The 135,664-nt window shown below is 31.0% G+C and overlaps 7 protein-coding genes, 1 long non-coding RNA gene and 1 pseudogene across 12 annotated transcripts; 4 read left to right on the top strand and 5 right to left on the bottom strand.

Annotated features, from left to right (window-relative positions):
- The first annotated feature begins 5,686 nt into the window (after positions 1-5,686).
- Positions 5,687-8,545, top strand: LOC113004016. Its single transcript, XM_039456864.1, has 5 exons — positions 5,687-6,199; positions 6,294-6,417; positions 6,982-7,480; positions 7,578-7,691; positions 7,767-8,545. The coding sequence occupies exons 3-5, from the start codon at positions 7,347-7,349 to the stop codon at positions 7,870-7,872; spliced, it is 354 nt and encodes a 117-aa protein (XP_039312798.1). The 5' UTR covers positions 5,687-6,199; positions 6,294-6,417; positions 6,982-7,346; the 3' UTR covers positions 7,873-8,545.
- Positions 8,546-9,139: 594 nt separating this feature from the next.
- LOC113005022 lies at positions 9,140-10,672 on the bottom strand (annotated as a pseudogene).
- Positions 10,673-41,707: 31,035 nt separating this feature from the next.
- LOC120359369 lies at positions 41,708-51,542 on the top strand. The gene is made up of 3 exons (XR_005576139.1): positions 41,708-42,392; positions 50,496-50,707; positions 50,958-51,542. It is a non-coding gene; the product is annotated as an uncharacterized LOC120359369 (long non-coding RNA).
- A 459-nt stretch (positions 51,543-52,001) lies between these two features.
- LOC105197033 (centromere-associated protein E) lies at positions 52,002-72,513 on the bottom strand. The gene is made up of 9 exons (XM_039456555.1): positions 72,429-72,513; positions 66,979-67,162; positions 57,091-57,310; positions 56,706-57,005; positions 56,425-56,621; positions 55,587-55,742; positions 55,113-55,401; positions 54,914-55,042; positions 52,002-52,391 (listed from the first exon to the last, which is right to left on the bottom strand). The coding sequence occupies exons 1-9, from the start codon at positions 72,442-72,444 to the stop codon at positions 52,095-52,097; spliced, it is 1,788 nt and encodes a 595-aa protein (XP_039312489.1). The 5' UTR covers positions 72,445-72,513; the 3' UTR covers positions 52,002-52,094.
- Positions 72,514-81,269: 8,756 nt separating this feature from the next.
- Positions 81,270-83,026, bottom strand: LOC105197029. The gene is made up of 4 exons (XM_026139880.2): positions 82,869-83,026; positions 82,581-82,772; positions 82,243-82,457; positions 81,270-82,164 (listed from the first exon to the last, which is right to left on the bottom strand). Exons 1-4 carry the CDS (start codon positions 82,922-82,924, stop codon positions 81,803-81,805), a joined length of 825 nt encoding a protein of 274 aa, XP_025995665.1. The 5' UTR covers positions 82,925-83,026; the 3' UTR covers positions 81,270-81,802.
- A 2,843-nt stretch (positions 83,027-85,869) lies between these two features.
- Positions 85,870-102,452, top strand: LOC105197028 (1-acyl-sn-glycerol-3-phosphate acyltransferase gamma). Of its 2 annotated transcripts, none has more exons than XM_011163222.3 (7): positions 85,870-86,113; positions 87,552-87,798; positions 90,115-90,287; positions 91,485-91,646; positions 100,668-101,006; positions 101,609-101,828; positions 102,119-102,291. In XM_011163222.3, exons 2-7 carry the CDS (start codon positions 87,618-87,620, stop codon positions 102,205-102,207), a joined length of 1,164 nt encoding a protein of 387 aa, XP_011161524.1. In that variant the 5' UTR covers positions 85,870-86,113; positions 87,552-87,617; the 3' UTR covers positions 102,208-102,291. The 2 variants fall into 2 exon arrangements, with proteins under 2 accessions (XP_011161524.1, XP_039312471.1); XM_039456537.1 differs by lacking the exon at positions 85,870-86,113 and adding an exon at positions 87,311-87,335 and having other exon boundaries at positions 102,119-102,452.
- A 4,887-nt stretch (positions 102,453-107,339) lies between these two features.
- Positions 107,340-111,410, bottom strand: LOC105197032. The gene is made up of 3 exons (XM_011163226.3): positions 111,280-111,410; positions 108,180-108,388; positions 107,340-107,686 (listed from the first exon to the last, which is right to left on the bottom strand). Exons 1-3 carry the CDS (start codon positions 111,298-111,300, stop codon positions 107,521-107,523), a joined length of 396 nt encoding a protein of 131 aa, XP_011161528.1. The 5' UTR covers positions 111,301-111,410; the 3' UTR covers positions 107,340-107,520.
- A 191-nt stretch (positions 111,411-111,601) lies between these two features.
- On the top strand, positions 111,602-120,576 carry LOC105197027 (odorant-binding protein 59a). 2 transcript variants are annotated; one of them, XM_011163220.3, is made up of 6 exons: positions 111,602-111,723; positions 117,465-117,706; positions 119,101-119,302; positions 119,761-119,796; positions 119,874-120,068; positions 120,371-120,576. In XM_011163220.3, the coding sequence occupies exons 1-6, from the start codon at positions 111,661-111,663 to the stop codon at positions 120,392-120,394; spliced, it is 762 nt and encodes a 253-aa protein (XP_011161522.2). In that variant the 5' UTR covers positions 111,602-111,660; the 3' UTR covers positions 120,395-120,576. The 2 variants fall into 2 exon arrangements, with proteins under 2 accessions (XP_011161522.2, XP_039312484.1); XM_039456550.1 differs by lacking the exon at positions 120,371-120,576 and having other exon boundaries at positions 119,874-120,229.
- On the bottom strand, positions 120,333-129,075 carry LOC105197026 (IST1 homolog). 3 transcript variants are annotated; one of them, XM_026139874.2, is made up of 7 exons: positions 128,922-129,075; positions 128,801-128,850; positions 128,197-128,520; positions 123,692-124,133; positions 123,404-123,547; positions 121,104-121,160; positions 120,333-120,956 (listed from the first exon to the last, which is right to left on the bottom strand). In XM_026139874.2, the coding sequence occupies exons 3-7, from the start codon at positions 128,463-128,465 to the stop codon at positions 120,777-120,779; spliced, it is 1,092 nt and encodes a 363-aa protein (XP_025995659.1). In that variant the 5' UTR covers positions 128,466-128,520; positions 128,801-128,850; positions 128,922-129,075; the 3' UTR covers positions 120,333-120,776. The 3 variants fall into 3 exon arrangements, with proteins under 3 accessions (XP_025995659.1, XP_011161521.1, XP_011161520.1); XM_011163219.3 differs by having other exon boundaries at positions 120,492-120,956; positions 123,689-124,133; positions 128,197-128,534; positions 128,922-129,074; XM_011163218.3 differs by having other exon boundaries at positions 120,492-120,956; positions 123,689-124,133; positions 128,922-129,074.
- Between the last annotated feature and the right edge of the window lie 6,589 nt (positions 129,076-135,664).

The raw sequence follows: 135,664 nt of genomic DNA, 5'->3' as shown, positions 1-135,664 counted from the left end.
GTTCAGCTCCTCCTTCGATGCCGTCTTTATCTCGTCAAGCGTAGCGTAACGTCGTCCTTTCATGGGCCTCTTCAGTTTAGGGAACAAGAAAAAGTCACAGGGGGCCAGATCTGGGGAATACGGTGGCTGCGGCATCATTAGTGTGTTGTTTTTGGCCAAAAAGTCGCGCACAAGCAACGATGTGTGAGCAGGGGCGTTATCGTGGTGCAAAAGCCAATTTTTGTTCTTCCACAAATCCGGGCGTTTCTGGCGGATTGCTTCGCGCAAATTGCGCATAACTTGCAGGTAATATTCCTTATTGACCGTTCTACCCTGTGGCAAGAACTCATGATGCACCACGCCCCTGCAATCGAAGAAAACTGTCAGCAAAACTTTCACATTCGACCGAACTTGGCGCGCTTTTTTCGGTCTTGGTTCGTGCGTCAGCTTCCATTGAGATGATTGAGCTTTGGTTTCCACGTCATAACCATAAACCCACGATTCGTCACCAGTTATGACCCTCTGGAGCAAATTTGGGTCGTCGCGGACAGAGTCCAACATCTCATTAGCAATGTTCATGCGATGCTGTTTTTGGTCGCAATTGAGCAATTTTGGTACGAATTTCGCGGCGACCCGTCTCATGCCCAAATCATTGATAAAAATCGAATGGCACGACCCAATCGATATGTTTAGGTCCTCAGCAACTTCTCTAACGGTGATTCGACGATTGGCCAATACCATTTTCTCCACTTCATTAATTTTTTCGTCTGTTGTTGAAGTACTCGGGCGTCCGGCACGCTCTTCGTCGTTCACATCTTCTCGGCCTTCTGAGAACATTTTGTACCACCGATAAACGTTGCTTCGGTCCAAGGTAGCTTCTCCGTATGCCACAGTCAACATTCGGAATGCATCCGCGCACTTAATTTCGTTTTTCACACAAAATTTGATACAGGTTCTTTGATCCATTTTTTTGAATAGGTAAAAATCGAAGACGATCCAAAACACGTGCAAGCAAAGCAGCTGTCAACAATTAAGTGAACATTCAAAATGGCCGAGCTTGTCGGCATAAGTGAGAGACATGAGTACCAACATAACGCCACAAAAAGATCGAAATTCGAATATACGTAACCTGCGAAAATTCAAAATTCGCGATACTTTTTGAACACACCTCGTATTTAAGTAATACATGTGTTACCAATACATGTATTACTTAAATAAGAAGGGCACGTATTATGCATTTGTTCGGAATCAATTCCGATCGGAATTATTCCGTTTTCCCTAGAAAACACAATAGAAATTTAGTGAGAAACGGAATAATTCCGATCGGAATCAATTCCGAACAAATGCGTAATACGTGCCCAGGGGGTCTATCATGTAACATTTTCCCTAGGGCGGAAACGTGAAAAGTGAAAAGTTTCACGTGAATTGCACGATCATGGATTGCGTTCAGTATATTCAACAGTTTAGTGAGCGCTTGCTGTTATTAGTGTATTCTTCTAAATCTAAAAGTCTGATTGGATGATCTAGAAGAATATCTCAACATGTTGAGTCTGCTGAACGCAGCCATGTACAGTCGTGAGCTAAAAAGTTGCAACACATTTTCTTCGATGGTTAGATGGTTTGATGCTTAATTGGTTGGATCCACAGGTAAGAACCAATGATGTTCGCCGTTCGATGAGCAAGTCTATATTCCAAAAACAATCAAAGAAAATGTGTTGCAACCTTTTAGCTCACGACTATACGATTCCACGGAATCATGTAACTCACTCATGAGCGGAAATATGAACTTTTTCACGTGAACTTTTTCGCCATCAGGGGGTCAATCATGTAATTTCACGTGGAACTTTTCACGTTTCACTTTTCACTTTTCACGTTTCACTTTTCACTTTTCATTTTTCATTTTTCACTCATAGAGAGTTCACGTGAATCTTTTCACACATAGCGATTATCCGTTTGTTTTCTGTTCCTGAACTCTCTAAATAAGTGTACACTTAAAATGAAATAGATAGATGTTTCAAAGTTAGCGAAAGCAAGAAGGAACGTTCCAGTGCAGTCTAGTGCAGGAATAGAAAACAAGCCTTATGTATGAATAATGCGCGGAAGTTTAGTTTACGATCCGAAATTCACCATTAAAGTCTCTGTCAATGCAACTATCAAGCGATCGTGAAAAAAGTTTCTACCTGCTTTTACAGTATAACTTTTACTGTAAAAATTTTATTATATAAAAAAAATTGTAAAAAAATATTCATAAATAAATAGCAATACTTCTTAGTTGTATTGCATAAACTTAATTTACAAATATAATATATATTATATTTATTTTTAATGATCCATATATTGTAACAACTATTTTATTATGTAGTAATCTAATACTCAAAATTACATTGTAATTTAATTCAAACATTGTTTTTCAAAATTAATTTTAATTAGCTTTTTATGTGTGCAAATTTAAAAGTAAATTAATTTCATTAGTCATTAAATTTAACTTTGTTTAATTAAAAAATATTGAATAATTTAGAATACGACCTTGATCAAAACTGAATTCTCCGCTCACACATGTATTTTCCAAATTTATAAGTTATAAACACTTACATGATTGATTAATATTCTATTTCACAAGACGCACCTTTCTTATATCATTGTGTATCAAAACGCGTTTAAAGTATATTTTTATCTAAATTTGCATTTGATGAAACCTCATTCTATATAATTATCAAAATATCAATTTGTCAAATATAAATATCAAACCTAATTACATCACAAAAGCATTATTTTTATTTATGTATGTATTACTTTATTCTATCAACGCAATGCAATACCAAAAAGGTTAACCTCTTCAATAATACCTCTTCAAACAGTTACCACACTGTTACCACACTTTCATTCTTATTTCAAAATACATACAATTTATTAATTCCCTAAATTTTCACCTTTTCGCCATCACGGCTGATGGCGAAAAAGTTCACGTGAAAAAGTTCATATTTCCGCTCATGAGTGAATTACACCCAAGGACTTTGATTCTGTCCATGGGGAAATTTTTCAAACTGAAAAGTCGTTATCTTTCTACATACTTACAGTTTATGATTACCGTAACAGCCAATAAGCTCTAGTTGTTTCATTAATCATGAACTGCGAGTATGTAGAAAATGGTGACTTCTTAGTTTGGAAAACTAAGTGTGGTAACTGTTTGAAGTTTGAAGAGGTATTATTGAAGAGGTTAACCTTTTTGGTATTGCATTGCGTTGATAGAATAAAGTAATACATACATAAATAAAAATAATGCTTTTGTGATGTAATTAGGTTTGATATTTATATTTGACAAATTGATATTTTGATAATTATATAGAATGAGGTTTCATCAAATGCAAATTTAGATAAAAATATACTTTAAACGCGTTTTGATACACAATGATATAAGAAAGGTGCGTCTTGTAAAATAGAATATTAATCAATCATGTAAGTGTTTATAACTTATAAATTTGGAAAATACATGTGTGAGCGGAGAATTCAGTTTTGATCAAGGTCCGTATTCTAAATTATTCAATATTTTTTAATTAAACAAAGTTAAATTTAATGACTAATGAAATTAATTTACTTTAAAATTTGCACACATAAAAAACTAATTAAAATTAATTTCAAAAAACAATGTTTGAATTAAATTACAATGTAATTTTGAGTATTAGATTACTACATAATAAAATAGTTGTTACAATATATGGATCATTAAAAATAAATGTAATATATATTATATTTGTAAATTAAGTTTATGCAATATAACTAAGAAATATTGCTATTTATTTATGAATATTTTTTTTACAATTTTTTTTATATAATAAAATTTTTACAGTAAAAGTTATACTGTAAAAGCAGGTAGAAACCTTTTTCACGATCGCTTGATAGTTGCAATGACAGAGCCTCTAATGGTGAATTTCGGAACGCAAACTAAACTTCCGCGAATTATTCATACATAATCGCTGTGCGTGAAAAGATTCACGTGAACTCTCTATGAGTGAAAAATGAAGAATGAAAAGTGAAAAGTGAAATGTGAAAAGTTCCACGTGAAATTACATGATTGACCCCCAGAACAAAATTGAAAAATAGATAATAGATTTGTTCGTGTTGCATGCACTTTTTGTACTTTTACACTAAGTGTACACCCAAGGACTTTGATTCTGTCCATGGGGAAATTTTCCAAACTGAGAAGTCAGCACTTTCTACATACTTGCAGTTCATGATTAATGAAACGATTAGAGGTTATTGGTCGTTACGTTAATCATGAACTGTAAGTATGTAGAAAGATAGCGACTTCTCAGTTTGGAAAATTTCCCCATGGACAGAATCAAAAGGCCTGTTCGTGTTGCTGCCCTTTTTGAATTAATTTCTTTGTCGTCTCTCTCTTTCTTACGATCGAATATATATTTATCTCATCTCGAGTGCAAAAATTTTTGGGGATTTCAAGCAACTCGAACAAACCTACCGTTTGTTTTCTGTTTCTGAACTCTCTAAATAAGTGTACATTTAAAATGAAGTAGATAGATGTTTCAAAGTTAGCGAAAGCAAGAAGGAACGTTCCAGTGCAATCTAGTGCAGGAATAGAAAACAAGCCTCTAATGTCCTTGGGTGTACACCCAAGGACTTTGATTCTGTCCATGGGGAAATTTTCCAAACTGAGAAGTCACCACTTTCTACATACTCATAGTTCATGATTAATGAAACGACTAGAGCTTATTGGTCATTACGTTAATCATAAACTGTAAGTATGTAGAAAGATAGTGACTTCTCAGTAGAGAAAATTTCCCCATGGACATAATCAAAGTCCTTGGGTGTACACATGGTGGAAGTAACATGGTGTGTGCAGTTTGCAAGCATCTCTCTCTAATTTTTTGCCCTCTCGCTTGTTTTCTGACCGTTCAGACCCCAGGTGTACCAATCTTATTTAACTCCACAAAGTTGTTACAACTGAATGTAGTTGTCTTCGTTGCACGCATATCATGTTGTGTTCTCTCGGTCTTTTTTTATCGCATACGTGAATATCGTATGAGAGCCTCGAACAGAAGGAAGAGTGTGATTTGCATGTAATATTTTTTAATATTTTACAATAATTGAAGAAGTTTGTTCATATATTAACATAAATTAAACTGGAAAGGCTTCAAATAAAATTACATAAAATTTAATGAAATGACTCTTTAAAGGTCTCTTTCAATATATAAAAAAAAAACAAATACAAAAATTTAATTTTAAAGAATTCTCAGTTAATTATCTCCCAAATTAGTTCGATCCGCCATAAGGCCGCGAACTGCACTATATATAGTGCTTTTCCTAGATTTCCTTCAGCTCCGCTTGAAAAGTCGCGATTTTTTTACTCAATCCGCATAAAATGCCGCGAGTAATGTATAAAATTCTTAAAATCGTTCCGCTTGAAAAGCCGCGATCGTTTTACTAGATCCGCACAAAATGCCGCGAGTAAATGTAAAATTGATATTTTACAAACTTTGATTAATTTTTGTGGAAGTTTGACTAGTATAGGTTGCTTATCTATCACGAAAGTCGATGCAGTCTTGTTGAGATAATAACACTCTAAAGGAAGCAGGATCAGTTTTTCTTTAAAAATTTTCGCAAATCATTGACTAAGTCACCAAAAGTTGGTCTATGTTTATTTTTTTTGCAAAAATTATGTTTTTGTTGCGGAAATAATTTTTTCATTTTTTTATTTTTTCTCCTTTCATCATTTTTTAAGTATTGCTTCTTATTTATTTTACGATGCACCGACGCACCATCTTCACTAAATTTCACATAAAATCTCTCAAATTACGTACTTCTCTCGAAATCACGCGTACTACAAACGATACAAACTGCAATTCTTTCAGAGAAAAGGACACAACGAACATATAGCAGAGTGCGACAAAGATGCAATCATAACAGTTGTAGTAACCTGATATTATCAAACATTTAATTTTTCGAAGTTGGTACACCTGGGGTCTGAGCGGTATCCGAAGCGAAAAAGGGGCGTGGTTTGCGGATTTTGCACACACCATGTAATACTTCCACCATGGGTGTACACTAACTTGTTTCTATTGCCGGACATGATGTCATAACCACTGTTCGTTTTACCAGTGCAGTTACAATTCTGGCAATAATTTTTGTACTTGGTCTTAAACAAGAGTAAAACGTGCAAAGATGGCTGAAGACTATAGTAAGGAGGGAAAATATAAATAAAAAAGTAATACATAACCTAATAACCTAATAACCTGTTTCATACGTAAATAAAATTATATGTAATCTTTTATACATAATTTTTTATAACTTGTTTTCAGAATTAATTTGTAGGGACAAATCAAAATACAATGAGTACATCAGTATTACGTTGCTTTTTACAGCTGGATTTTTTAGGAAACATTAAAATAGATTCAAATGGATGTGTGAATTGCATAATTGAAGGTATTACAAGTATTTTTTAAATTGTTTATATAACTTCATTATACAGCCATTGACAAAATTATTAGGCACCCTATTTATTTAACAATGTCTTCAATTTATAAAAAAATACATAACACTATCTTTATAAATGTTATCATTTATTTCTTAAGTAATCACATAAACTAATATTTGCTTGGTCCACCATTATTTTTTATGACTTATTTTTTTAGCTTACGCACATACAGTTATAAGAAATTTAAAAAAAGCAAGGGTGCCTAATAATTTTGTCAATGGTTGTATATATAATAGTAATAATAACAGGATGTTTAATTCAATTTTCTGTTTTTATATCTTTAAAAATTAACAAAAAATTAACACATTATTTTGAATGGTCTAATTAAATAAAACATCTTGAAAATAGCTTTAAATTGTCTTATTTTAGACGCGTTTATAAAGATGTTAGCTCATTTTTTTATTATCTTTGTTGTTCAATAAAAAAAGATTAGAATGACAAAAAAGCGTGTTGACATTTTTATAAGCGAGTTTTTAAAATGGACCTATTTTTTTCTAACATTTTTTGTCTAGATGGAAGACAGTTAAAATTTCTAAAGAAGGAAATAAATTTTTCTTCTGATACTATAAATTTTATTTTTGATGGAAATCAAATTTGCATAGACCTTCCTAAAACAAGAAAAGAAACATATAACAATGAACAACAAAATCAAAATAATGAATATGTTCAAAATCATCAAAATGATGAAGATGATGAAATTAACCAAAATGATGAAATTGATCAAAATGATTTAAATGGAACTGCTACAACTTCATCATTCTTTTGGAATGATGCATCAACAAAATTGTTGTTAAACATTTACAAGGACATGAAAGATCTTGTATCTACAAGGAAAATAAAAACTTATAAAATATTATGAAAACATATTGCACAAAAAATGAATCTTAATGATTACCTTGTTACTTCGTTACAAGTGGAAAATAAAATAAAATCGTTAGAACGTTCCTACCAAAATATGATAAGCAATAATAAAATAACAGGCAGAGCACGAAAAACTTGTAAATATGAAGCGTAAGTACTTATAGCTAAAAGAACATAATATTTTATACATTATAAGAAAGTAAATGTATAATGTTACAAATATTACTAATATTCTCTTTAATTACAGGGAGTTAACAGATTTATTAGGAGAAAAACACTGTATTCAGCCACTTGCTATATCAGGAAGAAATGGTTTAATACTTAAAGATCAATTGCATTCCAATAAGGAAAATAATACCGCGTAAGTACAATATAGCTTATACAAACTATGAAAAAATATAGGTACAATACATGATATTGTCATTTTTTTATATAGAATGAACAACGCAACTGATAATGAAGTCTTTGAAAATAATCCCGGTGTATCAAATAATCTTGAGTCTGCTGAAAATGTACAAACTGTACGAACAGAAGAATTATAAACACATCAAACTAGAATACGACAAAGTACTAGCAGTTCATATATAAATAAATGTCAAGCAGTTTTAGATACATACATTTCTGAAAGGAGTAATGAAAAACAACGTAATGAAAATATACAAGTAATGACAATATACAGATAACGTAATGACAATATACAGATTCTACAAGAATTTAAAAATATTGCAAAAACTCAAGAAGATTTTGTTAACTCCGCAAAAATACAATGGGCCATATCAAATGCTAAAAAAGATGAAAATATTAAAGTTCTTAAAGAAATTGCAAAAAATATTGAACAAATTGTTACATTTCCGTTCAGAACAACTGTTTAATTTTTATTAGTAGTATATGTACAATAATGTTTATCCATTAACGTATCCATAAGACTTTGAAAGAAGTTAAAATGCTATTCCCATATTTCTATATTTTTTTTATTTTTTGTATATTTTATTAAGTACATTATTTGTCACATTTGATACAGTTTAATATAAAGTCTGAGTTAATGGCTGCGTTTAGCAGAAAAAGCTGCTTTGTAACTGTTGAAAATTCTTTAATCTGATTGATTTGCGTACTTAGATCCGGCAGAAACCAAGGGCAAAAACTAATAGTATTAAATAATTTTATAACAGTTGCAAAGCTGCTTTTTCTGCTAAAAGCAGTCAATATGTATATTATTTAAGGAATATGTTTAATTATGTTGAATTTTAATAACAAACTTTAATCTCTAAAAAATGTTTATAACATTTTAAAGAATTTTTAGTAAATATAAAATTTTTTATTTTTAATACTACCAAAAATATTTTAGTATTGCTTTGTTTAAAAAGTTCATGTTTGATACTAAAATAAAATATTTAGTTTTTGTTATGAAAAATAATATATATAACACAAGTGATAATGTTCCTATAAAGTTCCTATTAAAATTAAGTTAAAATATAACTTTTAGTTAAAATACAATTAAATTTTTTTAAAGAGATTTGTTCTTTTTTATAAGAAAAATTACATATGTATGCGAAATGTAAATTTAAATTTGTAGGTGCCGTGGCTAGTACGCACTTCCGAATCGATAAATCAACACAAGATAAAAATTCATATATTAATAGGAAACATACTTTTTAATTCATATGCAAGGTGTAGTGAATTACAAACTAAGAAATTTTTAGATGTGTTTATTGTATAATACACTAGTACTTGTGTACTTTTCAGCGCTTTGATTAATTATATGTTATAAAACCTCAATTTTATAATATAAAGTAAATAAATATGCAAAGAACAAAGTATTTTTATTTCAAAGTTTTACATGCTAGTATACAAGTAAATATACAGGGTGATTCAGAAACTACCGTGTATACATGGTAGACAAAAGCGCCGCAACTCATCGTCCGACACGGGTAAGCGCCCGCGTCGGACGATGAGTTGCGGCGCTTTTGTCTACCATGTGTACATGGCCCGTGATTTACTAACTTTATTCTCTTATTATTCAAAAAGTAAGCGTCGGACAAAATTTTCGTACAGGAAAAATCGTCTCAGAATTTATTCAAGAATACGTCTTTACAGGGACACATGGGTCGTTTTGAATCACCCTGTATATGTATAATATTAAATATAAAGATATGCAAAAATAAAATATAATATAATTATAATAACTTTTCTATTTGTCATGCAAATTAACCGTAAATAATTATACGTCTTGAGCAATTAATTGACGACACAACTCATCTCGTGAAATGCGGCCATGTTCATTCCCAGGTATGATCTCATCATTAATTATTATTTCTAATAATTTCGGCTTCTGGATCTGGATAATTATCTTCAAGAGGTTCAAAGAATTCTAGATCGCCTGCGCTTGCTAAATTATGTAAGACACAACAAGCGTGTATTATTTGCACCATACGCACAATATTTCTAAGTTTGAAATGATATAATTGTCTGAATCTTTGTTTTAAAATGCCGAAGGCATTTTCAATTACTACACGGCATGAACTTAATCGACTATTAAAATTTCTCTGCGCTCGGGTTAAATGTTCGTTGGTCTCTGTATGGAACCATTAAATATTCCAAACAAGGATAAGCACTGTCTCCAACTACTCGTATATAAGAGCCTCCTAAAATATTTTAAAATATTTTATTTACGTAAATATTTGGAACAATTTTTTTTATATAAGTACTTAAAATAAGTGAAATAATTACATATTTGATAGTGTATTACTAACTTAAACAAATATCCTGAAGACATTCGTATAAATGAGATTCCCGAAAGACTCTTGCATCGTGCACAGATCTGGGATATCCAATAAACACGTCTAAAAATTTCAGTTTGTGATTCACTACACCTTGCATATGAATTGAAAAGTACTGTTTCCTATTAATATATGAATCTTTATCTTGTGTTGGTTATCGATTCTGATGTGCGTACCATCCACAGCACCTATAAATTTAAATTTAAATTTGGCATATATATACGTAACGTTTGCAGAAAAAAATTACATAAAATAAAAATAGATCATACCAATAATTCCAGGAAATTGTTTTTTTCCAAGAAAATATGCCTTTGTTTCTTCTTTTTCTTGTAGTGTAGGAAATCTTATAATATGTGGAGCAAATTGCATTAAAAAGTTTGTTACCCTTGTTAAAAGTGTACAATGTACTAATTGTAATATTAAACCGATCAGCTACATCTCTATATCCTGCACTATCGTGGCCAAGAAACCACAAGTAACATAAAATGTGTTTTTCTGGTGAAATTGGTGCATATCCTGCATGTTCTACAATACTGGATAGATTTAAATAAATGTAACTACCAAATTTAACATATTAATAAGAACTAATTTAAATTACAATCTGTATTAAATAATCAATAGTGAACATTGCAATGTATAATAAATTTCTAACTTTGTAAATTATTAACAATTACTTTTCCTTCTATTTAAATAGTACATCATGTACAACTATAAAGTATGTATTATGTATACATACCTTGTAAAGACGTAAAAATTGGAGATATCGTCAACCGAGCGATAAGACCGTAAGCAACTTCTCGTGAAAGACGAAAATGCATTATAAAATCTTTTTCAATATAGTTTCGAACAACAATTTCTATATAATTATTAACTTTAATATGTTGATTTCATTGTATAACTATTAATCTTAATTGTAACATTTGTAGTATTTCGTCATCTAATGTATAAACAAAAAGACAAAAATTATAATTTAATCAAAATCAATTCAATAAATATGTATAATATATTAATATATATTGAAAAGATACATTCCAAAACATTTCCGAGGGGAAAATTTTACTCGAAAATATATAATGTATATAATATATTTACGTTAAAAATCAATAATGTTTCTGTCATCGAGATACATATCTAGAAATTTTTAAAGATATTTAAGAACCAAGTTTAAATTTTAAAAAATTTAAGAAGTTGAAAATTGTCAATTTTTAAATAAAATTATTAACAATAAATGACTATAACTTCATATTTTTTTGTTACATCTTTCCAACATTATTTACCTCAAATTTTTTCAGATTTTTTAAAAATAGTCGTCAATGTTAAAATATTAAAAATATAATTTTTTTATTATTTTAATATTGACACTTATTTTTTAAAAACTTGAAAAATTTTGAGGTAAATAATGCTGAAAAAATGTAACAAAAAAAATATGAAGTTAGTCACTTAGTAATTTTATTTGAAAATTAACACTTTTAAACTTCTTGAATTTTTTAAAATTCAAACTTTTATCTTACAAATTTTTAGATTTGTATTTTAATGACTGAAATATATATCATTAATTCTTTTTTAATTTTTTATGAACCAAAGTATAAAAAAAATATATAATTGAATAATTGTGTATTTATTTGTCAATATCACAATAGCAAAGGACAGCGGGTTTTAAAACTTGATGAAAATTGTTCTTTTATTGAGGGTTAAAGATTAATGTATGATAAAAATCTGGGATGGGGGCACATATTTCATATATAAATCCGGCTATACCCTTTATAGTATAATACATACATACATACATACATACATACATACATACATACATATGTATATATAATTTTATAAATTTCTACAAACCGTCATGAGGACTTCCGTTTCCGGTAGCGAGAGTGACTGACGTGTGTGTGTGGAGAGTGCGAGTGATAAACAGGTATTAGGGGATAGGATGAGACGTGGTGGAGTGCGAGGAGGTAAAGGGAAAGGGAAGGGGCTGGTGGTAGATGGTGAATAAGGGTAAAGGGCCGGGGGAAGAGAATAGGGAGACAGGAGGGATAGTAGGGTTGGGACGGGATTTGGAGGTTAGACGGGAGAGCAGGTTTAGAGTGTAGAGAGAAAGCAGAAAAGAGGGAGGGTAGCGACATCGGGCGGTAGAAGTGAGAAGCAGAGCAGGAGAGAGTAAGTGCAGTAGCGGGAAATTTTGAATTAGAGTAACGTTTGAGTAACCGATTTAATATCTTAATATATGATTTTATATTTTTGCATTTACTACAGCGGTATAATAATTATAAAAATAAGCTAAAATATTATAAAACTTGTTTAAATTGTTTTTTTTTTAGAGTAAAAGTGATCATCTTAAATATAAAAAAGTCATATTTTCTAGTAAATATTTTCTACAAAAAATATATATATATATATAGATTACTTAAAAGAAATTTTTGTTTTTCTTTTACAACCCGACTGCAAGTAAATAAACTCGTGAATAGGAAGTAGGCAGGTTAGAGAAAAGACGAGATGGAGAGAGAAAGGGAAGTAGAGGAGGGGACAGGGGAAGAGAAGAGGAGGGTGGGGAGACCGAGCAAAGCAGAGGGGATGAGGGATAGAGCATATAGTCTATCGCTGATAGAGGCGTTTAAGAGAGGAAAGAAAAGGAAGGAGATAGATGCATTACAGGCAGATATCTTTGAGAAAAGTAGAAAGGTAGTGAGATTGCCGGAAAAACAGCTAGAAAAGCAGTCGGAAAAACAGCTGAGAAAGGCTAGAAGAAGGGTGGGTTGAGTGAGATATTAAGGGAAGTAAAGGAGGGTTTTAAGGAAATTAAAGCGGAATTAAGAGAGGTAAAGGAGGGGAAAGCAGAGATGAGGGAATGGATGGAAGAAATGAGGAAAAGATTAGACAGTTTAGAGAAAAGAGTGGAAGAGATAGAGAAAGGTAGGGGGAGGGAGGAGAAAGAGGAAGGGGATGAGGAAAGAAAGGAAAAGGAAGGGGTAAAGCAAATGGAGAGAGGGAGAAAGAGAGAGATGAAGGAATTAGAAGAAAGGATGAAGAGAATAGAGTTAGAGGGGGAAAAGAGGAGAAGGGAAGAAAGGAAGAGAAATATAATAGTAAAAGGAGTGAAAGCAAAGGAGAAAGGAATAGAGGGGTTAAGAAAAGAGATAGAAGAGATAGTGGGGGCAACGGGGGCGACAGCGAGAGTGGAAGGGATAAGGAGTATAGGGAAAAAAGATAAGGAAGGAAGGGAAATGGTATGGGTAAGATTAGCGAGTGTAAGGGAGAAAATTGTAGTGATGAAAGGAAAAGCAAAGCTGAGGAAAAGAAGGGAGTGGATGATCTAACAGAAAAGGAGAGAAGGATAGAGTGGTGGATAAGGAAGGAAGCGGAAAGAATAGGGAGGGAAGGTAGAAAAGTAAGAGTAGGTTATATGAAAATATGGATTGAGGAGAAATTATGGGTATGGGATGAGATTAAGAGTTGAGGGAATGGCACGGAAAAGAAGTAAGAGAATGGAAGGGGGGGATGGAGAAGGGTAGAGGAGTGGAAAAAGAGAAAGAGGATTTTTAGTAGAGAGGTGGACGGAGAGAGAGGGAGAGGGAGAAATAGAAGGAAATATAGAAAATGAGAAGCATAGGAAAAAGAGGAGGAATAAGAAAAAAGAGGATGGCAAAAAGTATAAAATAGGCTTTTGGAATGTGGCAGGCATGGAAAATAAAGAGAAGGATTTCAGGGAGAGACTAAAAGAATGGGATGTGATGTTCCTGAGTGAGACTTGGTTACAGAAGAAGGGATGGGAAAGAGTTCGAAAATGGCTGCCAAAAGGATACGTGTGGGAAGTGCAAGAGGCGGCAAGGAAGAGTAAGAAAGGGAGGGCAATGGGAGGAATGATTGTGGGGATAAGGGAAGGGATAGGGACAGAAAAGGATGATAAGGAAAGAAAAGAGGAGGGATTACAAGCAGTAAAAGTAAATTTAGGGGGAGAGTGGTGGAGACTAATAGGAGTATATGTAAATAGAGATTTGGAGGGAAAAATGGGAAGGCTGAGAGAGTGGATGGAAGACAGAGAGGAAGGGATGAGGGTGTTAATAGGAGGGGATTTCAATGCTAGGACGGAGAGAGAGGGGGGAAGAATAGGTGAGGATGAAGAGGCAGGGGCAGAACAGGGAAAGAGGAGCTCGAAGGATGAAAAGATGAATAGAGAGGGAAAAAAGCTATGTGGTTATATAGGAGAATTGGGATGGTCAATATTGAATGGAAGCGTAAAGGGGGATGAGGAGGGAGAATGGACGTATACAGGAGGGAAGCGAGGGACCGTAATAGATTATGTGATCGGGAATGAGGAGACAAGAAGGAAGGTGGAAAAGATGAAGGTGGAGGATTGGGTAGACTCCGATCATCAGCCGATAACGGTATGGGTGGAGGGAGAAGGCCGGAGGGAAGAGAGGACCGGGAAAAGAAAAAGGAGAGGAAGAAGGGGGGTTTGGACGGAGAAGGGAAAAAAAAAATTTGAGGAATACCTTGAGAAGAGGGATAGTGATGGTGAGGGGGTAGGGGAGGTTTGGAGGAAAATAAAGAGAAAAGTAGAAGTGGCATTAGAGAGAGTAGAGAAGGAAGAGAAGGAACGGAGAGGATGGTGGAATGAGGAATGTAGGGATAGAAAAAGAGAGGCTATGGAGGAATTAAAATGGTGGAGGAAGAGAGGGGGAGAAGGGAAAAAATATAAAGAAATGAGAAAGAGGTACAGGGAACATTGTGAGGAGAAGAAGAAAAAGGAGAGGGAAAGATGGGAGAGGGATATAGAAGGAATAAGATCCGAAAAGGACGTGTGGAAGGTAGTGAATAAAGGAAGGAGGAAGAGAAAGAGAGTCAGGGAAGGGATTGAAATGGGGGAGTGGGAAAAACACTTTAGAGGGGTGCTGGGGGGAGTAGAGTGGAGGATAAGAGGGGAGGTAATGGGGAGAGGGGTAGAGGAGGAAGAAGAGATTAGTAGAGAGGAAATTGGTAGGGCGATAAGGAGATTGAGGGACGGAAAAACGGCAGGAGGGGATTGGATTACGAATGAAGTATGGAAATATGGGGGAAAAGAAATAAGGGAATGGCTGTGGGAGATATGTAATAGAGTGTGGAAGGGAGAGGGATGGCCGGAAGATTGGAGAGAAGGGATAGTGGTACCGATAGTGAAAAAGGGGGAGGGGGAAAAGGTAGAAGACTATAGGGGGGTTACGCTTACGCAAACGGCGTATAAAGTGTACGCGGCGGTTTTGGCGGAGAGATTGAGGGCAGAAGTAGAAAATAAAGGGATATTACCACCGAGTCAAACGGGGTTTAGGAGAGGGGTAGGAACGATAGATCACATATACGTATTAAATTATTTAATAAATAAGAAAATAGCGGAAGCAAAAGGCAAAATAGTAGTTATGTTCGTGGATATGAAAGCAGCGTTTGACTCGGTGGATAGGGAGATACTGGTACAGACAATGAGGAGGAAAAGAGTGAGAGAGAGTCTGGTGGTGAGGTGTGAGGAAGTTTTGGAGGAAACAATAAGTAGAGTAAGGGTGGGGGAAAGAGAGGGGGGAAACTTTTGGACAAATAGAGGAGTGAGACAGGGATGTCCGTTGAGCCCATGCATGTTCACACTACTACTAGCGGATTTGGATGAGGAATTGGAGAAGGGGGGATGGGGGGGAGTAAAGGTGAAAGGAAGAAAAATTTATTCCCTGGCGTACGCGGATGATGTGGCGGTGGTGGCAGAGGATGAAGCAGGGATGAAAGGGTTAATAAAAACATTAGAAGAATATGTAGAACAGAAAAGATTAGAAGTAAATGTGGAGAAGACAAAAGTGTTGAGGTGTAGAAGAGGGGGTGGGAGACAGAAAAAGATAATATGGAAATGGAAAGGAAATGAAATAGAGGAAGTGAAAAGGTATAAATATTTGGGCTACATGATGATGGCAAATGGGGAAAGAACATATAGAGGAGAGAGTCAAAAAAGGAGCGGTGGTGATGAGAAAAGTATGGGGAATAGGGAAAAGGAAATTTGGAAAGAACTGGGCTAGAAGGATGTGGTTATTTGATTAGGTTGGTATGGACGGTGGTTAGCTATGGGGCAGAAATTTGGGGGTGGAAAGAAAGGGAAAAGGTAGAGAGGATACAGGACAGGTACTTGAAATGGGTAATAGGGGTGGGAAGGTACACACCGGGATACATGGTAAGGGAGGAGATGCAGAGGGAAAAATTAAGGGGAAAGGCAGGAATGAGGGCATGGAGTTATGAAAAGAAACTGGGAGAAGGAGGAGGGGGGAAGTTGGCAAGGTTGTGTTGGGAGGAGATAAGAGGTAGAGCGAAGGAGGGAAAGGTGATGGGAAAATGGGAGGAAGAAAGAAGAAGTTTCTATGAAGAAAAGAGCTGGAACATCAAGGAGATAGAAAAGTTGAGAAAAGAGGGAGGATTAAAGGGGGAAGAGGTGGTGGCAAGAGAGAGGAGGCGGCAGGAAGAGGAAAGGTGGGAAAAAATTAGGAGCTCGAAGTTCAACAGATGGTACAGCAGAGTGAAGGGAAAGGGAGTGCCGGAGTACTTGAAGAGGGATTGGAAAGAGGAAAGATGGAAAAGGATTGCGAGGTTTAGGTTAGGAGATGGTATGAGAGGAGGTAGATACTGGGAAGAGAAAGAGAAAAGAAAGTGTAGGATATGTGGATGGGGAGAGGAAACGTGGGAGCATATATGGGAGGAATGCACGGATTCGGTGACGGAGAAGGGATGGCAGGAGATGTTAAGAGAGGTTTTAGGTGAGAGGGGGGAGGGAGAAATTTGGATGAGAAAATTGGAGGAGATGCGGGAGGGAGGAGGGTGGCTGGGTATGAATGAGAGTGTAGAAAGAAGAGAGGAAAGGGTGGAAGAAAGCGGCGGAAACGGAGGTCCAAAGAATGAGTGTGGAGGTGTGGATGGATGAGTGATTTTTCTCTCTCTCTTTCGTGCATTGTAAAAGAAGCAATGAATAAAAAGGTTGAAACTATGTAAGCGGAGTGGAAGTCCGCAATGTACTCCGCAAGGAATAAAGTACCTACTACTACTACATACCGTCATGATCGTATAATATAAATGGAGGTATTGGAGCTAATGGCAAAATAATTTCATCATCGAGTATATCCATTATTATTATATTTATTTCTGTTATGTGTAATTAGTGCACACTTTAACGTTCGAGTTGTTTCGTACAAATAACTAAATAAATCAGTACACTTTTCATATTACTAGTAAACGCACTAGAATTTAAGTGCAAAAAGTGTATGCAACACGAACAAACCTAATGATATCAGGGTAAATTAAGAAACAGTTTTATATCAAAATTATTATTTTTAATAGTTATTATGTAATAACATTCATATCCAACCTTCTTGCGATATGTTAATACAAAATTTTAAGGTTATAGTTGTACATTAATAGATATGTCCATGTTGCTTGAATTTCTTGCATATAAAATGCTTTCTTTTTCTTAAATGCCTAACATATATTTATTTTGTTTTAAATATATAAATTTTTGAAAATTACAAGGAACAGGAATATTTGCCCCCAAAGGTTAGATTCGCACATAGATAATTCACACATATTAGTGCAGAGTATCAGTTCCACACATGGTGGAAGGATAACATGGTGTGTGCAGTTCGCGCGTGTTTCTCTCTAAAAATTTGCCCTCTTCGTCTATCGATGGGTTGTAGTTAATAAGACAGCCAACTGTGAAAAGCAAAATTATTTAGCCTCAGCCTGTTGGTATGCTAAGTCATCTATCCTTGTTTCATGCACTTATTCAAGTATCTGCTTCTCTTTCTATCGGGAACAGTTATGCACGTGAAGTGTTGCACTAATTTTTGACCGAAGATTCGGTTCATTCGGTTAGTTTCCTCCATTTCCTTTTCATCGTAAGAACACGTGTGAAAGAAATAGGAAACAGCGTAAGAGTGTGCAAAAAAATGACAAGCCTTTAATATGTTGTAATACAGATAAAAATGTAGGACACGTATTTTTATATGTATAACAACGGGCCCATATAATTGTCAAGAGGATAAAACACACTCTTGAAATAAATTGATTTTTTAATTTCTGAAGTAATACCGTCGAAATGGTAAAAAATATAAAAAAAAGTTTGAAATAAAAGTTTTATATATTTCTATGTATTTTATAACACTTTGTTTAGATTTTTTTTAATGTTATTTTTCTCGAAATTCTCCTTCTCTTCTAAATTTCTGAAAAATTTAAAATTTACTTTATATCAAAACTTATAGCATATTTAACAACAAATTCAAACATGTATGGTGAAGTTATAGTTCGAAGACACATTTTTCAGAAATAAACTAAAAATATCTATATTGCTATACACGCGCCCCATCCATATCTGCTTTATGGCGTCTATTGTTAATATATATATTTTTTTTTAATAACTACAAGACTTTTCGTATTATTATATTTTTATATGTTTTTTAGGTTTAATTTTATTGTTTCTTTATTTTTTATTTATTTATTTATTTACTTATTTAATTTTTACCTATTTACTTTTTATTGCTAAAAATCTATACAATAATGAGGACGCTCAGAATTTAACTGAACAAAAATAACTGTATTTGCTTGTCTTATTATTAAGTCTTTCCAATTTAATATTTAATTTTGATATAACAACAAACTTGTTCAATTGTAAAATATTAAAAAATATTACTTACATGCAAATCACACCTTCCTTCTGACGTATGTAAATCGATAAATGGCAATCATGGTGGAAGGGATAGCATGGTGTGTGCAGTTCGGTTAAACCACGCCCACTTTTGCTCTGCAAGGGTTACAGTTGATAAGACAGCCAACTGTGAAAAGTAAAATTATTTAGTGTCAGCCTGTTGGTATGCTGGATCTACCTTCTTTGTTTCACCTTATTTGGCGACTATGAATTCTTATGACTTAAGATGATCTTGATTGAAAAAGATAGTCTTGGCCAAGACGATCTTAAGCGCTGCCTTGAGCTTGGACTATGAATACGGCCCATAGGAAAGTGGGGGGGTACTAGCAGTCCATATTTATATAGTCAAAGATCAGAACCGTGAGCGCTGTTCTTATTATATGGTACACCCAAGGACTTTGATTCTGTCTATGGGGAAATTTTTCAAGTCGCTATCTTTCTACATATTTACAGTTCATGATTAACGTAACGACCAATAAGCTCTAGTCGTTTCATTAATCATAAACTGCGAGTATGTAGAAAGTGGTGACTTCTCAGTTTGGAAAATTTCTCCATGGACAGAATCAAAGTCCTTGGGTGTACCATATAATAAGAACCTTATATATGTTGTGTGATGTATAGCACTGAACTCAATACATACAGGAAAGAGCCGTCCTATAGAAATCGTGTGTAAAAGGCAGAGAGAGAGGTTTCCATTATGTTGGCTGTTTCTTTTCTTCTTAAGCTCTTGAAACCCGCCATTTTTGATGGTACAATCATATCTAAAAGTTAGTCAAACCTTCTAGAGTGCCTCTGAATCGTTCTCTGAACTCATCAGTCAGCATACTTTTGACGATGCTTGTACCGCTAAAAAAAGGGGCCTATGACAGAAAGAGACAACTAACATAACGTAACCCTCTCTCTCTGACCGCTTTTTTCCGGCCACGGCTCTTTCCTGTATGTATTCAGTTCAGTGATGTACACCCAAGGACTTTGATTCTGTCCATAGGGAAATTTTCCAAACTGAGAAGTCGTTATCTTTCTACATACTTACAGTTCATGATTAACGAAACGACCAATAAGCTCTAGTCGTTTCATTAATCATAAACTGCGAGTATGTAGAAAGTGGTGACTTCTCAGTTTGGAAAATTTCCCCATGGACAGAATCAAAGTCCTTGGGTGTACACTCAAGTACACCCAAGGACTTTGATTCTGTCCATGGGGAAATTTTCCAAACTGAGAAGTCACCATTTTCTACATACTCGCAGTTCATGATTAATGAAACAACTAGAGCTTATTGGCTGTTACGGCAATCATAAACTGTAAGTATGTAGAAAGATAGCGACTTTTCAGTTTGAAAAATTTTCCCATGGACAGAATCAAAGTCCTTGGGTGTACTTTAGGCTTGTTTTCTATTCCTGCACTAGACTGCACTGGAACGTTCCTTCTTGCTTTCGCTAACTTTGAAACATCTATCTATTTCATTTTAAGTGTACACTTATTTAGAGAGTTCAGGAACAGAAAACAAACGGTTTGATTCTGTCCATGGGGAAATTTTCCAAATTGAAAAGTCACCATCCCTCTACATACTCGCAGTTCATGATTATCGTAACGACCAATAAGCTCTAGTTGTTACATTAATCATGAACTGCAAGTATGTAGAAAGATAGCGACTTCTTAGTTTGGAAAATTTCCCCATGGACAGAATCAAATTCCATGGGTGTGCGCGTATCAAGTACTCGGTGTAAACTAAGCCATAGCGTAGCGTTTAGAGTGCCGTCACATGGGGCGTAACTTGCGTAGCGTAATTTACTTATTCTAGTAACTTCTAAAATACGTTACGCCATTTTAAAAGCCTTCTTTCATGTGAAGCGTATTTCGCGGAGTTTTAAGAATATCTAATGCAACCAATTGCTGATTAGGGTTCTCTTGTACTCTCTAACAGAAATGCTATACAAATTTACGATTGGTTTTGAACACGACTGTACACAGCGTTTCTTACGCAGGAAATTGGATTCGACGTAACGATAATAAGCGTAAAGTAACTAAGCGGAAGCTGATGTTCCAGTAAAACGATTTCATTAGTCGGCGCAAGTTACGCTTACGCAAGTTAAGGTTGGTTTATGCAGGCCATAACCGCTAACATATGCCGGAATCTATAAGAAATTGACCAATCATTATTAGTTTATAGAAGAATAATCGACTATGATTAGTCAATTTCTTACAGATTACGGCATAAGTTAGTGGTTATGTCCTGCATAAACCAACCTTAAGACGTCTTGTATGACATATGTAACGTACAGTCATGTTTAGAGAACCTCTAAGGGTCAGTTTCACAACTACCGATTAACTTAACCGATCGATTAAGTGTCAACCGTGATTGGTTATTTCTGGCCAATACTACTTAACGACAAATATAATTGGTCAATTCCGATAGAATAATCAGCCGATTAAATTAACCGATGGTTGTGAAACTGGCCCTAAGAGGGAGAATCGCCAACTGGGGTCACGAGACCGACTCTGTGATTGGCTGGCGGAAATGTGTAAATTTTGCATTGCGACGTCAATGCAGTGGCTGGCACGCATCGACGCATCACGCGGAACCATCAATATCTATGGGTGTTTACGATAACTAATCGGATCTCGGATTGGATTGAACAATGGTACTCAACGTAGGTATAGAAAATTTCCCTAGGCTAATCGGATTGACGATTGCTGTCTCAAATGTAATCCGATTGATGACGAAAGCGTGGAGACCGAGAAGCATGCTTGAAAAGTAAGTCTCTTTATTTTTTTAAATAATAACACAAAAAATCAAAGATAAAATTAAAAAGAATGATTTGAATTTAGATTTATTGTAATTTTTTTGGTCTAAACACTGGATTTTGTTTAAATTTCTGTTTGTAAAAATTAATTAATCTATTCTAAAGTTTGTAGTTATATCGGAAACAAATCAAAATTAATAAAACAATTATTTATTATTAGGTACCTATTAAAGCATATAATATTTCAAGCATATCATATAGAAATCCTGTTTATTATAAACTTAGTAAAAATAACTTTGAAATTATTCAACTACATTATACATTAATCAATATTAATTTATATGTTAAAAATCAATAATGTTTCTAAAAATGTTCTTTTTATTCTTTTTCAGATCGTAAATAAACTTCAACTCCAAGAATAAATAAAAATTATTGGAAAATGGATTGACATGAAAAGGGCATTATTGAACAATATCAATTTGTGCTAACTTAAAATTTGTAAAATCTGCTATTCTTTGTTAGGTGTTCATTAGAGAGTAATAATATAAGAACGGAATATACGCAATGTAATGTAGTTGAATGATTTCAAAGTTATTTTTGCTAAGTTTATAATAAACAAGAATTTTATATGATATGCTTAAAATATTATATGCTTTAATTTGTACCTAACAATTAATAATTGTTTTATTAATTTTGATTTGTTTCCGATATAACCACAAACTTTAGAATAGATTAATTAATATTTATAAATAGAAATTTAAACGAAATTTAGTGTTTAGACAAAAAATATTACAATAAATCTAAATTCAAAACATTCTTTTTAACTTTATCTTTGATTTTTTGTGTGATTATTTAAAAAAATAAAGAAACTTTTCAAGCATGCTTCTGCGTTTCCACGCTTTCGTCATCAATCGGATTATATTTGAGACAGAGATCGTCAATCCGATTAGCCTAGGGAAATTTTCTATACTTACGTTGAGTACCATTGTTCAATCCAATCCGAGATCCGATTAGTTATCGTAAACACCCTATAGGAATCACCGATGATTCCTCGCGATGAAGTCTGTCAACGCATTGACGTCGCAATGCAAAATTTGCACAGTTCCGCCAGCCAATCACAGAATCGGTCACGTGACCTCCATTGGCGATACTCTCTCCTAGAGGTTCTCTAGTCGTGTCCATTGGGTGTATTCCAAAAGTTCTATTGAAAATAATCTTTTCAATCATAAAGTTGGTAGCACTATAACTAACTATGTTGTGTTCCGTAATGTAAAGCCTGCCGCAGACGATACGTTTTTTCTTACGAGATTGCTTACGTGCTCCCGTACTGGAAATGGGTAGCTTACGGGCTACGCATTTCCAGTACGGGAAATGCGTAGCCCGTAAGCTGGCTCGCGTACTGGATTTTCGTAATAGATCATGTCCTATTTTTCTTACGTGATTCTGTACTGGTTTATTGTGAAAGCCAATCAGGATGCAGTCTTATAGGTTATACTGGGTTATACCAGGTTATACTGTCGAAGTGTTGTCAAAGTTCAAACGTGAATTCACTTCGCAAACATAACATCGTGCAGAAATGAAAAGACTTCAAAATAGTCCAAAGAAAGTATTTTATGTTTAATAGAGGCCTACTAATAAGAACCATGTTTATATGCAATAAACACACCAAATTACCAAAATAAACACAGTAAAAGTGAGGCATTAAAGAATGTATTGACTGTCGACTCTATAAACGTCGGCGATATTTATTTCGTTGTCGCAATTTTTCAATAATTAAAAATAATGCAATTTTATGACAATGTACACCCAAGGACTTTGATTCTGTCCATGGGGAAATTTTCCAAACTGAGAAGTCGCTATCTTTCTACATACTTACACTTCATGATTAACGTGACAACCAATAAGCTTTAGTTGTTTCATTAATCATGAACTGCAAGTATGTAGAAAGTAGTGACTTCTTAGTTTGGAAAATTTCCCCATGGACAAAATCAAAGTCCTTGGGTGTACAACTGTTGCAATAATTTCATCCATCTCATCTATCTCATCCATATTTAAGCGTGCCGCTTCTATGAAACAAATTTCAGTTGCTTAGCCCGTACGAAAACTCGCACCGTGTGAAGCCACGGCCAGTAGCACTGCCAGTCGGCGAGTCCCGATAGCGCACATCCCGATAGCACACAAACCACTCACAATGGCAGATGCCTAGAGATTTTCCGTAGGTTGGGTTAGATAAGTCAAGATGATTGGTTGATAGGCTATCGGGATGTGCGCTATCGGAACCCTCCCACTGCCAGTACCATTGCCCGTACGGTAGCAAGTAAGAAAATCCAATTAGAAATCCAGTAAGAAAAAACGTATCGTCTGCGGCAGGCTCAAGTTAAATTTGTGATTATCGTTGGCTTGCAAAAATTAGCAAAGAGATCTATTTAATTTCTCGTATTTTAATTATTTATAAAATAATTGTTATCATGTATTATTGATTAAAATATTATTTACTGACAATAATTTTGATTTTAAAATAGGAATTGAAGAGCACAAGAACTTCCAAAGACTGAAAATTAACTGCAAAGTTTGTAGGATAAATTTTTTGGGAGGGTTCCAGATGCGCAAAGACCCAATTGGACACCACCAATTATAGCGGCCGATGCCTAGAGTATTTCCGTTGGTTGGGTTAGATTAGATTACGTGATTGGTGGTGTCCGATTGGGTCCGTGCGCATCTGGGACCCTCCCAATTTTTTTATATTGCCAATATTGATATTTTTTTTTTTTATAATCTTATACTTATTTGATTTTGTATGAAATAAGTATAAAATTATATTAAGATAATATTTAATAAAAGTCTAACATTTATAAGCATGCCAGCTATAAAAGCTACTGTAGGTTCTCCCGGCGGGTCCCGATAGCGCATATCCCGATAGCACACAAACCACTCACAATTGCAGATGCCTAGAGATTTTCCGTAGGTTGGGTTAGATAAGTCAAGTTGATTGGTTGGTGGGCTATCGGGATGTGCGCTATCGGAACCCTCCCGGTTCTCCAACTACTTAATCAGAATAAATTTTATCATGCACTATTAATGCACACAAATGATTATAATCTAATTTACTTACAATTAATAATTTAAAAATAATTAGAACTTGCGATTTTTAGCTTCACAGAATTTTTGGAAATCCATCTTTTGCTTAATTCCTATTTTGAAATAAAAATAATTGTTAGTAATTATTATTTTAATAATACATGATTAGAATTATTTTAATAAATAATACGTCATTAAAATTATTTGATAAATAATTAAATTACAAGAAATTAAACTAACTTCTCCAATGGTCTCTGCAAGCTAACAAAATCACAAACTCAACTTTTATTACGGAACACAGCGTACACCCAAGGACTTTGATTCTGTCCATGGGGAAATTTTTCAAACTGAAAAGTCGCTATCTTTCTACATACTTACAGTTTATGATTAACGTGACAACCAATAAGCTCTAGTTGTTTCATTAATCATGAACTGCGAGTATGTAGAAAGTGGTGACTTCTCAGTTTGGAAAATTTCCCCATGGACAGAATCAAAGTCCTTGGGTGTACTTAGTTACAGTGTTACCAACTTTATTATTAAAAAGGATATTTTCGATAGAACTTTCGGAATACACCCCCGATAGCGCATATCCCGATAGCCCACCAACCAATCATCTTGACTTATCTAACCCAACCTACGGAAAATCTCTAGGCATCTGCCATTGTGAGTGGTTTGTGTGCTATCGGGATGTGCGCTATCGAGACCCGCCGATTATATTTTACAAATTAATGAAGACTAAATATTGAAAAAATATTAAACAAGCATTATGAAAATGTTTACTGAAATTATTTTGTCTAATGTAAAATTAAAATTAAAATTAAAAACAAATAAATATTTAGGGTAAGGTTGCCAATATTGCACCGGCTCCTAAATTGCACCACCTTGCGTATAAATTCAACTACAGTACTTATACACTCTTTGCAGGATTATTTGGTAACTACATAACATTATCCTTATCCTCTATTGAACTCAACACGTTAAGAACAATAGAAATTTTGTAATTAATATTTTTAGAAAAATGGTAACTTCGTTGCCATTTTTCAACACATTTTGTAGCTTGATTGCAAAAAAGGTAAAATAAATAATCAAAATTTTGATAATTTGTAATGATCACAATATTATTAAAATTAAATTAGCAAAGTTCAAATAACTTTGTACTCTTATTTGTAAATTAAATAAATAAAGTTTTACAAAATGCTTTAGTCTCTTAAATCGCACCATGTCTTAATTTCCTAAATTGCACCATTGCTTTGATCGTGGCTATATACGAGGTGTGATCAAAAGGTAAGGTGACTTTTCATTTTTATAAAAAAATATTCATTTATTCATCCAGAATTATGTTATCCCCTTCAAATAATCCCCCTCTGATATAATGCATTTGTGCCAGCGCTTTTTCCAGTCGTCAAAACATTTCTGAAATGCACTTTTGGGTATTGCCTTGAGCTCCTCCAGCGATGCAGCCTTAATCTCCCCAATCGTCGCAAATCTTCGTCCTTTCATAGGCCTTTTCAATTTTGGGAAGAGGAAAAAGTCGCAGGGGGCCAAGTCTGGTGAATACGGTGGCTGAGGCATGATGATAGTATTGTTTTTGGCCAAAAAAGTACTCACTAATAACGACGTGTGCGCAGGTGCATTATCATGGTGCAGAATCCATGAATTTTCTTTCCACACTTCCGGACACTTTCCACACTTCCGTTTTTTTCTTATTGATTCACGCAAACGCCGCATAACCTCAAGGTAATACTCCTTGTTTACTGTACAACCTTGTGGTAGGAATTCTTGATGCACAACGCCATGGTAATTAAAGAAAACTGTGAGCAAAACCTTCACATTCGAACGAACTTGGCGTACCTTTTTCGGTCTTGGCTCTCCTGGGCTCTTCCACTGGAATGATTGGGCTTTGGTTTCGACATCATAACCATATACCCATGTTTCGTCACCAGTTATAGCCCTTTTGAGCAGATCAGGATCATCATTGACGTCGTTCAACATGTCTCACCGTACGCCACTGTCAACATTTCAAGAGTTTTTGAACACTTAACATTAATTTTTTACACAAAAATTAATACAAACTCTCTGCTCCATTATTTTCAACAGCAAAAAATCGTCGAGCACGCAAACACGAGTCTAACCTTTATGCCTTTCACATAAAAACAACACATGCTATATAGTCAAAACTGTGAACATATGATCGTAACGAGTGTACCAACACAAAAAAAAATTTTGAAATTAGAGTGTACAGAGCACGCGAAATTCAAAAAGTCACCTTACTTTTTGATCACACCTCGTATATAATATCAAATATAATAATCATACAAACATATATTGTAACAATATTGCTATAATGTAACAATGTTATTACAATATTATTAAAAAATTATCGAAATGATGACATTGACTAAAATTATATTTAGTTTACGGTATTTATCTCCAACATTAATAAAATTATGCTTATCTAACGCATTTTTGCTCAAGAAGAAAGAATCTAGTAGAAAAAGTGTCGTTTTACACTAGGAAAAGTCCACTGTAGAATTCTCAAAAAATCAGTTATCTTTTTGGCTTAAGGCGTTATTACACCTTGTAGGCCTCAAAATCATACCTTACTTTGGGAGGTGATTATTAAAAAACTATACATGTTACAAAAAAACTGTTTATATCTATTTGTTACTTGCATTTTTATGTATAAAATAGAAAAAAAAATTGTTCTATACAACAAAATGGCGGCGCTGCAGCACGTTTTTTGGAGGTCTGCGTGTGATGAAGGCATCCGCGGTGGATAGCAGAACAGATCTAAAGTATGCTGTAGCTAAAAATTAAAAAGTTATTTGTAATCTGCATTAAATTTACTAGAGAAATACCAATCCGAATTAATAAATATTGAAAAATGTGGAAATGGTGCACGCGTAAAAAAAGAGGTTCAGTTTTCACATAAAAATTCGTCATAAAAATATGAATTACAAAAAAAGTATATAAGTTATCGCAAAAACCAATGGTATTTCTTTAGATAATTCAATTGACAATAACTCGTTAAAATTTCAAAGCATTCAGATGAAATTTGTGGTAGTTATGGTGTCCACCGTTTTTGAAAACACCATTCTGAGAAAAACGCGATTAAAGTTTCAAGTACGGTTTTTTTGTTTATAAAATAATAATTTTGGGGGTTTACTTTTAGTCAGTAATTCCGGGGCCATACAGTAAGCCTTCTACATCCAATGCATCTTCTTCGGCTTGATGTCGGAGCGATTTTGCCTTCGAAATGACCTCTTTTGCAGCGTCCGACATCCTGCGCTCTGCAACGTTGACTCGGTTATTATCCGCTGACTCCGCAAAATTGTAGGATCTCGTTCCAATCGTTAAGTTCATGACTTCCATCATTTTTAGTAAGCTTTTGAAGCCATCATTGAAAGTACAGACGGCAATGTACAAATATCCAAAACCATCTTGCAGCTGGAACGAGATTTTGGGCCAAGAACCAAACGATGGCATTCAAGCTTTCGTTATTATTCTGTGTGTAACCGCCTAAGCAACGAATTAATAGATCATCCCTGCTCAAGTCTTCGTAAATAGGTTTTATTGCATTGAATACATCTTGAGGGATAGGTTCTTTATGTCGGTAATCCGAGACGGTACCGGTGGCTTTGGCTTGTTGCCACGAGCACCACGATTTCTCTCCGACTGGACAATGCTCGTGCTGGGGTTTTTCATCGGTCGATATTTTATGTAAAACTGTTGCCCAAATTGCATTCCTCATTTTTTCAACGGAATCATGATTTTTTCTTATAGCGAGACCATAATATATTGTCAGTTCGTCTATTAATTTGCCAGTGAGTTTTCCTTTTCCACCAAGACCTTTGGTATTTTTTTTTAAAGCGCGCAGCCGTGTGCCCATTCGTTTCTGCACGTGGCCAATGCATTCTTTCTTTTGAACAACGATGTCATTGTATGGTTCAGAATCGACAATACCTTTGAAGGTCTTGCTATCTCCATCGCCGACATAGAAAGCATATTTCTGATTGTGTATATTTTCAGAACGTGCAAACATTTCAATGATCGCGTCCACCTCCATTTTATCAACGGAACCCACGTGATTTATCTGACAATTTGTGTGCGATTTACTCCATTCTTCGTACTCTGCAGTGCCCTTCTTGTTTTCCCAGAACTCACAACATTTACAATATGCCGATTTCACAATAATATCAAGTACTTTACCGGTGTAATGACCAACCAAAGAAGCTATCCCAAACAAAGAAGAAAATCCGCGTTTTCTCCAAGATCCATCGCCGGACGCAATGATACCGTTGGTAATTGAATTTTCAATCGTCAATAGTTTTTCTGCAACACCTGCATTTTTTATTGATTGTTCGCAGACAGCAGTCGTGGCAATGTTAATACCTTCAATTATTTTGTAATAACATTTTAGAAATACTGGTTGCGGTAACTCCATGAAGGCACAGAATTTTTGAATGCCGTTGTAGCCAATCCCAAGTAATCTCATAACAAATACAAGGCGACGATTTATATCGTAGGCCTTGTTATTAATTTGTGGACTCGAACAGATATCAGTTGGTGTACATTTCTTGCAACACACGGAAACTTTACATCCTAAGCCACGACAACTTTTTTCGTAAAATTGTACGTCTGATCCACATTTTTTTGCAAACAACAAGAATTGATATCGTTGAGAAAACGGTCATAAAGTCTATTATACGATACGAAAATGATTGATTTATTGTAATATCATCATAATCGTCCTGAGACATCTTCATTTTCTTTGCAGACGAACTATAACTTTCTGTTTCGCCCTCCAACTTAGACTGATTTGGCGGTTGTCTGTCCCTATCCTCGATCTTCCTGGGCTGCGTTCAGATTCCCCACCCGAGTGCACCCAGGCACCTAAAGAGCGTTCAGATTCCTTTAGAGTGTCCCTATCGGACATTAGGTGGGTCGTTCACTTTATCACTCTGTCTATCCCGAGAGAGTGGAAAAACCACATGGGTCCTTGAGCCGGGTGAAACGGGTGGGTGACCTAAAGGTGCGTTCCAAAATGTATCGCTATAAAAATTTCTATATATTTGTGATAAAGCTCGTATATTTAAAACAAATTTAAAATAAAAAAATAAATTTAATTTAAAATATTATAGTAAATAAAAATTAAAATGTATAAATATAATAAAGAAAAACGTTAATAACCAAGTAAAGTTTAAACGTTTTGTTTATTATTCTGTTTATGTAATTACAGATTAATAAATATTAATCTTTTATTCTATTAATGTAAGGTTTCTTGGTCTACAGTCTCACAAAACCGTTATATAAATATTTATATTTGAGATTAGTATGTTAAAGATTTTTAGTATTATTAAATATTTTCTGATACTAATAAAATATACTGTTCGTTTTCTGTTCCTGAACTCCTGAATTAGTGTGCACTTAAAGTGAAATAGATATATATTTGAAAGTTATTAAAAACAAGAAGGAACGTTCCAGTGCAGTCTAGTGCAGGAATAGAAAACAAGCCTATACATATAATAGATGATATGCGCAATATATATCTTCATCTAATTTGTTAAAATAAAAATTTATTTTCATTGTTTAAATTGATTCTTCCTATTCTACGAACATTTAATTTTCATCTACTTTAGTTATATTGATAAAAATATTCATAGTAAAATATTTATGTATTATCTTTATCGTTTATCTTAAATTATTATGTAATTTATTCTGAATCTGAGATATTTATGTTACTATTTCTCAGCGTTATTTGCTAAACACACACGATGTTTGAGAGTGCGTTCAGATTCCATAAACCACTAGGGAGCTTTTCATTAGCTCCGCCCATTTACCCAGTCACCCAGAGATCACTCACCGGGTGGAGAATCTGAACGCAGCCCTGGACGAGATGTCGATGCTCTACTCCCTCTTTAGTGGAATACACTTTTTTGTTATTCATGTCCGGAAAATTACTAAACACCACTCAAGAACACAATCTCTTTCCGTTCTATTTCAAGCACATGCAACACGTTGATTTTCTTAAACAGAATAAGATTTTCAAACATAACATATAATTAAATTCTGTGACAACGTCATCTACAGTATATATACATAACTATAATGCCAAAAAATGACCTGGATCATTCAGGTAAACGGAGCAGTGTACCGACGGCCCGGAGACTCCGATCACATGCTGAGCGACGCTATACACCGCTTGACATAATCGACTGTATCTTTGTGAATATTTGGAATATCACATTCGAATAAAAAATTTTATATTCTTAAGACTACAAACTATCGATTAATGCAAAAAAATTTTTTTCGATTTTTTGAAAATTACAAGATGCAATAACCCTTTAAATGATGCTGAGGTGTTAGAAATAAGGTACACTCATGGAATTTGATTCTGTCCATGGGGAAATTTTCCAAACTAAGAAGTCGCTATTTTTCTACATATTTACAGTTTATGATTAACGTAACGACCAATAAAATCTAGCCGTTACATTAATCATAGACTGCGAGTATGTAGAAAGTGGTGACTTCTCAATTTAGAAAATTTTCCTATGGACATAATCAAATTCCATGGGTGTACAAAAGATCTAAAAGCAAAGAAATATCAATGTCATTTTTGGAAGTTTAAAGCATTATTGTACTTTTCGATAAGATTTGAAGCGTTTGCGAAGGGATCCTTCTGAGAATAATAAGAGGATATATTAGTTACCTACAGTAAATTTTTTTTTTAAATCGGCCAAGAGGGATCAGGAAAAGAGAACATCAATAAAGAAGACCAATTATATAGTGCAGGCATCGCAGATTAAAAATAAACGAAAACATTAACCTGTGGTGTGATTTAGGAGACCAGTTGCTTAAATCGCACTATTTGAAGGCTTCTTAAAAATCGTCATTTAAAAATTTATGACAATACATAAAATTCTGAAAAAAATAAATATGAAAGAAGAAATTTTGTACTTCATTATGACGTAAAAAAATTAAAGATATACTTCATAATTCCTTAGTTATAAGCCTGTATGTCAAAAGTGGTGCGATTTCGACAACTTTACCTTACATAATATTAAATAAACGTTAAAAAAATGTTTTAAAATCATTTTTTCAAATAAATAATTATTAACAAATAAACATTTATAAAACGTTAAATGAACATTTAAAGAATGTTAACTGAAATTATTTTTTGAAATGAATAATTCATGAAAATTAAAAAATATTAAGGAGTAAAACCACTGTAGAATTCTCAAAAAGTCAGTTTTCTTTTTTTGCTTAAATGATGCTTTGAGGTGTTAGGAGTGAGGTACAAAAAGTCTAAAGGCAAAGAAATATCCCTAAATGTCATTTTTGGAAGTTTAAAGCATCGTACTTTTCGATAAAATTTGAAGCGTTTGCGAAGGGATCCTTCTGAGAATAATAAGAGGATTAGTTACCTACAGTGAATTTTTTTTTAAATCGGCCAAGAGGGATCAGAGAAAGAGAACATCAATAAAAAAGGCCAATTATATTGTGCAGGCATCGCAGATTAAAGATAAACGAAAAATTTCTATCTCTGTTACATAACCCAAATAGCACAAAATATTTATAAAACATTTACTAAATATTTATAATATTTATTTTAACATTTTATAAACATTTATCATAAACATTTAATAAATGTTTTTGTGGCCGTAGATTGAACTGATCATAAATATTTATTATAAACGTTTCAAAAATATTTATGATAAATATTATGGTAAATGTTTTGAACACGTTCATTAATTATTATGATAAATATTATGATAAATATTTTGAAAATGTTTATTAATTATTATGATAAATAATATGGTAAATATTTTGAAAATGTTTATTAATTATTATGATAAAGATTTGTAAAATTTTACTTTTTTTATTAAATTTATATAAAATTTTTTAGTATTAAAAATTGCATCAGCAAATATTTTTTAAATATTTATTGTTGTGTATTTTAAATATTTAAAAAAACATTGTCTACTGATTGGGAACAGTAGAATCCAACTAAAAATTATAAATTAATTTTAATTTTATTTATTATTTTATAATTACAATATTAATATACATAGACAATTCTTATCATACTCGGTTAGACATTAGCGGGGAAAGGTATTCAAAGGTTCCTTCCACATGTTCTGAGACTTAATTCGTGCGTAGATATCAATAAAAACGCCGGCAGACAAAGTTCAGGCGCCACAACTCTCTTAAATTTAATTTTTTGAGGAATATATATACCCGGCATATACCGCCTATTTAATGTATTAAACCTCCTCAAGGATTACTAATGGATTATACTCAATTTACTTAAGGGTCTCAAGGACTTTCAGATCTATTCTATAGATAATAGACACACCTCGGCATAGCTCGCTCAACGTGGCTCAACAGGAACAGGAAGTAGCTGCTCAGTCGCCGGTCGGCCACAGATCGTTCACGTGACGCTTTTGGTATGTTCTTTTCAGTTTCACTTCAAATGCAGTTGAAAAGAACAGACCAGAAACTTACGATAGTGGCCTAGCTTACATCGAGCACTTGATACGCGTACTATAACTCGTAACTTTCTATTAAATTCTTTCTATTAAATCTTACTTTCGACGATGCGTGTATACATGATAAATATATTTAATAATCTTGATTCATATTGTACCAGTTTAGTATACTATTTTTTCAATTCATTGCCGAAATTAAGATGATTTAATAGAATATTACTATAATAGTACGCGTGTATCAAGTGTTTGGTGTAAACTAGGACAGTAAAGAGGAACCGATAGTACATATTATATATACATCAAAACAGTATAAAAAAGAATAAGAAAAGCTACGCAACGATACCACTAATTATTTTATTTGTATTTATCATAAATATTTACATAAATATTTTTGTAAATATTTATTCTTCATTCATCATAAATATTTTGGAAAATATTTAATAAATATTTTAACAATATTTTAGATAAAGATTTTTATAATCTTTTCCGTCATATATATATAAAATATTTATAAAATATTTTTATAATATTTATAAAAAATATTTATGATAAACGTTTATTAATATTTATCATATATACTGTGTGCTATCTGGGAAAACTTTAAACGCGCTTTTCACGAAATCACTTTTCTTAAGCTTGCCTCACTTATCATTTCCATAAATCTTGACCAATTTACCTGAAATTTTAACTGAAATTTTAGCTTCTAAAATACATATGTCAGCAAACTACGTACGGATTTTACGTTTTGTTGTAAACCTTTTCTTTAATAAACAATTTTAAACCAAAATTTTCGCCAAAAAGTAAATACTTTTTAAAACTTGTGTCATTTTTACAAAAAAAATTATTTCTTAATTTCTGTACGTAGTTCACTAGCTAATGACACAAAAAATTTTAAAAAAATTAGTTTTTTGTTCTAGAACAAAAATTGAAGCAGATTTTGGTGCGGTATTAACCCTTAAACACACCAATCCTGTAAAATATGGAAACACATTTTCAGGTCTGGGAGACTTTTCATTTTTAAGAAGCTATAACTTTGATTACAATCGAAATTTTTCTACAATTTTTTTTTAATGGAAGTTCAGAATCTCGGGAATGTGACTGTACAATCGACAATGCCGAAAAATAATTTATTGTAAAGTTATAAAGGAAAAAGCATAAAGCACAAATGAGAAAGTGGTCTAAAATTCACTTTCTTCAAATAGTATGTCAATCATATCTTTGCAACAAAAAACTTTTAAAGACTTTACAATACGGTGTTTTAAAGCTAAAGATTCATACTTTCAAAAAAAATTATATTATTGTCATTTCTATTAAAAAATGTACTTATCTAATAAGACAAATATGAGGTATTTTTGATTAAATCGTGTCTAAAATTGAAAATTGATGTGTTTCATGATATATTTCGGAAAAACTCCCTTTTCTACAGCATTATTGACCCTAACAAAACTTTGCTGCCGTGCCGTTTGAATTCTAGTTGACCAAAAAAGTTGATCAACCATATGAATCGAAAGAGGAGCTTTCAAACATTTTTTACATCTTGGTCCGAACCTCCTATCTCATTCCGTCTTTACACAGGAAGCGTTCAAAACTTCATATGTGATCTCTCAGACATACTTACGTGTTTAAGGATTAAAGCACCTTCCAAAACGAGTAGTTATAGTTGCCAAGCTTTGTCACCGCCATTTTGTAATAAAAAAATGCAAAAACAATTAATTTACTACAAAGTATGTAAAATAAGGTACTTAACACGGATTTTGCGTAACCCTTTTTATTTTCCCATAAAAAATGATCAAAAATGGGCTTTTCTTGAAGACTGTACAGTGGTACCCCTTAAATAAACGTTTAGAAAATGGTTTTTAGAAATCATTATTATTAATGAATATTCAATGAAAAAAAATAATAAATGTTAAATAAATATTTTTTCTGAATTTTTTCCTGAATTGTGGAAATAAATTTTAATGAAAAACAAACGTTTAAAAAACATGTAAAAAAATATTTCATGCTGCTTGCGGTTGTTATCCTACCTTTTCTTTGATTCTTTCCTTGAAATTTTCTTTTTTTCTGGCGATTTGCACAAGAAGGATTAAATTTTGTGTCCTTTCGGTTTATTTTTACATTCGTATGAGCTGAAATTTAATTCGAACAATTAACAGAAAACACGATCAATTTTTTTTGGACATCACACACACACACACACACGCGCACGCACGCACGCATGCACGCACACGCATACACACAGACACACACGCACGCACGCACACACACACATCCTCATATTGGTGCAAAGTTCTTCCTGTGACGCTCTTGATAGCGAGTAGAAGCATTGCTGGGCTGATACTTTAAAGTAAAGTGTACTTATTATAATGAAAACTAATAAAATAAAATAAAATAAAATAGAAATATCATGTAAAAATTTTGATTGCTTCAAATAAAATGTTATAACTTCCGTAATTTTTTAAATGTTTTGATAAAAATTTAAGGTTCTTACAAGTATGTACTTTCATAACATGCAATAAAAAGAAAATTTTTTTTACCCTCCATGTGTCTTGCCTTCTTAATTTAAATCCAATATTATTTTTGTGAAAATCTAAAGCAAAATTTACATTACCACAGAAATTAACAAAAATCGACAAACCTTAAGGTCGTTATTTTACTCCCCTCTCCACTACTCAGCGCAGTATCGCGACTTCGCTATTTATTGATTAAATCATTAAAGGTATCACCACTTGGATTTTATTTAAAAAATAAAGATACTACCACTTGCATTTTATTTGTTAAAGTAGTATAGCAGTTATTTTAAAGAGCAACATATTCTTTTTATAATTGACGCAACTTAAAGATTTCATATACTTTTTGGGAAAAATTCATTTAGGTTGGATTAAATTTAAAATATTTATTTTTATGTAAATATCATTTGGGTTAGGAATGGGAAGCTTTTTCAATAAGAATACAGAAATAGAACTACTTATGTTTTGTATAGAAATTAAAGAGAGTACCACATGGATTAGAATAGGAAATTTTTTTCAATAAAGACACAAAGATATTAGTACCAGTTGGGTTTTGTAAAAAAAAAAAAAAAAAAAATATTTAAGGGATACACCCACTTGACGCCTTTTTTACCTTTTTTTAAAAAAGAAATTGAAATTTTATGAGGATATACATAAAAATCAGTAAAAACTTTTATTTTATCACTTTCAATTTAAGCTATATTTTATGTGTTAAAAGAATATCTGTGATTATTTCTCAAGTTTTTATGACAAATACAAATATTTTAAAACAGTATTTTTAGTAATAACATTAAAAACGCCAAGGTATTAAATATAATTTTTTTTTAAATATACATATTGTAATTTGATAGTCTTTATTTTCAAACTCTGCTTTGGATTGTGGATTATCTATACTTATAATACAGACTATATAGTATCATTAATATACAAGCTATTGCCGAAAGTATTAGACATGTATAGTTTATTTATCTAAAATTTTTTTTCTGTATTATATAATTTATTGAAGTTGTGTCATTTTTACGAGCATGCGTGCGTGCGCGTGTTGTGTATGTTTACGCGTATATATTCTAGTGTTTAAATATTTTGTTGTCCTACTTGTACTAAAAGAACATAATTTTTATCATTTTCTGCAAAATATTTATCAATGTAATATTGCAATAGTTGAAAAATCATTTGAATCCGGAAGATACTGTTATTCATTATTTGGAGTTAACATTCAAAGCACGTCAACAGTTATTAAAGGAAAAATGTAAAATTCACGATTATTATCAATCCTTTCCATGTTTAAAAATTGGTCTAAGTATTATATTGGTGAGTTGATAAAAAAAAATCAATTTATCAATGATGATTGTTATGTCCAAGCGTGGGACGGATGCGTTTTATTTTTGTTTATCTTTTTATTTTATTAAAGATATTAAATTTTAATTAGATATTAAATGGACTGCTGTCACCAGTCCGGAGTTTAAGTCCAAGACGAAATTTTTTATTTTGTTATTAATTTATTTTGAATATTTAATTATGTGGTACTGTCACCAGTTTGTTATTTTGGATTAGGAAGCGTGACTAGGAGCAATAGCGTGGGATGGGATGAATGAATGAGTGGGATTGAATGAATGAGTGTATATAGTTATATGTATGAAAATAACTTATTGAATTTATTTGAAAGAGAATGTATGAACGAGATTATTTATAGCAAAAGTATTAAATTGTATAAGTGAATATAATTGTATGGTTATAATGATAATGATATGAGAGAATGAATATAAAACAAAAATAATTAATAAAGATGAATATAAAGTAAATGATCGTGTGTAATTGTTTGTATAAATGTTCATATCTATATAACATGATGCAAATTTAAATAAATGGTTGAATGATTTTAGAAATGTTTGAATTTAGAAATGTTTTGAATGATACGCGCGCGTGCATGTGTGTTTTGATAAACATTTTTGATAAACATTTATGATTTGTCAAGTCTAAAACTATTAACACGTTTATTAAATATTTTATGATAATTGTTTGTAAAATATTTAAAAAATGTTATAAATACTTAGTTAATATTTTATAAATGTTTTGTGCTATCTTGGGTAAAAACAGACGATACTAGAAAAATAACTTGCGATCTCTTGTTTCGTGTGTTTTCAAACAAAAAAAAGGCATAACTAGAGATAGTGGTGATTCACCGATTGCGCGCTCGATCCTAACAGTCGTACATGCAACTGTTGATGACATAAGTTGAAAACAGTCTGTGGTTAAAATAGAGGCTATGGGAGCTGTGGAATCGTATCTATTTAGATGCCTTTGGAAAAAAAGAACGGCCATTGAATCACAGGCAATCATATTTAGTGATGCTGGGATAAAAATATCAGCTATGGCTGAGCCAGCACATGAAATTTCAGCGCAATTAATCTTGTGTTGGCCAGTTCCATTTGTACGTTGCTACTGTTAGGATCGAGCGCGCAATCTGTCACGCGATTAAATCGGAGTGAAATTTATGTGAGTAAATCAGTATTATTTTTTAGTCTTTTCTTGGTTTGTAATCACACGAGACAAGAGATCGCAAATTATTTTTCTAATATCGTCTGTTCTTACCCAAGATAGCACAAAATATTTATAAAATATTAACTAATTATAAGTATTTATAATATATTTTTAATATTTTACAAACAATTATCATAAAATATTTAATAAACGTTTTAATAGTTTTAGATTTGACAAATCATAAATGTTTATCAAAAACGTTTCAAAAATATTTATAACAAATATTGTAATATTTTTAAAATATTTATTAATCATTATAATTGAGATTTATAAAATTTTACTTTTTCTTATTAAATTTATATACAATTTTTTGATGTTAAAAATTATATCAGCAAACAATATTTATTGTTGTGTATTTTAAATACTTAAAAAAACATTGTCTGCTGAGTGGGAATAGGAGAATAAAACTGAAAATTATGAATTAATTTTAACTTAATTTATTAATTAATATACGGGTACATATATCTTTATAAGAGACATCAAAATCAAACTAATCAGTTTGGTTCGATCGGGAATTAAGAAATGCAAGATAATTATTTATATAACATTTTTAACATTTAACTATTAAATCGGAAAACAAATTCCGTTTTTTATACTTACTGTTTTGTTCTCTTTTCAATTTAATTGTGGAATTACTCAGCCAAACGATTATACTCGATTTTATGTTATTTCCTGTGTGGCTGATGACATATGCATTTGCCCAACGTCTGTAAAAAGTAAATAAATACGTGTGTATTTACGTGAATCTGTACAAGTCAAAGACAGACGTGTTTTTATATTTACGTTCCTGAAAAAACGTTTACATATTTACAATGACTTACAATATGTACAGATGTTGAACATTAAATTTATAAATTTCAATATTCTGTTGTCCTTCGTAACTGCATTTTGTGTTGCGATACAATTACTGATTGTTGTATTTAATATGTTAAATACGTGAGATCGTACATCAAGACTTTTTTTTTACCCAAAGATTTAAAGCTCAAATTTTTAATTTAAGAGAAATATATAGTTTTAAATAAAATTCCTTACAATTAGAGTATTAAGTTTCAACCAACTTATTTGAGCAACAATTATTTAATTTTCCTTTTTACTGGACAAATTGTATTTTAAAATAATGACATAAAAAAATTTTGTATTTTTCAAACAAGCATTAAACATCTCTAAATCACCCATAGTTTTTATAATAAATGTTTTGCATAATTTTTCTTTCGTTCAATTACCTAACTGACGGTGACTTGAGAAAACTGTTTCTCTAAATTTGTACTTTTAATCATTATAATTTTGTTTTGTTTTATGATTTTATTTTGTATTGTTAAAACAAGTTTCAATATAAGTAAAAAAAAAGAACATTAAATGTATAACATTTTGTTTTACATATAAATACGTAAGTGTATAAGTGCAATATGTTTAGTATTATTTAGTTCTAACTTTGTTTTCTTTTAACAAACAAATATTCAAAAACAAGGTTAATTGATTATTAAACTTCAATTTAAAATTAGCGTAAGAAATTAAAATTTACTTTTACAAATTTTAAATCAAACATATTTAGGTCACAAAAACATGAAAAAATATTTTCTATATTATAAACAATAAATATGTAATAGAAGATACACACTTGCAAAATTATTTGCATTAAATAGCCTTTTTTGTTACGCATCAGTTTGTGAATTATGACTATTTTTAGTCGTTTTACCAACATCTTTACAAAAGTAATATTTATGCATAATAGTTTTTCGACAGTTTTGCAATTACAATTAACTTTGTGTACACACACACACACACACACACACACACACACAACAAACACACACACACACACCCGCGCGCGCGCGCGCGCGTACTATTCAAAAAATTTCTAACCATTTATTCAAATTTGCATCATGTTATATAGATATGAACATTTATACAACATTTATACAAACAATTACACACGATCATTTACTTTATATTCATCTTCATTAATTATTTTTGTTTTATATTCATTCTCTCATATCATTATCATTATAACCATACAATTATATTCACTTATACAATTTAATATCTTTGCTATAAATAATCTCGTTCATACATTCTCTTTCAAATAAATTCAATAAGTTATTTTCATACATATAACTATATGAACTCATTCATTCAATCCCACTCATTCATTCATCCCATCCCACGCTACCGCTCCTAGTCACGCTTCATAATCCAAAATAACAAACTGGTGACAGTACCACATAATTAAATATTCAAAATAAATTAATAACAAAATAAAAAATTTCGTCTTGGACTTACACTCCGGACTGATGACAGCAGTCCATTTAATATTTAATTAAAATTTAATATCTATAATAAAATAAAAGGATAAACAAAAATAAAACGCATCCGTCCCACGCTTGGACGTATCAATCATCGTTGATAAATTGATTTTTTTTTATCAACTCACCAATATAATACTTAGACCAATTTTTAAACATGGAAAGGATTGATAATAATCGTGAATTTTACATTTTTTCTTTAATAACTGTTGACGTGCTTTTAATGTTAACTCCCAATGATGAATAACAGTATCTTCCGGATTCAAATGATTTTTCAACCATTGCAATTTTACATTGATAAATATTTTGCAGAAAATGATAAAAATTATGTTCTTTTAGTACAAGTAGGACAACAAAATATTTAAACACTAGAATATATACGCGTAAACATACACAACACGCGCACGCACGCATGCTCGTAAAAATGACACAACTTCAATAAATTATATAATACAGAAAAAAAATTTTAGATAAATAAACTATACATGTCTAATACTTTCGGCAATAGCTTGTATATTAATGATACTATATAGTCTGTATTATAAGTATAGATAATCCACAATCCAAAGCAGAGTTTGAAAATAAAGACTATCAAATTAAAATATGTATATTTAAAAATAATTATATTTAATACCTTGGCGTTTTTAATGTTATTACTAAAAATACTGTTTTAAAATATTTGTATTTGTCATAAAAACTTGAGAAATAATCACAGATATTCTTTTAACACATAAAATATAGCTTAAATTGAAAGTGATAAAATAAAAGTTTTTACTGATTTTTATGTATATTCTCGTAAAATTTCAATTTCTTTTTTAAAAAAAGGTAAAAAAGGCGTCAAGTGGGTGTATCCCTTAAATATTTATTTTTTTTTTTTTTTTTACAAAAACCAAGTGGTACTAATATCTTTGTGCCCTTATTGAAAAAAATTTCCTATTCTAATCCATGTGGTACTCTCTTTAATTTCTATACAAAACATAAGTAGTTCTATTTCTGTATTCTTATTGAAAAATCTTCCCATTCCTAACCCAAATGATATTTATATAAAAATAAATATTTTAAATTTAATCCAACCTAAATGAATTTTTCCCAAAAAGTATATGAAATCTTTAAGTTGCGTCAATTATAAAGAAAATATGTTGCTCTTTAAAATAACTGCTATACTACTTTAACAAATAAAATGCAAGTGATAGTATCTTTATTTTTTAAATAAAATCCAAGTGGTGATACCTTTAATGATTTAATCAATAAATAGCGAAGTCGCGATACTGCGCTGAGTAGTGGAGAGGGGAGTAAAATAACGACCTTAAGGTTTGTCGATTTTTGTTAATTTCTGTGGTAATGTAAATTTTGCTTTGGATTTTCACAAAAATAATATTGGATTTAAATTAAGAAGGCAAGACACATGGAGGGTAAAAAAAATTTTCTTTTTATTGCATGTTATGAAAGTACATACTTGTAAGAACCTTAAATTTTTATCAAAACATTTAAAAAATTACGGAAGTTATAACATTTTATTTGAAGCAATCAAAATTTTTACATGATATTTCTATTTTATTTTATTTTATTTTATTAGTTTTCATTATAATAAGTACACTTTACTTTAAAGTATCAGCCCAGCAATGCTTCTACTCGCTATCAAGAGCGTCACAGGAAGAACTTTGCACCAATATGAGGATGTGTGTGTGTGCGTGCGTGCGTGTGTGTCTGTGTGTATGCGTGTGCGTGCATGCGTGCGTGCGTGCGCGTGTGTGTGTGTGTGTGTGATGTCCAAAAAAAATTGATCGTGTTTTCTGTTAATTGTTCGAATTAAATTTCAGCTCATACGAATGTAAAAATAAACCGAAAGGACACAAAATTTAATCCTTCTTGTGCAAATCGCCAGAAAAAAAGAAAATTTCAAGGAAAGAATCAAAGAAAAGGTAGGATAACAACCGCAAGCAGCATGAAATATTTTTTTACATGTTTTTTAAACGTTTGTTTTTCATTAAAATTTATTTCCACAATTCAGGAAAAAATTCAGAAAAAATATTTATTTAACATTTATTATTTTTTTTCATTGAATATTCATTAATAATAATGATTTCTAAAAACCATTTTCTAAACGTTTATTTAAGGGGTACCACTGTACAGTCTTCAAGAAAAGCCCATTTTTGATCATTTTTTATGGGAAAATAAAAAGGGTTACGCAAAATCCGTGTTAAGTACCTTATTTTACATACTTTGTAGTAAATTAATTGTTTTTGCATTTTTTTATTACAAAATGGCGGTGACAAAGCTTGGCAACTATAACTACTCGTTTTGGAAGGTGCTTTAATCCTTAAACACGTAAGTATGTCTGAGAGATCACATATGAAGTTTTGAACGCTTCCTGTGTAAAGACGGAATGAGATAGGAGGTTCGGACCAAGATGTAAAAAATGTTTGAAAGCTCCTCTTTCGATTCATATGGTTGATCAACTTTTTTGGTCAACTAGAATTCAAACGGCACGGCAGCAAAGTTTTGTTAGGGTCAATAATGCTGTAGAAAAGGGAGTTTTTCCGAAATATATCATGAAACACATCAATTTTCAATTTTAGACACGATTTAATCAAAAATACCTCATATTTGTCTTATTAGATAAGTACATTTTTTAATAGAAATGACAATAATATAATTTTTTTTGAAAGTATGAATCTTTAGCTTTAAAACACCGTATTGTAAAGTCTTTAAAAGTTTTTTGTTGCAAAGATATGATTGACATACTATTTGAAGAAAGTGAATTTTAGACCACTTTCTCATTTGTGCTTTATGCTTTTTCCTTTATAACTTTACAATAAATTATTTTTCGGCATTGTCGATTGTACAGTCACATTCCCGAGATTCTGAACTTCCATTAAAAAAAAATTGTAGAAAAATTTCGATTGTAATCAAAGTTATAGCTTCTTAAAAATGAAAAGTCTCCCAGACCTGAAAATGTGTTTCCATATTTTACAGGATTGGTGTGTTTAAGGGTTAATACCGCACCAAAATCTGCTTCAATTTTTGTTCTAGAACAAAAAACTAATTTTTTTAAAATTTTTTGTGTCATTAGCTAGTGAACTACGTACAGAAATTAAGAAATAATTTTTTTTGTAAAAATGACACAAGTTTTAAAAAGTATTTACTTTTTGGCGAAAATTTTGGTTTAAAATTGTTTATTAAAGAAAAGGTTTACAACAAAACGTAAAATCCGTACGTAGTTTGCTGACATATGTATTTTAGAAGCTAAAATTTCAGTTAAAATTTCAGGTAAATTGGTCAAGATTTATGGAAATGATAAGTGAGGCAAGCTTAAGAAAAGTGATTTCGTGAAAAGCGCGTTTAAAGTTTTCCCAGATAGCACACAGTATATATGATAAATATTAATAAACGTTTATCATAAATATTTTTTATAAATATTATAAAAATATTTTATAAATATTTTATATATATATGACGGAAAAGATTATAAAAATCTTTATCTAAAATATTGTTAAAATATTTATTAAATATTTTCCAAAATATTTATGATGAATGAAGAATAAATATTTACAAAAATATTTATGTAAATATTTATGATAAATACAAATAAAATAATTAGTGGTATCGTTGCGTAGCTTTTCTTATTCTTTTTTATACTGTTTTGATGTATATATAATATGTACTATCGGTTCCTCTTTACTGTCCTAGTTTACACCAAACACTTGATACACGCGTACTATTATAGTAATATTCTATTAAATCATCTTAATTTCGGCAATGAATTGAAAAAATAGTATACTAAACTGGTACAATATGAATCAAGATTATTAAATATATTTATCATGTATACACGCATCGTCGAAAGTAAGATTTAATAGAAAGAATTTAATAGAAAGTTACGAGTTATAGTACGCGTATCAAGTGCTCGATGTAAGCTAGGCCACTATCGTAAGTTTCTGGTCTGTTCTTTTCAACTGCATTTGAAGTGAAACTGAAAAGAACATACCAAAAGCGTCACGTGAACGATCTGTGGCCGACCGGCGACTGAGCAGCTACTTCCTGTTCCTGTTGAGCCACGTTGAGCGAGCTATGCCGAGGTGTGTCTATTATCTATAGAATAGATCTGAAAGTCCTTGAGACCCTTAAGTAAATTGAGTATAATCCATTAGTAATCCTTGAGGAGGTTTAATACATTAAATAGGCGGTATATGCCGGGTATATATATTCCTCAAAAAATTAAATTTAAGAGAGTTGTGGCGCCTGAACTTTGTCTGCCGGCGTTTTTATTGATATCTACGCACGAATTAAGTCTCAGAACATGTGGAAGGAACCTTTGAATACCTTTCCCCGCTAATGTCTAACCGAGTATGATAAGAATTGTCTATGTATATTAATATTGTAATTATAAAATAATAAATAAAATTAAAATTAATTTATAATTTTTAGTTGGATTCTACTGTTCCCAATCAGTAGACAATGTTTTTTTAAATATTTAAAATACACAACAATAAATATTTAAAAAATATTTGCTGATGCAATTTTTAATACTAAAAAATTTTATATAAATTTAATAAAAAAAGTAAAATTTTACAAATCTTTATCATAATAATTAATAAACATTTTCAAAATATTTACCATATTATTTATCATAATAATTAATAAACATTTTCAAAATATTTATCATAATATTTATCATAATAATTAATGAACGTGTTCAAAACATTTACCATAATATTTATCATAAATATTTTTGAAACGTTTATAATAAATATTTATGATCAGTTCAATCTACGGCCACAAAAACATTTATTAAATGTTTATGATAAATGTTTATAAAATGTTAAAATAAATATTATAAATATTTAGTAAATGTTTTATAAATATTTTGTGCTATTTGGGTTATGTAACAGAGATAGAAATTTTTCGTTTATCTTTAATCTGCGATGCCTGCACAATATAATTGGCCTTTTTTATTGATGTTCTCTTTCTCTGATCCCTCTTGGCCGATTTAAAAAAAAATTCACTGTAGGTAACTAATCCTCTTATTATTCTCAGAAGGATCCCTTCGCAAACGCTTCAAATTTTATCGAAAAGTACGATGCTTTAAACTTCCAAAAATGACATTTAGGGATATTTCTTTGCCTTTAGACTTTTTGTACCTCACTCCTAACACCTCAAAGCATCATTTAAGCAAAAAAAGAAAACTGACTTTTTGAGAATTCTACAGTGGTTTTACTCCTTAATATTTTTTAATTTTCATGAATTATTCATTTCAAAAAATAATTTCAGTTAACATTCTTTAAATGTTCATTTAACGTTTTATAAATGTTTATTTGTTAATAATTATTTATTTGAAAAAATGATTTTAAAACATTTTTTTAACGTTTATTTAATATTATGTAAGGTAAAGTTGTCGAAATCGCACCACTTTTGACATACAGGCTTATAACTAAGGAATTATGAAGTATATCTTTAATTTTTTACGTCATAATGAAGTACAAAATTTCTTCTTTTATATATATTTTTTTCAGAATTTTATGTATTGTCATAAATTTTTAAATGACGATTTTTAAGAAGCCTTCAAATAGTGCGATTTAAGCAACTGGTCTCCTAAATCACACCACAGGTTAATGTTTTCGTTTATTTTTAATCTGCGATGCCTGCACTATATAATTGGCCTTCTTTATTGATGTTCTCTTTTCCTGATCCCTCTTGGCCGATTTAAAAAAAAAATTTACTGTAGGTAACTAATATATCCTCTTATTATTCTCAGAAGGATCCCTTCGCAAACGCTTCAAACCTTATCGAAAAGTACAATAATGCTTTAAACTTCCAAAAATGACATTGATATTTCTTTGCTTTTAGATCTTTTGTACACCCATGGAATTTGATTATGTCCATAGGAAAATTTTCTAAATTGAGAAGTCACCACTTTCTACATACTCGCAGTTCATGATTAATAAAACAACTAGATTTTATTGGTCGTTACGTTAATCATAAACTGTAAATATGTAGAAAAATAGCGACTTCTTAGTTTGGAAAATTTCCCCATGGACAGAATCAAATTCCATGAGTGTACCTTATTTCTAACACCTCAGCATCTTTGACGCAAAAAAAGAAAACTGATTTTTTGAGAATTCTACAGTGGACTTTTCCTAGTGTAAACGACACTTTTTCTACTAGATTCTTTCTTCTTGAGCAAAAATGCGTTAGATAAGCATAATTTTATTAATGTTGGAGATAAATACCGTAAACTAAATATAATTTTAGTCAATGTCATCATTTCGATAATTTTTTAATAATATTGTAATAACATTGTTACATTATAGCAATATTGGTACAATATATGTTTGTATGATTATTATATTTGATGTTATATACGAGGTGTGATCAAAAAGTAAGGTGTCTTTTTGAATTTCGCGTGCTCTGTACACTCTAATTTCAAAATTTTTTTTTGTGTTGGTACACTCGTTACGATCATATGTTCACAGTTTTGACTATATAGCATATGTTGTGTTTATGTGAAAGGCATAAAGTTTAGACTCGTGTTTGCGTGCTCGGCGATTTTTTGCTGTTGAAAGTAATGGAGCAGAGAGTTTGTATTAATTTTTGTGTAAAAAATTAATATTAAGTGTTCAAAAACTTGAAATGTTGACAGTAGCATACGGTGAGTCAACTTTGAGCAAAAAAAATGTTTATAAATGGTATAAGTTATTCCAAGAGGGCCAAGAAAATGTTAACGATGAACCTCGCTCTGGACGCCCCAGCACGTCAAAAACCGACGAAAATGTTCAGGAAATGAAAGAAATTGTGTTGAAAAATCGTCGAATCACGATTAGAGAAATAGCTGATGATCTTAACATATCGTTTGGCTCATGCCAATCAATTTTAACGGATGTTTTGGGTATGACACGTTTGTCAGCGAAATTCGTTCCAAAACTGCTTAATTTTGATCAGAAGCAGCTTCGCATGAACATCGCCCAAGACATGTTGAACGACGTCAATGATGATCCTGATCTGCTCAAAAGGGCTATAACTGGTGACGAAACATGGGTATATGGTTATGATGTCGAAACCAAAGCCCAATCATTCCAGTGGAAGAGCCCAGGAGAGCCAAGACCGAAAAAGGTACGCCAAGTTCGTTCGAATGTGAAGGTTTTGCTCACAGTTTTCTTTAATTACCATGGCGTTGTGCATCAAGAATTCCTACCACAAGGTTGTACAGTAAACAAGGAGTATTACCTTGAGGTTATGCGGCGTTTGCGTGAATCAATAAGAAAAAAACGGAAGTGTGGAAAGTGCCCGGAAGTGTGGAAAGAAAATTCATGGATTCTGCACCATGATAATGCACCTGCGCACACGTCGTTATTAGTGAGTACTTTTTTGGCCAAAAACAATACTATCATCATGCCTCAGCCACCGTATTCACCAGACTTGGCCCCCTGCGACTTTTTCCTCTTCCCAAAATTGAAAAGGCCTATGAAAGGACGAAGATTTGCGACGATTGGGGAGATTAAGGCTGCATCGCTGGAGGAGCTCAAGGCAATACCCAAAAGTGCATTTCAGAAATGTTTTGACGACTGGAAAAAGCGCTGGCACAAATGCATTATATCAGAGGGGGATTATTTGAAGGGGATAACATAATTCTGGATGAATAAATGAATATTTTTTTATAAAAATGAAAAGTCACCTTACCTTTTGATCACACCTCGTATATAGCCACGATCAAAGCAATGGTGCAATTTAGGAAATTAAGACATGGTGCGATTTAAGAGACTAAAGCATTTTGTAAAACTTTATTTATTTAATTTACAAATAAGAGTACAAAGTTATTTGAACTTTGCTAATTTAATTTTAATAATATTGTGATCATTACAAATTATCAAAATTTTGATTATTTATTTTACCTTTTTTGCAATCAAGCTACAAAATGTGTTGAAAAATGGCAACGAAGTTACCATTTTTCTAAAAATATTAATTACAAAATTTCTATTGTTCTTAACGTGTTGAGTTCAATAGAGGATAAGGATAATGTTATGCAGTTACCAAATAATCCTGCAAAGAGTGTATAAGTACTGTAGTTGAATTTATACGCAAGGTGGTGCAATTTAGGAGCCGGTGCAATATTGGTAACCTTACCCTAAATATTTATTTGTTTTTAATTTTAATTTTAATTTTACATTAGACAAAATAATTTCAGTAAACATTTTCATAATGCTTGTTTAATATTTTTTCAATATTTAGTCTTTATTAATTTGTAAAATATAATCGGCGGGTCTCGATAGCGCACATCCCGATAGCACACAAACCACTCACAATGGCAGATGCCTAGAGATTTTCCGTAGGTTGGGTTAGATAAGTCAAGATGATTGGTTGGTGGGCTATCGCGATATGCGCTATCGGGGGTGTATTCCGAAAGTTCTATCGAAAATATCCTTTTTAATAATAAAGTTGGTAACACTGTAACTAAGTACACCCAAGGACTTTGATTCTGTCCATGGGGAAATTTTCCAAACTGAGAAGTCACCACTTTCTACATACTCGTTCATGATTAATGAAACAACTAGAGCTTATTGGTTGTCACGTTAATCATAAACTGTAAGTATGTAGAAAGATAGCGACTTTTCAGTTTGAAAAATTTCCCCATGGACAGAATCAAAGTCCTTGGGTGTACGCTGTGTTCCGTAATAAAAGTTGAGTTTGTGATTTTGTTAGCTTGCAGAGACCATTGGAGAAGTTAGTTTAATTTCTTGTAATTTAATTATTTATCAAATAATTTTAATGACGTATTATTTATTAAAATAATTCTAATCATGTATTATTAAAATAATAATTACTAACAATTATTTTTATTTCAAAATAGGAATTAAGCAAAAGATGGATTTCCAAAAATTCTGTGAAGCTAAAAATCGCAAGTTCTAATTATTTTTAAATTATTAATTGTAAGTAAATTAGATTATAACCATTTGTGTGCATTAATAGTGCATGATAAAATTTATTCTGTTTAAGTAGTTGGAGAACCGGGAGGGTTCCGATAGCGCACATCCCGATAGCCCACCAACCAATCAACTTAACTTATCTAACCCAACCTACGGAAAATCTCTAGGCATCTGCCATTGTGAGTGGTTTGTGTGCTATCGGGATATGCTCTATCGGGACCCGCCGGGAGAACCTACAGTAGCTTTTATAGCTGGCATGCTTATAAATGTTAGACTTTTATTAAATATTATCTTAATATAATTTTATACTTATTTCATACAAAATCAAATAAGTATAAGATTATAAAAAAAATAATATCAATATTGGCAATATAAAAAAATTGGGAGGGTCCCAGATGCGCACGGACCCAATCGGACACCACCAATCACGTAATCTAATCTAATCCAACCAACGAAATACTCTAGGCATCGGCCGCTATAATTGGTGGTGTCCAATTGGGTCTGTGCGCATTTGGGACCCTCCCTTATAAATAATAAATTTGATATAAAACTGTTTCTTAATTTACCCTGATATCATTATCTATCTTTCAATTTTGTTGTTCTTTCAATTTAAGTAATACATGTGTTACCAATACATTTATTACTACATATATACAGCGTTTCTTACGCAGGAAATTGGATTCGACGTAACGATAATAACGTAAAAAGCGTAAATTAACTAGGCGGAAGCTAATGTTTCAGTAAAACGATATTATTGGTCGGCGCAAGTTACGCCCCATGTGACGGCACCCTGAAATTAACTTGATTTAGGGCCACTTGACCAACGCTGATTAACTAATCGCAGATTAAGTGTCAACCATGATTGGTCAATTTTACTTAACGACAAAAGCGATTGGTCAATTCCGATAGAAAAATTTAAGTTAATCGGCGATTATGTTAATCGGCGTTGGTGCTAGTGGCCCTTAATGGCCAAATCGTCCCTGCCTTACTAATTCACTGGAGACGGGTGCTAATTCAATAAAAAGAAAAAGAACAGAAGAAGAAGAAGTTCTCCTAGTGAAAAACGCTATATGATGAATTACATGCAATTTTTAACCTTTTTAGACTTTTTTGCAGCACCCAACACCCGCAAACATGGAATGAGATAAGTACAGGCTGGCACTACTCAGTTTTAAATAGTTGCAACCGTTTCCACCGGGCTCAATTCGCTGCCACTCCACTAGAACTTGTGGATTGAAGTGAGAGTGAACGTCTATTTGAATCAGCGATGTCATATATTGGTTCTGAAATTTTTGCAATGCAATAGCCATGCAATTGTAAGTCGCATTTAGTAACGTAAAAAGAGCATTATTATTATCAAAATGACAAAGACTATCAATCGCTTACAATTTTGATTCCAAATTCTATATACGAGAATTGAGGAACTTCAGGGTTTTGACATCAGCTTGTTAAGGGTAAAATACATTTAGCACTAAATAGTTGAAACAAATACTCGATAAGTACATTTTGAAGTTTTATTATTTAAATCAGTATACATTTAGACAGACAACTTGTTTTAATTTTCAGATGTAGTTCAAAGACATTTTCTGGAAGCTACAAACACTACACTTATTTCGACTCTTATTAAAATGCACTTGTGTCATATACTTGAAAAAATATGGAACAATATCTGACTTTCGTGTAAATTATGAAAATTGGCCGTAATAATTTCAAGAAAAGTATTATATTTTTTATTTTTCTTTAAAAAAAATACTTTTTTTATTTGAATATTGTAAAGACTTATCTATTTGCTTTTGAGTGCACATAAGTAAAAATAATATACGCATTATGTTATATATAAATGTTATGTCTTAAATAAAAGTTATTGATTTGTAATAAAATTAATGCTTATTTATTATGAGTGCTTTTTATTTTGCTACACAAGTCAATACAAGAATCATTCCATCTTTTTGTAACAGATAAAACGTTTGTATCAACTTATGCCACTAAATATAAAATACTATAACTCTTTTAAGCATTTATTAGATGTATTGTATTTTCGTCCAGAGAATGTTCTTTGGACGTTTTCGGATGTTCGATTGTTCCACGGATATCTTTTGGATATCCGCATTTGATTAGCAAATATCTACAGTATGTTTTATAAACCGGGCATTAGACATGGAATATATATATATATATATATATATATATGTATGTATGTATGTATGTATGGACATCCAATGGATATACAAAGACAAATACGGACATTCCATAAATATTGGTGGCGGACAAATTGAGGTTCAATGGACGTCCATGTGCTATGTGGGCAAAAATAAAGTAATGTGTCGGTAATCTTTTCCTATTTGAAGATTTTCCAAAGTATATTACATTCTGATGATTATAATGATGATGAAATGTAACGATGAACAGTGGCAGATATTAATTTGCTAAAGATGAAGATTGCTATCTTCTGCTGACTGAGATTTAGCCCAAGCCTGATGATCTCAAGAGTCAAATGGCTTACTTTACAGTCACAACTAAAACAAACAGTTTGTGTAGTAAAGAAATAAACAGAACAATGGCAAATACTTAAACTTTAATTTGGGTACGTGTAAGGAATCGTAAAAAAAATTACAAGAAAAAACTTTTAATGCTTACAAAATTTTATATTGTCTTAGTAAATAACCACAACTAATCAATTTTCAAACGTCTGTTTACTCAACATCAATTAAAGGGTACATCGGTGACGTGACTTCTGAAGTTTGACGGAAGCTTACCATCTGGCTTTCTAGTCTCGGATTCATTTGGGTTCTTATAGTTTTCCGGGAGTGGATGGGGACCCGGATGAGTTACATCCAATGCCTTTTCCTGAACTATTTTGAACGAAGCCTTGATGTTGTCCAGTGCATTTCCTAACCCTGTCTTAATCTGATTGAATTCTTGGGTTACCAATGATAGGCGACCGAGCAGATAATTCAAATTCTCATCCACTTCCATCATACGTTTCGTTATCTCGCCTACCTGCAAAATTTCAAATAATCAATCAATTTAGTTTCGTGGAAAATATTTAAGAGTTGCGTAACAGCAAGTAAATTTTGAATAGAATAATATGGACATTAGATTTAGAATAAACACTAAACTATCCGTCTGTCTCTTATATTTTAGAAAAACTAAGGACATCTTTCACCAAACTTCGTTACACTAATCAACCGGTTTTGTCATTGGAATTGATCAATCGTATTACGTGTTATGTAAAATAACAAACGCAATTTGTCAATTTTAATAGGACTAATCGGTTTAGTTAAAGAAAGATTAATGAAAGAAGCCCTAAAAATTTAACTATATTTTATTTATCTTTGAACAATTTTAGGAGTTCTCTCCTTTAATAAATTATTTCAATAAAATGTGAACAATGTAATAATGTTTTGCATCTTTTATTTTATATTATATTATGTAAATTTTAATTACGAAAATTTTATTACGTCTATCTGGTGGCGGTAGCACACACTATCAGCAGATAAGCATATACAGGGTGTCAGGTAACGATCGCCCGTGGTTTCGTGGATTGATAGATCAAGTAAAACTGAGCAGAAAAGTCCTTTACCATTTTTTAATATTTGCCATAGCTAACGAAATAAAAATTAATAAAGTCTGCGAATAAGCGCGTATCACCGCGCGCAAGGACTGCTCGCCGGTCACCGAGACGTAGGCAGCCGCGGCTGTAGGCGCGGCGCTGTGCGGTGAGGAAGGAAAAGCAGTAGCTGTTTTTCCCTCCTCACCGCACAGCGCCGCGCCTACAGCCGCGGCTGCCTACGTCTCGGTGACCGGCGAGCAGTCCTTGCGCGCGGTGATACGCGCTTATTCGCAGACTTTATTAATTTTTATTTCGTTAGCTATGGCAAATATTAAAAAATGGTAAAGGACTTTTCTGCTCAGTTTTACTTGATCTATCAATCCACGAAACCACGGGCGATCGTTACCTGACACCCTGTATATAACATTATTTTTCACAACATTGTTGTGAATATTGTTGCAACATTAGTGAAATAATATTACAAAAAAAGTTTTGCAATATCTCATTTACAATAGAACTTGATCTCTTACCTCACTGCTCCGCGCGAGCGTCCGCTGATTGACACTCAGGATCGTATGACACTAATACATGTATATGCTTTTAATAGATTTACATATGTTACCTATGAGATATTGTTAACGCATTTTTTGTAATAGTATACTCATCAATAAGTCTATTCTATTGATGACTTATACGACCTTTTAAGTAATTGAATATTTAAGTAAAATGAGAAGAACATTTAGTTTAATTTTAAAAAGTTTTTATAAAATTAAGCTAGAGCACATAGAAACATATCCAAGATATTGTATGTAGCAAGGCGCCTAAAACATGATAGAGAATCGTTGTTCAAGAAAGAATTTGTCCTTTTTTCTAAATTTGTTGTAAAAAATGGCACCGTTCTTTTAATAACCTCTTTAAGTGAAATACTTCACTTGTAGAGCACGTAGAAAAAAAATAGAAACACTTTTATTATATAATTCAAATTCAAGCTATTGCGTTCGTTTTTCTAACTATCCAAAAACTATTGCTTTCGTTTCTATATATTAATTATAATTAACAGCAACAATATAGATATCCTTACGAAAAATATACTTAACTATAGTGTCCGAAATGATATTCAAATAAACGTTAATCCCCTAAATAAACTTTCAAATTGAGAGTTAATACTCATTGCTACCTGAGTATTGAAAAGATCATATGATTCACCATAAACTAGGCTACTGGGACAACCACTTTTAAAAAATATCAATAATAGTATCTCATAGGTGACAAATATATTATATACTGTATAATTCCATAAGCAATTGTTAGAATGTCACCTAATAACGGAGATAATAGGGGTAACCATATTGTCGACAGTAGCCTAACCCTCTTCTCCTCTATTATTATTTATAAAAAGTTAAGTTCTAATAATTTTATGTTACTTTTTATATTATCATTTTTAAAATAATTTTATTAAATAATATTATATTTTGATATAAATAAGAGTAAACAATGTAATTTAGATCATTTTCCCAATTTTAAAAATATTTTTTACTTTGTAGGTTACTTGCATTTTTATTTTTGTTTTCATTTTTTTTAAACCTCTCTAAAATTTTTACGGTAGATTGAAAAACCCTGGTCTAAATGTATGTTTTATCACATAGATGGAAACTTTTTTTTAAAAGGTATGGAGCTTTCCTAAAGCTCCCGTGAGTGTGAAATTTTACACCCAGAATTTGGAGTACATATTTAAAAAATATGTAAATTTTTAACAAATTTAAAAAAATTCAAAGTGATTTAATAAAAAACAGTATTTGATTAGGATACTCTCAGGTTGTATGCTACAACACATCCAACAAAAAAATAAAATAAAATACTTGGGTTATTGAAATTATCTCTCTTCCTCCCGTTTGAATGAGATATTGCACTCAGGTACCCAGAAAAGTCAAAAAACTCCGTCCCTATTTCATCATATCTTAATTATTACCTTATTCTCCATTCCACCCATAGTAGATGTGGTGCCACTAACATAGGCTTCATTCTGTTGGTGCAGCTTATCTAAAGCTCGAGCGCTTTCTGTCATCTGTTGGTACATCACATTAATCTGTCGCCAAACCTGCAATAAAAGCAGTGTAACAACAAATTCTGACAGTGGTCACATCAATCAATAAGTAACAAATTTTTACTTTGTTCATTTCCAGTTCCATCTTGCTGGTAAGGTTTGCCAACGCACCATTTTGGTTGTCCATGATATCATTCGAGATTCCATCGAATCTTTGACTAAGAGTGCTGTTAATATTAACACCTTGAGTCTTTACCAAATCGCCCACTTCTAGCAGGATCTGATGTACACCATACTCCACCCTCTTCTTCGTGTCCAGCACATGATCTGCCATAGAAACCATCACGGACTGACCCTTTTCCAGATTCTGTAATTCCTGGTTAACGCGATCTGCATTGTTAGCCAGGTCCATCCTGTTAAAAAAACTCAAGAATTAAAAGAAAGGATTATGCGATATATATCTAGATATTTAACGCTAGATATAGTTCTCTAATTTCAATTCTTGTCCGTTTAATAAAATTTAGTATCCAATAAAAGAAGAAAAAAAGGTAACTACATTTAACGTTTATCATTCCATTAAATAACAATTAGAATTTACCTTAACGCTGTCACCGAGTCCTTTATTTCTTCTTTGCCTTCTATTATTCTATCCCCAATATCATCGATACCCCGTGTAACGATATCTTTCAACGCGTGTTTAGTTTCCTGCAGCATAGCTTGCGTTTCGTTGTGAAGCGCTTGTACTTCTTTTATCCTACATCGTAAAGCGACAATTAGCATCAAAGTGTTAAGGATGTTACATGGTCTTATTTCTGAAGGAGAATGTCAAAACTGATATCAAGAACATCATCCTGGCAAAAATTGTTCTCATAATATCTCATATTATTTTTAAGAATTTTTTATTTTATTATTCTTTTAATTTATAAAGATTTGTGACAAATTTTTTTCAGACTTTAAGTTTGCTTCAGAAATTATAAAATGAAAAATAATAGAATATATCAGAATTCACATGTTGTAAAAGTTTTTCTAGAAAACTGTAGATTTTCATATTTTTTAGATTTTATAGTATTTCTTTAAAAATTGTTAAGAACAAGAAATTTTTATGTATATCAAAGTTCTCACATATATAAAAATTTCTGGAAAAGATGTAGATTTTTTCATATTTATTAAAAAAAGTTTTTTTTTATTATGAAGCTAAATATTCTTATTGGAGTATTTTAGATATTATTTTTGAAAAAGAGATATATTATAAATATTTTTCAGATTTTTTAAAATAATTTTCTTATTGTTAGCATTTTTGAAAAGCGTTCCAATTTCTACAAAATCTGAGAAATTTTTTTTTAATTTATAAAATTTATATAAAAATGTTAAAAGGCATTTTATATTATGTGAAGAATTCTAGAACATATTCTCACCAGGGCTGTACAAAACGTTACCTAGGTAATTCTTGTAATTTGTCAGAAGTGCCCTCCAACAGATCTTGCACTTGCACTAATGTCTTAATATGATCGTCAAAGGCTGGAGACAAATCCAATTGTCGCTCCGATGGTCTCTCCTGAACGTTCTGTGTTATCTGTTTTATATTCTCTAGAGATTTTTCGAGGTCTCCGATCTTGGCGGCTATATGCTGCACCTACGATTAAAAAAATAGTATTGTTTAAAATATTTAGTGTGCATAAGAAAAATATATATTATTTCTAAATTATAAATGAATCACCTCCGAAAAGATCGTATGCGTTTTCTCCGTCAGCATAACCGATTCTCTATTTAGCTTTGCTACGTTATTATGCAGACCTTCTTTGTATCTTGTAACCTCTCCCATCAAGTTATTCTCTATGCCACTTAGTTTGTTGAGAATATCAGGAAGACTACTGTCCGGGACAGACGTGGCTTCCGTGCGATTATTTATCTCCCCTATCTTATTTTCGATATTTGTGAGCCAGGTTTCCAAACGATTTTCCAGGTCTTCTAGACTGTCCACGGTTTTTTGCATCTGTATACGCTCTCTCTCGTCTTTCTGCGCGAAGAAACGTCATTAACTTAGAGAATTAGAGAATTAATTGTTTACATTTTAATGATTGTGAGCGGAATCGGATAATCACCTGTGTGATCAGATGTTCTATTCCCGAGATCCTTTCCTCTATTTTAGTCAACTGCAACTTTAAGCTATCTACAACGGATACACGCTTCGTCAGGATAGTTATTGTTTTTTTCAGTTGCTCGCCCAGCTGCCGTTCTCTCGCTTCGTGCCTTTCCAACTTCTCTGTATTCTCTCGCATCATGTGCACTAAACTCAACATAGCATCCTTAATATCTTCGTGACTGTAAGAATTGATCATTTACAGAAGAGAACAACATAATACAACGTTGAAAATTAGATTTTATTTAAAGAAAGCTTTTATATATACAGGGTGTCAGGTAACGATCGCCCGTGGTTTCGTGGATTGATAAATCAAGTAAAACTGAGCAGAAAAGTCCTTTACCATTTTTTAATATTTGCCATAGTTAACGAAATAAAAATTAATAAAGTCTGCGAATAAGCGCGTATCACCGCGCGCAAGGACCGCCCGCCGGTCGCCGAGACGGCCGAGACGTAGGCAGCCGCGGCTGTAGGCGCGGCGCTGTGCGGTGAGGAGGGAAAACAGCTACTGCTTTTCCTTCAAAAAAGATACACTGTTTTTTCCTTAAAATTATGTATTTTTAACAGCCTGTAACTCAATAAAAAATTTTTTCTCGACAAATCCAATGCAAGTGCCATAAAGTATAACATTTTCTCTACAAAACGCTTTTTTTTTTAATTTTTTCTACAATTTTTTTGACCGAGTTACAAGCTTCGAAGAAATACATTTTTCACAGTACATTTTTCCGAAAAATGACGTCTACTGCCGACATTAGCATTACCCAATGTGCACCACGTGGAGGTTGCCGGTCGGATTTTTGCACATCGTGTGTGTGTGTGTGTGTGTGTGTGTGCGCGCGCGCGTGTATGTATCACAGCAGAGATAAGGACCCCGCAGTTCGTCATTTCTGTAATATTTAATGACTCCAAACCCTCTCTCCTATGTGTATGTGTGTGTGTGTGCGTGCGTGTGTGTGTGTGTGTGTGTGTGTGTTCAATAGTGTGTATTTCCTCCTCTCTGATCAATTACTGCTTGCAAGCGTTCTTGCATATTTATACATCTTGCAATACGATCTTGCGGAATGTTGTGCCAATTTTCCATAAAAATTTCTCCCAATTCTTCTAAATTTCGCGCTTGTTCCTCGCAACGCCTTAATCGTCGTTCCATTTCATCCCAAATGCGCTCGATTGGATTTAAGCCCGAGCTATTGGTGGGATGATTTAACAGTCTAATTGCGTGTCGTTCAAAAAAACGTCGCGTTATATTCGCCGTATGAGGTCGAGCGTTGTCCTACATGAAAATAAAGTTCCGACAGGTTCGATATAATAGCAAAACGTGTGGTCATAGAATATCGTTGATATAACGAACACCCGTCATTGTCGGAGGTGACAGGATTACTAGATCACTTCGTCTTGTAAGTGATATACACCCCCACACCATCACAGAACCGCCGTTGTAAGATCGTATTGGCATAACGCAACGTCGATCATAGCGTTCATTTCGTCGAAGTCAAGTACGAGCATCATTACCATAAAGGCAAAAACGTGATTCGTCAGAGAAATATACATTTCTCCAATTCCTTGCGGTCCAATTTATGTGATCGCGCCCAAATTGATAACGTACTTGGCGATACGAGTTTGAGTCTTGGTACTTGCGCACGAACACGAGAACGAAGACCGGCTTCTCTCAAACGATTGCGAATTGTTTGTTTGCACACATGGCGCAAATGAATGTCATCGCGAATGTTTCTTGCGGTAATTATTTGTCTTTCTAATGCATAACGAACAATGGCTCGATCTTGTCTATTTGTCGTTAATCGAGAACGACCACTTTCACGTCTCATGTAATTTCCCGTGTCTTGATATTGTAACCAAGCTCTACTCACTACGGACACCAATATCTTGCGCCACATAATGTATACGAAAACCTTGTTGCAAAAGCGCAATTATGCGTGCAACTTCTACGGCCGATAAATGTCTACGCGGCATTTTGAAAATTCCGTGTTGCTTATCACACTGCGAGAATCGCCGGCGTACTAAACAAAATTTTATTGTATTGAGCATGCAATGTTTACATATGGTCATCGTCTAAAAAAAGATTTTCTTTAGAGTAAGACGACTGTAAACATATAGTTGTCTTATTGTTAGTCTAAAGAAAATTTCTTTTTAGACAAAGATGACCATATGTAAACATTGCATGCTCAATACAATAAAATTTTGTTTAGTACGCCGGCGATTCTCGCAATGTGATAAGCGACACGGAATTTTCAAAATGCCGCGTAGACATTTATCGGCCGTAGAAGTTGCACGCATAATTGCGTTTTTGCAACAAGGTTTTCGTATGCGTCATGTGGCGCAAGATATTGGTGCATCCGTGTCCGTAGTGAGTAGAGCTTAGTTACGATATCAAGACACGGGAAATTACACGAGACGTGAAGGTAGTGGTCGTTCTCGATTAACGACAAATAGACAAGATTGAGCCATTGTTCGTTATGCATTAGAAAAACGAATAATTACCGCAAGAAACATTTGCGATGACATTCATTTGCGCCATGTGTGCGAACAAATTCGCAACCGTTTGAGAGAAGCCGGTCTTCGTTCTCGTGTTCGTGCGCAAGTACCAAGGCTCAAACTCGTACATCGCCAAGTACGTTATCATTTTGCGCGCGATCACATAAATTGGACCGTAAGGGATTGGAGAAATGTATATTTCTCCGACGAATCACGTTTTTGCCTTTATGGTAATGATGCTCGTACTTGACTTCGACGAAATGAACGCTATGATCGACGTTGCGTTATGCCAATACGATCTTACAACGGCGGTTCCGTGATGGTGTGGGGGTGTATATCACTTACAAGACGAAGTGATCTAGTGATCCTGTCACCTCCGGCAATGACGAGTGTTCGTTATATCAACGATATTCTACGACCACACGTTTTGCTATTAAATCGAACCTGTCGAAACTTTATTTTTATGCAGGACAACGCTCGACCTCATACGGCGAATATATCGCGACGTTTTTTTCAACGACACGCAATTAGACTGTTAAATCATCCCGCCAACAGCCTGGACTTAAATCCAATCAAGCGCATTTGGGATGAAAAAGAACGACGATTAAAGCGTCGCGAGGAACAGCCGCGAAATTTAGAAGAATTGGGAGAAATTTTAACGGAAATTTGTCACAACATTCCGCAAAATCGTATTACAAGATGTATAAATATGTGAGAACGCTTGCAAGCAGTAATTGATCAGAGAGAAGGAAATACACACTATTGAACACTCATGCACGCGCACGCATACACACACACACACACGCGCGCGCGCACACACACACACGCGCGCACACGCACGCACGCACGCACGCACACACACACACACACACACACACACGATGTGCAAAAATCCGACCGGCAACGTCCATGTGGTGCACATTGGGTAATGCTAATGTCGGCGGTAGACGTCATTTTTTGGAAAAATGTACTGTAAAAAATGTATTTTTTCGAAGTCTCGTAACTTGGTCAAAAAAAATCGTAGAAAAAATTTTAAAAAAAGCATTTTGTAGAGAAAATGGCATACTTTATGGCATTTGCATTGGATTTGTCGAGAAAAAATTTTTTATTGAGCTACAGATTGTTAAAAATACATAATTGTAATGAAAAAACAGTATCTTTTTTTAAGCATAGTACTAAGAAATTGAGAAAATTTTTGAAAACCATTAATAGCATGTTAAAGCTCGATCTTCAAGCTTTAAAATGGTTTTTTGATTTTTTGTCTACGATGATTTTTCACAGTTACAGTCATTTGAAAATAGCCTAATTTTTGGTGTCTGGAAAGTGTTCCTTATTTTTTTTTGAGTAGTGTATGAACACTTATTCTGAAAAATAGGCGTTATTCAAAAAAGTCAATTTTGTAAAAAATAATCGTAAAAAATTTTTAAAATAGCAATCGTAACAAATTTTAAAGTTTGAAATCTCTAGTTTTGAAATTGATAGATTATTAAACGATTTACAGATTGTTTACGACGTTATGCGGATTTAAATGGGGATGCGTCAAATCTCAAATTTTAGAAATTTTGCAAAACTCCATAACGTGAAATAAAAATTGCACGCAAATGCGGTTTACAGCATTCAAAAGCGTGGATCTTTAACTTTAATTTGCGTTTTTGATGAGCGTTGTACGATTTTTTTCACTGAGTTAGGCAACACTGAAGCAAAAATGGCCTTTTTGTTTTAATGTTGTATAATTCAATGAATAAAAATTGTACAACACTCAACAAAAACGCAAATAAAACGTAAAAATTCACGCTTTTGAATACTGTAAACCGCATTTGTGTGCGATTCTTAATTCACGTCAAATAAATTCGCAAAATACATAATAAATTTTGCCGCATCTTTATTTTTATCTGTGTAGCTTTGTAAAAAATTAATATACGTTTTCAAAATTGATATCAAAATTGTATGTAGAAACATTAAGCTGTAAAATGCGTTTTTAAACATTTGATTTATCATTTTTGTTGATTTATCATGTTACACATTTTTTTGAAGAATAACTGTAAATGATTTTTTAATTTTGCTGTTGAACGCTCACTTAATTTTTGCTGTTGAACGCTCACTTAATTTTTGCTGTAGTCGATACGTGAACTTCGTAAAAAAAAAAGTATTAAACGATCTTCCAGGGTTTATTTTAAAGGGCAAAACCTTTCGATTATTTAAGTTCATTTTTCTCGAATATTCTTTTACACTAGGAAGTGAAGAAAGAAATTCAAGAAAAAGAGCCCATTTTTGCTTCAGTGTTGCTTAACTCAGTGAAAAAAAATTGTACAACACTCATCAAAAACGCAAATTAAAGATAAAGATTCACGCTTTCGAATGTTGTAAACATTGAGTTTTGCAAAATATTTTGCAAAATAGTTTGTAAAATATTTTGAGATTTGACGCATTCTCATTTAAATCCACGTAACTTCGTAAACAACCCACGGCACGCTACGCTTCTGGGCGCTTCGGTTGCGTGCAATCTGATTGACCAACTTTAACTGTTAATAACTCGGTAAATAATGATCTGAGCCAAAATTGGCAAAGGAACTTTTAGTTCAAAATATCATCCTCTTTCGCTGTCTGAAATATTTATGAAGCGTTACAGGACACCCTGTATATAAGCCTTTTTAGACATATAACTTTATGTATACATCAAAAAATCAAATCTTTTTACAATTTCTAAATAATTTTACAATTTCATAAATTTCTTATGCAAAACTTTTCAGAAATGTTTCTCGCAAACAGAATATAAATTTTGCTATATAATATAAATACGTGTACATTTGTCCATATATAGAGATATGTTATGTATACATGGCAGAACAATTTCATAAACTTGAATAAAATTTTGAATAACATTTTTAGAATGTGTACTCAAATTTTACAAAAGAATTTTAAAGTTTCCGGAATTTTTATTTAAAATTTTAAGTAAAATTAGAAAATTTTTCAATACAACTTTCTAAAATAAATTTATTTTATTATATCTTTAAATGTTCCTTATTTAAAGAAAAATCACCTGAGTTTTAAACATTAAATTTAAAAAACATTAAAGGCAATAATATGAACTAATAAATGACATAACAATTTGTGCGCAATAATTTAACTCGCTAGAAGTACAGAGTAAAAGCGTACACTAAAAAGTCTTGTTGCATTAATTAGAAATCTGGTAGATTCAACCAATACGAACAAATAAAAAATCTTGTAGAAATTATCGAATTGTAGTAAAATCTACCAAACATTTTAATTATAAAATCTTGAGTCCTGTTGTAATAATCAGAAGTTCTGCTTAGGTTCACTAAAACGCAGTTAATCGGATGTATCTTGAATACGATAAAATCACAATAATCTGATTAGCTCGTATACAAATTAACAATAATGAGAGGCCAATAAACGAGCAAAAAATTCATGATGTTTGTATAACCTTTCCGTTTTATTACATATGGATTAATAACAACATCGATTCAGCCTACTGCGTTTTCAAAGAAAACAGAATTTAATTCACTCAACCAAACAAACGAGAAATGGTTCGTAAAACTTTCCAAAACCGCAATTCCGAATGAAGTGTCCAACCTTCTGCAATTAGGTAGTAATAAAAAAATAGCGATACATGAGATAATAAAAGACATCGAGGACAATACCACCAAATTTAACGCACAACATAAAACCGACATTCAAAACATTATAGTTCACAATTGCAGCGATTTTTGGATACTCAAATAAACAATAACAATATCGATAAAAAACTGATCTCCATGTTTAAACACACAACACAATTTTTAAAACAAAATGACGATATTATAATTATATGCGCGGACAAGGAAAATACAGTGGTTGCAACAGATAAAGAGAATTATCTAGTAAAAATGCAGAATTTACTTAACGACAAAGACATGTACTCACTAGAAAAAAAGAGACTCCCTACACTTAAACTAGAAAAAACTGCTTGCTAATGATTTGGCCAAAAAATGGCATGCAAAAGAATATATCTCTAAACTAAAATTCTACTCTTTGCTGAGGAGTGATTGCATGTTACCTAAAGCTTACGGCCTGCCAAAAATGGAAGGGTTCCGATAGCGCACATCCCAATAACCCACCAACCAATCATCTTGACTTATCTAACCCAACTTACGGAAAATCTGCCATTGTGAGTGGTTTGTGTGCTATCGGGATATGCGCTATTGGGACCCGCCGGCCAAAAATACATAAGCCTAACATTCCTCTAAGAATTATCGTATCTTTGGTAGGAACAGCTCTTTATCCATTAGCGACCTTCTTACAAAACATTATTTTGGAGTATTCCGCGGGCGATAAGTCACGTAGACAACAGTTTTGAACTCTGTAAGTTATTAACGAACAAAAACATACAGGACTCTGAGACTTTGCTGTCGCTTGACGTAACGTCCTTGTTCACTAATGTGTCTGTAGATCTCGCGATCAAAGGTATTAGCTTTAGATGGGAATTCATCGAAAAAAAATCAATATCCCGAAAGATGAATTTATTGCAGCTGTGCAATTTGTTTTAATGTCAACGTATTTCACGTTTACCAATATCTACAAACAAACGTTTGGGGTCCCTATGGGCTCACCGTTAGCACTGGCGATAGCGGACATAGTGATGCAAGACTTGAAGTCTAAAGTTCTAAATAATTTAAAAATTATTTTACATTTTTACGTACGTTATGTAGACAATATTGCTTTAGCGGCACCCGCTACATAACGTAATTGAAAGCATTTTAAACGAATTCAACGGATATCACAACCGATTACAATTTACAGTGAAAAGAAACGTAGCCTCAATTTTTTAGACACAACAATTAGAGTCAAAAACAACATCTTACATACTGACTGGTACCACAAAGACAACTTTTCAGGAAGATTTTATCGTACTATTCTCATCACCCGATGTGCCAAAAAATAGAAACCATTTACAGTATGGTAGATTGGGCGATCTTATCACATCTCTAATACCACAAGAAAAATCTAGAATTTTACATTAACATTTTAATTAATAATGGCTACCCGTTGGAATTAATTTTTAACAAAATCAACATGAGAATCAAGAGAAGTTAATCAATACTAAATTAAATAACAGAGTTCAGAACCCAGTTGACGAAATTGATATGCCCGTGGAAAGAAAAAAATTCCTGATCTTTTCGTATGTAAAAGACTTATCGGAAAAAATATTTGAATTTCTGAACAAAGACGAAGTGACGCTTGGCTTTAGATCTTTAAACAAGCTAGGCCAGTTTATCGAAGTTCACAAAGACAGCAGCAACAAAACAGAGTGTAACAATGTCGTTTATAAATTAAATTGTAATGACTGTAATGCTTCATATGTAGGACAAACAAAAAGGAAATTAAAAACAAGAATTAAAGAACACATGAATAACATAAAACTTAAATCATCCAAAATATCCGTTATTAGTGAACATAGATTACAACAAAATCATTCTTTGACTTGGGATAATGTTAAGATCCTTGACTTTGAGCCCAATTAGTATAAACGATTGATTTCCGAAATGATACATATTAATGAACAGAAAAACGGGCTAAATCAAAAAACTGATACGAAACTTCTCGACGATTATTACAGCTCTGTTTTGAACAGACTTGCCGATATGTAGAGAGACAAAGTTAGGTATATTATTGTAAACAGCAGAATATATTTTGCGCTCGCTCCGCAGCACTAGCAGCGTTCATTCTCCCTTGTCACGCCGACCGTTAAAGATATATATTGTATTAAGTTTAAAGTGACCAACAATTGGAAATGTTTTGTAACGACTCTAACTGTAAGTCTTAATTACTTGTTACAATTGACACGGTTTAAATAACGCTTATAAATATTATGTTTACTTGTAAAGTTTCGATGGTCGAGATTCAAATAAATTGCACGAGTCGTATGACGAGATGCGAATGGTCGCCGTACTTCTGGACTTGTTTTGTTTCGCGGATTGGGAAACGACGAAGCAATTAACAAAATTGGACTATGAACTTTAACTGCTGTATCATATTCGAACTTTAGGCTGCATTAAAAAAAGTTGTTAACATTTTAATGTAAAAGTCATATACACACTGAAGAAGACTCCGTAGAGTCGAAACATCTGTGACAAAAAGTTATTATTAAATACAAACTACACTTTATACGAACAACCTGAATTTTTTGCTTGTTCATTGACCTCTCTCGTTATTGATAATAAAATCATTTTTCTCATTCATTTATAAACGCACAATGCTAATTTAGAACAATGTACTGTCTTTTCTTGGCATTAATTTATAATAACAACTCACAAATCACACGCAAATCTACATACAGATGTGTATGCCATATTTATTGATAACGACTATCGACATTAGTAATATCAAAAATTAGAAAAAAACAATAAAAGTTTTAATTTTATTAGCGAGAGATAGAATCTAAATTTAAAAATAAATTCCAAAAATTTCCCTAACTTCTAATAAAATTTCATAAATACCCTGCATTCCATAAATACCCTGCATTTCATAAATACCCTAATTTTCAAGGCTAAAAGAAAAATTCACCGAAAATTCCAGATTTTCTCGGTTTTTCTTTTTGGTAAAACACATCCTGTATTTTTTTGATATTCATATTTATTTTGAAATTTCTTGATCAACGATATCATAAAAATATATTAACTAGTTTTTATAAAATGTCATTAATCCGTACAGGAGTACGTGCAATTTTTTGTTGTAATTTCTTAAGAATTTATTGCAATTTTAACAAAAATATAGTTAATCTGTTATTAAAGAGTATCTATGATTTTTTGTTGAAATTTTATTAAAATTTTGTTACAATTTCAAAAAAATTTCATAAAATCACCTTATTTTTGTTAGTATTAATTTTTTTTTTAATTTTATTACATTTTTATTGAATTCTTATTAAAATGTTATCCCCTTTTTTATTAAACGCAGAAAGTAATATTTTTAACAAAATATAAAAATTTTATTGCATATTTATTGAAATTTCATAAAATTTTTTAAATTTAATAAAATGTCAAGCTCGAAATGCCATCAAAATTTCATAAAAATTTTTCCATCAAAGAATGACATATTTGCTGAACTATGAAAAGTCTTCTAGAAAATTTTTTTCTAGAATTATTTTATATATAAATATGTTTTAAGATTTCTTTTTCTATAATTTCTAAAAAAATTTCTTATAAAATCTGAAGTAATTTAAAATACTTTTTTTATAAATTTTAATAAATTTAAAATATGAAAAATTTATAAAAATACTGAGATGCAGTAAAAACATGCACAACAAAAACATTATTTTTACCAGAGTTTCTTATATCAAGTTATATATTAATCGAATACATACGTTATTTCTCTAGTGTAGCTGACATCGATGCAAAAACAGTACAAGAGCGTCAAAAGAACAGGCAGCTTCATTGTCTTAATATTGTTTGTCGAGAGAACAGGAATCTGTACTTTGCAGAGTTTATCTTGTCTGACAGCGTTGAGTTGATCGAAGGGATTCCTTTGATGATGGACAATAATACAATCTGATCAAAAGATAATAGAAAACGAATAAATTCACACCGTAATGATAAAGAACAAAAATATCACTATTTCTGTAGGCTACAATGTTCTTTCTTCCTGCGTCTAATTGAATGCACTGCCATCGAGATAAGAAAAACGCAGGTCACTCACGATGACCCCAAGAAACCGTTGAGAGGAATCATCACTCACAAGAAATTACTCTTAATCAGTAGCAGCCGCATAGATCAGTTCTGTATTCTCAAGCATACAATTATAAATACTACTTTATTTATTTACCTTATTATATACATATGTTAATACATTAATTACAAAAAGCATGATATTTATTTCTGTTTATTGAAATTATGTGTTTAGTTAGATAATATAAAATTATTATCTAAATATGACTTTCAGCTTTAAATAATATATTTTCCTTATATCTTTTTAATTTCTTTTTTAAATATAAACTATAATTTAAATATTAATTTTACTTAAATAAAACAAATATATATTTCACAGATTATAATACAGTTTTCAAAGTCTTTCTTCTGTACATGGAAGTGATGAAGGGATGAAATCTATGCAGCTATTTATAGACAGATTTTCTACGAGGAGCCATATGGTCCATTATACCCATCAAGCCATATGTTCCAAGTGTAACACATTTGTTTTGCCCTTTATACAAGTGCATCAGCAGATGCGAAGCAAGTCAGTTGCATTCTAATCAGAAAATATATAAACTTTTCTATAATTTAACAGCTGAACTTAATTTTAACTTTTATTATACAATACCATTTTGGTAAGCTATAATAAATGTAGCTTGATGATATACATATAAATGAAATGAGAAACTCAAAATAAGTTTTTCCTTTATTTTAACCAATTTTATTATGTTTCTAATACACTACTACTCAAAAATTTCAGCGTTTGAGATTTTTTCGCATCTCATGAAAAGTTAAGTGTTTCAATAAAAAATATAAAGAACTTTTTAAAATACATTTTAGAAAAAAGTGCTTTAAAAGGCTCTTTTAATTTTATCTCTACAATATTTTTTTCTAAATTAAAATTGAAAATTGGTATTTTTTAAATCTATCTTTTTTACTTTGAGAAAAGTGCTGTAATGATGAAAAATTATCATACAAAAATTAACATAAAAATATTTTAAAATTTGAGTTGAAAATTGTAAAAACATTACAAATTATTATTCAACACCAAAAACCGCTGTGACTGAAATAAACTTTCTATTTTTGAATTTTAATTTTGTCAGATCAATATAACTTATTATTATTGAAAAATTAATGTTTATATTTGTTAATATATATTGTTCAATTAATTTTCAAAGTTAAAAAATTTATTACTTAAGATATTATTTATAAAAATGACAAATGACAAACTAAAAGTGACAACACTACATAATTTGGTCGAAAAGAAACAGAAGTAATAATGTGGCCCCTTCACTAAAAACAATTTTTAAACTACGTTGTTTTGTTTAACAAAAAACACACAATGTTTTATTATAAAATTATACACATGTGGACTGTGATTGTGAAATATGATCGTTCGCCATGTGTATTTCTCTTGAGACTTTACAATTAATCTCATTATAAATTTTGTGTAACGTTTATTAGAAGTAAAGAAATTGTTTTAAAAAGTTATAAATTTATCTTAAAAAATTTTTAAGCCTGAAATGTTATTTAAAAAAACTTTTTTTAATAAAACATATTTTATAAAATGTTTGTAAAAACTTGTTTTGCGGCACGTATAGTGTGTAAAATTTACAAAGAATCATTAATTTATAATTTATAAATAAAAATGATTTTTATAACATTAGTTGTTAATATTTCACGATCCCTCCGTTATTCTATAAATACATCCTTTCTTCCTTCTTCAACAAATTGTAAATTACGTTCGTTCTATAATATCCGATAAACTTCTACTTATAAGGTGATTGATAGATCTCTATTGTTAATAAACTGGTATTGGTTAAAACTGTGTTAATATTTACTGAGTTATTGTCAAAAACAAAATGGTATATCATAATCCCCTCCTTTTCTCTATATAATTGTACATACTTATATTTATATTTAATATATTAATAATTATATATAAAATATTTTTTTCCGAGTAGTTTAAGAGTGAAGCTACAATCAACTTATTAACTACTTCAATATGAAAATTTCGAAGGAGATCGTGTTAGACCTGTGAAGATATCAGCATATTATATTAGTAAAATTTCATGTTATTGTTTAACTTTTCCTTATTTTAAATGTAACCGAATAAAATGTTAAATAACAAAAAAGTACTTTACTTATATTTGTATAATAACACACCCAAGTATACTACAAGAAAATGAGAAAATATATGTAATTCTCTAACATTAAAATATATCTTAAAAAAATTTAGAAACGTTAAGTAAAAAGTAAAGATAATAGCAAAGATGCCTTATAACAAATATCAGCTGTTGTGTATTGCGTATTAGTGTTATTGTATAACGACGAGTTACTAAATAAATGGTTCCATAAGTAATCACTAGAATTCCTCATCGAATAGCAGAGATTACGAGTGAATACCTACAAGGGCCATAATACCACCTTCCCGCCATCAAATTTCTTGTGTAAATTTCATTTCTTATAAAATGTTTTTTAATTTAAAATTTTTAAATTTTACGGAAAAGAGAGAGAAAAAAATGTTTTAAATAATATGCTTGATTCGTATATATTTTTCAAAACTTTTTAAAGATTTTTTTTCTTAACTTTTTCATTTACTTTTCATGAAGTATGAAAAAATCTTAAGCGTGCTGAAAATTTGAGTGATAATGTATGTGTCAATTGTATTTTAAATTATTTAAAATTAAAGCAATAAAAATATATTACGAGATAAGGCTTTATTTTGAAAAACTTTAATTACAATAAAATGAGCTATAGTTAGTTGTTTATATCATTAAATAAGTTTCAAAAACGAAATGTTTACAATTATTATAATTAATGTAAAAAACAAAAACAAACATTTCAACTTTTTTTAAACGGTCTTCTGCAGTGTCGCATTTACAAATTAATTAAATAAACAAAAACGCAGAATTATAGAAAACATATAACAATAAAAAGATATTACAGTTCTTAGAGTTTCTTTCTCCTTCTCTTTGACATTAGTCGTGAATTCTCTCTCTGTGTCATCTTCCTTGGATCTGAACTGGCTGTTGTCCATAGAATACAATCTTTTTTTGTTTTGCATCCAGAAAAATTAACGTATCAAAAAAATAATACATAATAAGACAAGATAAAATAAATAAATAAAATAAAATAACAAAAGTTAACATATGCAATTGTACATACAAACAGAAAAATAAACTAATTATTATTGAATTTAAAATAAATCTGTAAGTTAAAAATGTCTTAAATTATTACAGTTTAAATGAATCTTAAGGAGACTGTTTGTTAAAAAAGCCAAGACGGAATAAAAACGGTATCATTGAATTTTTAATTAACCGAATCATGCGGGTAGAAAGGAGAAGGTCTAAAGTTAAACAGTGGAAAGAAGATTAATCATTGGAAGATATGATTCTGAGAGAAACTCCGTATTACTTTGTTTATTTAAACTTTCCTTTTTTATTTATTTAAATTAAATTAAAAAATTGTTTATGCAAATTGCGAATATTAAAAAAATAATTTCTCTTTTCTCTTTTTTTGAAAATTTTATTTTTGGAGTTAGAAACATTTTATAAAAATAAACTTTTATGCACAAAAAATTTAATATTACTAGCAAAATAGGTACGCGCTACGCGCGCGACACACACGTAAACTTTTGATATTATAAATTACAAATTTACTCGATACATACATAATTCTTGATAACTCAAAACGCGATCTCCATCGCGATGACAATAGCTTATGAAGAAAGCACAGCAAGAAAACTAATCAGCATTACGGAAAAGCGTCAACAATAAACTTTGACTATCAATTTAATATGGACTTTTACAGATAGGATTGTGAAAAATTATGGCACATTTTTATTTAAAAAAAACCGTTTTAAAACATAGAAAGCCTACTTTATTTTTAAATACTTTTTCTTTATTTTTTGTCCAATTAAGTTTCATCAAATTATAGCTTTTCAAATTAAAATAAAAAAATTTTCGAAAAAATATCAATCTTCAGTTTTGTGTAATTCAAAGAATAAAATGTCGAATGTAAAAATTAGCTTTACAGTTGTGCGTTTCCTCTTTAACATGCAATTTTAAAATTTCTTTATGATCTTTTTACGAAGCAATTCTTCAAATTTCTTCAAGTTTCCTAAACTTCTAAATAATATATATGCAAATATAAAAATACAGGGCGGGCATTAAAAAATATAAAAATATTAAAACATATTAATAAGTAACCATTCTGGAACAAAAAAATCTATTGTCAAACATTTTAAGAATTAATTAATAATACAGTAATAACAATAATTACAAATTAACAAAATAATTAAAAATTAATAATATGCTTATCTTAAGCTGTATAAGTTTATTTTCCACTTTTGTGTTTCTTTTGCAGTTTTTTCTTTCACGCACAAGTGTATATATAATTATTATTTCGTGTTTAAAGAGAGTACAGCATAATGCAGTAAAGATAGATTTAAGGTTTAGCTGCCTATAAAAGTTATTATACTTATAAACCTAGTTCTATTTTCGCGCGTAATTCACAATCGATTTTGAGATACATTAATTAATAATTAACCACAAAAAATTGTTTTATTAAGAATACAAGTATCGAAAGAAATAAAAAGAAAAAGATTCATAAGACGAGACATTCAGAAATTGATCTTTATATTTCTATTATATAATTTAAAAGTAACATTTTTGATAGTGTCAACAAATTTCAATATTGACAAATAAATTGCAAAAATTTGCAATATAAAAAAAGATGTGCGATTGCGATATGAATCTCATTTTATTATGTGTACATGTAATATAAATAAAAATCAGTGATATATGAAAGAAAAGCAATAGAATGAAAAAAACGAAAGATTGCAAAGGAGAGAGGGAGATGGAGAAAGGAGGAGAGAAAAGTGAAGAGACAGACAGAGAGAAAGAGAGTTATAAAACGCGGTATAGCAGCTATATAGACAAAGAAGTGTTCCTTTTTTGTTTATCCATGTAATAATCATGTAGAGAAGAAACTAACGCATTTGATTGAAAAATATTTGACGATACTATTGATATAGAGAAAGGCTTGAGTTTTATTTCGGCGCGAAAAGCAAGTCAGGAAAAGAGAATTTACACGATCAATCACTTTACTCACTCTAGCGTACTTTCTGTCTTCTTCATGAAAACGCGCGGCAGGAATGCAGTCAATTGCAGCGAACCGTTTTCCGACGCGACTACGCGACTAGCGGAGAACTGCGTGAAACTGATCTTGTGCTGCCATTATGTAGATGTAAGAATTTTTAAAAATCCGTCTAGTCAAATTACTTACGCGGTGTTACCAACCTTATATATGTATCTATATAATATTATATATATATATATATATATGTATATCTTCCATCAACATATTGAGCAAAGCATGTGACAAAATTTGTTTGATCTTTCATCTTGAAAGACTTAGTAGGAGGAAAGTAAATACGTATGGGCATGTATCTTTCTTTCTACTATTGTCCTATTGGTCAAACTTTTATTTAAGGAGAAGGGGAACAGTAACGTATTCTTTCAAAACAGAAACCCACGGGCTTAGGAATAGAGGAACGGTGCATAATTTATAGGAAAGTGGCACGTTCGCGGCGGGGGGGCGCTATGTTAGTTTTAAAGATTGCACACATAAAAATATGTACAGTATATGTGTGATATAAACAGTACAGCTAGAATAATAAAGTTCAAAATTTTGTTAATTTTTTTACATTAAATTTTTCTTTAATTATTTAATAACATATAATAATACATTTAGCAATGTAATAAGCTAGTATAACAAACATATTAAGTAATATTTTACATATAAAAACAAACTAAAAAATAAACTTTAATAAAATAAAAAATAATAATTTAAAATAATTTTTTTTTGCTTTAAATAAATAAAGTATCAACACATACATTAATAGTATCAACAAAGAAAATATTTTTTTTTTATTAATAAAAATAAAATATTACGTATTAATAAAATTAATATAACTTTTTACTTGTAAAAACTAATTTTTATATTTTGTTCTAATATTTTCTGAAATTTGTTTTTATATTTGTCTAAATAATTTGTCGTGAAACATCCTGGTACTATAGATTTTACCATTTTTATTTTTAAAGAGTGAATTAACGATGATGAATAGATAACAAAGACAAATGAGTTCGAGTATCTAATCTAACCTAACTTTATAGCTGTTACACTACATATAGCGCAAACGGAATGTCACTGACACATATCTATGTATAAGTTTTTTGAAACCAATATGGCGGAGAACGAATTTCCTTGCATGCCTGAGAGAACACCCCTTCTTGCCTAAAATAGGACTTTATGCTCCCTCAAGAGTGAAAAATCACATAACCCTGCTTCTTTTATTCTAATCTGTGATTATTTACTTACAAAAAATATAGAACTCCCGTGTCTACCCAGCGGCAATGTCGCGTACTGCTCGAAAATTTTTTTCTTATATTTCTCTGCAAATAAGTTTTACCCAGCGAGAAATGATAATGGAATCGACGTCAAATCAAAATCAAAATGATAATTTCGACATTGAATCAATGTCGAAGTTATCATTTTGATGTCAATTCCATTTTATTATTTCTTGCTGCATGGATACAGAGAAAATAGAAAAAAATATCCTTTCAATCTTTGCAGTCCTCTTTTTTTCTCTTCATTTATTCTGTGATTACACAAAAACTTTGCCATTATTTTCTTCTCAATTTCTTTGCAGATAGGTCTTGCAGAGAAAAGATACTGAGAAAGAATGATACCAGCACAAATTTAACCTATTTAAAAAATTTTTTTTTATACCAAATAGTACTGTTAGATAAAACATTAATCCCAGTAAAATTTCAAGATGAGCATGATTCCGAAAATACAAGGGTGAAAATGATGATTTTCAGTCAGAATATATTATACATAAAGAAAAATACGTGGTTGAAATTCATCATAATATTGAGGATATATATTCCATCGTATGGATTCATTGTTTAAAGAATGAACGATCTTCACCTCTATTATTTTTTATCTTCCAAGAATGCAATTTTTTTCAACAGAGAGCACCATTCTTTGAAGTTGAGTATATATTACTTAATAATAAAGAAAATAATCGACTCATTTGGATTTCTTGAACTTTTGATAGAGATCTGTTTTATATCAGTCTTGGACCTTATTATCAAATATTGCAATGCGATTTCATACTATACATCAGAGCATATAGTTAAATAAATTATAAATACAACTGTAATAAATATTTAAAATTTTAGTTTTTAATATTTATTACAGTTATAATTTATTTACCTACATCTAAGCATCTCAGCTCATCGTTGTACAATTATAATGACAAATTTATAAGCTTAATCATGGTGTAAGAAGAATGGTGAAGCAAGTAACCAGATGCGCAGTAGACCATACGTCTCGACCAATCAGAATTGGGTCCAAATGCTAGATTTCTATGGGTGCTCCAGCTACGACACAAATCGACACTGTGTAACACAGTGTCCATTAGTGTAAGAGAGAAAATTTTAGTTGTTTCACTCACACTAATGGACACTGTGTTACACAGTGTCGACTTGTGTCGTAGCTGGAAAGCACCCTATGGCTACAGCCTTAATTGGATACCATGATATTTGGATCTAAATTTCATTGGCTCACAGCACATCAAGCCGCCAACGATGCGCGTTGACTGACCTTTTTTTTTACACCATGATCTTAATTAGATTAAAACCGATCAAATACAGAAAATGTGCAAATATTTATTTACAAACTTTATTTGAAAACTATATCGAGTATACATATCTCATATTTTTTCCTGGTGCACAAATTTTATTTCTTACTTGTATCTACAATCGTTTGACACTTCGCGGAATAACCTTAATAGCTGCAGTAAAGGCCACAACACAGGTTTTTGCACAGTTGCATAACCGTATGCATAAGGAAGTTGATTGGTCCGTTAGCACATGCATAAGGAAATGAACCAATCAATTTCTTTATGCGTACGGTTATGCTTCTATGCAAAATAGCCGTCACATGAGGCGTAACTTGCGTAGCGTAATTTGCGTATTCTAGTAACTTCTAAAATACGTTACGCCATTTTAAAAGCCTTTTTTCACATGAAGCGTATTTCGCGGAATTTCAAGAAATGCGTATCTAATGCAACCAATTGCTGATTAGGATTTCTCTTGTACTCTCTAACAGAAATGCTAAACAAATTTACGATTGGTTTTTGTAATTTACGCGTCTCGGAAAGTACGCCTCATGTGGAACTGATACTCTGCACACTAGTATGTGTGAATCATCTATGACCTAGTTTACACCGAACACTTGACACTAGAGTCCTATATAAAGAGAGAAGCGACATTGATGTCCGAAGCTCTGATTGGTAATTTGATTGATACTTGATTGGCTAAGCGAGCAGCCATATTGTGATCACAGCTGTTTGTAGAATGATACGAATGGTGTTTGAGGGTGTTTGATGACGTTAGAGCGGTCCCAAAATAGCGGTGGAGGACTCAATTGGATACTGAAGGTTGTGGTGGGGGTTCGATGTCGCTTCTCTCTTTATATAGGACTCTACTTGACACGCATACTAACAAGTAACTTTCTATTAAATTATCTTAATTTCGACAATACGTGTAAATGATACGTGATATCTATATTTAATTAATTATCTTGATTCATATTGTACCAGCTTAATATACTATTCATTAAATATATTACCGAAATTAAGATAATTGAATAGAAAGTTACTAATTAATATTACGCGTATCAAGTATTCGGTGTAAACAAAGCCTATGTACGAATCTAACCTGTGCGGGCATACATCGCACCTAGGTTAAAACCTAAACTCTTGTTAAGAAATTGGAAATTTTGTCTATTAAAAAAACTTCTGTTAACAAATAGTTTTTACATTTGTTAAAAAAAAATATATTGCTCCTAGGTTATCATATAACCTAAATCTAAAAAAGTAGGTTCACTTTTTTTTAAATATTGCACTTAGAATATATTTTTTTTAAACTGCTAATTCAATTAATCATAATGCTTTGTGTGTTAAAAGATTGTTAAAGACATCATTTGTACAATAAGTTCTCCAAGACTTGAGTCGTCTTAAAGTAGTATAGCAGTATTATATGTATATTATTCATCATTCTAAGATACTAATTCTAATTAACACAAAGGTATTAATATTATATTATAATTAATAGTTTATTAAATTAAAATTCAATTCTTTTCTGCTTATTTAAGTTAAGAATACATGTGTTACTAATACATATATTACTACATGTACACCCAAGGACTTTGATTCTATCCATGAGAAAATTTTCCAAACTGAGAAGTCACCACTTTCTACATACTCGCAGTTTATGATTAATGTAACGACTAGATTTTATTGGTCGTTACATTAATCATAAACTGTAAGTATGTAGAAAAATAGCGACTTCTTAGTTTGACTTTTACAGTCTAGCATATATTGTATATGTTAGACTATGACGTCAGTAAGTCAGCTATCTACTATGACTGTCGAATCAATGACGGATAGTGTATGTATGTACACCCAAGGACTTTGATTCTGTCCATGGAAAAATTTTTCAAACTGAAAAGTCGCTATCTTTCTACATACTTACAGTTCATGATTAACGTAACAACCAATAAGCTCTAGTTGTTTCATTAATCATGAAACGCGAGTATGTAGAAAGTGGTGACTTCTCAGTTTGGAAAATTTCCCCATGGACAGAATCAAATTCCGTGGGTGTACACCTAAGGATTTTGATTCTGTCCATGGGGAAATTTTCCAAACTGAGAAGTCACCACTTTCTACATAGGCTGTGTTCCGTTTTTACTGGCAGTACTGAAAATTTATAGTTCACGTCACATATACTATACATTTTCAGTACTGGCAGTTAATATCGGAACATAGCCATACTCGCAGTTCATGATTAATGAAACGACTAAAGCTTATTGGTGTACACCCAAGGACTTTGATTCTGTCGATGGGGAAATTTTCCAAACTGAGAATGAAACAACTAGAGCTTATTGGTTGTTACGTTAATCATGAACTGCGAGTATGGCTGTGTTCCGTTTTTACTGGCAGTACTGGAAATTTATAGTTCACGTCACATATACTATACATTTTCAGTACTGGCAGTTAATATCGGAACATAGGATATGTAGAAAGTGGTGACTTCTCAGTTTGGAAAATTTCCCCATGGACAGAATCAAATTCCATAGGTGTACACCCAAGGACTTTGATTCTGTCCATGGGGAAATTTTCCAAACTAACAAGTCGCTATCTTTCTACATATTTACAGTTTATGATTAACGTAACGACCAATAAGCTCTAGTCGTTATCTTAAGGGAATGCTAAAATCGTCTTTTTTTACCGACCGAATGTTAATTTTCGGGCATACCGTTCTTCTAATTGCATTTACAGATTTAAAAATCCTTTTCCACAATTAAAGTATAGACAGTAATGTGTAATGGATGCTATATAAGGATAACGAAAACGAAAAAAATTGGAAAATTATTCTCAATTAACGTTTGGTCGATAAAAAAGGACGACTTTAGCATCACTTTAATCATAAACTGTGAGTATGTAGAAAGTGGTGATTTCTCAGTGTAGAAAATTTCCCCATGGACAGAATCAAATTCCTTGGGCTGCGTTCAGATTCTCCACCCGGTGAGTGATCTCTGGGTGACTGGGTAAATGGGCGGAGCTAATGAAAAGCTCCCTAGTGGTTTATGGAATCTGAACGCACTCTCAAACATTGGGTGGGTTTAGCAAATAACGCTGAGAAATAGTAACATAAATATCTCAGATTCAGAATAAATTACATAATAAATTAAGATAAACGATAAAGATAATACATAAATATTTTACTATGAATATTTTTATCAATATAGCTAAAGTAGATGAAAATTAAATGTTAGTAGAATAGGACGAATCAATTTAAACAATGAAAATAAATTTTATTTTAACAAATTAAATGAAGATATATATTGCGCATATCATCTATTATATGTATAGGCTTGTTTTCTATTCCTGCACTAGACTGCACTGGAACGTTCCTTCTTGTTTTTAATAACTTTCAAATATATATCTATTTCACTTTAAGTGCACACTAATTCAGGAGTTCAGGAACAGAAAACAAACAGTATATTTTATTAGTATCAGAAAATATTTAATAATACTAAAAATCTTTAACATACTAATCTCAAATATAAATATTTATATAACGGTTTTGTGAGACTGTAGACCAAGAAACCTTACATTAATAGAATAAAAGATTAATATTTATTAATCTGTAATTACATAAACAGAATAATAAACAAAACGTTTAAACTTTACTTGGTTATTAACGTTTTTCTTTATTATATTTATACATTTTAATTTTTATTTACTATAATATTTTAAATTAAATTTATTTTTTTATTTTAAATTTGTTTTAAATATACGAGCTTTATCACAAATATATAGAAATTTTTATAGCGATACATTTTGGAACGCACCTTTAGGTCACCCACCCGTTTCACCCGGCTCAAGGACCCATGTGGTTTTTCCACTCTCTCGGGATAGACAGAGTGATAAAGCATAGAACTTATAGTATATGGAACAGGAATAGCCTATCTCCGCAATGAGTGGCGACTGAGAGCAACATCTAAAGGACAAAGATATATCTCTATCCTTTGCGCGTCCTACTTGACACAGTGCGCATGCGTTGAGTTAGACTCCGTTTTCTAAGCGAGCATAATTCATGAACCGCGTGTCGTCAGTTAGAAATCCATTGTGCCTGTTTTTGAGTTCATTAATTCGTTTATTTAAATCATTTTTTGTCTTATTTATAATAATTTCTAAATATGTGATGCGAAAAAATAAAAAGTAAATGTAAAATGGACTTTTCCAGTTTTTTATTCATGATGAAAGTGTATTAATTTTGTGTATTTATGACGTATATATGCTCTTTTTTTGGTATTATTACAAATCTTTGTCTCGTGAAATAAACGAATTCTTATGTATAAACGTATGATACATTTAACCAATTGAATTCTATGATTGTTTAAGATTTCTTGATTCCGAATGTGTTCAATCATTTCTTCTTGAAGAAAACAACGAGTAAGAATACTATTTAACACTTTCGACGCCAAGAAATCTTTCACATTTTTTTTTTCAAAAATTGCCTTTTTATTTTCCCTGATAATTTTCTCGCACGCACTTGTGATAACAATGACATCCTCACTCGGATTAATTAAATCCCCTCTATTTTTTTTTCTATGAGTCCGTGCGAGTTTTTGTCTGATATTAAAAAGCGTGCACACGTATGACACATTCTTTTATCACGATTAATCTTGCGTACAACAAATCCACTGATGTACGTAATAACGTCTTCGACATACGGTGTAGCCGACCACAATGTTTTCAGATAATCGTGATCAAATATACCAACTTCGATTTCTGTATCTCCGTCAATCGAATCAGTATATATAAGTAGTTCGCAGGGTTTTTGTATAGTTGAGGGTGCAAACAAAATCCTTATATCATTAATCAAACAGTTACCCTTTTCTGATGAACTTATTTCATGTCTGACTAATAATTTTTTGTACGCGGCTTCGAATTGTTGAGCATTTGGATTATTATTAAAACCTCCTCGACTTCTAAGAGCACTGAAAAATGTTTCTAAATGGTCTTGATTCAATTTAAATGTTAAAAGATATTTTAACTCTACCTTCTTTAAATCTTTCCATAACTCGAAAATATTTGTTAAACATATAATAAATCCCTGAAACCCTGTTTTCCTAATACTATGGATCATTTGCTGATTTTGTGAATTTGTGAGTTTCTTAATATAATTGATAATTTCTTCGCACTGAGCTTGTAATTTCTCAAAATTATTATCATTTAACGGGAGCTTATAACAGGCTCCTTTTGAGAATTGGCTACGAACGTTTAAAATGTCAAAGGCGTTATTGAAAATAGAACAAAATTCAGCAGTTACTTCGGGAGAATAAAACTGTAATTACCTGCATCGATATATTTTAAAGCACAAGAAACGCTTTCACTCAGCGTTTGAGCTGCTAATTTAACATTCATTCGATTGTTCTGAAATGAAATATGTTTTTTTGTTAGTTTTGTTCCTGCTCGCAAACCTTCCTCTTGCTTCAGTTTTTGCAACTCAACAATATCTGCCCAGTATATGTTTTTTCCTTCGATTTTCATTATTTGTTCTTTGTGCAAAGAATTTCTCACTAATTTCAGCATGTGACATGGATCGAAAAAACAATATACTTTCTTGTTAGTTACTGGATGAGTAAAGTACGGTTGAAAACTATCTCCTATTGTAAAATTTGCGCCTAAACATCTGCACATGTTTATATTTACAGCAGCACCATCAAAAGTTAATGATTGTACGTTTGCTCCTGTCTCATTAATTAATTCAAGGCATTTTCGTAATAAATTTGCTCTTTCTGCCCCTGTCAACGAATTTAACAAAAAATAACCTACGGGAAGCTTCCAGTGATTGTTAATTGCGACAAGCATAAAGACAAGGGCATTGGTTGCTTTTTTAGATCGATCTATGTCAACAATATCATCACTATCTACACCAAGATCGACGATTCCATAGGTCCTCTGCCCATCATAAGAAATTTCTTGACGAATTGCCATTTCATCTATAACCAAGTTACATAGTGCGGGAGTTTTATTCATTTTGATTTGGCACTTTAAGGCTTCTAATGATTCAACGGTAAATCCAGGACGCCCATCTAACACTGAATACCATTTCCTAATAGTAGAAGGATCAGGTAAAAAATTTTGAAAACTCTTCCTCACATAATTATAAGCCCTCGGAGAATAAAAATTCAGAGTTAATGCAAACGCTCTTAATTGAGGTGAATACTTTCTATGGCCACTTCTCACGCGTTTCAAAATTTCTTCCATCGGGTTAGGTAATTGACTCTAAAAATAATAATATTTCCAAGACATGAATACTTCTGTAATTTTTTGTAGTATTTTATTTCATTCATATGTACAATTTGGAGAACCCAATTGTCCGTTTTATTACACATAGAAAATTAAAATTTTTTACGTGTCCCATAAAAACCTAATGTTTTATGGAATTTTATGGGAAAAATTTTTGAAACTTTAAATCCTAATCAATTTTTATTTTCCCATAAAAAATATAGTTTTGTACAGGAAAGTAAAAACAGATTACTATTAAAAATTTTTAAAATTTCTTATAAGTAGATTACAATAGATTTTTGTAGGGATGATTGTAAAATAATTGTAATATGCTACAAATAACTATATGCTTCAACAACGTCAAAGTTGTACATTGTAATAAAATACGACATTCAATAATTTCTTGCTGTTAAAAAATATAGTTTGCAGTCTTCCGCCTAGATATTTTTATCAAAAAATAAATATTTCTGTATATACAAATTTCTATTTCTTGTAGAGTTTTATAGTTATTTGTAGAAATTTCTTCCATCAGGAATCTTAACGACAAATAATAGTAATGCGCCTTATAGAAAAAAATCTGTTGAATCAACATTGGCACTAAGCAGTTTATTGGCAGAACTATTATTGGCAGAATGACAGAAATATACCTTAAATTGATCCATAGCATCTTCAGATATTAAATTTTTTTCTTTAAGATGTTTAACCAGTTCTTTAATATTATTAATTCTCTTTTTCAATCTAGTTGTTGTTTGTTGTAAACTTAAAATCTTTCTTCTTTGCCTCTTCACTATAACTTTCGTTAGATTAAGTGCTCGTTTAGCTCTTCGAGGTGTAGCTAAATGAGGCGTCCGTATATCGCCAATATACCGTGGCATGTGAGGAGGACTAGAAGAACGTACGCTAGTCACTGACTCTGCAACAGAATCTGATAAACAATAATAATATTAAAAACTACTTTAGTAAGTAATCAATATAATTTTATGGATCATATTAATTTTTTTACCTGCCAACACTTGGTCAATATCCATATCATTTTTCCAAAAATCCTTAATGATATTTTTGTCTGAAATTAGTTTTTGTCCACTGACATCAACATTATTTTTTAAGGAATCTTCCATATTTTCATGTGCGACTAGTTCTCTTTCACTGGACATGAGCACAGTTGTATTACTTGTTGCATCAGATCCCTTTGCAGATGTTTCATTGCTATTTAAACATCTGAAACATACATTATGCATATAACCTCAAACATTGCATCTTAATCTCGATATTTATTAAAAGTATGTACTTTCATATTTATAGGTAAACTAATGAAACTGTTGAAAATGATATAAGGCATACCTTTTCCTTCTTTTAACGGTGAAAACTGTCGGTATGACTCCCCTTTTTAATAACTTATTTCTTGATGTTGTAGGAAGGAAATCATCAGTAATGAAATGGTTCGAGCATAAACAAAAGGAATCCTTTATCTCAATTTCCTTCAATCGACAAAACTCAGCCCACTTCGCTCTCAATTCCACATTTGTGGGAATTCTGTACAAACGACATACATTAGTAAATTTTGTTTTAATTTCGTTGCACACATTCACTGATTTTTAATAACGCTGTTTACATAATGCAGTTACTTACCGGTGATAAGAGACTGCTTTATCATGATTGTAACACAAAATGCAGTAACGACCCATTGTGAATAATAACCAGTAAATTGCGTATCAATAATAATCGACAACGATGTTAACGATCACACGGAGTATAATTATGAGAAGCAAAGCGCTCCGTCCTCCGTCAGCTGACACATCGCGGCGGGTAGAGGGGGAAAGGATAGGAACGCTCATTGGCGGAGCGCGATCATGCGCACAACATTGGATAGTACGCGCAAAGGACAGAGGTATATATCCGTCCTTTAGATGTTGCTCTCATGTTTGCGCTCGTATTCCTGTTCCATATACTATAAGTTCTATGTGATAAAGTGAACGACCCACCTAATGTCCGGTAGGGGCACTCTAAAGGAATCTGAACGCTCTTTAGGTGCCTGGGTGCACTCGGGTGGGGAATCTGTACGCAGCCTTGAGTGTACAGTCATGTTCATTATAGTTGCGACACTTTTTCTTTGATGGTTTTTGGAATGTAGCCTTGCTCATCGAGCGGCAAACGTAATTGGTTGGATCCATAAGTAAGAACCAATCATGTTCTCAGCTCTCGTTATAGTTGCGCGTTCAGGAACGCATCTAAGAAAAAGTGTCGCAACTATAATGAACACGACTGTACACCCACGGAATTTGATTCTGTCCATGGGGAAATTTTCTAAATTGAGAAGTCACCACTTTCTACATACTCGCAGTTTATGATTAATGTAACGACTAGATTTTATTGGTCGTTACGTTAATCATAAACTGTAAGTATGTAGAAAGATAGCAACTTCTTAGTTTGGAAAATTTCCCCATGGACAGAATCAAATTCCATGGGTGTACACCCAAGGAATTTGATTCTGTCCATGGGGAAATTTTCCCAAGGAGTACCCAAGGACTTTGATTCTGTCTATGGGAAAATTTTCCAAATTAAGAAGTCACCACATTCTACATACTCGCAGTTCATGATTAATGAAACAATTAGAGCTTATTGGTTGTTACATTAATCATGAACTGTAAGTATGTAGAAAGATAGCGACTTTTCAGTTTGAAAAATTTCCCCATGGACAGAATCAAAGTCCTTGGGTGTACACAGCGTTTCTTACGCAGGAAATTGGATTCAACGTAACGATAATAACGTAAAAAGCGTAAAGTAACTAATAGCGTTTTTGATTGGGAAAAAGTTACTGCGCACCAGTGCGCATTCAGTTTACGCCAACACTGGACAAGTTCCATGAGTTCCATGAGTTGCACTGAATAGTGCAAATGCAAAAGAACACGCCCAAATTTTCAGTGCAAGTATCACTTGAGTTAATTATAATAGATCACGCGAAAAAGAAAAAAGTAACCTCGAAAAAGTAATGTCGTGCTTAGTAAGTAATGATTTTTACTATATGAAGTTAAATAGTATATAATCATTTAAGAAATGCTATTATATTACATCAAGTAATTAATTATATTTTAAAAAATTATATTTTAAAATAAAATTGATGTACTTGTACAAAAGATATAACACTTACGGTGTCATTATCCATTTTTTTACACAAGCTACATAATTTACAGTTTTTTGGAATCATTCTTCTAGTTCGGAAGATTGCAATTATTTCTTCTTCCTCACTTGAACTAGAAGAAGATTCCAAAAATGTTTCCAAAATATTAATAAGATCTAAATCCGGATTGCTCATTCTTTCAAATTTGAAACTTTGTTCGTTATTGCTTACAATAATGCACTGATGCTTGCATGCATCCAGTGCACTGAACTGGCACGGTCAAAATATCTCGTGTCACTTAGTGCGCACTGAGTGCGCACTATGCGAGTGTCGTGCGTTCAAACGAACACGTGACACTAGCCAAGTGCGCATTGGCACTGCCAATCGAACACGCGCCTGACACTGAGTGCAGCCAGTGCATCCCAATCGAAAACGCTATAAGGCGCAAGTTCACGCAGCGAATAAAAGCTGGCGTTTTACCCCCTCTCCATCAATCGGCGAATCCAGTGAATAAACGCTCAAATTTCGACACAGTTCAACTTTTAGCGTAAAAAGGGTCAGAATGGCAAGTTGCAACTATTGAAAGTTGGAAAGTGATTAAAGTGATCAGGCACAAATTCTGTTTTGACATGCGCTAATTAATTGGTTTATGTTCTTGCCTATTATGTTAAGTGAGAATTTATTAAAACGTTTGGAAGATCTTATAATTATAAGTTTAGTTATAAATAAAAATTAAGTAATGTATATTTGTCATTATTTTGTGAAATAAAAATATATTTCTATGTAACATTAATTAATTTACTCTTGTTTTGTACCTCTTATTTAATTGCACCTAATGTCTGTTATATATATTATATGTTTAAAAACATTTATCAATAAAAATTCTAAGTGTGGGCCGAAGACTTTAAAATTAATGTAGAGTAGCCATATATATATATATATATATATATATATATATATATATATAAGAATCATGTAGTATCAAGGTCAGGCCACTTGGATCGCGTCGATCGCTTGTGTTCCCACCGTTTCCATCGTTTAACATGAAGTTGCAGTCCCATGCTTTTTACCGTTGCCACATAGTCACAGTCGTTCTCTTGGTTCTCTTCTTCTTAGGTTAATCACGTGATCACGTCCCACTCGCTATACATGCGCGCGCATACATTCATCCCCGATCCTGCCTGGCCCGGTTGTTTCCTGCTTTTAGATACTGCCTGCACTCCCGTGATTGCACCTATAAGCGGAAGCTGATGTTTCAGTAAAACGATATCATTGGTCGGCGCAAGTTACGCTTACGCACGTTACGCCCCATGTGACGGCACTCGAAAATTTTAGCTTTGTTCAGACTGCACGAACAGCAAGCGTCAAGCAGCAGCCAATCAACAAAACTTGCTGCTCGACGCTTATCGCTTATTGCGTCCAGTCTGAATCAGGCTTAAATCGACGTATCAACATCAGCATCACTGCTTTGACGTTCCCCACTATAACATTCCTAATCTTTGGATAAGAACCGGCTGACTCGGTCGGCTGTGGTCGGCTGCAACATCGCTCGTGTTTGCGCGTGCACAGCATGGAGGCGTCCTGATTCCCTCGATGAAGAGCACGGAGTGACGACGCTGAAACACGCACAAAAGCGCACCGACAACGCACTGTTAGTGAACTTTGGAACTTCGCACTTTGATCCATAGCCGACACCTGACACGAGCACGGCTGTCTCTGCACGCACGCTTTCTATTGCCAGGAATGTTGAATTGAGGTAAGATCCGACGATCTAGTCCCATCGCGAAAAATCCTCCGGGTTTATAGGCGCACGTGGTTTACGCGTTGCAGCCTGATCTATAACGAAGATGCTTCGGCATTTTTTTAGCCTGATATCGCGCTTATTCTGCACATTTCTGCGAACTCAATTTAATAAGATTATGAAACGTGATGTATGTCAAATACATCTCTTAATTCCCTCATATAACAAAATATAGAAACGTAGAATCTTATATTAGTTCTAAATTAATGGTTTAAAGCTTTGTACAGAATAAAATGTTGTTTGCAGTATATTTTGTATTTTGTACGTTACATAATAAAATACATGTATTTAATTTTATTACTTTTATTACTATCAAATTCTGTGTGCATAAAACTTTGTTATTTATTAACTTTCTAGATATCTACAGTGGTCTCATAATGTCAAGTCCCCAGATAACAAGTTGAAATTATTTATCACTATTTTTATGTCAAAATGCTATCAAAGATGTTATTTTGATAATAAAGTGATGACAAATAACATCAGCTTGCTACTTAAATCTTTATTGGTTTCAGGAATAATTCTGATATCTAGGATTGATTGACGGAGACTTGTAAATAGCATTGCATAATGATATACTGATAATTATTAGTTTTTTTTTCAGGTTCTTTTGTCATCATTTGAAATTTGTGCTTAACATATATTTGTTATAATAAGATCTTGTATGGTAAAAAACTATGGTAGTTTAAAGTTAAGTCTAAAAATTATATGTACTTACAGTTAGTTTTAAATTTAAAAAGTTTTTTAAATTTAAATAATCCTGGAAAAAATAGATTTAATCTTTAGAGAGACTTTGTAAAATCTAACATTATAAATTGTTACAACAAATATCTTATAAATTTATGTTCTATATTTTTATTATTAAAATTATATAAACTATGTAGTAAATATTTTTTAGTTTTTATCAAAAACTTGTAATAAATTTTTTTATTTCTTAATAAATCAAATCACTCCATTAAAATTAGTCTATTAAAACCTGTGGTATATATAATAATCCTGCATTTTTACATCTTTAAGAGTATATTTTTTATCTTTTTGTCATTTACTCCTCTCTTCATATTAAGTTAATTTACGCTAAAAGTAAATTGATGCTAACAGCTTAATTGCCATTGCATATAACAACATCCAGCAATAAGAAAATTGTATATAGCAACGCTACCATTATTTCTTTTGCTCTCAGGCAAGTTATTTGCATAAATACTTGTGCACGTAGCTGTCTAATGTTATACACACAATAAACATATTTTTTAAATTCTCATATCTTTTTTATATAACAATTATGGATACAATTATCTTAAAAATAAATTTTATAAAGGGTTGAAACTTAGAATATTTTTTTTTCTATATGAATAATTTATTCTTTCTTTAAATACTTGCTAATTTGCTTCTGTTACAGGTAGAGAAACCAATAATTTAGGTTTTCCATAAAACATATGATTTAATACTATTTACTTATATCATCATGGGAGTGCTCGCCTTTGTGAAGCAATGGTTGGTGGTACACCTTTTGTTTGCCATTACATTTTTTACATCCGGCTTGATAATAAATTTCTTCCAATGCATCTTATACTTTGGACTGAGGCCCTTCTCCAAGTACCTCTACCGCAAGATCAACTATTATCTCTGCTACTCCTTCTACTGTCGTAAGTTTACCTTGTTTTTATAGCCTATAGAGGTGTATTATAGTTTCTAATTTATACAGGGTGTTTATTATTGAAAAGAAAACCAAAAAAACCTTTTCAGGAAATTTATTTTCTATGTATAAAAATCGTGAATTTTGCAAAAATTTTATTTATATTCAGGGAAGGTTTTGGAATTTTACTTTTAAATTTAAATTTTTTTTGACAAAATTATTTTATTAATCATTTTTTGATCATGCAAAATATTGATAATCGATTAGAAATAAATAGGGCGTACATCTACATTTACATACATTCTCGTGTGACTTGTGAGTTTTTATTCAAAAATTAATAACAATGCATTTAGAAAACGAGAACCCTGCACAATCCTTATGAGTTGGATTTCGGTGAAAATTGGCTGAAAATTTAATACGTTGTACATCTTGTCATCGTAATGAAAAGTCTCCATAGTCATGACCTCCAATAATTGTCCATTTGATCTCTACAAGGCGCTACTTATCAAAAGTAACTAATATCATACTTTTTTTATTTTCAACAAGTAAGATGCATGCTTACTTCATTACATGTTTTTTAATTATTTCTGTGTATAATTTTAAATAAAGAGCTGCAAATATAACATTGACTTAAAGTCAGTAATTTTTAGGATTTTAATCAACATTGTATTGAACGCTGTCGCTTTACATCAATTAATTCAGGATCTGAAATGCACTATTTTGAAATATGTTTATAGAGGGTTAGAGTAGGAGGAGAGACACTGAAGGTGAGTGGCTGTGGGATGCTTAATTAAAGCACTCTCACCTCACTTTGGGGTCCTTGATTCAAATCAGTCCTCTCGCCTCTCACAGTATGGCATATTTAGTATATACACTTGTAAGTTATACACTTGTACAAGTATGTAACTCGTGTATAGCTTAATCTGGAACTATTTCAATTCTATAGTTAATGTTTTCTTCTAATATTCTATTATCATCATACATGTTATCGAGTAACATGGTTGATGCATTTTTGATATTATTTTCAACCTTGCAACTTATATCACAAAACGCTAGCAATATGTCCACAAGTTTCTAATGTTCTTGCACCGGATGTCCATATGCAATAATACTCAAAGATTGGTAAGTATTGCACTTGCAAGTAAGAGGCGAGGAAACTCACTTTAATCAAATACTAAGTGAGAGGCAAGAGGACTCACTTTAATCAAGTATCCCAAAGTGAGAGAATGCGTTAATTAGGTGAAATCACTTATCTTCACTGTCTCTCTTTCCTTTAATCCTCTATAAACATATTTCGTTTGTTTTCTGTTTCTGAACTGCCTGAATTAGTGTATGTATACTTAAAATAAAATAGGTATATGTTTGAACGTTAGCGAAAGCAAGAAGGAACGTTTCAGTGCAGTCTAGTGCAGAAATAGAAAACAAGCTTATTGTAAAGCCCGGTATTGACGGTCCGGCGCGTGAACGGCTGGCTTGCCGAGTATCGATGTTTGACGATTGGTGGTCGCCATTTGTTTCTATGTTCATGTTGTTCCGGTTCTTGTTCTACGCTTTGGCATTTTATGCTTTGTCATTAAAGCCATTACTTTTTGAAAGCAAGCTGTTTTATTTCTTATGCGCGAATGTTCTTAAATATACGCGTGCTTTGACTATATAAATATTTATATAGTCAAAGTACGTGTGTATGAGTGTAAACGAGCTGACCTTTCCGATCATAAAAATATTTTAAAATAGTACATCTGAGATTTTGAGTTAATTGATGTGAAGCGATAATATTTAATACAATGTTGATTTAAATCCTTAAAATCACAGACTTTAAGTCAAAGTCATATTGCAGCTTTTTGTTTAAAATTGTACACAGAAATAATTAAAAAACATGTAAATAATGAAGTAAGCATCTTATTCATTGAAAATAAGAAAGTATGACATTAGACACTTGACAAGTAGCGCCTCGTAGAAGTCAAACAGTCAATCATTGGAGATTGTGACCATGGAGACTTTTCATCAGGATGACAAAATGTACAAACATACAGTATATTAAATTTTCAACCAATTCCACTGAAATCCAATTTTCATAAGGATTGTGCGGAGTCCTTTGTTGAAAAACTAAAATATTTAATCCGATACGTTTAATGTTAAACATTTGGTTGATTCAATAATTATTTAGTTGTACAAAAAAGATATACCTAGGTATTTGTTTATGTGAACCATTAAACATTTAATCATGAATCAAACCAATTCAATATTTAGAACGTGTTGGACTAAATAGTTTTTTGACAATTTTGTTCTAAACAATTAATAATTTATAAACTTTTACTTCCACTAGAATTAGTATTTATGGCAGAATGGTGGGCAGGATCGGACCTGATATTATATATAGATAAGCAAGACTTTGATAAATATTTTGGTAACGAGCATGGCTATCTTCTGATGAATCACAGTTATGAAACCGATTGGTTGTTAGGCTGGCTACTGTGCGATCGCGTAAGATTACTGGGTGTACGTATCTCTAAAAAGAATAAATTTATAAAAATACAATACATGATACACACTATTCATCAAATTTGAAAACGCTTTTTTCGCATTTCATGAAAAGTTAAGTATAAAAAAAGTTTTTAAAAAATTTTGAAAAAGTTTATATGAAATATTATAATTAATTTTTTTTAGTAAACTTTTTAGCTTTAAAGTTAAACAATATTTAATAAAAAATAAAATTTTACATGGAAAGTTTGATATTATTGCAAGAAATTATTGCTCTAAGTTTTCTAAAAAAGCATTTTAAAACTTAAAAAATATAACAAAAAAACGGGCCAATAACGAGCAATAAAGTCGGTCTAAATTAACTATATTTTCACGTTACATATAAGTAAGCAACGCTTAAGTCAAGCACGATCTGTCGACAAGTTTGTTTCTTCTCTCTTCAAAATGTATGTCAATTCTTTAAAGAAGGATTCACAGTATCAATAACAGATTGACATGTTTATATAATGGATAGTCAGATACATTACAAAGATTTTTGTCACGAACAATGGACGAGCACCCAATAATGCCATAGGGAAACAATAGTTGCGACAGTTTTATTGACTTAATGTAAAAATTTTGACTCCGCAGTTATTTTATGTATTTATTTTGTTAACGTCAAGATATCTATTTGAAAAGCTGAAGAAAGCCTTCAGTGAGGCAGAAACTAGTTCCGCGTTGCTTACTTATATGTAATGTGAAAATATAGTTAATTTAGAACAACTTTATTGCTCGTTATTGGCTCGTTTTTTGTTAATGAAAATATGAGCGACATATACTAGAATATTAAAAAACCTATTTTAAAATGATTTTTTGTTAATTTTTATTTGATAATGTTTCAATAAACTTGAAATAGCATTTCAAACAATAAAAAGATATTTAAAAATATTACTTTTTAATTTTATGTAATATAAGAATAAAATATTGTAAAAGAGACGAAATTAAAAGACATTTAAAACAATTTTTTCTCTTTAAAATGCATTTTTGGAAACTTATTTACGATTTTGTTTTCACTGACAATGAGATAGGTAACTTTTCATGAGATGTGAAAAAATCAGAAGCGTTTTAACACTCTTTAGTATATGATAGTATTATATATGTGTGTACACACACACACACGCACACACACACACACACACACATTTATTTATTTGATTAAAAATGCATATTTTTTAGAATTGCAAGGCTTATGCTAAGAAGTCGATACAGTATATTCCTACATTGGGATGGGCGTGGAAATTTGCCGAGAGTATCTTCCTCGAAAGAAGTTGGGAAAAAGACAAGGAAAACATTAAAGGTCAAATCAAGGAGCTTGTCGAGTATCCTGACACCATGTGGGTGAGTATATTTTTCTTTATCTAAACGTAAGCATATATTAGCTAATCTGGATCAAATCATTCGAAAATGTTTTGTAACATTTACTGCAAAAAATAGTCAAGATTAGAAATGTATTAACACATTTTTGTTTTCAGTAACAACCATTATTTTTTTTCAATGATAACGAAATTATTCGTTACTTTTATCGTTATTTTAATAATTAACAATTAAATTTGGTATATAATACAATTAAAGACGAGATGGATCTATATATATATATATATATATATATATATGGTCATAGCAAGATTTTGTTGCTAAAATATTTTTTGTAATTTTATATAAAATTTCTGATTTTTTAGAACTGTGTACCATTACTTTTGGTTTTAAATAGAATTCTTAAGCTAAATTAGAATAAATAATATTACAGAATTGAGGCTTCTGACTCCTTACCGCGGCCATATTGAAGTCTCAGCGTGAAATTGCGTGTCATAATTTTGTCCGACATGTCATTTTTAAATAAAGCCAATTTTGATAAAACAGACTAATCATACGGCTTTAAAACACTTAAATATCGATCAATATCCTTTTTTTCCGTAGCAGTCAATAAACAGTAAAAAACACGTAAAGTGACGTCTATTCAGACAAGAGAACACACGGATAGCTATTGAAAGAAGTGAAAAATGTGCTTTTATGTATAAAATTCAAAGAAATTTTGCGGTCCACTTTTACGAATTTGGTAAATACGAGACAAATCATATTTTTACAATGAAACACATAATAACAAAATGATATACATGATAACATCTCATCGTTAATCTGTCACGTTTCACGTCTATTAATTCAAATTTTGTCCGCGACGGAATGTCGCTACTGTCAACGCGGAGTTCTCGACTGAGGAGTCAGGAGCCTTAAATTGACAAATTTTATATTATATCGCGAAAAGAATTTATGTGTTGTCAGTGGTGTAACTAGTGCTGTTAGTGTCCCCACAACGGGCATAATCGTCAGAGGAACGTAATCGCGCTAATAAATAATTTTATTTTAATATGAAAAAAAATTGAAAAAATTTGGGAAAAGATATATTTACCAACGTATTTCTAGCTAACATTTTATACGCAAAAGGATATCAAATTGGCACCAAATTCCAGCGGAATTTTGTACCACAACCGTATTCTACCGTGTCCACATTAGGATGCCCAATGTAAACCAAATCTGACAAATATGTCTGAAGTCAAATTGAAACCAATACCAGAACAAATATGATAACAACAATGTGATGACAAAATGGCATTACACATAGGCCAAATCTGTTATCAAATGCGTTGACAAAATGATGCCAAACGCAAATCAAATCTGTTTTCAAACGTACTGACAGAATGACACCAAATACGGATCAAATCTGATGTTTCCGAGAACAACAAAATATTTCTTTTTTTTAACAGATTTTATTATTCTTATAACTTAATCTGTATTACCTCTCATATATAATATTTTAATTCACTTATTACAATTACGCATTATTTTATAAATTTTTGAAAACGCATGTCGGCACCGGCGGGATTCGAACCCAAGATTTCGGAACAACAACCTAACGCGCTAACACTGAGCTAATTGTACACTTGTAATATCGTTAATAAAAAGTTATATTTGAAATAAAGCTAAATTGAACCGGAAGAAACTTGCGTCTTGAATATCGCGCGAACACTATCACTAATCTTATGATTATTTAGCCTTAGATATTTTTAATATATAACTATATAAATAATTAAAACCTTTTCCTGCTCATGGCCAGATCAATCAAAAAATAACAATTAGAAGTGGTATCGAAGCATAATAAAACATTATTGACGTAAAGAGTACGTTGCAATTGTCAATTTTGCAATTGTTATAAATAAGTTGTTAACAATGACTGTAGAGGAAAATTGATTGCACCAATCGATTCACCGGGAAAAATTACTAAAGAAACATATATGACGCTTTGTTAATTGTTATAATTGTTATAAATAAATTAGTTGCATAATTGTTTTGATAAAAAGGTAATGGCGGAATTCCGTAAAGAGAGCACATGATGTGCGTAATATAACATTTTATCCTCGTTTAACTTTTGGTGATCAACAAGGATTACATCATGCGCATATGCGCTTTACGGAACTCAGCTAATGTTGCATTTTTGTGTGATAAATGCTGACATTTTCGTAATAGCAAGTTTGCTTATTATCTTTCATCAATTTGTCAATCATACAACAGATCTGTCTGCTATCAACTTCCAATTTGTCGTGTATTTTGACAAAGGGATAATGTTGCATTTTTGCGTGACGATTGCTAACATTTTTGCAATAGCAAACTTGTTTAATATTTGTTATAAATTTGTCGTTAAAACTTTCAACAGTTTTGCTTGCTTTTCATCGCCAATTTGTCATATACTCTGCTAACAAGGTTGTGGTATATTTGGTACTGGATCTGCTAATAGTACTGGAAATACGAATGTATGCGGACCATATGCAGACCAAAATTTGTTATTAACCTCTGCAGTTGTAAAAATAGGGGTTTATATCTGTTCAGGATTTTAACAATTATTGATAGAGTGAATCAAAGTTTATAATTAAAAAATGTTACGAGACGGGGCAAAAATGATACAAAGATTGACCAAACAGATTCAAAACGTCAGAGATGAAAATTTCGAGAAAATTTTTGATAGAGCGCTAAAATTATGTGAAAATATAGAAATAAATGATAATTTTGTAAAGAATACAAGAAAAGAGATGGATAAAAAACAGGATATTGGGTGTATAACTTAATTTGGTCCGTTTTTTTTACTTGAAAAACGTATTTATTTGAACGATAAAATGAATTAATATCTTATTCAAAGTATTGTTCATTGCTAGCCACTACTTTTTCCCATCTTTTTGGCAATTTATGGATTCCGTTGCGGAAGAAGCGTTTATCTTTTAAAGCCAAGAATGAATCGAGCCCATTTTTGATACCGTGTTCTGAAGTGAAGCGTATTCCAGTCAAAGCGTTCTGCATCGATTGAAACAAATAATAGTCCGAAAGGGCAAGGTCTCGGCTATAAAGCGGAACCAGAACTTCCCATCCGCTATTTTCCAAATAGTTTTTAACCGAAACAGCAACATGAGGCGTTGTCATGGTGAAAGATTATGGACTCGTGTCTGGTCGCATGTTCTGGACGTTTTTCAGCTATAGCTCGCTTTAAACGGATTAATTGTTGCCTATAGAAGTCTCTCGTGATAGTTCGACCAGGTTTTAGCAGCTCATAATGAATCACACCCTTCTGATCCCACTAAATACAGAGCATTATCTTGACATCATGGATATTCGGCTTCGGCGTTGATGTTCCCAGTTGGCCGGGCTTTACATATGATTTTTTGCGTTTTGGGTTGTCGTAGAATCCATTTTTTGTTCCCTATAATGATTCGATGCAGAAAAGACTTCTTTTTGTACCGTTCAAGCAACATTTTGAACATGCAAAATTGTCGTCCGATATCTCTCTGTTTCAATTCGTATGAGACCCAATTTCTTTGCTTTTAGATGTATCCCGCGGCTTTGAGTCGTTTTGAAATAGCTTGTTGAATAACTTCTAATGTTTTTGCGAGCTCTTCTTGCGTTTGACACGAATCTTGATCAAGTAATGTTTCTAATTCTTTATCTACAAACTTTTTTGATTGACCCGAACGCTCTTTGTTTTCAACACCAAAGTCATCACTTTTAAATTGTCGAAACTATTCTCTGCAAGATTTATCCGATGGTGCAGATTCACCATACACTTCCACAAGCATTCGATGCGCTTTAACTGCACTTTTCTCCCAATTGAAACAGAAAATTAAAACGTCCCGCAAATGGTGCTTATTTGGAACAAAATTCGACATTTTCGCAGTAAAAATTAAACTTGTTGTGCAAAACTCAAAGGCTTGTAAACAATATTTGTTTGACAGATATTGACACTTCACGATACAGCAAAAATTAGTTGTTGCCGTCAACCATTTATAGCACCTAGAGCCATCTTTTGAAAACGGACCGAACTAAGTGTACATCCAATACATGTTATGATGTAACACTAAAACAAAATTTTAAAATTAAAATTTTTGAAGTAATAGACACTTTAATATTTTATTTTTAATGGAGATTCGAAAAGTTATTATTGCTGCGGAATTCAGTTTTTTGTCTATTCATAGTTTAACCTTTTGCGTAATTTTTTTTTCTAGTAAATATAATTTTGTGAATTTTGTTATCTCCCTCCCTCCCCCTCCTCCGGGAGGTTTGGAATTGCTAAGTATGATTCAAGTGTGAAAAATTTGAAATAGCGGATGCAATATGGCGGACAAAATTATCAAAATCAACTGGATTCACTACTATTTGGTTTTTCGAAATCACTGATTACGAATCTGATGCTCAAAATTTAAAATGGCAGATATAATATCCCAGCAAAATTATCAAAATTCACAATTGAATTCGCTTAAAATTTGCTAGGGGTTATCGAGGTTACTGTTTACAAATCCGATGTCAAAAGTACAGAATTCAAAATGGTAAATCCAATATGACGGAATTTTCAAAATTAATCGAATTTTCTTGAAAATGGTTACGGGGGTATTTTTGGTGTCAGAAATGGGCCAAAAATATGAAATTCAAAATGGAGGAACTAGCTTGATGAATATGTCTAAAAATACTGTTTGTAAATGTATTTTTTTCTGGTATATTGTTGAAATGTAATCTTTACTATTTTCTTCAGGCAATAAATATAAATTTGTATTCAAAATTAAATTATTTAATATATTGAATTAGATTGATTTCGAAAATTTCGTCTGCCATATTGGATCCGCCATTTGGAACTTTAGTCATTTTGAGGTGTAGGTTATAAGACAACATTTTATACAAACAAATTTAATCTGCCATTTTTATAACATCGATGTTATAACTTTGGACCGTGTAAATATACACGGTTGGTCTTATCAAATTTTAGGCCAGTATTCATAGTGATTCTTCTTGTATTTGAGACAGTCTTAACCCTTAAACATACTGATCCCGTAAAATACGTAAACACATTTTTGAGTCTGGGAGACTTTTTCAACTTTGAGAAGCTATAACTTTGGTTCCAATTAACATTTTTCAACAATTCTTTTTTTCACATGAAAGTTCAGAATCTTAGAAATGTGACTGCATAATCGGCATTGTCGAAAAATGATTTTTGTGAAGTTATAAAAGAAAAACCATTAAGCAAGATAAGATTTACTATTAATAACAGTTTTTATTATATGTTAAATAAATCGTGTTTTACAGCGGAATCTGTTTATAAAGATCTAAGCAACGAGAAAGTAAGTGAAAAACGCATGAATTCGGAGCTAACATTATTAATTTTGTTCGTAAATAAATTTTTGAATTGGAAAATTTAATTGTTTTATTAAAATATAAGTACTATGATAACAATTCATTAAAATAAAATTAGTTAATTTGTTTATATTTTTTTAATAATAAAGTTCAAATATTCATAGAATTTTAAATGGATGAAAACGCATCGCTATTGGTGTGACGTCACAATGTTGTTCCTTTTCCGCGCGCTTTGAGCCTTCTGCTGTGTGATAGTTTCACACAATTATTATTATTAAATTATAAACAAAAAGTAGTTTCAAATATGGCAAATATTTTAGAATCAGGTTTTATTAAAGCTGATTTAACAAATTTGTTTAAAATAGACATATTTATGGTTTGTGAGTTTATTAAGGAAAATGACAAATTCAACGCTGTTGAAGTTAGGGAATGCAAAAGTTGCAATATAAGTTCATTTATTTCTAATATCAAACGAAGAGTATCCTGCAGCCAAAATATCAGTAACCTCTTTTGTATCTCATCGTCAATAAGATGAAAGGAATAATTTGCAGTTTGTTCTCTATCGAGTTGACAGGAAAAAATATGTGGCATAACTCCCGATTTCATTTTTATAGGCCCACCCATTGAAGAGAAACAAATATAATTTTTCATGTCATCTTTTAGTTAGAAAATATCAACTAAAGAATTATTTTTACAACATGTCATTTTTAGATACTATTCTCATAACCCAACCTCAAAACTTTAGACATATAGATACTAATGGAAATAATGGTTTGATATTGAATATTTACAACAAAATGATCATGACAACAAAAATAATTCGATTTTGTTGATTCATGCGGACGTCGAGCCAATCGAAACCACAACTACCTTATTACTTCGCGTAGTACTGTTACAAATACTTTAGCGAGTGCACGTTTCGTAATATTTTTGCACAAGGACACAAAACACCATCGATAACTCATGTTTATTTGTTGTAATAACAGTACAGCAGTTCAAATTAAATAAAAATTGAACATACAGATGTACTGAGTACTATGTGCATACCAGGGTTGGGAACGTTACCTTAAAAAAGTAACGCGTTACCGTTATTGTTACTGTTTATAAAAAGTAACTCGTTACCGTTACCGTTACTAACTTAAAAAGGTAACGCGTTACCGTTACTGTTGCTTGGAAAGTAACGATTCGTTACTTTTTCGTTATTTTTTGATGATGTTAAAATAGGGATCTTTTAACGTCAAAAAAATCTATTCAATACGTGATAAAAAGAAACATTTCATGTTTTTTTGTTTTACAAAATCCGCACAGAGGGACATAAATACCTTCCTATGTCTTTTCATGCTTTTATCTCATTCTTTCTTATGTTGTCTTCAATACACGTGCAACTTCAGATGTTAAAACATTTATGGCCGGTATTCATAGTAGATTCTTATTTCGAGATCATCTTAAGTAATGTCTTAAGATGCTGATACGTCTCTCTGATTGGTTGATAGCATCATAAAATGATACTTAAGACGATCTTAAATATAAGAGTGGACTATGAATATCATATGTACCATATATCTCCGTGTACATTCAGGAATATGATTCTATCACTGAATATAAATCCTATCGCAATTGCGATTCGTAATCATATACCATATCAAATGATTATGAGTGATAATTAAACATAATTGATCAATACAAAAAGTCTACGTTAATTAATGGGGCGAGTGCTGCCAACCATTTCTCCCACGCTGCGCGCGGTCTGCAAATAGTGCCCGTACTGATACCGCTGGAGCGCTGTATGAACGAACGTACTTGTTTAATTTGGTAACTATTAATTATGGGCCGAATAAAGCGCATGTTGGTTACCGAATGTAAAACGAACATAAAATGATGCATCATACGTTTTATGAAACAGATACTGCCAGCTAAAGTAACGAAAAATAACGGCTGAATTCTGTTACCGTTATTGTAAAAATGTAACGACGTTACGTTACCGTTACAGACATAAAAAAGTAACGAAAATGGTAACGGCGTTACAAGTAACGCGTTACTTCCCAACTCTGGTACATACATACTATGCTTTCGGCAACAACATCGTGACGTCATTTTCGAGTTCGGATAATTCCGGGCAATTCCGGAGCGTTTAAACGATCAGACGCCCGACTGTGTTTTAAAATTGCTATAATTTTATAAATAAAGAGTAGATTGCAAAAATAAAAAAGTTACAAATATATTTAAATATATTCTATCGATTGACAATGTTACTAAAAATCGACTTAAGAACCGAATTTCAAACTTCTTAAATAACATATAAATATTTCGATCAATCGACAACATTGACAACGATTACATCCTTACAAAGCAAAAATGAAAAATTGTTCAAAAATCCACTTTTCCTTTAAAAAATCATATCTCGGAAACAAAAAAATTTTTAAGGACTTTCAAATACGGCGTTTTAAAGCTAAAGAATCATACTTTTAAAAAAATTATGGTATTGTCATTTCTTTTAAAAAGTATAATTATATAACAAGGAGAATATGAGGTATTTTTGGGTGTCTAAACATTCACTTTTTTCTAAAATCATATCTTTGCAACAAAAACTTTTAAGAACTTTACAATACGGCGTTTTAAAGTTAAAGAGTCATACTTAAAAAAAAAAAGTTATTGCCATTTCTATTAAAAAATGTACTTACGTAACAAGGTAAATATGAGGTATTTTTGATTAACTCAAGGTGTCTAAAATTGAAAATTGATGTTTTTGATAATTTATTTTGTTTAATATATATTTTCCCTACAAAAGTCTTTTTTTTACGGTACCATATTATTTTAACTTTAGACAGAGTAACATACGCGTATCGATCTGCTTGAACGTGTTTTGTCCAGTTTTTTTTACATAAGATTACTCACAAAAGTTTTACTCACACACTATATAGGTCCCATTGACCCTAACAAAACTTTGCTGCCATGCCGTCCGAATTCTAGTTGACCAAAAAAATTGATCAACCATATTAATCGAAAGAGGAGATTTCAAACTTTTTTTATGTCCTGGTCCGAACCTTCTATCTCATTCCGTCTTCACACAGCAAGCATTCAAAACTTCATATGGGGTTTCTCAGATCCACTTATGTGTTTAAGGGTTAAATATTATCATAAGATGTTACCAATCAATCAGAAAATCGTATTAGCATCTTAAGATATTACTTGAGACAGTTTTGAAATAAGATTCGACTGAATACCGGCCTTAATGCTGAATAATAATTTTTAGAATATTTTTGGCATATGCAAACTGCGCGCCACATGTTTGCCGGACTTAAAATACTGTCATTGTATGAAATCGAAATATTTAATATTGTACATTAAATTAACAAGCAATTTAATAATTTTGATATTAAAAAGTATAAGATGTTCTCCCTCAAAAAGAAAACAGTAAAACCTTTATTGTAAAAAAATACCTTAGTCAAGATTCGAACTTGGATTTCTCACATTTCTTGTAGGCATTTGTTTTATAGTACATGTAATGTATTCTATATGGAATATAAAAAAGAGTAATAACATCGAGTTACTTTTTATATATTATAAAATAACTATAGCGGTAACGTGTTACTTTTATACAATAACATTTCTAATTTTGAAAATATCTATAATTAGCTATTGTTATTTAAAAATAATTCTAACTATAAAGGCAATTATGTAAATGATTGATTGTAGCTGTTGCTCTATCCCGAGGGTACACGCTTCACGCCGAAAAAACTGGAAGCCAGTCAAAAGTTTGCCATTGAAAAAGGTCTACCAGTATTAAAATATCATTTAACACCACGCACAAAGGGCTTTACCGCTAGCATTCCACACATGAGAGGCAAAGCAACGGCCATCTACGACATTCAGATAGCGTTCAAGCCATCTGATCCCGTAAAACCGACCATGAGGAACCTCCTCTTGGGAAAACCGCTACAGGGACATATGTATGCTAAAAGAATTTCTATTGAGGAAGTGCCGGAGGGAGACGAAGCTGCTGCTGAATGGTTACAGAAGCTCTATCAGCAAAAGGTGTTAATTAAATTTGTATTTCACTTTGCATCGGGTGAAACAATCTATTATTATTTTAATAAAAATATAAAATCAGAATTTTACGATTTGCCCAAGCTTGTCACATATTTGGTTTGCAAATTGATTAAAAAACAGGCAAAAACCGCGGTTTCACAGCGTGTTTAGACTTGCTAAGTCATGGCAGATTATGACCATTTAATATTTTATTTATAAATTTAATTTATATGAAATAACAAGGAAATATTATTTTTTCATATGGAAATTTTTATTTATTTTTTTTATACAATTTTTTATATGGGTATATTTAACTTAAAAAAGTTAATATATTAAAGTTTGTGTTTTAAAAATAATTAGTTAATTCTTTTGAAATTAACCAATAATAAATTAAGTTAATAGCTTTTAATTTTATTATTTAACTTTTAACTTTTTAACTAGTTATTACTCAATCCTGACCATACGTAATCATGATATATAATTATTTAAGACATTGTCGAACTAGAGTATTTCTATGCATGAAAAGAGTGATCAGAAATGATTTGTAATAGTTCACTCTGACATGACATCATAACATGGTAACGCTAAATGAAATCTTTGCTTTATAGGACCGTATGACGGAGAGCTTCTATAAGACCGGCGATTTCTTTACCACGAGTGGAGTACCTAGAACAGACTCGTTCAAGCTAAAAAGAAGATACTATTCCCTCATTAACACTATTTGCTGGGCAATAGTTGTCCTTGTACCAATGCTATATTACCTCTTAAGGCTCCTGCTATCTGGCTCGATCTTTGGCATTACCATCGGAGTTGGAGTTATCTTTGTATGTAAGTAGTAGTATTCTCCATATTTACTTATTATCATTATTTTCAGCTATTAGTTACACTGTTATTCATATTTCTCAATTGATAATAATTGCAATGTATTATAAAAGTTATATTTTAATTAAATTTCGAATGTATCAATTGCATTCGGCTTTTTAAAACTGATTGCTTTGCTTTTAAAACTCGATTTGCTTGTTGCTTTATGTTTTGTTTTCTTTGCCTTTAAGTCACAGAAAATATTTTGATTCATTTTAAATGTTATATTATTCTCATGGAGACATATCGTATTATAGTTTATTTGCTAATGTACAAAACCCTCGGAATGTCGGAGATAAGCAAAGGTTCATCGTACGGCGCGGCAGACATGAAAAAGCACAAATAATTTCAAAGCAATTGCTTTACAAGAGATAATTTCCAAAAAAAAAATAGAAGTGTCAAAGTAAGGAATGGATTGTGATTTTCCCAAGAAAGAAGAGAATGAGAAGAAAAAACGTTACCAACAAAGAAGGATACATATATATTTAATTTACACTCTTATGTAATCCATTCAGTGCGCACGAGCGCACCTGATGCGACAAATGCATTCTCTGTATGGATTAGATATGTAAAACATATACACACAACTAACACCTACACATGAAAATATATGTACATATATATATGTATATGTGTATGTGTATATGTATATATATGGGTATACATGTATATGTATATGTGTGTATATATATGTATATGTATATACACACGATATTATATATTGTATGACGTTTACATCTTTTTTGCGTTGATATTTTTTTCTTATATAGCAATTGTTATTGTTAAATAAACGGTTTAATCCCAATTACCGGCAGCAGTTATTTATACAAAATGTCATAAATACTCTTTGTCTTCTTCCAATCCTGGATTATGCAGATTGTATCGGATTGAAATATAAGCCAAAAAAGTAATTAAAATAATTTTTTTTTAATAATTTAATAATTTATTTTTATTTTTATATATTAATGATTTAGTTAAAATGTCGAATTTTAGTATTTATGAATTAACTCGCGTAGCTTTAAATTATAAGAACATGTATATATACTATATTCTTTTATTTTATAAGACAGGATTTTACAGCTATATTACAATAACATCGCAATTTTGCAAATTGCAATGCTATATTTATTTATCAATAGAGCCATAAGTAGACAAAAGCAACAGGGATACAAGCTTAGAATTTAAGAGGAAAAAGGGCTCTGAAATTTCGCCGTCGTGTTCTTAAGGTGAAGCCTTAAAGGAATATACTCGCGAATTGAAAATATTAAAACTTCTTGAAATTGAAACTATACGTTATATTAGAAAACATTGATACGCTGATGCAATTACAATGAGATTGACTATTTCAATACTGAGAGATAAGCAATTAAAAATTACATTTTTTATACGTGTCGCCTATGCAAAGTTCATGAAAATATTGCATTTATTTTTGTAGTGCCTATACTAAAAATGGCACGTTAATAAAAAAAAGTAACATGCGATGAAGAAGCATAAAACTGATATTATTAAAAAAATGTCATAATTTGTTACCACATAGTTTGGAAAATTGAGTCATGAAAAGAATGTAATTTTTGATTTTATTTCACATATGAAGACGACTGAAAGGAGCGGTCAATGAGCATCTCAGTGTACAGTCGTGAGCTAAAAGGTTACAACACATTTTCTTCGATGGTTAGATGGTTCGATGCTTAATTGGTTGGATCCACAGGTAAGAATCAATGACGTTCGCCGTTCGATAAGCAAGTCTACATTTCAAAAACAATCGAAGAAAATGTGTTGCAACCTTTTAGCTCACGACTGTACACATATACACCGAATTGCATTATTATGTGTCTGTGTTCATTTTTTTCCGTTTGTGCGTGAGACGCAACCAAGTTTTTTTCTCACTGGCAGGAGTGGGAGTATCGCCATTGAGTACGTAATAGGACTTAACTTTTGGATATTATTGTCGCAAGTGTATTCTACCCTAAGTTAAATTAATATACTAATATTAAACCTTAACAATGTGACTTTGCTTGATATTTTATAGGCTCTTTATGATTTTGAATTTATTGAATCATCTTCTTTTCTTACTTTCCCAGTTTCTATTGCTTCATGTAATAGAAAGTTTAGCAAATTGAAATTAATATTATTTAAGATTGGACAACAATTATGGTCCTACAGATGATAAAGGATTATTAAATATTAGGAGTAGAAATTACAATTTAGAATTAATTTTCTTAATGAACACTGCATATAAATAATAAATCATATATCTTGTATGGTACATTTATGTCTTGTACTTTATTTGTATTCATTGTGCGTTATGTTTAATATTCATTGAGAAAATTTATTCTAAAGCTTTAATTTTTACTCCCAATATCTAATATTCCTTTCTACTATCTTTCTATAATTTTAATGGAATATAATGTTTGCTGAGTTTGCTGAAGTGAGAAGTGTAATTAAAATAACTATTGTATATTTACATACATTAATATATATAAACAATATTTTACATTTCTTATGTATACGAAAATTATTTATAAACAATTTAAACAATTATTATGTTGTATTTGTTTTATTTTCCCTTCCAAAGAAATTAAGGGGTACTCACAATTAAAGTTTGTCTAGTTCTCATGAAAAGCAATCCGGCGAAAATTTTTCTTTGAATCTTTTATATATTTTTTCAAAATTTTTAAAAATTTCTGTATAATTTTATAACTTTCTCAGATTTTTTTATACGAATTGAAACACTTCAGAAATACTCAGAAAGTCTACATATTTTCTCAAAATGTTTTGTATATTTTAATTATGTAATATCCTAAGATTTCTAAGAATTTTTATTCTATAATTTCTCATAAAATGTCATAAAATCTAAAAAGGTAGGTCTATAGACCTACCAATAGTTGAAAGTCATAAATCTTAAGGCCAGTTTATAAAGACCGAAATGGATCAATCAATTTCCTTATGCATATAAGTTTATGCAGTTATGCAATTGTCTGAATAGGATCTAAAGTTTAATATTAAAGCTGCCCAAACAGCATGTAATATCACAGCAAGATCATAGTAATATTGCAATATTATGTTAATATTACGTAGTGATATTACAGTAATATCGCTATAATTTTAAATGTCCGCAAGAACCCATCGCAGAAATGTGTCCGATATTTCAGTTATAGTACTATAATATTGCTTATATATTCCAATAATTTCTCGCACATCACGTAATATTGCTGCAATATTAATGTAGTATTGTAATATTGCGATAATATTACAAAGATATATTGTAGTAATATTGTAATGTCACATCAATATTATTGCAATATATTTTTATAATATTTTTGCAATAATAATGCTGCAACATTTCTACATTTATATTCTACATTAATATCACAGTAATATTTCTAGAACATGTCTGTAATATTATTCCAGCATTATTGTAATCTCAAGGAAAGAAAACTAAAAATGTTTTCTAAATAAAAAAAGTTTTTTTTCTCTGTAAAACTAAGCATTATGTTAGAATTATATCCATATTCCCAATTTTTTAATTGTAGGAGTATTAACTTTGTAGAGGTTCTTCTGAGAAATTGTTTTTCGGAAATTTTCCAAGCAGTCACCCATCCAAATCGTAACCGCACCAAATGTTGCTTGACTTCTGCGACTTCTACGGACTAATCTTTAGATGATCTGTGAACACTTTATGTTAACACGTGTATATCACTGATAGATCATCAGGTCAATATGTTATCGGAAAAACGAAATATAAATAATTATAAAGCATATTATTTATATAAATATTATTTAAAATTTATACTTTTTCACTGATTTTCACAAATAAATAGCATTTGGAATTTTCTGTTATTGCATTTTAATAAAAATACTATTAGAAAAAATTAATATGGTGTAATAATTAAATTAATTATGAAAAAATTGTTATTTAATTTTAAATAATTATTCCAAATAATTATGTAAGATATAGATTAAAACCTAATGTTTTTCAAATAACTTTTGAAATAATAATTGGAAAGTAAATAGTTTAAATAAACATTAAATACACATTTAATAAATATTAAATGAAAATTTTAAAAATGTTTACTGAAATAATTTTTTTGCATGAGTATTTCATGAAAAATAAATACTTATAAAATGTTAAATAAACGTTAAAAAAATATTTATTAAAATTATTTTTTTTAATGTATAATTAATAAATAGCAACAATTAGTATTGAAAAAAGTATTAATTAAGTAAAAGTTATACTAATGTTTACTGAAATTATTTTCTCAAATGAGAGAATAATTCAGGAAAAATCAATACTTAAACAATATTAAATAAATGTTTTAAAAACGTTTTTAAAAAATTATTTTAACTGAGTATTTAACGAAAAAAAAGATATTAAATAAATGTTAAATAAATATTTTTTCCGAAATAAGTTGAGAAAATAAATTTTAATGAAAAACAAACGTTTCAAAAATTGTATGCTCTTCAGCGAAGTATAGTTACATGGTGGATTGAACAAATAACATATATGTGTCATACATGCTGTCAACGTGAATTACTTGCAGCAGTTGACCGGTCAATTTATGTATTTTATTGTTGACAGTAAGATCCAAAGTAAAATTTTTTTATTATGTTTCTCATGATTTAATATTTTGTGGGAAAGTTATTACTTTCTAGAATTATCAAGTGATGATTATTAATTTTCGCAGTTCATATTATTGTAGATGTATATTTATACTTTATTACGCATATTTAATTAATATTTTAGTTACAACGTCCTGCTTATAAACAAAAAAGAAAGCTGTATAATAGAACTAATATGGCCTAGATCAATAATAAATATATCGTATACATACATCGATTGTGTAATATTTTTTTGGTATTTTTATTATTTTAGATTATAAATGCGTTAAACCATCTATTAAAATTCAGTTCATAAATCATGATTTTTAAGGAGAAAAAAATAAGTGAATTATTTATTTAATTGATTGTTGACAAAAATCTTCTTTGTTCTTTGTTTCTTATATTTTATGTCAATAAACCTGTATGTCAATATTTTAATAAACTTATTTCTAAATGTAATATTGTATTACTTTATTTTATCCATTTTGCTTTAAAAAATAAGGAAAATATGTAATTAGGCTATATTGAGTATACATGTGCGATCTTCAATAGCACTTTTTCTAAATTTTCACTGTAACACTATACATATAAATGTTTGAAATTATCTCCTATATTTAAAAATTTTTAATTAATGTTTAAAAATATTTCCTACTTTAAAATTGGCCATCAGTTTTTATTTTTGGAGTCAACAAAAAATATTAGAAAATATCGCAGAGCTTAGGTAAGTTACTATATAAGGTACAATTACTTCATGTACATGTATATATTATTTAAAAATAATAAATTTATTAGAAGAATTCTTCACTTTTAAAATGCAACATTTAAATTGCAACAATTTGATATATATATTTGTCAATTAAGTATCACATATTTGACATCCTATATAATTCAAAATCTATTCCAGTAATTGTTATTTTTTATTAAGTACAAAATGACTGATGTGTGTGTGTGTGTGTGTGTGTGTGTGTGTGTGTGTGAGCGCGCGCGCGCGCACAGACACGTATGAGGCGGGATTATGAATTTATTTGATAGAAAAAATCTAAGAAAGATATATTAAATTTCAGGTTTGTGATATGATAGTTTCATGATGGCGTTCTTGATAATTGCCAGCGGGGCCCGCGATGTAACTGACAACTTTGAGTTTTCCCTTTGCATCGTAAAAACCATATCGACCCTTGACGCTTCCATCTCGACGACGTTCTTCCATTTTATATTGTCGATTTTTCCTACGGAAACAACATATCAATCCTTTTAATTATCCAATTAATCGCCTCAAAAATTTTAATCCTTATTAACTAATCCGTTGATCTTTCACATGCAGTAATTAATATAATTATATATGTACCAGAATTGGAAAGTAACTCATTACTTGTAACCAAGTTACAAGTTACTTACTTTTTAGAATTATTTTCATTAGTTATAACTATAATATGCTGTTTCTTTCGGTCTGTTTATAATGGTAATTCAACTTTTAGTTACATTTTTTGATAACTAATAATTAATTTAGATATTAATTACAAAAATTACAAAAACTTAACTGAAAAATAATTGAAAAGTAACGATTTACTTTTAAAGTAACTTATAATTATAATTTTTTTTACTTCTCAGAATCGGAACTAGTAACAGTAACTAGTATTTTTAAAGAAAAATTACTAGTTATTTTTACAAAGTCTTTTCCAATCCTGATTATAATATGAAGGCAAAGAGATACATGTATACCCGTGTCCAGTATCGAAACCAAATATGTATGTTCCTGGTCCCTGATGATTCCTTATTTGAAAATCTATTCGACTTCCATCTGGTGGTCGGTCTGTTCTTTTAGATATTGTAGCGGGATAAATACTGCTTGCATATAATGGTGTAACTTTTCTGTTTGTATCATCATGTATTGACAATGCAATCGCAAGAGAAAAAAGTTTTAGAAGAAGCTACAAAGAAAAATATTGATAATAATAATAACTAAAAATGTAGAATTTTATAGCTTCATATAATTTTATTCTACATGCTAGTACTATTAAGAATCATGAAATTCTGGAATTTTAATTGAATAATTGTATTTGGAAATGTGGACAGTAAGGATAATAATGAAATGGAGATTTGTCGAACACAGAACCCTATAAACACACAATATTTTTAGAATATTATATAAAATATTATTAAAAATTAAAATATTACTATGAATATTTCGAAAATATCATTTAATATTGTTTAATAATACTCTTGTATGTTACTTTAATATCTGTAGAATATATTAATAAAAATATTCTTATAGTTTTGAGATTTGAAGGAATAAACATTTCTTGAAATATATTATTAAATTATTAAAGCGATGTTGGAATCGTCAGTTTTACTGATGAACTCATCTTACACAGAGGTGGCAACATTTGAAAATATGTATTTCGAGGGAGTAATCACTCAGAAAATAAATGTACACTGAACTATGGACTTCAGTGGATTTCATCGGACTTTCGTCAGAATTTAATGAAATTCATTGCGATTGCTAAGAGATTCCCCCAAAAAAGATCATCAAAAATCTCTCTTTAATAACTGATTAACTGATTTCAACCAAAAATTTGTTATAAAATCCAAACTTTCATGGTCTAATACATGGAATTCATTAAATTATACTCGTACTTCATCATACGCCGGACTTGGCCGGACTTCATCGGACTTCGAAGAATTCAGCGGACTTCTAGCAAGTTATACACCGAAATTCAAAAAAGATTAACCCTTTGATTTAAATACATCTTGTATTTTGTATTTAAATACTTTGTTGAGAGTATTTTGTATTTTAAATTTAATTTTTAAATACATTTAAATTTTAAATTATGTAAAAGATTTTTTTATGAAGGTTAAAACCGTACCATTGTTGATTCAACCCAATGTTATATGTGAGCATATATCTCAACTGCAATCAAAATTTTATCAAATTATATCATTTTTAAGCTTATATCATTTTTAAATGATAAAAACAAAAGCAAGTTTAGATAACTACTTAGATATAAAAAGAAGCATTTATATGTCTATATGCTACCTCTTTGTGTTCGTCTAAGTCCAATGAAGAGGCTATTTGCCAAATTTATTAGCTCTCCAGCACAGTTCTCTCTCAGATACACACAGTTAAATTTGTAGTATCAAATTTTACTCAATTTGAGTTATTTTTAATCATTTTTATGGGTCGTCATTGTTCCTACTTAATATGTTGTTAATTTAAACTACAAAAACAATAAAGTTAACAAGTTTACTATAGAAATGTTAAATTTGACTCCAAATTAATTCATTATTTATTTGATGCATAAAGCATATGTTAATTACTTAATTACTTTAAAACTAAGCAATTTAACCATAAAAGTGGGTTGATTAAATGAGGTTGTTCTTTTTAATGCATGTTTTGTGTTAAAATACTAAATTTTGACAATATATTCGTACAATTAAAGATAAAGTAAGATATGTTCAACGTGGCCATTATATTTTTCTATTTTATACTAAATTAAAATTTAGACTGCACTTTAAATTAAATTCAGTATAAAATAGAAAAATGCCCACTCTGAATAAAATGTTTTGTCTATAACTTAATCATTTACAACATCATTCTTTTCAAAATCTTCCAAGAAATTTTGATGTTATACAAATGATAAATTCTTTTTAACTATTGTAACAATTATTCTCTTAAATAAATAAAAATGATTAAACTATATACTTTCAGCTTTAAAATTAAATTTTTTATCGCTGTACGATAAATCGAACCGGAAATATCGTATTTTACAACTTAAGCAAAGTACAAACTTCTTTTACATTTATTTATTATAATAAAATACTTGATCGTTTAAAAAAGTACGAGGTTTCAATAAAATCGCGAATTGTGTCCGATTTCAGAAAGAATTAATCATATTATAATATATATCTACTCTCTTTAATACTTAAGTATTGACCAATACCAGTTTATAATATTTAGAATTCGTCGATGTTAACTGTCAATACTCAGTATTCTCAATACTTAATTAATCTTCATTAATACTTGAGTATTCACTGAGACTAACTTCCAACGATCAGTATAATTGGAATCTTAGTATAAGTATTGAACCTCAATACTTATTTGCCGTAAAGGTACAATTGGAAAAATAGCAGTAATTGGAACACTGACAATAATTGGTACAGTTAAGACCATTGAACAATAAAACTTAAGCAGTAAGGAAATTAAACATGTTGGATTTGGTAATACTGCTTACGTTTGGCTTTACATTCTCGACTGTGATTGACTGATTCGCTATGCTACTCAAGTTTTACTGCTTAAGATTTTTTGTGTGACCTTCACCTTAAACAGATTTGCTTGTTTCACAAATTACGAATAGATGTTACTTTGTCTCGAATGCCATATATAGATGAATGACGTATACAATCGGAGGATTAAAATACTTGAAATTCACATACATAAAAAAGTCTAGAAAAGATGTACATTATTTTTTCAACACTTCTAAAAAGTATTATCTAATTCTTACAAAAAATCTGAGTAGTTTTCTAAAAAGTTATAAAATTATATAGAAATTATGGAAAATTGTAAAATGTATGTAGGAATTCTGAAAAATTATATAAAGAATTCTAAGAATAATTTTCATCAAAGAATCTACTAGTATAATTTGATCACTTTCACATCTTCGCGGTCTGTTGCTTTCCTTGATCTATATTTCCATCTTTCGCATATACAGCTAAATAGGAATAAAGATCTCCTTTCAGACAAATGTACTGTAACTATAAAATCATCTTTCATTGGAAGACAGATTTTTCGCAAGGTACTTACGAAAATAATAAAGGTACTTACAAAACACTTAATGTACATCATATCTTCTTCGGCGAACAATTGTTGGAGAACTGATCATTCGAACATGTCGTACCTTCACGTAGCTCTCACTTTCTCCATGATTGGATTCTTTCCTTTTTCTTTTTCTCTCTCTTCTTTGTGACAATCGAATGATTTTTATCGCACAAAGGATTCATCCGTAACAATAGTCACCGTAATTCGATCAGTAATTAGAATTACATAAGGTAGTTGAACATGTTTCCGTCCGGATGTATGGAACAAGATTTTGTTTCACAATTATTTGTCTGTCAACTTGTCTCATCGAGCAGTTTTAGTGTTACTATAAATACACGTGGAAAAAATGAGGTGATTTATTCAGAAAGATAGAGCCTGCACGAAATAATGACCAGACTGCTCCTCGTTGTCCTGTTCAGCCTTTGCTTGTTGCTGATAGAATCAGTAAATGTAAGTGATAAATCAATGTTGGGTAAGTTAATTCTTTTTAACTCTTTAATTCTTTTTTTTAACTAAATTAAGTAAAAGTTAATTTTTTTTTAATTACGATACAAAACTCCCGTGTCCATCTAGCGGCAATGCTGCGGCGCGTATTGCTTGAAAATCTAAATGAACAAAATATTTATATAAAAAGTTTCTAAAATATTACTATAAATGTATACTTTTTATTTATTATAAATATTTACAGAGATATTTTATAAAATATTTCATAAATATTTTAATAACATTTTGGATAAAGATTTTTATAATTATTTTTGTCATGCACATAAAATATGTATAAAATATTTTTATAACATTTATGAAAAATATTTATAATAAATATTTGTTAATATTTATCAAAAATGTGTGCTCTTTGGGATATAATTTATGAAACATCAATATATGTCACGCATTGTATAAATATTACACGCTCTCCTATACAAATAAATTTTTATATTGAAGCTTTTTGTATTAAATTGGGTATCTAAATCTAATTCTGAGAACTTGACATTGTTTTTTCGTGTTTCTACATGACTATATTTCATTTTATAAGTTTAGACTACGGAGCTTTAATATTAGAAAACTTTAGAACTCTAAACGCCATATTGGTATTTAAAATTCTAAAATTTTGATACTAAAGCTTTGTTTGATAAGAGTTTATCATTTTTTAAGAAATGATATAAAATTAATTCACGACTTATAATACATATGTATGATTTACGAAACATCAATACGCCACTATATCACATCCCCAATAAACGAAAATGGATTGAAAATTTGTAATTCATTTTAAATCATTTGAATACATTTTGGATTAAAAAACAGCAATTAAGCCATTTCAATTCTGTGTCACGGACCTGTTGACGACCTGCGAAATCTCCATTTAGATTGAAAAAATAAAAATTTCTTTTATTTTAATTCCGTTTTTCTGGTTTAAAATGGATTATATAGTGTACGTAACTTTTTGGATTAAAAAAAATAGAAATCCCGTAATTAAAATCTCATTTCATAATTTCAAACAGATTAAAAAAATTCTTAAATTTTAATTGAATAGATCGAAATAAATTTGTGTCGTAATTACCGAACTCAATTTCTTAATTTTTGAATCTGTTTCTATCCATTTTAAATATTTTTAATCTGTTTTTGTTTATTGGGTCAATATCGTTTCTTTTTGTTTTCGTTTTTCGTATAATATTGTTGCCTTTTACTACGTTATTTCTGTATTACTTTAATTGTAAAAAAAAGATTTTATAATTCTAAAATCAATAAAAAAATTACTTTATATTAAAAATATTGAGTGCAATTGTTAAAAAAAACTCAGATAATCAAAAGTGTGCAGAAGCAGATTTTGCGCAGTGCATGCTATCAACTTTTAATAGCAGAATGGCAACAAATTGCGCACACATTGTCTGCACTATCTGATGCAATCGTCAAACTGCCGTCAAAAATAAGACAAAGCCTGCTGGTCATGCTATGTCAGCAGATTGGCCGCAAAAATCGAGTAGGATTTGCAGATCGTGTTGCTTCTCTACGGTTGTCTGCCGTCAGATTGCTCGCTCACGCAGATTCTGCACTGTTTTTGCCGCCAATCTGCTGACATAACATGTTAAGGATATTTTAGCTATACATTATACGAGCTAAAAGTTATCAAAATTAAAAAATGAAAGCTTGTTTAAATTTATTCTTTTTTTTTCAGAATCAACAACAAATGATTTGTAATATTTTTACAGCAAAAAATACTATATTTTACAACAGTTTTAAATAAATAATTTCTAAACAAGTAAGTGGATTTAAATGAATTTGTGTGCAAATGTTTATTAGAGTTTTATTAATATATGTAGAAATTTTAATTTAATTGGTAATGCTATTTCCCGTCAAATTTGCAAATAAGTACTGCGAAACGTGATTTTACATAAGAATCAAGAGTAAGAAACAAAAAAATTAAATAACTTTTAAACCAATAAGTGAATTGTGCTCAAATTTTACACCGATACTCAAGACGTAATAATAGAACATAAAATTTTTAGACCCATACATCCTTAACAGGCTTTATTAACAGATTTTGAGCTTAATGCGAATACAGATGACTATGAATCTGTTATTGTTACCATCTGATCAAATTTGTTACCAATCTGCGCGTTTTAAAAAATAACTACCTCTAATCAATCCAATTTGGTAGTTAGTTTCAAATAAACAATGCTCATATTAGAGTGACACCCGATTGCCCACGTCGCTATAATTGGTTAATTTAATATAAAATATTTTGATTGGTTGTTCCAAAAGAAAAATTACGTTGTGAATAACTGAGGCCAAATAGGATGCTCCCTCAAATTTTAACGTATTCTATCTAGTAAATCTTAAACTAAATTTGAGCCAAATTTAATACATTTCTCAAGTTAAATTGTGTTAACCAACACCATTGTTTTAATTAAATTAACATATAATATTACGTACGAATAATGGCAACAAGAATGATTTAAAAAAAACTGCAATGCAATTCAACATTACGAATTTAACAGTGATCCGGAGTGAATCCAAATGATTGCAAAATGTAAAATGGAACTATTTATTAGAACTATTTAACAGAAATATTTATTAGAGTTTTATTTATTAGTACATGTAAAAAATTTGATTTGTAATGCTGTAACATTTTCTTTTATTAAATTTGTAAATAAGTATTACAAAATGCGATTTTACATAAAAATCATGAATAAATAAAAAATTAAATAACTTTTAAATCAATAAAACAATTGTTTTACATAAATCCAATGTAATAATAGAACCATATATATTTGATAAGGTTTTAAGATATGACACATAAGTTCACATTCTCAAGTTATTATAATAATGTTGTTATGACCGCCACACGCTTTCAGCCGAGACGTACGCGTACAAGAAAGAATTTAAAACACGAATTTTAATAACTCTAATTCTACATGCAGCACAACGAGAATGAGAAAACACATTTGTTAAACTCGGTTAAAACACAACTCATCAATTGTCATTCATTGTTAAATAACATACGTGTTACCAATTAAGAAAACGATTATCTTAATTCTTTGCATTTACATGGAGAATCGTACCGAGCGCATCCTTACTCGGACTTCTAAATGCACTGCCAATACTGAAAATCTATAATTTTACGTACCGTGAATTATTAAGTTTTTAATAATGGCAGTGTATAGAGAAGAGGGTATTATAGCTACTATTGACAATATGGCTACTCCTATTATTTCTTTTATTATTAGGTGTATTCTAACAATTGCTGGAGTTATTCATTTAGTAGCCCGCCGTTTTTTAGTTACTGTATAATATGTCAATACATAATGACTGACAATTGTTATAAGGCATTTTTATTTTTGAGCACTTCTAAACTTTTTTAAGGTATATACACTTTTAATCTTTAATTACATACACTTCCTCATTATTCTTAAACTTGAGTGTATTATGACATGAAGGTATATACACTCAAGTGTTTTTTTTTTTGTTATTTAACTTTTTATTCGATCGCATACATTTCGAGTTATATAAAGTTGAAACAATAATATGGAATTTTGTTGATATGGTGTTTTAAGCGAAATTTTTATATCAAAATATTTCTTCGATAAATTGATTGTCATTCTAAAGAGCGTTGTTTAGAAACATTAGAGATATCATTTTATGCTTGATGTTTAATATTAAACAGGATAAAAATGATATTTTTAATGAAATTTCTAAAGTTTCCGAACGCAGGAAAATTTTAAATAATGGAAAATTAAAGATATATAATTTTGTAACAAGGTATCGTGTTTTTTTAAAATTAAACTAATTTTTTAAAATTATTTTTATTGATAGCTATATTACAAACACTATTTTCCTCCTATCGATTATGCAGTGCATTAGATTTTTATAAATCACGTCCTAAATAATAAATATTTCATTACTTTGAGTCTAGAATCCGTCAAACAACACCCTAACGAATGTAATCGTTCAATTTCAATAGAAAATTTTAATTATAAACAAAGTTATTCAATAAAATGAAAATGAGTACCATATTACCCTCTTCTTCTCTATCATGTGCAGCCCCTCGGTCATAAGAATATTTTAACTTTATTATTTTATTTTTAACTAATTAGTATCAAAAAATATAAAGCTGGTATCAAGAATTTTCTAAAATAGTATAAATAAGTTATTTTTTATTAAGTACTTTCTGAGTTATAAAGTTTAAAAGTTATATGCAGTATAATGTAATTACATTATACTATAATTGCATTTCTACTTTTTTATCGTTTATTTTTATTATTTATTACATGAAAGAAAAGTAGAATGATTTTCGCATATAATGATTTATAGAATCGACGTCATTTTACATCGATTTGAACAATAATTTTATTAGTTATCTGAAATTTTTTTCAAAATTTTTATATAAATTGGAACACTTTAGAAATATTGAAAAATCTATCTATCTATATATATTTTTTCTCAAATTAATAAAAATTTCAAAAATTTTTGACTTGCATTTCCGACATCGAAACGACATCGTCTCGAGAAACTATTTCTGACTGGGCTGTAACTCTCAAACCTTATAATTCGGAAAGTACTTAATAAAAAGTAACTTATTTATACTGTTTTGGAAAGCTCTTGACATCAGTTATTAGATTCTGTGAATGAAACTGGCCGATCCCAGTTATTACATTCTTCAGAAGAATACTTTTAATTAGCCAGTTTCATAACTACGGATGTTATTAAACTCGATTAATAGTGCCGTGTAATAGCGCTTAATTTGTCACGTTCTATTAGTTCTAATTTTATTCTTCGCGACGGTATTATGTCTCTATCATCAATTCGGAACTCTTGACTGAGGCGCCAGGGGTCTTCAAGATAATTTACTTCTTTTACAGAACAATATATTTATTCCATTACAGCTTGATTTTATAATAAATTCTATAATAAAATGATTTTCGATAATTGTTTATAATATTCACTTGCGGTACTTTTGGATATAAATAGAAAAACAAAATATATTTATAATTACATTATGCGTTAATTAACATTCATAAAACATACTCTTTATGATCGTTTGAATTTAATAAATTGATTAAAGTAGCACAGAAATACCCAGTGCTGATAAAGTATCTCCATTTATCTAAGATTTTCGTTAGTCGTTAAAAAAATCTTCAGTAAAAAAAACTCAAACGTAAAAAACATAAAAACATAAAAATATGTTTAAACAGAAAAATTTTACAATATAAATAATGATAATATGATCGGGAAGTATAACAACAAATTAAAAAAGAAACGGCAATACCGGTCGAAAGCGATTCAACGTTTTTTTATGTACATTTATAAACATTTACAAGATTTTCCAAACTGCGCGCTGAATTGTTTTTCCAGAATTAAAACATAGATTTTTGAAGAAGCCCAAATGTAATATCACGAAATTAAATTACTAATTAATTTAAAATATATTTTTTATGCTTGTACGCATTTCAATCTCGAAAAACTATAAAAAAAACTGTAAAAAATTTTAAACTTTAAAATTTTAAACTTAATTACTCAAACCTTGAAGTCATTATATAGATCTTCAACAAAATAAACTTTTAATTAAAATGTTTTTTTTATAATTTACTTTTTTTAAAGCTATTTAAAAAAGTAACAATGTAACACATTTTTAAACACATTTTTATGTAATAATTAATTCTTTGGTTCACCAAGTTTTTCTGTGCTTACAGTCATTAAAATGCAGAACAGGTATTCAGCAGACGGACGATCAATACCGAAAGATTATGCAAACTTGCAAGAAACGATTTACGACCGATGATGATGACGACGACGATTATAGCAATGATTCATCATCAAATGAAAATGACGATAATGATTCTTCAAGCGTAGATTTATTTGGTACAAGGTTCTTCGTGAGTGGCGGTAGCAAGTTTTCCAATATGCGCTCTTGGAAAGATCCTAATGAAAATCGGTAGCGAAACAAGATGGAATAATCATCGCATTCAATATTAAATAATTAATGAATAATTGATATGATTCAAAATATCAATAATTAAATAATAATTAACATTATCATTGGTTACATTATTAGCAATAATTAATATGTATAAGTAAAAATATCAATACCCAGACAGCACACAACATCCAATGGATATCTAGATTTGGTTTCAATTTGGTCCAAACGTCCCGGCCAACGAAAAGTAACTCGAATCAATGTCGAATCGATATCGAAAACATTTATCAAAAACTAAATTAAAATACTCATCGATTTCGATTGATTTATGTTACATCTTTCGACTTAGCTAGAAAGATTCGATTTCGACTCGATATCGAATGCTGTTTCCTTACTGCAGCTACATTGAATTGAATTATTAAAAGTCTTATTTTTAAGCACATATGAATAATTGTCGCATACGAAAATAATAGTTTTTCGACTATGATTGGTCGATCGTATACAAAACTATTATTTTCGTATGCGAAAGTTAACAAACTATTGTCGTATTATAGATTAGGATCAATTTATTTATTTCACTATTTATGTGTTTAATAATATATAGATTAAATTTTTTGTCTATGAAGTAAAGCTAGAATCTTTCATAGCCAATATCTTGCCATGAAGAAGAGAATGGTATAGAGTCCTGAAAATAATTATCTCACTCTGTTTAAACTACAAACTTCCAGATTCACTTTGTATGTAGAATATTTGATCCAGATATATATATATAAAAGTGTATGTGTGTGTATGTATGTATGTATATATATATATATATATATATATAAAAGTGTATGTGTGTGTATGTATGTATGTATATATACACTGTGTGATAAATTAAACTTCTTTTTAGACCACAAACCAAATGAAATAATTTTTATATTTTCCTTACTGAAAACGTATCCGCAAATAAAATTGCTCTGCAAATGGTATTTTTGGATACATTCGAGTTAAAATAATTCAAAAATGTGACGTAATAAAGCAATTTTATTTACAAAATTGTTTTCAGAGACAAAAAAATCTATAAGAATTAATTTATCTGGATTGTTGTCTAAAATGCGTGTCACAAAGTGGCATTGTTAGGCTAGCAACTTGGAATACAGGAATTTGTTTCATATATTAATTTAATTCAGTTTTAGTCCATTATGTCTTAAAATAGACGTTTTTAAAATATCCAAAACTGGACGTTTTCAAGGTATCCGTGGATCTAATCTGGATGTTTTTAATATGTTCAAAACGTTCAAAATGTGCATTTTAAATGCTTTTAAAGTAAAATGCTTTGTTACTGTGCTGTCTGGATAATAATTAAATAATTGATATTATCATTGCTTAAATTATTAATATCAATAAATAATGTCAATATAATAATTAAGGAATCGAGGAAATGATCAGAGAAATGGTAACGACCGACGCTATTCCGTCAGTTATACAAATGGGAATTGGAAAAATGCTCAATATCCTTTTCAAGGCAGCAATAATCGCGATTATAGTTATTCTGAGGGAGCTGGCAGACCAAGCTATGACCAAATGTATAATGACAACTCTGAGAATTATGATAAGCAACAAAAACAAACCGTAAGATATATTAACAGATTTCTAATTATGTAATATATTAATGTGTCGTTTTCTCGAAGTTAGATTCATATTAAAAGAAACGACAAAACAATTAAAATAAATAAAATAAATATTTTAAAATAAGAGAACGGTAGTTATCATTTGCAATAATGGCATTATAGCAATAATACACAATGACTAGAATTTATTTTTAATCTTTTAAAGATTAAAGAAATAACAATAAAAAATGTTTTTATAACAATAATGAGGATTATTGTTTCTCGTTATTTGTTGTTTGTCGTATATATGCTACACATATACATTACGTGTTTATATTTTTTTATTTTAATTTCAAGATCATGATTATCTTTTCATTGTAATATAAATCTGTTTTACACCAATATGTTCTATGCGTTTAGAATGTTTACTTGTTTAATAATAACTTATATTAATAAAATGTCATTAAATTTTTATTCTAGTGCATCAATCAGTGTTTCTTCAACGAATTAAATATGGTAAATACATATGTACATCGCTAAAAAATTTTTTAATTTAAGTTAGTGAATGATTTTCTCAATTCTGACTTTAATAGGTAGATCAAAGGGGTTTCCCAGAGCAAGTTTCGGTCATCCAATTTTTGACACGTAATATACACAACCCAGAATTACAGGACTTTATAGAGGAAGCTGTCATAGAATGTTTTCATTATTTGAATTCAGATATAAGGCAAAACAAATGTTATTTCTCAGAAAATCTCGTGACTTGTTTGATTGATAAAGGAAAGGAAGTACGTATATACAAATTTATTAATTACTCCTTATTTTCACGCGTAATTGCATGTTATAACACGCGTCCAGCACACGCATTCAAAAAAAAAAAAATAAAAAATAATCCACACATTGAGTAATCCATACAGTACCATGCGTATTTGATGCATGTTTCACGCGCGTTAACAAGTGTTATTTAAACTTAGAATATCTTTTTCTTTCACAGTATACAAAATAAAGGATTTAGAATTTTGAAGAATTCTATAAGAATAAAACACAAGAAATTTTAATACTCTTTATAATTAATATAACTTTTTTTCAGAGATGCGAAGATTGGGATAATTAATAACACTGTACAAATATATATATATGACATTTCTATCAAGAGAAATGAAACAAGAAAAAATAAGGAATAAGAAGAATTAATCATTCCTGTAAAAATGTGACTTAAATAGATATATACACTTATTATAAAACATAATACACGTGTAATAATCATAAAAATATATTAAACATATTGTACGTTAATTAATATTATAACAATTTATACATACTTGATTCCCGAATATAGCATAACTATATATTTTTATTTTTTTCATTGCAAAAGCACATAGTAGGCTACCATGAATTTTCTAAATCTTTTCTTTTTGCAGAAGGCACAAAAACAGTACTGCGACGAATAAAAACAAAAACAACGCATTTCATCACTTTAATTATTATCTCGGCCGTTACTTCCTCTTCTTCAGGTCTTCGAATCGTTTCATCAAGTCATCAAAATCAATGTCATCATTCATAGGTGGATTTACAGGTGAATCATTATTTTCTGTCGGCACTGCTGGCAGATCCGGAAGCAGATAGTTATTCATCGGCATTTTTGACCTTGGCTGAGGTTTCGGTTTTTCATCTGACTACATATGAAAAATTGCATGTTTTATAATTCAGTATAATTTCACAAGACCATTTTTATTTTAGACATAATTTTTATTATATTTATTTTAATCACTTTAGTAATTATTTTACAATAAAATTTAAAAAGTCAAATTTTACAGTTATACCTGTTTATTTAAATCAGGCGGAAAGTCAGGCCGATACGGTGGTGGTAAATCTTCTTCCTAATTATTGATTTTTTTTAAATATTATAACTAAATAAACTATTTCTATATATATATATATATATATATATATATATATATATAGAAATAGTTTATTTAGTATATATATTTAGTATATATATTATTTAGTTTATTTAGTATATATATATATATATATATATATATATATATACACATAGGTACATACATAGGGGAAGAAAGGGTAGAAAGGTAAAACGGGGTATCGTCTGTATCGCGCGATTCGAATGCAGAAATCACAATTGAGCATACGTGTTAGGTGCGACTCCTTGGTCATTAAAAGTTACCTATGAGTCAGCGAACGACTCGTGCGACAACTGCGTTATTGAGATAGACCCTAATTTATACTTTTCTGGAATTTTCTTATGACTACAAGAAGATATAACAGCGAGGAAACAGGGAGAGGCAAAAAAAGAAAAGAATAGAGCAAGAAAAGTATAAAACAAAATTATACAAGGTATCCCAGGAAGCTCGAATCTCCTTTTAAGAGCGGATTTCTTGGAACATTCTAAGAAAAAAATTATAATACAAAAATGTCAAGGGTACAATGGTTTTGAAATTATTCGTGATTAAGTTTACGAATCACAGAGCTGACATTTCACGCGCTCTGGTATGGTGATACGACATGGTACCACAAGAGTACCTCTTGACATTGAGGTTGTCATATAAAGTATACACAGTGACATTTATATTAAGAAATTATTACTGTAGGAAACATATTTGTACATTACATATATTATGCATAATTAACGTTTTCAACAAAATATCAACATATTACCATAAAAGTTCTTATCATATGAACATAGTAATGAATTATTTTGACAGCTAATCCAACGACTATCGAAACATTTTGTTATTGAATTGATATTTTGTTGAAAACGTTAATTATGTATATGTAATGTACAAATATGTTTCCTACAGTAATAATTTCTTAACATAAATGTCACTGCATATTTATATGACAACCTCAATGTCAAGAGGTACCCTTGTGGTACCTTGTCATGTCACTACACCTAAGCGCGCAAAATGCTTTGTAATTCGTAAACTTTAATCGCGAATAATTTGAAAACCATTATACCCTCGACATTTTTGTATTAGAATTTTTTTCTTAGAATATTCCAAAGAATCTGTTTTTAAGAGGAGACCCAAACTTTCTGGGACACCCTGTGTAAGAGCCAAAGAAACGTATGAGAAAAAAATTAAGCTAAAAACGCATAGGTATCCTATCTTGCCCGCAAGAATTCCCATCTTACCCCACCCATCGGGCAAGATGGGGATAAATGCATCTTTTTTGTTTTCATTAAATAAAGTTTATAATACTTTCAAATTTTATTTTAATGATAAATATATTGAAAAACGAATGTCCAAAAAGTATTATAAAAATAAAGATGACGATGACTCGTTAATTATGAAAACTAGCTTTTATTCATTCTCAAAGTTTAACTATCCTGTCATACCCCACCTTCCCCTACACATATACATACAGGGTTTACTAAAGTGTGGAAACTCCTAAATAACTTTTGTAGAAATAAAAATATCAAAAAACGATGAAATACGTATTTTGATTTATCAAAAAAGCTACACTTTGACATGGATACCGATCATCCCTCACCCTCAGGTACGGAAGAGTAAAAGGGGGGTTGAAAATTTTAAATTGGACTCAAAGGTTAAGTGGGGGCTCATTTAAAAGGCCTTTTAATAACAAATACACTCCTAAAATTTCAAGTGGTTACGACACCCCCATTTAAAATAAATTTCATGTTCTTAGCGTTATCCAGGATCAACTGCGTGGATGTGGCATGAATCTGATCTCTTGTGTATGTGTAATTGTGTTTGTGTGTGGGTGGACGGGTGTGCATGTGTGCGAGCATGTATGTGTGTGCATAACGCTAAGTACATGAAATTTCGGCATTTGAGCCGCCAGTTTGAATGGGGGTGTCATAACTACTTGAAATTTTAGAAGTGTTTGTTATCAAAAGATCGTTCAAATAAGCCCCTACTCGAACCTTAGTCCATTTTAAAATTTTCAACCCCCCTTTTACCCCTCTGTATCTATGAGTGAGAGATGATCGGTATCCATGGTAGCTTTTTTGATAAATCAAAATACATATTTTAGCGTTTTTTTTTATATTTTCATTTTTACAAAAGTTATTTAGGGGTTTCTACACTTTCACAATACAAAAACATAATTTAAAATTTTTGATAAATAAGTATAAGTTCCTTACGGGTTTGTTCGAATTAGCATTGTCCAAAGGTATGTTATATGAAAATGCATTGGGATTGAAAGGAGTATTCTGATCTTTTTCAACAGATGGTGGAGACATTGGTGATACGAATCCTAAGGTAGAAGTTTCCTTTTCTGAAGAATCCTGAAATATACGATATCCTTAATGCAATGACCAAAAATAATTAGAAATCATTTTTAGACAATTTTATAAATTGAGTTTGCCAATTAAAATTAATAAAAATACAATAGTATCTTTGTCAAATAAAAAATAAATTCAAATTACTACGCTCGAATGAAATCCAGAATCGGGTAGTAGAGGTGCTTGTGGAAAACCTATAAAACCAAGAGGATGAGGTATTCCTCCTCCGCTGGCTGTATCCAAATTATTCCTCGATTCCCCTCCACTGGCTCCTATATCTATTAACATTGCATCCTGGGCTTCTGCCATTACTTGTGGATCCGGCTCATATTCCACGTTGTAATTTTTTGCTATTTCTATTAGATATTTCTCTACAAGTAATTTTGACGGCGACTGCACGCTCATTTTATGCTTCAGCTTCTCCGATATTGTCTGAATTGCCTCCTCCCGACACGCTTCCGTATACTGTTTACCGTATTTGGACGTCAAAATGTCCGCTATCACCTTGATTTCCTGCACATCTGTCTGGATGCGAGGCGCTACCCAAAGAATAGTTGATATAGCTTCCGCCAGACCGTCGTCAAGATTTCTAGAAAAATAACAAATAATAAAATAAACCGAAATCGTACACACATGGACAATTTAGTCTAATAAATAATACTATCCTGGATAAGACAACACTTACTTACTAAATTAAACGATAAAATCTTGCATAAAAAATTTAATTTACAATTATGTAGGTATATTTATAAAAAAAAGATGTAGAAGTATTGACCTTTTATAAAATATTATAAAATACTTATTACTGTTTATGCAATTAATTTTAAAATAGTATTCCGACAAAACTATAACAATATAGCAAATAAACTTAAAGTTTACAAAATTAAATTTGGAAAGAAATTGTTCCTTAAATAAAAAAATATTTTATTAGCTGTATTGTACGTTACTTTTTGTAAAAAGTTACTTGTTATCTGATTTTAAAAAGTACTACATTATTTAAAGGTAGACGAATATCACAGAGTTCTATATTACACTAGAGCATTAACTTTGGTTTTATCCAATAACAGATTAAGTCAAATAAATGGCTCCTTCTACTTTTCAAACATATATACTAAGAAATTATCTCTCTCTAAAATTTATTTTTTATATTAAAAATATTTAATAACACAAAAATGTTAATATCGATCAAGAATGCAATAATAAACAATAATCTTATTGCAATCCAAAATATATATTTATATATATTTTTTGGATTGCAATTGTATATATTAATATATTTTTGTATAAAAAAACTATCGCCACTATTCTATCGACTTGACATGATCGAAATCGATCTAAACAGTTAATAACCAAAGTTAGCACTCTATTGTAATAAAAAATTATGTGATACAAATCAAGCATTTGTAAGGTCAAATTAAATCAAATTTTCTCGGATTTATATTATATGCTAATTTAAACGTAATTTAGTAATTTCAATCATATTGCATATCCTTTTTAATAAATGAGAAAATTAATTTTAGAAAATAATTATAAAAAATTATATAAGTAAAAAAATTTATAACAGAAATTATATAATAATTAAGAGTATTATACTGATAAACATTAAATACATATCATAAAAATTATAATAATAATAATAATAAATTATAATATATATAACGTTATTATCAAAGTGAAAATACTTTAGTACAATTCATTGGAAAAATATAATAGAGCAATTTTAAATTTTATTCTAAATTCTAAAAAGTCATGATATAAATTTAAAATATAATACTTTTTAATTTCTTTGACTTAAAAATTAACTTTGTAAAATAATGATTTTGCTGCTAATAAGCATCAGAGATCGTCCTCTATAAGAGTGTAAAGTCGCAAGAACAATCATAACAGCAGCAAAAAGACCCTCTCCCATACATGATAAAATTTTTATAATACTGAATTCATGCGTACATTACATCACACATTAAATACAATTGCATTATTTGAGAACCATATTCAAGTCCTTCGAGTTAAAATTAAAAACTAAATATTTAACATGCTTCTCAAAATTACGTAAGAGTAAAACGCCTGTAAAAAAACTCTATCTGTAAAATGGAAATTTAGCTTTTATGAAAATGTGAATACTAATGATCAGTCCATCAACTATCACAATCTACAATATCTAAATTGACTGTAACGAAATAATTTTAAATGGTAGCTTTTAGAATTCAATGCCAATTATATCATAGTATCATCATCCCACACCTGTCTCACGATCTCCTTTTCTCCGTACATTACATATATATTAATATATATTTTTTTATTAAAGATGAATGATAGCACTTCTCTAGTCAAATAATCAACTACATTTGATAAAATTTAGAATAATAAAATTATTGTTATTAAATAACAAGGCAGTTTCTAAACGTAACTATCATGTTTAATTTTTAGTTAAATTCATTTTTAAGTAATCTATAAAAAAATCCATTTATCATTTATTTTAGTAAATTATTATCTTATTTTGAAGAAATTCAATACATTAAAGCATAGATCTCTTGATTTCAATATCAACCTATAAAACATATTTATATTGCGTATCATTTATTTATTGGCAAGATTAAAAGCGGCTGCGTTCATGAAGCGTGCTATCAGTTCTATTGTACTATTTTATTCTTATTCTACGTCTAATGACCGATAGAATGACGGAATAGCGCCAATAGCGCGCTCTTCGAACGCGGCCTTCGGGTTTGTGTTATATTATTGTGTATACAGAGTGTCCCATTTTAAATGATCCAGTCAAATATCTCGAAAACTAAACCCAGTAGACAAAAATGTTTCAGACAAAAGTTGTATGATTTCGAGGGGAACATAAGATAGTGTTATTAATTTGATCTTGAATAGTTGCTTGAAGGTCACCTTCAATTTTTTAAACGGGACTGCCTACTTTTTATTACATATTCTTATAGCTTATCTCGAAACTTTTTCAAAACACTACAAGAAAGTTTGCCTTGTATTACTTTATATATAATATTATATTATTTTATATATAATGTAATATTATTATATTATTTTATATATAATATTAATAAATATCTACATTTTACTTCTTTGAAAGAAGAGTATATTATTGTTGCAAAAATTAAATTATATTATTAACACATTAAATGCCACGCCGATCCCTAGGGCCACGCTAGATTTTCTGTTCAGGCCTCGCCAGTCCGGAAGAGCCCGCTTGACAGCTAACTGTGGCGTGAACGGAACGGCACGTAAAACCGGCGTGGCATTTAACGTGTTAATATTATAAATATTAATAAAACTGCAGAGTCAACGTTTGCACTGTTACTGATCTCCGATACTGATTTAACGCGGAAATATCGCGAAGATCGCAGTTTTATATATCAAAAAAGTTATATAATAGTATAAATGTTAATTATTATAGATTTATTTACTCAAATGGTTCTACTTCACTGTTGTTAGCTATTTGGCGCTCGCTTGATATGTCTAGTATTTAATAAAATAAAAGTCAAACGCCGGTTTGTGAAAACCGGCAAGTAACATTTTCACAATGAAATACACATAATAGCGAAATGACAACATCGCACAACATTTCATCGTCAATCTGTCACGTTTCAAATCTATTCTAATTTGCGATGAAACGTCAATGCGGAATTCTCAGCTGAGGATCTAAAAGCCTCAACTCCTTGCGTCAATCTTTTTTCTAGTAAATATAATTTTGTGACATTTGATATCTGTGAGTTTTTGAGGTCGCTGATTACGAATTCAATATCAAAAATTAAAAATTAAAAATGGCAGATCCAATATGGCAGACAACATTATCAAAATCAATTGGATTTGCTTGAAATTTGCTATTTAAGGGTTTTCGAGATCGCTGATTACGAATCCGATGTCAAAAATTCAAAATTCAAAATAGCGGATAGAATTTTTAAAATCAAATTCGCTTGAAACTTAAAAAATTACGTTTGTCACATTGGTCTGCAATATTACATCTGGCATTTCAAATTTTGTATTTTTGACATCGGATTTGTAATCAAAAACTCACAAACATCTGAATAATAAGTTTTTAGCAAATTCGGTTGAATTTTATAACTTTGTTCGTCATATTAGAGCCTCCATTTTAAATTTTTTGACATTAGATTCATAATCAAAGATCTTGAAAACTCTTAAATAACAAATTTCAAGCAAATTCAGTTGATTTTAATAGTTTTGTCCACCATATTAAATCCATCATTTAAAATTTTTGACATCGGATTCGTAATCAGCAACCCCCCAGAGTAATTTTAAGGTATATATTTATTAATAACAAATTAATTATTTAAAATATCATTCTAAAACTTATTACTTAGAAGAAACCTTTAGCAATCCTGCAATACTAAACATGCTAAAGGAATGAACAATTGATTTGTTGATAAAACAACCTTGAATGATATGTGTGCTCCCAGGGCTAGACTGTGATGCAAAGAGTTAATTCCAATCTCAACTGATTGATCATGTAACAGCAACACATCTTTTCTGTGGGTAACAAATGGCAAGCAAAACAAACACAAAAGTAACAAATTATGAATATGCAACAAAAAATGTTTATAAATTTTATATGCATCATGCTGTTAAATAAGACAAAGTCCGAGAAATTTCCAATGATAGCATATAATACTGACTTCATTTGCTGGATGAGACCAAAACGTGCCAGCAGCAGATCACAGTACATCTCCAGTAGCTCCATTGCTTCCACCATATAGTCCTCACGTATGATATGTTCCACTCTAATCTTAGCACGCTCCGTTTTACCAGCAGCAATGAAATCGGCAATCTCGCGGCGTGCCTTCTGTGCCAGTTCAGTTTTTTTCTTTTCTAGCAATTTTAATCGGTTGATCGCTAATCGCAAATGTGTCTTCAACTTGGTATAATTTGGGCCACTTGAAAACATCCTTGACTGGTATTTCTAGTTACTTGTCACCAGTTATGTTCCTCTCGTCTTTCTCCTGTATTAAAAGTTCTACAATTTATATTACTTATTTTTAACATCTGATTACGATTTGATGACAAAAGGTCAAATATTAGTAATGCTTTAGTTCAGATATTTTCTGATTTCCTCGATATAAATAATTTTTGTACCTATAAAATTTTTTTCACTATTAAACATACTACGAGATATTTGACAAAATTCAAGATCATTGATTGGGTACAATTTTAGATTACTATAGGTTTTTTTAACAATAAGAGTATTAAATATCAAAAATGCAAATAGGATTAATAATATACCTTTTGACAATTGATTTGTTCACGTTTCTTGAATCCTCAAATTTTTACACCTGAAACGAGATAAATATATATTCGGCCGTCGAAAAAATAGAAAGCAAAGATTAGAGAAAATACTACGTACAAAAAATACAATTAACGCAAACGTCAGACTTAACGTCATAACCTCTTCACATCTGAAAAGTGACAACTCCCGAATGATATCATGACTGCGTTCAACAGACTCAAGATGTTGAAATATTCTTCTAGATCATCCAATCAAACTTTTAGATTTAGAAGAATATACCAATAACAGCAAGCGCTCACTAAACTGTTGAGTCTGCTGAACGCAGCCATTCTTCTTTTCGCTGACAGAGGTTGCGTTCCGAAATTCACTGTATGGCCGTTATTCATATAAGGCTTGTTTTCTATTCCTGCACTAGACTGCACTGGAACGTTCCTTCTTGCTTTCGCTAACTTTGAAACATCTATCTATTTCATTTTAAGTGTACACTTTAGAGAGTTCAGGAACAGAAAACAAACGGATAGCGTTTTCGATTGACAGTGCCAGTGCGCACTTGGCTAGTGTCACGTGTTCGTTTAAACGCACGATACTCGCATACCGTTTATTTTCTATTCCTGCACTAGACTGCACTGGAACGTTTCTTCTTGCTTTCAAATATATATCTATTTCATTTTAAGTGCACACTAATTCAGGGAGTTCAGGAACAGAAAACAAACGGCAAGCATCAGTGCATTAGGGGTGCGCACGATTGGACACCGCACGATTGGACACCACCACTCACAGAGGCCGATGCCTAGAGTTTTTCCGTTAGTTTGGTTAGATAAGTCAAGATGATTGGTTGGTGTCCAATCGTGCTGTGTCCAAAAGAGTGTCACCCAGTGCATTATTGTAAGCAATAACGAACGAAGTTTCAAATTTGAAAAAATGAGCAATCCGGATTTAGATTTCTTTTTAATATTTTGGAGACATTTTTGGAATCTTCTTCTAGTTCAAGCGAGGAAAAAGAAATAATTGCAATCTTCCGAACTAGAAGAATGATTCCAAAAACTGTAAATTATGTAGCATGTGTGAAAAAAATGGATAATGACACCGTAAGTGTTATATCTTTTATACAAGTACATCGATTTTATACCTTTTTTAAAATATAATTAATTACTTGATGTAATAAAATAGCATTTTTTTAATGATTATATACTATTTAATTACATATAGTAAAAATCATTACTTACTGCCCAGATAGCACAAAATATTTATAAAATATTCACTAAATATTTATAATATTTATTTTAATATTTTATAAACATTTATCAAAACATTTAATAAATGTTTTTATGGCCGTAGATTGAACTGATCATAAATATTTATCATAAATGTTTCAAAAATATATATGATTTGTGATAATTATTTTGAAAATGTTTGAAATATCTGCATAAATATTATATTACATCATATAATCCCAATGTAAGTAAACAATATTTCTATATTTTAAAAAACAATTTTCGCAAAAAAAATTCATTTTTAGGAATTTTTTTCAGAAATTCCGAAGCGGTTACTCATCCAAGTCGCGACCAATATTTTAGAAAATATTTTAACAATATTTTTGATAAAGATTTTTATAATCTTTTTCCGTCATATGTATATAAAATATGTATAAAATATTTCTATAATATTTATAAAAAATATTTATGATAAATATTTATTAATATTTATCATAAATATTGTGTGCTATTTGGGTGAGCACAAGATTACTTTTTCAAGATTACTTTTTTCTTTTTCGCGTGATCTATTATAATTAACTCAACTTGACACTTGCACTAAAAATTTGGGCGTGTTCTTTTGCATTTGCACTATTCAGTGCAACTCATGGAACTTGTCCAGTATTGGCGTAAACTGAGTGCGCACTGGTACGCACTAACTTTTTCCCAATCGAAAACGCTAATAGACGATTCTTATATTTAAGATCATCTTAAGTATCACCTTAAGATGCCATCAACTAATCGGAGAGCCGTATTAGCATCTTAAGACTAGAGTCTTATATAAAAAGAGAAGCGACATTGATGTCCAGAGCTCTGATTGGTAATATGATTGATACTTGATTGGCTAAGCGAGCAGCCATATTGTGACCACAGCTGTTTGCAGAATGATGCGAATGGTGTTTGATGACGTTAGAGCGGTCCCAAAATGGCAGTGGAGGACTCAATTGGATACTGAAGGTTGTGATGGGGGTTCATTGTCGCTTCTCTCTTTATATAGGACTCTACTTATAACGTTGCTTATGGGTCAATGCACACAGGACGCGTCAACGCGTTAAGGTGCGAATTCATACAGCGATAAATCGCTGGCGACTTTCCCCTTCTACCTCGATTTTCCCCTTCTACACATACTTTTGACAAATCCGTTGGAATCCGTTGGAATCCGACAAATCGTTAGAAGTTCAACTTGGTTGAACTTCAGCGACAAGTCGACACAATCGTGAGCAGTATGGAATCTTCAAATACCAGTTTAGGAACGGATACGTGAAAAAAGCTATGATCCTGACGGTCTTTAAGTATGGAGCTACCCAATACTGCTTCTTTTTGTAATGCCGTTTCTCTTATGTTTTTTGCAATTCCAACATTATAGCAGTTGTAATCATTATTCGTTGCTTTTTAATTGCTCTTGCTACTGCTGTTCCCAAAATATTTGCGCATTCAGCAGAATACACCTTATTTGAACGTATTATCACTTTCATTTTTCTTCACTCTTCAATTTCTATTAAAAATAATACTTATTACTCTGTAATTATTAATTAATAATTTAGTGAGTTGATTGCGCCTATTGACACTAAACGCCTATTGCGCCTTTTGCAATCAACTCATTGTCAGTAAATTATTAGTTAATAATTACAAATTAATAAGTATTATTTTTAATAAAAATAATACTTATTTTATTTTATACTTTTTTAATACTTTTTTTTATATTTATTGTATTTTTAGTCGCTAGCGATTTGTCGTCACATGAATATGTACTAGGAGAAAAGCGACAGATACTTGACGCTGTCGTTACTTTTCCCCCACTTCTTCCAAGTCGCCAGCGATTTATCGCTGCATGAATTTGCAGCTTTACGCGTGGCGGATAGCCAATTATTCTTTTGCTTTCTTATTTCTTTTCATAAAAGCGAAAAAATGATTGACTACCTCGCCACGCGTAACGCGTTGACGCGTGTTGTGTGCATTGAGCATAAGACAATCTTGAAATAAGAATCGACTATGAATACCGGCCTAAAGGGCCTCGCACGTGAAATGCATGACATAAGCACAACTTAAGCACAACATAAGACCGATGGGCCAATGAGCATCCAGCATAAAGTTGTCATATTGATTTACATAACATTTTCATTGGTCCGTCGATCTTATGTTGTACTTATGTTATGTTATGAATTTCATGTGCGAGACCCTTAACAGCATATTGTAGAAAGCCTATAATAAAAAATTTTCATTTCTTACGTTATAACCTTATGTCTTGTGTTTATGCTATTATAGAACAGGCTTAAGGCTAGTATCACGTGTTCGTTTGAACGTACGCATTCGCATAGTGCGCACTCAGTGCGCACTAAGTGGCACGAGATATTTTAACCGTGCCAGTTCAGTGCACTGGATGCATGCAAGCATCAGTGCATTATTATAAGCAATAACGAACAAAGTTTCAAATTTGAAAGAATGAGCAATCCGGATTTGGATCTTTTTAATATTTTGGAGACATTTTTGGAATCTTCTTCTAGTTCAAGCGAGGAAGAAGAAATAATTGCAATCTTCCGAACTAAAAGAATGATTCCAAAAACTGTAAATTATGTAGTATGTGTGAAAAAAAATGGATAATAACATCGTAAGTGTTATATCTTTTATACAAGTACATCAATTTTATACCTTTTTTAAAATATAATTAATTACTTGATGTAATATAATAACATTTTTTAAATGATTATATACTATTTAATTACATATAGTAAAAATCATTACTTACTGAGCACAAGATTACTTTTTCGAGATTACTTTTTTCTTTTTCGCGTGATCTATTATAATTAACTCAAGTGACACTTGCACTGAAAATTTGGGCTTGTTCTTTTGCATTTGCACTATTCAGTGCAACTCATGGAACTTGTCCAGTGTTGGCGTGAACTGAGTGTGCACTGGTGCGCACTAATTTTTTCCCAATCGAAAACGCTACAAGAAAGAACAGTAGAGGCTTGTTTTCTGTTCCTGCACTAGACTGCACTGGAACGTTTCTTCTTGCTTTCACTAACTTTCAAATATATATCTATTTCATTTTAAGTGCACACTAATTCAGGGAGTTCAGGAACAGAAAACAAACGGTAGGTCGATTCCATCATAAAGCATGGCGAAAGTTGTCCTTCGCGCATGACCAAATCGCACCACCAGCAATATGGCAGTTAAGTTCTGATTGGACGATTCTACCATATAGCGTCATTAACCCGACTCAGGTTAAGTTAAACTCATGGAGTAGGAGAATAGGAGGCTAAACTCAGCACTTCAATTACGTTCTCGTTTCGTGTTCCCTATTGGGAGGATGGTCGCTGAAAAGAATAACTTCTTACGGATGAGCGCCATTTGTAATAGTTACCCTAACTTGACTTTTCATATATTTTTATAGAGTTCAGTGTTTCTATCCGAATATTGAAATATTTATTTATTTGTAAACCAAAAAATCAAGCAGAAAATAAAATTAATAAACAAACGAATAAAAATTATAAAAAACAAAAACGTAATTTCTAAATGTTTTATGTTTTTTAAGTTTATGTTGTTACTCAAGTTTATGTTGTTACATAAGTTTATGTTAATTTATGCATCTGTTAATGTATATGATAAATAAAAAGGAAATGAACATAAAAACGGATATTTAATAAACTGCTAAGTTTATATTCTCTTATAATGAAAATGTACAATTATTTAAAAAAGGTTGAATAGATATATCAAATAAACTTTTATTGTACCACATTAAATAATTATAATGACTTCAAGTTACTTCGATGCAAATTGAAATATAAATCTCAGACCTTATATTAAACTATTTGATATCAGAGTAAATAAACAAATAGTCTTCAAAAATAGAAATTGATTATTGGTTTTTTTTAATGACTCGGTCGATTCCATTTCACTTGTCAAATTTAATTATAGATGTAAAATCCTTAATTTCCTTAATTTTCTTGGATGCACACTTATTTCATCCTTAAAATATATATACAATTACAAGGAGTACAAATATATAAACCATAAATATATATACAGTTAAAAAGAGTATAAATTAAACAGTATCTAATGTTTTCAAAATTTCATTTAAATTATTAATACTCGATACTTTAATATATCTTGAAAAGGGCATAATCTCATCATTGATATAAATATTAATATGTAAATTTGGAAAGACAACAATTCTTTTTCTTATGCTAAAATCACTTTCAACTTTCGTAAAACCAAAGAATTTGTCGTTTCCAGTCAAAAATCCCCAATCCGAAGAAGGCAGCTCTACTAAATTCAAGTTTTGTTGCAAATATTTAAATTTAATTTTATCTGATGCATGATATATTTCCGTGAAATTTCTTTCCATTATATCCCTAAAATGTAAATTTTCGTATTAATTACTAATCAAATATACTATTTCATAATTATTATGTAATTTTTCATAATGTAACCTCTCTGTCGCTTGTTTGACGCAACTTCTATTTTCCATTTTTTATTATTGGACTCATTGTCAGCTTGTAACACGATGTACACAATTTACGATTAGTTCTCAATTAATATTACTTTGTTGTTAAAAATGTTGCAATAAAAATGATATTTTTCAACATTTTTTTTCAAAATCGGAGTAACAACTAGCATCTCGTATATGATCTCGTATATGTGATGTATGCGTGATGATAAATTCATCACATTTTGCATGTGTGAAAGGCTTTTAAAGATGGCGACCATCGGTAAGAAGTTATTCCGTTTAGCGTACTTCCTCCCAATAAGGTACACCCAAGGACTTTGATTCTGTCCATGGGGAAATTTTCCAAACTGAGAAGTCACCACTTTCTACATACTCCCAGTTCATGATTAATGAAACGACTAAAGCTTATTGGTTGTTACGTTAATCATGAACAGTAAGTATGTAGAAAGATAGCGACTTTTCAGTTTGAAAAATTTCCCCATGGACAGAATCAAAGTCCTTGGGTGTATACCCAAGGACTTTGATTCTGTCCATGGGGAAATTTTTCAAACTGAAAAGTCGCTATCTTTCTACATACTTACAGTTCATGATTAACGTAACAACTACCGTTTGTTTTCTGTTCCTGAATTCCCTGAATTAGTGTACACTTAAAATAAAATAGATATATATTTGAAAGTTAGTGAAAGCAAGAAAGAATGTTCCAGTGCAGTCTAGTGCAGGAATAGAAAACAAGCCTCTAATAAGCTCTGGCTGCGTTCCGATATACACTGCAAGTACTGAAAATCTATAGTTCACGTTACGTATACTATAGATTTTCAGTACTGGCAGTGAATTTCGGAACGCAGCCCTAGTTGTTTCATTAATCATGAACTGCGAGTATGTAGAAAGTGGTGACTTCGTAATTTAGAAAATTTCCCCATGGACAGAATCAAAGTCCTTGGGTGCATGATGTAAAAAACAAGGTGAAACAACGCGCATCGTCGGCGGTTCGATGCGCGGTAAGAGGCGTGGCTCGATGTGATGAGCCAATGAAATTTGGGTCCAAATATATCCGCGCAATTTAAATACGAAACAATCATATGTAGTCACACATACTTAAAATGTAGATGCTGTTAAAAAAAATAAATATAAAAATGTAAAAATACTTGAAATTTATT

Source organism: Solenopsis invicta, chromosome 13 (genome assembly GCF_016802725.1).
Source record: "Solenopsis invicta isolate M01_SB chromosome 13, UNIL_Sinv_3.0, whole genome shotgun sequence".
NCBI classification, from domain to species: Eukaryota; Metazoa; Arthropoda; class Insecta; order Hymenoptera; family Formicidae; genus Solenopsis; species Solenopsis invicta.
The sequence above is the reverse complement of the archived record's forward strand: the minus strand, read 5'-3'. Positions and strand labels throughout refer to the sequence as shown.

Coding starts and splice junctions, on each gene's coding strand:
- LOC113004016 (XM_039456864.1), top strand. CDS start 7,347: ATGAATCTTAATGATTACCTTGTTACTTCGTTACAAGTGGAAAATAAA. Junction 7,481..7,577: donor AAAACTTGTAAATATGAAGC/GTAAGTACTTAT, acceptor CTTTAATTACAG/GGAGTTAACAGATTTATTAG. Junction 7,692..7,766: donor AATAAGGAAAATAATACCGC/GTAAGTACAATA, acceptor TTTTTTATATAG/AATGAACAACGCAACTGATA.
- LOC105197033 (XM_039456555.1), bottom strand. Junction 57,311..66,978: donor AGCTACACTAGAGAAATAAC/GTATGTATTCGA, acceptor CAATTCTTACAG/TCACGAAGATATTAAGGATG. Junction 55,402..55,586: donor GACTCGGTGACAGCGTTAAG/GTAAATTCTAAT, acceptor TTTTTTTAACAG/GATGGACCTGGCTAACAATG.
- LOC105197029 (XM_026139880.2), bottom strand. CDS start 82,924: ATGGGTCGTTACTGCATTTTGTGTTACAATCATGATAAAGCAGTCTCT. Junction 82,773..82,868: donor AAAGCAGTCTCTTATCACCG/GTAAGTAACTGC, acceptor TCGTTTGTACAG/AATTCCCACAAATGTGGAAT. Junction 82,165..82,242: donor TATTGACCAAGTGTTGGCAG/GTAAAAAAATTA, acceptor ATTGTTTATCAG/ATTCTGTTGCAGAGTCAGTG.
- LOC105197028 (XM_039456537.1), top strand. CDS start 87,618: ATGGGAGTGCTCGCCTTTGTGAAGCAATGGTTGGTGGTACACCTTTTG. Junction 101,007..101,608: donor AGAAGCTCTATCAGCAAAAG/GTGTTAATTAAA, acceptor TTTGCTTTATAG/GACCGTATGACGGAGAGCTT. Junction 101,829..102,118: donor AGTTGGAGTTATCTTTGTAT/GTAAGTAGTAGT, acceptor ATCGTATTATAG/TTTATTTGCTAATGTACAAA.
- LOC105197032 (XM_011163226.3), bottom strand. CDS start 111,300: ATGATGTACATTAAGTGTTTT. Junction 108,389..111,279: donor TGATGTACATTAAGTGTTTT/GTAAGTACCTTT, acceptor TTTTCTTTGTAG/CTTCTTCTAAAACTTTTTTC. Junction 107,687..108,179: donor GGTTTCGATACTGGACACGG/GTATACATGTAT, acceptor TTGTTTCCGTAG/GAAAAATCGACAATATAAAA.
- LOC105197027 (XM_039456550.1), top strand. CDS start 111,661: ATGACCAGACTGCTCCTCGTTGTCCTGTTCAGCCTTTGCTTGTTGCTG. Junction 119,303..119,760: donor ATAAGCAACAAAAACAAACC/GTAAGATATATT, acceptor TTTTTATTCTAG/TGCATCAATCAGTGTTTCTT. Junction 119,797..119,873: donor TCTTCAACGAATTAAATATG/GTAAATACATAT, acceptor TGACTTTAATAG/GTAGATCAAAGGGGTTTCCC.
- LOC105197026 (XM_011163219.3), bottom strand. CDS start 128,465: ATGTTTTCAAGTGGCCCAAATTATACCAAGTTGAAGACACATTTGCGA. Junction 123,548..123,688: donor CTGGATTTCATTCGAGCGTA/GTAATTTGAATT, acceptor CGTATATTTCAG/GATTCTTCAGAAAAGGAAAC. Junction 120,957..121,103: donor CGCCTGATTTAAATAAACAG/GTATAACTGTAA, acceptor TTTCATATGTAG/TCAGATGAAAAACCGAAACC.